Here is a 144,179-nt window from a genome sequence, read left to right as displayed (position 1 = left end):
TGTATGTATGTATGTATGTATTTATAGAGAAAGAAAGACAGAAAGCAAGATAGGGGCAGAGGGAGAGAAAGAGAAAATCTTAAGCAGGTTCCATGCTCAGCATGGAGCCTGATGTGGGGCTCAATACCACAACCCTGGGATCATGAATTGAACCAAAATCAAGAATCTGACACTCAACCAACTGAGCCACCCACGTGCCCCTAATAATTGTAGAACTCATCAGAATGAAATATAATGTGTTATATTTTTATATAAAAATATATGAAAACAGTGCATCATACCTTGATTTTATTAACTTATCTTCTTTTCTATCTCATTCATATTTAGAAATCCAAAATACCCTTTTCTAAACATATAAATTTCTAAAAGTAAATGAACATATACTACTTAGGAAACTTAAAAAAGAAACAGAACCAGAAGCAACTGATTGTAGTATTTTAGGGGAAGAGATAAACTGAATAGACTTCAACAAACATCTTTGCATATGCTGTCCTTCAAAGAATCTCCCTAAACACTAACAAATGGTCAACATGATGTTATTGTTTCCTTAAACAAGGCCCTTAGTACAGGGCAGTCATTTATGGATGCATCAGATTATCTTCAGTTATAAGCAATCACAGATCATTTCAAGAAAAGAAATTTGTAGACATTAAAAATGAAATTTAATTTACGTTAATGCAGTTAGAAAAACAAGATTATATTTTTTGCCTGTGTCTCAAAATACGTCAGGACATTGTTACCATAGTTAAAAAAAGAAAATGTACACAGAGATTTAGAATACAAGAAATATTTCCAAAATGTTAAATAAATATAACAAAAGCTTAAACAGGTACGTTTTTGAAATTTAAAAAAAGTTCATTCTTTCTTAGTTTTTAATTTTTTAATAATATTAATAAACAACACTCAACAAAGCACTGAGATTATGCTAAGTCTCATTTTTCTTAAAAACCTCACATTTCCCTATATTATCATTATTTTATTTTTAATATATAGTTTTATAGTAAAATCAAATTAAACATATTGAAGAAAATATGACGACAGTCCGTAATTTTAACATAAACTAGCTAGCAACTTTTGGCAATCTATATTTTATATATCCATAAGAAATAAATAACTAATAAACTTCTAATAAATTGTCATAAACAACTTATCATAAACAATTTAGTTTATTGCTTACTATAAAATATGAACAGTATTAAATAAATAATTATTTGTGGCAATGAATTTGTAAAGTATTAAATGTGTAAATTTTTTAAGAAGCAAATACTTGCATAAAACTAAAAATAATGATAGCACCATTTTCATGTAGGCAGAAAATTTAGCACATTTAAAGCAAGTAGAACTTTATTTTATCATACTAACCATAAAACAAAATATAAAGAAAAGTACTATGTGAATGATAGTTTGTACTTGAAAATATAGGATTTGCCAATCATAGCCTCATAATTATTCTAAATATGTAGAGGGAGATAAGCAAATTATTATTCTTTCCTATTCTTTAAGGCTAAGCACCCACAAATGCTCCATGAACTATCACTTAAAATTTGATGTGCTAATTTTCCTAATAATACTCCTTTTGGCTCTGTGAATGGTGACAAACCACTGGGGTGTATTAACCTTAGCAATGGACAAATTTATGTAAGTGTAGGAAATTTTAGACAATTTTGACAAAGTAATTTGATGTCTATGATAAGTAATTCATTGCTCTTTCAAACTGCTTCCCCAGTAATAAAGAAAATATTTAGAGTTACATAAATCTGTCACCTTTTAAAAAACATAAGTTAAAATAAATCACTTGTGCCTGTGACTGAAACTCAGTGAGTTTTGTATGATCCTCTAAAGAAGGGATCTTGAGACATAACTGTTAATACAAGAATCTCCAGGATTGGATAAAAATAAATAAAGCAAATTCTGCACTGTTATTCTAGTAGACCCTGGGTTCTTTGACTAATAGCAAATTGTGAATGAATCAAACCATGATCATTTATGCCATTAAAATATTAACTAATAAGGTGCATATAACAGTTCACAGTATATTAGCAGAATAATATACAAATTTTATTTATTATAAGACTACAAAATAGATAGTAATGACTGCATGTTTTATAGTTGATTCAGCTGAAATTCAGAGAATTTCAGTAACTTAACATCATATTTGCATAAAGGAGAACTTAGAATGTGAAATTAGAATCTCTGATATTAATTGTGATTTCTTCCCAGAAGACTCTTTCTATGCCTATCTTTTTATTGGAAACCTTACTTTTAACTCATAAAAGTCCAATGAAATAGTTATTTTTAATTCATAAAAGTCCAATGAAATAGCTATTTTCTATAGATGAATAATTAATATCAGGTGATGTTTTTGTTTAACTTAAAATTTCCAGGCTTATTTTAACTTTTCCTTCATAATGGAATAGAATTATCCTATTTAGACTTGTTTTCTTGGAGCCTTTACAAAAACATACAATCTAGCAATTGTCAAATCCTTTCTTCTCTGGTCCCCAATCCTTTACTACAGGGCACTTTCCTAACACCAGGTAGACTTGTCACTTACTATCAGCTAGAGAAAACTATGAGCACCTAACATGGTCTAAACAAAATACATGCTAATACATAGAAGTATTCTTAATATAGGTCTTATTTCTGAACGATTATATCCATACATAATTTCATTCATTCATTCATTCATTCATTCATTCACTCATGAATTGATTTTTGGATGTCTCTGTTCTTGGTGTTCGAGTTACAGCTATAAACAAACAAAACAAAACAAAAAGTCTTATTCTCATGGATCTTATTCTCAATGGTCGAAGACAAAGAGGACAAAAAGAGAATAAACAAATATATAGCATTTTAGGTTGTGATAACTGTTATGACATAAAAAAAAAGCAGAGAAATAATCTGGAAAATGAAATTAAAGCAAAGATTTGATTAAAGCTAAGGAGTGCACTCTGGATGATTGCAGGAAAGCTTTCTATAAAGAAGAGACACATGACCCATAGGAAAGGCCTGACTAGGAGTAAGTTTAGCAGGTTCAGGAAGCAAAAAGGAGGCCAGTGTGGCTGGAACAGAGTGAGCTAAAAGGGTCAGTGGTTAGAAATAGTGCCAGTGAGGTAGCAGGGATGCAGATCATTTAGGATCTTTGAATTTTATCTGAGAGATGAGAAGCTATTAGATAATTTTAAGCAGAGGGATAAGAGTCTTTGATTTACAATTTAAAGGAATCACATTGGCTGCTCTATGGAGAACAGACTATAGGAGGGCAAGATGGGAAATGAGAAACCAAGTGAAAGCCTCATTAAGCAGTCCAGATGAGAGATAATGGTGGCTTTAATGAGCATAGCAGAGGTGCAAATGGTGAGAAGCAGTCATATTTGTAATAAATTTTGGAGAGAGAGCCAAGAGGGTTTGCTGACAGAATATGAAATAGACAGTTTTTTTTGAGTGAGCATTGGAAAAATGCAGTTAAAATTCAGTAAGGTCATTCTTTCCTAGTAGTATCTGAAATAAATAAAAGGAAATTCATACTATTTCATCTTATTTTGGTGTGCCTATAATGTATGTCTATAGTTTTGATTTTACAAAATTGCTTCGTAAAGTGGTAAATGTAAAATAAGAATGTGTAAATGCCTAAAAAGACCTAAAATATGGGACAGGTCAACTGGAACTACAGTAAATAAGACAGGTCTTCCAAATGAGTTTAGGAAGTACTATGGTTAGAGAGAAAATAAGGTTCCCATTGATTCACTTTGGCATTTTCTACTGATCACACTGGTTGTTTGAAATTGAAAGCAGTGGCTTAAACAGTTGGCCTAAGCAGGGCCAAATGGAAATGCACATAGCAGTGACATAATTGTATCACAACGTAAACAATTTTGGAAGTGATTCAAAATGGAGAGTATCTCCCATAGTCATATTACTTTTCTAAGTGAATTCTGAAAACTGATCTCATTACTTTATATTGAATACACAGTAAACTACATCTATTTTGTTCTTACTTTTTGGATGGAATTGTTAACATGGTAATAATTCCTCCTACATATGTTCTTATCATAAATTAAGTTCGTTCATGATTTTCATATACTATACCAGTTATGGTGATTAACAGCCTACAAAATCTTATGAGTTTAGTTTTCTCATTTGTACTGACAAGTCCTTATAATCTTTCACTCATATCTTTATGTTTTTCCTTGAAAAAATCGCAGTATTCTAAGTTTATTTCTAGTATGACAATATATGTACAGGTTGTCAATCATCTTGTATTTTTATTCCACTGTAATTTCTAATTTTATCTGTCTCTGTGAATAGACTATGAACATCTTGGGATCAGGGAACTTTTCTTATTCAAACTGATCCCTAACACACAGCACAGTAACTTAATAAATATATACAAATAAAATCAATACATGAATTAAAATATAATCTATTACTTATAAATTATCTATGAAAATTTCTTGGAATTAAGAAGAAGTGAAATTTGAAGTAAATGTCTTAAAAGACTAATATGTATGAAGAGAAAAAATAGTCAATTTCACATGAATAGAATGTCCCTTGCTTCTTTTCTTAGCACAATGTTTTTGAGATTCACCCATGCTGTTACATGTAAAAGAAGATATCCCTTTTTATTGATGAGAAGTATTCTACTTAATGATAAGTAACTAAACACTTTAACCCTAATATTTAAGTCACTGTCGATTTTCAATGTGTCAGACTCTGAGGAATTTGGGAAGATGAGAAACAAGTACATTGTCTCCCAATATTTTCCTAAGAATCCTTTTTAATTCCCACTTTTTATTATTTTTACTCATCTGTACCTGGAATAGAAGAAGAAACAAAAGAAGTGTTAAGTAATATTAAATTAACTGATAGTTTTATCATGGTAATACAAGCTTGGTTATATAATCAAAACTTGAAATATCAAGGCATCTTTTAATTCATTCTTTAATTTTATCAGTTGAGCTCTGATTCTTTAAAAAATAATATTTCATTTTTTCTCTCACATCATAACTAGAGCATTACAAGATTTTTTGCCACCTTTACATTCTCAAATTTTACAAACTCTAGAGTAAGTTCTTAACTACTGTCTAACATTTGTGATTCCCTCGACTTTCTTTTTTGAAGGATCTGGCATGACATAGGGGAAATAATACAGACTTAAGAGCAAAGTTAGTTTAGTTGTTGTTTCTTTCTTTCTTTCTTTTGTAATTTGTTATTTATGTAAGCACAGAAAGTTACTCAACCACTCCACTCATCAGTTTTGTCTTCTGTGATGCAATTATAATAGTGCATATAGAGTTGTTGTAAGAAATAGATTACATATTCATAAGTATCCCATAAATATCAGTACTCTCTTAATAATGACTCAGTTATCTATTTTGACAAATAATGGTTACTTTATTTATAATCCCTATCCAGATATGTTGATTACCAGTTGCTGTCCTTTTATCAAGGATTTTGTTAATGCAATTATATTTACTTTCCCCATCTTGGTTTACTCAAGTTCTTAGCATTGAGCACACAGATCTTACAATTTAAATAGGTAGTAAATTTAGAATAGCTGAGAATATTTACTCTCTCTACAATGGTGATAATGTTAATACTGTGTAGGCTAAATACTAAATAAAATTTAAGGGCCTATGACCACAGGATATGATTAAGAACAAATACTATTTACTAGGAATTACAAGAAAGTTTTCACTTCATGCCTTAGTTTCCAGTCATTGGATACAGTTCTTTAGTGTACGTTTCTGAAAGGGAAGCTGAGGTTGTGTCTCTACAGAATAGAGTAAGGACAAACATGATAAAAAATTACACTTTACTACTTTTTTGTGGTAAATTCTAGTAAATGCTGCAGCATGTTTTTTAAGGGCAATTTGATTTATTTGAATGATTATAAACAATATTTTACACATCTTTGCACCTTTGCGCTGTGGGTTCAACAAATTGGTGGTTAAATATATTTGTTGTTTTAAGTTAAATAAATTGAAGCATAAAATTATATTTTATTTGGGTCACTCAAAGCAATATTCCACTTATTTGGGTAAGATTAAAAATTTTAAACCAACATACATCATAAATATAAACCATAGATTGTGATTTACTTTAGAACGACAAATAATTTTTCTTACTTTGTTTCTACTTAAATCCAGCAATATTTCCCAATAAGAAACTGCCTATTTTCTCTTTGAAAAATAATATTTTGGCAATAAGTATCAGGAAGATTTACAGCTCGTTATCAGTACAGGCTGGGAGAGTGTGTATGGGCAGGGGGGAGGATCGATTGCACATAAGCCAAGATAACAAGGAAAGAATTGGAGAAAACACTTATCCTACACCTTCCATACTATACCAGTGTCACATCATGTATGTTTTATATATTTTATGCCAGTGAACAATAGCTTGTCTATCAATAGACAACATGATGTTTGGAATAACTGAAAGGAAATGCACAAAAAAAGTGTCTCTAACTTGCAAACATATAAACTTCATGTTTTTTGTTCTGATTTTTATGTTAAAAACATATGTCTGTTTTGTAGAATAGTTAAATCAAGCTGCACAGGTGATATATGAAATAAACAATTTCTCCCTGGCATTCAAAGTGAACTATAGTTATAGCTATGCAGTTACAGCTCTGTTATTTTCTTTCCTATCAACCAGACTTGCAATCAAAATGAAAAAGTAAAACCAAAATATAACACTAGAGGAACACATGTAGATAACAATACATTTTCAAAGACTTTAATAGATATTCTTTTGTGATTATTATGTCCTTTTAATAGAACTATGATTTCACAGCTTTCTTACAATACTCAAATGCCAAGGTAGGATTTCAATATGATGATGAGATTGTCACTTTTTTTTCCCAAAGAAAGGTACTTACTATACTTAAATTCAATACATTGGTGGTGAGGGGGTCAGTGGAAGAAATATAAGCACATTCTACATTAGGAATTTCTCTTTTATCTCAACCACTCTGGCTGAACTCTACAATGTGAGTTGTGTTATGGAGCTAATTAGAGCTTTGCAAATTAAGTTTAAATGTCATTATTTATGAGGAAACTCTGTTACAGTTATCAAAGCCCACAACTTTCCTGGAACATTAACTTTGCAAAACTCCACATACACATGTGATGGGTACAGTAAAATTTATGGCATCTGAATAAGGATTTACTAACAAAACTTTAGCAACTCAACTGAAGGGTTCACAAGCATGACCCAAAGTGTGCCATTTTTATCCCTTTTCTTGACTTATGCATTTTAGAATCCTTTGGATGTCAAATACATGAGGACCTTAATTAAACCATGTTAACTGCCATATGAAGAAAACCTGCCTTTATTCGCAGGGAATAAAGCTAAGGAAAGAAAAATCAGTCATAGGGAACAGAGCAGAAGGAGACAGACAACAGTAGGAGAGAGACAGAGAAATGGAAAGACAGAGAAAAGGACTTTGTTTTGTGGTACATAAGTGCCCATATCTCCCCCCAGAAGAGTCCTGTTTGGCTCTCCTCTTCTCCCTTCTCCTCTCAGTGTTAGCAGCTAATCCAGAGGGTAAGGCACAAATTCCTCTGTTTTGATTAATACTATTAGTGGGTTTTTGTTCTTTGTATCACAAAAAGGTAGATAGATAAAAAAAAGGTACTTAGAAAAATAAAAGAATAAAAGAAAGTATGGGACTGATATCACTGTCTAATGGTTAGAGCTTTTGTCAGCATTCCTACAATCTATTAAGGAATATCTTACTGCAATCAACATACTCTGATATGTTTTCAGAGTTTACATAATTCAGATCCAAGTATTTACAGACTGTACCAATCAATTTCTAGATTTAAATGTTCCTTACATGTGATAAACTGGCAACTGAAAGAATGCAGAATATTCCAAGGCAACTCTGAATTATAAAACCAAGTTAAAAATAACATAACTTTCCTTTAGGAAAAATTTCCCAGAGTAGGTTCTGAAACTGAATTTAAACAAGGTGAAGTGGTTTAGTGTTGGGAAACATATTTGAGGTAAAGGAAAAACATAAACATGAATGGGTATAGTTCACAGAGGTATAGGTCAGCAGATGAAAGTCACACAAATATGATACTTACCACTTGACGTAGAATCAGAGGTAATTTTGAGTTTTTGAAGGAAGAAGTGCATGGAGTGGGCATTCTATAAAGTGTGGAGTCTTACTAAGGTAGCAAGCTAACGGAGAGGCTAATATCAGGTCATTCCATATATAGTATTAGAAAAGTCTGTGACCCATGTGAGAACAGAATGAGAAAGGAGAATCCTGATAATAATTCAGTTACTCAGCTGTCAGGGAAAATTTAGTCCAGGCCACAAACTTGTAAGGTAGATCTGCTAAAGCGTACCTAATCCTTGAGAAGCTGGACCTATCAATCCTGAAATCAAATGGAACAGGTATCTACTCCTATTAGAGCACTCTCTTTGATCTGTCACCACCAATCACACACTTACAAAGATTCCCCTCCAACTCTACGTTGTACTCACCCAGGAAGACCTTTAAGAGAACTTCTACTCTGTTAAAATTTCATTGAAGTTTCAGGCCCTCCATCCTCGCCCCAGAATTGTTGGCTACTCTTTCTTGTTTGGTGCTCCATGCAACTGCTTAACTGGCACACATCTTAATCCATCCATAGACAAAGGACAAGGGTAGGTCAGGTAGATAATTCAAGAGGTCTGTGTGTAATAAGCAGAATAGTTTGATAGCTAAAGGGAATAACTTACAGAATGATACTAGTGCAGTCATATTGTAAGTTTGATATAACATGGGGAAATTTCAAGGAGATGGCTGGATATTCAGGGAATGTGTATCACTCTTAGCTTTTCACATAAGATGTGGCCATAGCTGACCAGATAATGTCTGTTTTGTTCCCAAGGGTATGGAGCCAGGTTGATGATGTAGCTGCCGCTGATCTAGGTCTCTTATGAAGTGACAAGCCACCCACCACTGTGAGAGATTTACACCACTCAGTAATATATGTCAGACAAACAGCCAACAGAAGGGAAATATGAAAAATGCAATTACAAAGCCTAAGTTAAATAAAAATATAGTACTGCTATACAGCAATCAAAAATATACATTATTTTCAAATATACTGATGAAACATGATGATGCAACAAGTCTTTAAAAAATTCTTAAAAATTTCAAATCAGTCTTAAATTTTTTTCAATGTTTTATTTTTGAGAAAGAGAGAGAGAGAGTGAGAGAGAGATGAGTGGGGGAGGGGCAGAGAGTCAGGGAGACACAGAATCTGAGGCAGGCTCCCAGCTCTGAGGTGTCAGCACAGAGCCTAACGTGGGGCTTGAATTCGTGAACCATGAGATCATGACCCAAACCAAAGTCACGCGCTTAACCAACTAAGCCACCAGGTGCCCCTCAAATCAGTCTTAAATTAGAACATACTAAACAAATAGGATGTGACTAAACTGTTTATTGATGAAACTGTAGTTTCATGGAACATATTAGACAATAATAAGACTGAAAAATATTGAGTTACACAAGCAAGTTAGATGGTAGAAAAACATCCATAGAATAATCTAAAGATAGACCCCAATAAGCCAATAATAAATATTGAAGAGAAGAAAGCAATAAATAGAAAACAAGATACATCAATAATGTAAACATTGATGACTTAGATCTGTAAAAAGTTAGCAAGATTGATAGATATCTTAAAAATGGAGGGCACAGACTGATAATTTTACTAATTAAAATAAACTCACTTACATAACCTACATAAAAAAGTTACAAAAAATAAGAGAACACCATAAAATAAAACACCAGTAAGGTATAAAATGAATAGATAACCTCTAGATAAATGCCAATATTCAAAAAGGTGAACGTGTGAATTCGGAGACCGTTTCCCATGAATCCCTGTGTTTCAGCAAATCTTGCAGGCAAAATTAGTGTCTTTGCTCTTTGTTCCAAACTATCTTTTCAAGAATATTTGTATAGAAAATAGCCTTGGAAAAATAAAGATAGTGTTTCCTACCAGAGCACAAGGCAAGATTACCTATAACAGCATTTAACACAGAGATAGTATCTGCTCCAGTGTAAAGGGCACTCATGCTTACTGAGGAGTAGAAGATATTTGGGTTCCAAATATAAAGTCCAATTTTCTCTCTTGTAAAGCAACTCACTGCATGTGTAAGTAATCACCTAGGTCCATCGTGGACTAAGGGACAAGGGGAACTAATACATATGAAATAAAAGTGATAGGAATTAAAATTAGAGGAATTTAACTTCCACTGTTTGCAAATGCTATAATTGCCTATATAGAAAACCTCAAAGAATGTACAAATTATTAAAGTCAGTAAGACACACAGCAGATGTGTAAAACATAAGACCAGCTCACAAAATTAGCAATATATTTATATAGTAACAACAAAATCATCCATAGGTAGAGTGACTATGTGCTTTATTAAACAAATAGGGGCAATCTGAGGAGTGAACATAGAAAGTACTTAATGATTAATAATGAACAACCAAGATGGACCCCAGCAAATCTAGACAGATGGAACTTCTAACTATAAAAGGTTGAACATGGAAGCAGTGAAAGCAGTTAAGTTGGTTTAAAATAGTAGAGATGCTGGGGAGCCTGTGTGGCTCAGTCAGTTAAGCATCCAATTCTTGATTTCAGCTCAGGTTATGATCTCACAGTTTCTGAGACCAAGCCCCAAGTGGGGCTCTGGGCTGACAGCACAGAACCTGCTTGAGATTCTCTCTCTCCCTCTCTACCTTTCTCTCTCCCTCTCAAAATAAACAAATAAACATTAAAAAAAAATAACGCAGATGGCTTGGACCAAGATGGTAGGATTGCTGTTGGTGAGTAGTAGTAAGATACTGAATATACTTTGAAAATGGGGCAAGAGTATTGGAAACAGACATTATATTTTGAAAAAAAGGAAGAAAAAATCAATGACAGTAAAAAGACACTCAAAGTGCGAGAACTATTTGTAACACACATAAAAGCAAAGGGTTTTTATACAAATGTATAAATATCCCTAAACAAATTTAATGAGATAAGACACAACCAAGAAAATAGAAATGACAGATATTATACAAAAGAAAACAAGAAAAACAATTTGATGAGAACTTTTCAGATCTAGTCTTTTAGCAACTTTTCAATACATTATTATTAATTATAATGATCATGCTATACATAATATCCTCTACTTTATATTAAATATTTATGTCAAATACTTTACATGAAAATATATTCAACCTTACTAGTAGTGAGGGATGTATTTATAATTACTGAGACGGAGTCCACACTCTATCGTGAGATTTAGACTAGCCCTATCTTCATAAAAAAATGAAAGTTCAAAATATATGAAACAAGGACATTGTTATAATAGGCAGTAGGGCTATAATCCCCGAGGAAAGTGAGATAACAAATAAGTCCTATGATTTTCCGGCTTTTCACCCAGAGGTGTTTCCCAGGCACCAGAAGAAAGAGAGGATCCGCATAAAGTGCAGTATTCTCACTGAGCTAGGAGTCAGAACCACAAATTCCAAGAGACTGGGGCACCTGGACTTGTGTGACACAGAATAATTAGAGGAGAAGGAGCTACATGAAAGGGCAGTTTCAGAAATTGACTAGGAGTTCCCATAAGTCTTTGACTAAATTCTAAGCTGCACATACAGCTACTGACCTGTATAAATACTAAAGTCACAGGAATAAAATAAGAATGATGGCTGAATTCTCAACTTCAAAAAGTAAAGGCCAGGAGGTATTGGCTTGGCATCTTTACAGCACTGGAGGGAATCCTGTCAACTAAGAACTCTAAATGAACACACACACACACACACACACACACACACACACACACACATAGCTGATTAGGTGTAAGAGCCAAAAACTGAAACAGCTCAAATATCATTGATTAATTAACAGATGCATGGGTTAAAAACTGTGGAATATCTATATAATAGAATAATATTCAGCAATAAAAAGGAACAAACTACTGGTATATTCAACAGTATGAATAATTCTAAAAATCATTATGTTGAGTAAAATAAGCCAAGCAAATAACAGTACCTGTATATAATTCTGTATGTAGCAAGTTCGAGATAGTTTAGACTAACCTGTAGAGATAACTAATTCAGAGATTATCCCAGAACAGTGCAGGGATTGAAAGAAGGCACAGGAAATTTTTGAAGGATGATGGAAATGTTTATTATATTGATTGAGATGAATCAATAGACAGTTTCACATGTCTATTGGTATCTCAAAACTTGTCAAATCATGCAATTTAAATAAGTGTAGTTTGTTATACTTCAATTAAATTTCAATAAAGTTATAATAAAATGAAACCAAAATAGACATTTGTAGAGGAAAAAGAGTGCTGAGAAAATAGATTACCAGCCAACCTTAATTGAAAGAAATGTTACTGAAAGTTCTCTAATAAAAGAAAAATGACTTCAGATGGAACTTTGCATTTACCAAAACAAATGAACAGCAGAAATGGTAAACATATGAGTAAATTAAAAAAAAAATCTTTAAAAGTAAAGATCTTGGTTATTTAATGTCAACCACTGTACTAATGTATTGTCAGGTGTGTAACCAATGTAGAAATAAGATGTACATAGGTTGGGTATCAAATAATTCCATTGAATACATTCAGATTTGTTCTGAAACGAGGCATATAAATTGGATCTCTGCACCTCAGATCAACCAGTCATTTCCCCAAGCATTGCTGCGGAGAGACATGGCTGTGAACAATCAGCTGGGGAAGGAAGTGCCTGTACAGTGAAGGGGGAATCCAGGCATTGCCCCACAGCTGCACTACGGGAGTATTTTTGTTGTTGTTGTTACTGGGTTGTAGGTTCAGGCTTATTTCTTATATAACTTTGTTTCATTGTTTCTCTGTACGTATCAAAATATACAAGCTTCTTTGTATATATATCAAGTATTTCCAAATTAAAAATAAACTATTTTAGCAATTCAAACATCATATGGATCAGAGAATATCAGTGTTCACAAAAAGAAGTGTGCACTATCTCCTACAGTGTGTACAGGGCACAAACTATGACTCTAAAATATAACCAGTTAGAAGACATAATCTGCAAAATTTATCACTGTAGCTATGTGTCCTGAAATTAGGTACATGAAATATGAAAATAGGAGGATTTATACATTCATGTAGTAGAAAGTATGCAATGCTACAATATATCTTCCAAACACAATAATGGATAAGGATTTCTATTCATTACTGAATGTCCTTTCTTGTGTCACATATAATTTCACAGGTAACTTTATAAAAATCCTTACTTTCCTGGATCATAGCAACTTTGAAACTCTGTTTTGCAGGCCTCCTCAGAGACTTAGAGGCAAGTGTAAATAATGTGTTTCATTGATTGATGTTTTGAAATTCTATGAAATTTAGAATAAGATTTGCTAAGAAAGATACTTGGTTTAATTAAGGAATAGGTACCACATATGAAAGCACTGGGAATGAAATATTGAATGTCTGTGTATTCTTGATAAGCACTTTCTTCATCTGTCAAATGAAGGAGGGGGAATCATGCTTTATACTTCGCTAATGGATTTTTCCCTCTGCTAACAAACTCAAAGCTTCAACTAAAAGAAAATTGCCACACATCTCTATTTCCATGATATCCATATCCATCTCCCTGTTACTTTATTCTTAAATTGTATATTTGAAATATACTCACACTTATTATTTATGCTTTATGCTTGAGGTTATGTTGTGTGATTAAAGAACAAACTTAACTGAAAAACCATATATTTGCCATTCACTTTATAGAACTATAAAACTATGAGGTTTCAGGAAAATGATGGAGTTAAAAAATGATAGTTTTAATATTTACATAGTAGTTGCTTAAAGATCATACATTTGTAAAATAAGCTAATAGATAATATTAAGGGGATAAATTACCAAATCACTAGATAAGGCTATATTTTATTTGTTCTTTTAATTAATTTTAAACAGGTATACTTCAAAGATAGTAAGAACAAATTTGAAAAATAAATGGTTTATCATATGATTTCACTTATATGTGGAATTTAAGAAACAAAAGAGATGAACATGGGGGGAAAGAGGCAAACCATAAGATAGACTCTTTTTTTAATGTTTATTTATTTTTGAGAGATAGAACATGTGGAAGTGGAGGAGGGGCAGAGAAAGAGAGATACACAGAATCCAAGGCAGGCTTCAGGCTCTGAGATGTCAGCACAGAGCCCAACATGGGGCTTGAACTCACAAACAGCAAAATCGTGTAACATTTCTGAATGTTTCATACGTATATACACAAATAAATGGATACATTATAATGTAATAATCAGTTTGTACAATTAAACTTTTCCTGATATAATAAAAATAACAATAAACAATATAGTTTTGAAACTATATATATTTTGCAAATGTAATTTTAGGAGCAGAAATGGCTAGTCAAGACACATATGCATTTTTAAAATTTTTACAGATATTTTCAAATTGCCCTCTAAAATGTGTGCATCAATTTATAAGATCATATGTTATAACATCATGCCTTATATGCAATTATTTACCTCCTTCCCATCTGATAAGCAAAACATTTCTTCACATTTTCGTTTCATTTCCCATGTGTTTGTTAGTGAGAGTAAATATCTTTTCATGTGCTGTTTGGCATTCTTTTCTCATGAATTCTCCCTTCATATGACCTGTTTATGTTTGAGTTGTTTACATTTATGATACATTATTTATTTTTATATTTAAGAATTACCCTCTAGTGCAATACTTTTGTTGCAAATAAATTCCAAGTTTGCTCCACAGTATTTTTGCCATGCTGATGTTTTTAATTAAGTAATTAATTAATTAATTAGAGAGAGAGAGAAAGAGGCAGATACAGAAAGAGAGAGAATCCCAAGTAGCCTGCGAACTGTCAGCGCAGAGCCTGAGGTGGGGCTTGAACTCATGAACCATAGATCTTGACCTGAGCCTAAATCAAGAGTCAAATGCTTACCATACTGAGCCACCCAGGTACCTCTACCATGCAGATTTTCAAAAATTTGTTGGATCATTTCAGTCTTTTTTCCTAAATATTGTTTTGATTCATTTTAGAAATACTTTGTAAATTATTTTACTTTTTCAGGTGGGTTCTTTCATACTATTCTAGTGTTTTCATTTATTTATTTTAACATTTCAATTCCTTCACGAAAAACAAAAACAAACTGATGGTTACCAGAGAGGAGGTGAGTGGGGGGATGGCAGAAATGGGTGATGGGGATTAAAGAGGACACTTTTCATGATGAGCACTGAGTAATGTATAGAATTGTTGAATCACTCTATTGTATACCTGAAACCAATATAACACTGTATGTTAACTATACTGGAATTAAAATTAAAAACTTAATTAAAAAATTTAATTTCATTAGAATTTTTAATATTTTTCTTATGTCTCCCTCCAGGGTTATTTTCAAATTTATAGTCTCTAATTTGACTGTAGCGTTCTTCTGAATGTCAGAATCTTCATAAAACCATCCATAAAATTATTGATGCTGTTTTACTTTATTTTTATCGACTCATCTTTTAGAGCACAGACTTCATTGGGACTGTATTTTCCATAGAAGAGTTTTCGTGAATTTTTTTTTGCTTCCTGTGAAGCAATTTTTTTGTCTATTTCCAGTCTGTCTTCACTGTGCTAACTGTACCTCAATTTTCTTTTGTCAGCCTGCCCTTTCCTCATTTTACACATTTTCATAATGAATCAAGCTGCCCTGCCATCTCTGAGTTTATTCATATTCTTGTCATGACTTTCTTTTTTGTTTATGTTAACCAGTTTTGATCAGTGTCATTTAAAGAACCCCAAAACAGAGTTCTCCTTACTTTCACCAACCGCGGTTAAAACACTCATATCAAACATTAAACTAGAAATTTGTGTGTCATTCACCTATCTGTGAAGACATCACTTAAATCCAGTGTTTTAAAATACCTCTATTAAAGCTTGCAAGTTTGTTCGTTGGTTTTCTAGAAATGACCACTGGATCCCCTTAGATTAACAATTTCAGTTGAGTTGTGCTAACTGCCTTACATTATCAGTTCAGAAACTAAATCTGTGAGTCCAATCATTTTCGCATGGGGCTTGTAGACAGGAGCCATTTCAGCAGCACTAGCATTAATAATCTCAGTCGACACCTCAAAAAGTTTTCTTTCTAATCCTCATAGTTCCAGGTGGTACAAAAAAGGGTAAAAAAGAGATTAATCCCTGAGTATAAAACAGAGGAGACACATTCATCTCCCCTAGTCTACGCCCCACATTTCACGATAGTATCTTCCAAGTTAGGGACTGGTGAATGCCCTCGTCTAAAAGCAGGATAATAAGTGACTCTGGAGAGAGCTGCTTTGTTTAGGAAAAAGGACAGAGAAATAGTGTTGTTGATGAGGAAGCACCAGGGGAACCAGTGGAAGACTGTACGTTCCTGCCCTACTCAGTTTTTTAATTTAAAGGTTTTACCTAAGATACAAATAGACAAGTAAGACTTAAATTATCCTGCATATTCTCACAAAGAGGGTTATGCGCTGGGTAAAGGAAATCCCAGAGACATTGTGCAAAGCACAACCAAGACCTGAAGGAAGACAAAGAGAAAGGGCCTCAATAAACGTTCCCTTACATGCACACTAAGCCATGCAAAAAAAGAAAATAAATTAATAAATAAGAACAATAAATCTGTAAGAGAGATTTGGGTATTTGTGTGGTCGCCTCAGAGCTGTAGTTAGTACTATTTAGATTCATTACTCATGTTAGAAGGAATTAATGTAAAAGACTACTAGATTATATGTGATTTTGAGATATTCATGAACAGAGAATCCATTCACATCTATTTACAGTATATTATTTTAAAATATTCACTCAATCAATCTACTGGAGGAAAATGAAATAGCAATTCTCAAGGAAACAGTTTTAACATCCTGACCTGAAACTGAACCATGAATAGCAAATCTTTACATTAAATATGTTAACACTTATCTATTTTTATCTCCTTTACCTAGAATAATATGTCCATTGTATTCCGATACAGACTTCAAACTCAAATTTTAGTGAAAAAATAAATATTACTACTTTTCTTTCTGAGGGAGCCATTTATATCCAGCTCAGTTTATTGTTCCAGATAACAATACCTGTGAAACACTGAAAATATATGCCCCTACATACTAACTCCAACTTTAGATAAGAATTGTTCTGGTTGTTGTATGAACGCAAAACTACACAGCTCTATCCTAGAAAACTTTCCATAGGCTTCTCTATTTTTGAGACAATGGAAGTAAACATTTAATGTTTATTGAGCAGGATTTATGAAGCTGTCAGTGAACTGACACATGGCAATAAAATGTATTGTGGCTGGAGTCTAGATAATCTGCAGCTGAATGAATTACACTAATTCTGGTGCTTGCATATTCATGCTATGGAAATAGTTCCTGTAACAGATTTCTTCATTGTCTGCAGGTGCCACAGCATGGTTAGAAGTAAAGTTAATTGCACTCTAGGACATGTGGGAATTCACACATCCATAGAGTTGGCCTGTTTTCTGAAAGAGTGTTCGTGATTTGTATAAGGAAGCCAAAACACCCATAATTAAATTATCACAATTGCAAACACTTAACTTTTGAAAAGACATTAGCAATAGAAATAGGAATTTCTTACTATCATGTTAATAACAGAATTGTACCTTCATCTATGTTCCCAATAACATGCACATTCATGTTTCAAGTTTAATGTCACCTGATAGAATGAAAGTGCTGGGCGTGTCACTCTAGTCAAACTACTTATAGCTGCTCTACCTCCTAGCTAAATGAGATTACCTCATTCTGTAAGCTTAATCAGAAGAGATGTTTTCCTTTATGGGGCATATTAAAAACAAAGTGTTTTATTTGCTTCAGTAGGAGGTACATTAGAGGGTGTATGGAAAGAGGGAAATTAATGATAAAAAAATGCACACACTACTTTCTTATTGTACCCAGTATACCCGGCTGCATTGCAAGATTCAGATTCTGCATTGGTTAATGATTAGAAAATTGTCAATTTTTTTATTATTTTTGAATATTTTTTTAAAATTCAGAATGCTTTCATGTATTACTGGCTATGATTTCATCCAAGCCCCTTTTATTTCTTTGTTACAGCTCTTCTTTGCCTTACAGAGATTTTTCTTAAGAAGATTCTGACTTCTGCTCTTCTGTTCAATAACAGCAAATATTTGAGAACTATACTGGTAGATCAGAATATTAGATATAGGGAAACAAATACAAAATAAGGCTTTTTTGTAATATTATTAATAGAAAAAATGTCATAAAATGTATAAAAATTATGTATAGTCATTTACAAATAGAAAAATCAGTAGCTTATGCCATCTTGGGAAATTAAATCATGTTTTCAGGGAAAAAAAGGTTGCAGTAGGGTTACATTTTGAAGGGGAAAGGGCATTAGCTTCTATGTAAGCAAACAATGTATTTATTACAGTGATAGCATTGTTAAAATGATGGAGATTTAATGTGGTAGGTTATGGGAGAGTATAAGTGCTGGTGAACCTTAAAGCAGGGAACAATAAGGGGGAGAAACCAGAATAAATAATAGGTCATTAGTCTCAGGCTAATGCATTTGAAAGAGATGCAAACAATGACTTTGAAGGATTTCTAGAAGAGAAATCTGCACATCTCCTAAATCTACAAATCTTTCTGACAATAATGTGGAGGTTGAATAAGATAAAGAAGAAGGAAGGGCATCAGTATTGGAGCCAGATGGATGTATAAAGAGAAGAGATTTAACATCCTAAATGTTTGGATTGTAACATCAAAGTGAAAACTTGTACAGTTACTGTTTTAGTTTCTGGTGAAAATGCATTTTGATATTGTGGTACAGTATATGAATTAATATCAGTAACAATTATTGACGTAACCTATTACTATAATCAATAGCCTTAAAGTAGTTCTCTTTTTTCTCCTGAGTATACTCATGTGTGAAGTAGATCACCAGTGTGCCTAAATTTTATTTAACCTCCTGAGTTGCAAAAGAAAGTTTTGTATTATCTTTCAAAGGAATTTAAATGTGTAGATTATGTGAATAAAGAAATATTGCTTGTAAAACCACTTCACCATAAAGTAGAACTTGCTAGTACAGCCATAAACTTCAGTATTCAGCTTAAGATTTCAATTATAAATAAATTCTTTTCAGGTGAAGAAAGTACTACAAATACATTGTAGAACATCTGGAAAATAAATATGATTTGACAATAATTAAAATCACCTTCTCTGATGTCTTAACTCTTCTGAGGTCTCATATTTGTTGGGTTCTGGATTCTAGGAGGAGACCTTTTCAAATACCTATCACACTATCTTTGTGTTTAATATACAGTTTACTATGTAATGTTGTATATTTAAAAATGAGTTGATGTAGGAGCACAAAACATCATTAAGAATATAAACAAATAAATATATAAAAATAATATGTAAGAAATATATGCAATGTATTATAATATGAATGTACCTGTTCATATAACATATATTAAATATACTTAAATACTTTTATACATTTTAAAAATGAAATCAATATTGAATGTATTTTGTGTGACATAGAACTCACAGTAACAAAGAAGCTCCAGATTTTAGTACTTTGCAAACTTATATTTAAATATATTTAAATATTTTAAACTTATATTCTAAAAAATCAAAAACTTCTTTGTTTAAATGTAAGTAACATTTTCTTTGGGATGTAATGTTAATCTCTGAGTGTTCCTGGAGAAGATTCTCATACACTAATGTTACAGGGAGATTCAAACTATATGATTTTTACAGAGGAAATGTTTTAAACTATAGTTAAAACAGAAACAAGAAATACAAAAATGTTTTGCCAGATTTCTTCCTCTCATAGATTAGCTGGTTTACTGCAGTATCACATAATATTAACTCTTCAACATAAGCACAAAGCAAAATATATATCATATATTTACAGTAATATGTCACTAAAATACATATCCATGACTAATTTTAAATATTTCACTGAAGACTAGTTTTTTCCAAAATTCCATTTCATCCTTCTAGGGGCAGTTTATTTGGTTGCTAAACCTTTTTCATTGAGTTATTAACTTCCAAAAGTCTCTGAGGCAATAAACTAAATACATTTAAATTTTTTGAACAATATTCCTTAAAACCTGTATTTTGTATCAGTTACTCTAAAGTTCTAAACACATAGACCAGCAAACTAAAAGATGCTCAGATAAATCCTTAAGCTGTATTAGGAAGGGTAAAAGTTTATTTCATTTTATATTTATAGAACCATTTATTTTTTTATTCTACATATATTTATTTATATTTTTTTATTTTTTCTTATTACATTTCTTTATTTTTAAGAGGCAGAAAGAGACAAAGCACGAGTGGGGGAGGGGCAGAGAGCGAGGGAGACACAGAATCCAAAGCAGGCTCCAGGCTCTGAGCCATCAGCACCAAGCCCACGTAGGGCTCGAACTCACCAACCGTGAGATCATGACCTGAGCCGAAGTCAGACGCTTAATGACTGAGCCACCAAGGCGCCCTGTATTCTACATATATTTATTAAGCACTACCAGCATATGCCAAGAACTGATCTAGACACTTGGGATGTATCAGTGAAAAAAAAAAAAAAGAAAAAGGACAGAAGCCAACCCTTTTTGGGAGTTTGATCTCAAATTTGTATAAATCTCTTACACTTACATAAGAGATTTGTGTGTTACATAAGAGACTTGTGTTAAATTATACTTACTATAATTTAAAGAGCATATTAGATATATATTGTTCATTTGGCTCTTATAATACTTTGTTTGTTTAAAGCCCCATGGTTTCTAAAAGGGCCATAATGCCATTCCAACATCAATTTTATTTTCTAACTACAAAGCCATATATCTCCTTTGGACATTTTCTAATTTAATACAGGCACTTTAATTTTATCACATTATTTTCATAATTAACTTTTATTGAGTTCAGTTTCATCATGTTACTTAAGGTTGTTTAATTAAAATATTTGTTTGACTCATTAAAACAAATTAGAGATAGGCAATTAAAATGTTCGTTTTATTCTGCCACAAATGTACCATAATTAGTGGATCAGTTATGGGTTGATCAATCTGTTGTTAGGGCCAGTACTATAGAGAAATTTGTTATTTTTGTATTAGTTCCAACTAAATATAGAATATTATGTTTACTGTTTACACCTTTTACTTGAAAATATGAATCTTATCTCCAAGATGAAGGTTATTTGGATTTATCATTTTATGTTCAATAATCCTATGTTGGTTTTATGTTCTTTTTAATTAATGGCTAAAAGCTTACCTCAAACTGGACCATTTAAGAAATTAACAATTAACTATTTTCAATAAGTTTAGAAATTTTAATTGCACCAAAATACTTCATGTCTGCCATTTTCTACCTAGTTTTTTTCAAAAGTTAATTCATCCCAACAGTTTTAAAATGTGTGTGCAAATACATTAGTGCAAGTGTGTGATATGGGTTTAATATTAATTTATTTTTTTAAAGTTTATTTATTTATGTTGAGAGAGTGAGAGACAGAGAGAGTAAGTGAGGAAGGGCCAGAGAGAGAGGGAGAGAAGAAGAATCCCAAGCACTGCATTGTTAACCCAGAGCCCAATGTGGGCTTGAACTCAAGAATCGTGAGATCATGATCTGAGCTGAAATCAAGAGTCAGAAGCTTAACCAGCTAAGCCACCCAGGTACCCCTAATGTTAATTTCTTAATGAAGAATATTTTTCTATCTGGTGATAAAAGTAATGTGAATTCAGAAGATCCCAAATGTTTTCATCTATTTTGCCAATTCAAATGATGAGTTGTATATCTCAATATTCTTTCTGGGAGTAGATATACTTTTTCTTTAAAAAAAGAAAATATTCGGGGCGCCTGGGTGGTGCAGTCGGTTAAGCGTCCGACTTCAGCCAGGTCACGATCTCACTGCCCGTGAGTTTGAGCCCCGCATCGGGGCTGATGGCTCTGGGCTGATGGCTCGGAGCCTGTTTCTGATTCTGTGTCTCCCTCTCTCTCTAACCCTCCCCCGTTCATGCTCTGTCTCTCTCTGTCCCAAAAATAAATAAACGTTGAAAAAAAAAAAAAGAAAATATTCTTTCTTTAAAATATTCTTTTACTTCAATTCTGGGACACTAAATACTCCTGAATTTTCTTTTTTTGCAGTAGTTGCTAATGGCATGCCTTGACAGGAAATCCAATAGGTTGGTGTGAAAACGATAATTGATATATAGAAAAGTGTAAGTGTGTGCGGTGAGTAATTCCTTTTCTTATCATGAGTTACATCCTTGTGCACCAATGACTCTGCCCTTCAACTAATCCTATAAAATCCAGAGCCCCTGGTTCCTTTTTTCCTCCAACCTGAGGAGTTCCTCATTCCTTGCAGACCGTGTCCTGCTATTGGAATACACACATGCCATCAGGAAGAATTGGGGTGTTGCCGGTGAGATTTTGCATCCACTGATTTACATTACACTGATGATAGCTAGATATCTAACTCATTCTCCTCAACAATTATTTCAATGACATTTCTTTCGTTCAACATTTCTTAATCATACTGTCTAAAATGGCACATTACTATTATCATTATCCATCCTTGTACCCGGCTTTATTTTTCTTTGTAGTACAATTCACTAATTAAAATTATATATAAATCTTTCACTATCTTTTACTGCTGATACAAATGAAAGCTGCACATAGTAATATTCAAAAAATATTTAATGTGCATTATTATAATATTTTTATAATTACAGAGAAAATTATAGTAAACTGTTTCTCTAATATTTGCAATGATCTATGTAATAATATTACATATTATGTAATAATATTACATATTATGTAATAATAGTACATATTATGTAATATTATTACATATTATATAATATTATTACATATTATGTAATAATATTATGTAATAATAAATTACATAAAGGTAATTTACATAAAATGAAAACTATATCACTAATTCTAGAAAACATTTTATGACTTAATTAAAAACTGGCAAAAGACACCTTACCAAACAAGATATACAGATAGGAAATAAACATATTAAAAGATGTCCAAACTCCTATGTCATGAGGGAAATGCAAATAAAAACAGTGAGATACTAGTATGTACCTATTAGAAGGGCAAGTATCCACAACACTGACAACATTAAAATCTGGTGATGATGTGGAGCAACAGGAACCTCATTCACTGTTGATGGGAACGCAAAATGACATAGACACTTTGAAAACCACTTGGCAGGTTCTTTTAAAACTAAACGTACTCTCACCATATGATCCAGCAATCACATTTATTGGACTTTACCCAAATGAGCTGATATTTATGTTAACATTAAAACCTGCATGCAGATGTTTTATATCATCTTTGTTCATAATTTCTAAAAGTTGGAAATAGTAAAAATATTGGAAAAATATGGAATCATTTATGGAAATTAGTGGAAATTTATGGAAAAAATAAAAAGTTGCAAATAGTAAAAATAGTAAAAAAAATAGTAAGTGAATGGATAAATAAACTGTTGTACATCTACACAATTAAATGATTCAGTGCTAAAAAGAAATGAGCTATCAAACCATGAAAAGAAACAGAACTTGAAGTGTCTATTACTAAGTGAAAGATGGCAATCTAAGGCTACATACTGTAGGATTCCAACTACATGGCATTCTAAGGATGCAATCTATAGCAACAATAAAAAGATCAGTGCCTGCCAGCAGTTGCGGGTAGGGAGATATAAATAGGCACAGCATAGAAGGTTTTTAGGACAGTGAAACTATTCTATATGATACTAAAATAGTAGATACATGTCAATATGCTTGGCCAAAAATCAAAGAATGTACAACACAAAGAGTAAACTCTAAGTAAACTATAGATTTTGGGTGATAAGGATGTAATAATATAAGTTAATTTATCATAACAAATGTACCACTCTGGTTGGGATGTTAATGGATAAGTGCATTTGTGAGAGAAGGAGGTATATGAGGACCCTCTCCACTTTCTACTTAATTTTTCTGTGAACATGAAACTGCTCTAAAAAAATATAGTCTACTCAGAGAGAAAAAAAATTGAAGAGTATAGTAGCAAAATTCCTTAGTAACTCCTTCTCAAAAATATTACAATGCTGAACAAATTATGCATTTTAAGCAAGTTATTTAAGAAAATACGATTTACTTCAATCTTTCTCCTCTCTCTTATAATAATGAAATTAATAACTGGAGCTAGTTTTTCCACATATTGTAAGATCTTGGCTAAATCTCTCCTGAGATCCAGAAGGTTCAGTACCAGGAAGTTTTCAGACTTTTTAGAAGGAAGTAAATTTTCTGCAGAAATGCATGGGGGCAAGACTATGAGAAAAATGAAAAATTGAAAGAATACTATGAAATGTGATCTCCATACTGGCCCCTTTGTTAAGAAATGAGAGCAAAAAAAGAGAATTCTAAAGAAATAACTATGTTTTATTCAGAAAATTATGTTTTATTCAGAAAATCAGTCAGGAATATATGACATCTTGGGTACAAATAATGATGCATTATGGTCCATATGACAATGTGTGATATATATTTGAGAGATTTTCTTCCAGATGTGTTTTAGAATATACCATGGATCAGTTGAAGTGGAAACTAAATAGAAATGAATGGTGTTTGGCACATCTAAGATTTTTCACCTGTGATAACTCTCAGAAAACCATCTTTTTTTCAGCAGGACAAGAGCTTTTTTCTCTAAGAGCACCAGAGAAGCGGTAACCAAGAACTGAAGAGTTCACGCAACTGGAGAGAAAACTATATGTTTTCAATAAAATTTTGTGTCAGGAACATGCCCAGGTCAATATAGCAGAGGAAGTTGGGACTAGCCTTATTTATAAACACAAGTAAGACTCATGAGACAATCTCAGAAATGTTGTTCATGGTCATTGAAGGAAGATGGAAGTCTTGAATATACATGTGGAAGCAATGAGCTAAAAATGTTCTATTTGGGCATATCCTATAGTTTTGTTGTTGTTGTTGTTGTTGTTGCTTGAGTATGTTCAACATGTCAGACTAGTCTAAATAACTATTCTTATATTTGATTCAAAGGTTTTTCATTCTTTAGTTTTGTTCAATAAACTTGAAGTGGGAAATGAGGTATGGCCTGCTCTTTCCTCCACACAGATTTCTTTTTACTGACTAGTCACTCTTTCAGTTCTCTCTGTGGATCACAACTTTTCTGGCTAATAACTGCCTGGTTGCTATTGCAGCCAATTCTCTCTGCTCTGTTGGGGGCCTTTCTTGGTTTCAGCACAGAAAGTCTTGCAACCTGGAAATGCCCTCATTCTTGGGAAAAATGAGAGAATTAAACACCCTCTACTGCTAATATGTGGAACTGAGACATTGGTGAGAGGGGGTCCCTCACAAACACTTCCCCTCAGGTTATTTTGCCATGTGCTGAGCCCTCTAGGTTATTTACTTGACCCGCAGGAAACTCACATATTTTTGCCTTGCCCCCCAAAAATAAATGTCACTTGCTTCATTTCTTTGCCCGCCCCCTGCTCTCTAAAATTTATTTCCAATTCTGTTTTCTTATATAGGAGGTAGAGACACTGGAGAGCTACCAAATAGACAAGCAACTTGAGAATGGGAGAATCGAATGCCAATCAGCCCTTTTTGAAAGCATCTTCAATGTCTGCCACTGGCCCTCTCAGTACCTCTTCCTTCAGCTCACTTTAGGAAAAGATTAACCAGTTTTTTCTTCTAAGAAAAAGAGAAGAGAAAACCATATAAAATCTTTACAAGCATGTCACCATTTCCAAAGTTACTATCAGAATTTAAATTGCTGCAGCTGCTAATACTTCCATGTTAATCTTGTGCCATCATTAACACAGCCAGTAACAATAATATTGTCACCTCTAATAATACTGTTTCAAAAGGGGCCTTCAGAGAAAGACAAGAAGAAAACATTTGCTTTCTAGATGTCCCACACACTGGTAAGAATAACTGAGCTACAGTTGTTAATGAATTGGTGGACTCTGCATGTGGGCAGGTGAAAGACTATGAAGTTCTTTGGTGGCTTCAAACATTGGTGGTGGTGGCATAAACACATGGAGGCTCTTCTCCAGCAACCTCCTAAACTCACAAAAAGAAATTTTCAGAATCCTGAATAAGCATAACTTTGGCTCAGTCCTAGGGGAGGGGAACATTAGCTACTATGAGAAAAGCAGAAAGTTCTGATAAGATCGTCCCCCGCTATGCTTTCTATTGAGTAAAAGGCTTAAAATATGGGGGAGTGGGGTAGAGTTACATACATGATCACCCTAAGACAACAGTAAACAAGAAATGCAATTGTAGAAGAGGAACAGGGAAAAAAAAGGCTATGAATATGTGCTAGACCCAGAACTATAGCTATGGTAAGAGCAGAATGCAGAGGACCCTTCCAAGACCCAAGGACACAGTACTCACCTACGACTGAGGCTTAACCAGAACAACGCAGAACTTTGCAGCCTCGCTCTCAACCAAGCTAACAATCAGAAAGCAGTAAGTAAAAGTGAAACACTGCAATGGAGCATTACAAGGTGTGGATAAGGGGAGATCTTTATTGAAGAGTGAAGTAGAAATTGAGAAAAATCCTCTGGCCAATTTGTCTCCACACAAGGTATTATTATTAAAGAATTTGAAAGTAGTGAAAGAGTCCTAATACAAATAGGTTATTTTTGTTTACAGACACACATGAAATGACATTAAATACCAAGAAACCTAATGGTCACCATGAAAATCACAATACATTCTTATTTAGTATATATAAAATGTAAATAATTGGATATATATTAAAATATACTTCTCTAAATGATTAGGTGCAACATAATTTTAATAAACAGTAAGTAATTGAGGGTCATCTGGGTGGTTTAGTCCATTAAGCATCCATTGATTCCAGCTCAGGTTATGATCTCTCAGTCGTGAGATTCTCTCTCTCCTTTCTTTCTGCCCCTCCCCTGATCACACTCTCAATAAATAAATAAATAAATAAATAAATAAATAAATAAATAAAAATTTAAAACTACCAAAAGGGATTGATTTTATGCATGTGTTTTTATACATAATTTGATGGCATAGAATATTTCTTTTACTTGACCATTAAAACACCATATTGAAAAAAAATGATAAAAACTTCTAACAACTCCAAAAGAATGGATGGAACATATAATCCCATTTCACATGTTCCATTATAGTCTAAAGAAATAACTACTTTTCGTTCAAATAAATAAATATTTACCTTATCCAAAAATATGATAACCTTTCAACCTTTCTCTTTTGCATCCTTAAGATATATTGAATTTATTATTATGTTTTTAACAATTTTAGCCTTTAGCACTTTCCTCTTTCCACATTTATCCTTTATTATTACATATCAGAGATGCAATAGTGATAAAAATGTCTGTATGAAGGGGGACATGGTAATAATTAACATGTATTAACTTCTTATAATGTGCTCAGTAGGAATTGATTTGCTTCATATTTTTAAGTCCACTCCCACAAAACTCCCTAACCTCAGAACTCTATATAATCCTCATTGGGTAGGTGAAGAAGCTTGCCTCAAATAATGGGAATAGAGAAGTTGGAACCAAGACTTAAAAAAGCATTCTGACTACAAATTACACACTTTTAAATACTTTCTTTAATTCCTGTGAATAAAAAGCAAAAAAGATTCTAGAATATCTAGACTTAGGTCTTCGTTTAATTATTTTAACTAGGTTTGTTTCCCTCCATGTAAGATGAAGTATATAACAACAACTGTTTTCTTTTTGGAACAACAATAAGAACTAACTGAAGTGATAGCTAGGGAAGGTGTTTTATAAGCTAGAAATTAGTATACATGTGAGTTTTTACCCATTTATTAAATGATACCAAGTTGTTCTATTTTGTTTTGGTTGGGCTATCAATTCTGGTTGCCTCTACTCCTAGAGAATTATAATAATAATTAGAACTTTTAAAAAATTAAGTGGAATTTAATACTTTACTTTTTAAATAAAAAAATATATTTGATTTTCCAATTGAACGTCTGTTAGTTAAACTGATAGCTCAGATTTACCTGTTTATTGCACTCATTGTTATTTTCTTTTTTAAAAATTTAATTTATTTAAACTCAAGTTAGTTACCATAACGTGTAGTATTGGTTTTAGGATTAGCACCCAGTCATTCACCACTCACATATCTCATTGTTATATTCTAATTATTTTAAAATTATAAAAAGAAGGAAAGAATTCAGACATAATGAAGGGGCATTACTTCTTATGTATTTTAATGATTGATGTAAAAAGGGCACAGTTAAAAATAAATTAACTGATTCCTATTCATTAAAGATTGAAGGAAAATTGCAGTGATGAGCTCTTTATTATTCATAAATGCCTTTAGCTATGGTGACATAAAATGTATCAATTTAAAATGCAATTAAATGTAAACACATTGCATTTTATATTTCATAGTTTTCTAATTTGTATTAGTAACTTAATGGGATTTTGTCATTTAAGCCTGTTGGATAGTCCAAAATTTGACTTGTATTCTGCTTTCCTCTCTAGTATCCAATTTTATCAGCAAGGCATATAACAAAACATAAAACTGTAAAGTCATAAACAAGATTAATTAATGATTTTTGTTATTAATTAAGGGGAAAGGGGAATATTACGTATAAACATTCGTGAGTGATTCTGCCTCAGATATTCTACCTTGTAACCACAGAAAATACATCACAGATACACAAAGAATGGAAGATACACAGACAAGAAGGTGGCAATTTCCTCACTTGAGCCACCAAAGCAACCTTGGGACTACCTATTACCAGAGAGCTTATAAATAAGTAATACACATTCATTCATTTTATATATTTTTTATTTTTTTCAATATATGAAGCTTATTATCAAATTGGTTTCCATACAACACCCAGTGCTCATCCCAAAAGGTGCCCTCCTCAATACCCATCACCCACCCTCCCCTCCCTCCCCCCCCCCATCAACCCTTAGATTGTTCTCAGTTTTTAAGAGTCTCTTATGCTTTGGCTCTCTCCCTCTCTAACCTCTTTTTTTTCCCCTTCCCCTCCCCCATGGGTTGCTGTTAAGTTTCTCAGGATCCACATAAGAGTGAAACCATATGGTATCTGTCTTTCTCTGTATGGCTTATTTCACTTACCATAACATTCTCCAGTTCCATCCATGTTGCTACAAAGGACCATATTTCATTCTTTCTCATTGCCACGTAGTACTCCATTGTGTATATAAACCACAATTTCTTTATCCATTCATCAGTTGATGGACATTTAGGCTCTTTCCATAATTTGGCTATTGTTGAAAGTGCTGCTATAAACATCAGGGTACAAGTGCCCCTATGCATCAGTACTTCTGTATCCCTTGGGTAAATTCCTAGCAGTGCTATTGCTGGGTCATAGGGTAGGTCTATTTTTAATTTTTTGAGGAACCTCCACACTGTTTTCCAGAGTGGCTACACCAATTTGCATTCCCACCAACAGTGCAAAAGGGTTCCCCTTTCTTCACATCCTGGCCAGCATCTATAGTCTCCTGATTTGTTCATTTTGGCCACTCTGACTGGCGTGAGGTGATATCTGAGTGTGGTTTTGATTTGTATTTCCCTGATGAGGAGCAACGTTGAGCATCTTTTCATGTGCCTGTTGGCCATCTGGATGTCTTCTTTAGAGAAGTGTCTATTCATGTTTTCTGCCCATTTCTTCACTGGGTTACTTGTTTTTCAGGTGTGGTTTGGTGAGCTCTTTATAGATTTTGGATACTAGCCCTTTGTCCGATATGTCATTTGCAAATATCTTTTCCCATTCCGTTGGTTGCCTTTGAGTTTTGTTGGTTGTTTCCTTTGCTGTGCAGAAGCTTTTTATCTTCATAAGGTCCCAGTAGTTCAGTTTTGCTTTTAATTCCCTTGCCTTTGGGGATGTGTCAAGTAAGAAATTGCTACGGCTGAGGTCAGAGAGGTCTTTTCCTGCTTTCTCCTCTAGGGTTTTGATGGTTTCCTGTCTCACATTCAGGTCCTTTATCCATTTTGAGTTTATTTTTGTGAATGGTGGGAGAAAGTGGTCTACTTTCCATCTTCTGCATGTTGCTGTCCAGTACTCCCAGCACCATTTGTTAAAGAGGCTGTCTTTTTCCATTGGATGTTCCTTCCTGCTTTGTCAAAGATGAGTTGGCCATACGTTTATGGGTCTAGTTCTGGGGATTCTATTCTATTCCATTGGTCTATGTGTCTGTTTTTGTGCCAATACCATGCTGTCTTGATGATGACAGCTTTGTAGTAGAGGCTAAAGTCTGGGATTGTGATGCCTCCTGCTTTGGTCTTCTTCTTCAAAATTACTTTGGCCATTCGGGGCCTTTTGTGGTTCCATATGAATTTTAGGATTGCTTGTTCTAGTTTCGAGAAGAATGCTGGTGCAATTTTGATTGGAATTGCATTGAATGTGTAGATAGCTTTGGGTAGTATTGACATTTTGACAACATTTATTCTTCCAATCTATGAGCACGGAATGTTCTTCCATTTCTTTATATATTCTTCAATTTCTTTCATAAGCTTTCTATAGTTTTCAGCATACAGATCTTTTACATCTTTGGTTAGATTTATTCCTGGGTATTTTTTGCTTCTTGGTGCAATTGTGAATGGGATCAGTTTCTTTATTTGTCTTTCTGTTGCTTTATTATTAGTGTATAAGAATGCAACTGATTTCTGTACATTGATTTTGTATCCTGCAACTTTGCTGAATTCAGGTATCAGTTCTAGCAGACTTTTGGTGGAGCCTATATCGGAGTTTCCATGTATAATATCATGTCATCTGCAAAAAGTGAAAGCTTGACTTCATCTTTGCCAATTTTGATGCCTTTGATTTCCTTTTGTTGTCTGATTGCTGATGCTAGAACTTCCAACTTAAACAACAGCGGTGACAGTAGACATCCCTGTCTTGTTCCTGATCTCAGGGAAAAAGCTCTCAGTTTTTCCCCATTGAGGATGATGTTAGCTGTGGACTTTTCATAAATGGCTTTTATGATCTTTAAGTATGTTCCTTCTATCCCGACTTTCTCGAGGGTTTTTATTAAGAAAGGGTGCTGGATTTTGTCAAAGGCCTTTTCTGCATCGATTGACAGGATCATATGGTTCTTCTCTTTTCTTTTATTAATGTGATGTATTACACTGATTGATTTGTGAATGTTGAACCAGCCCTGCATCCCAGGAATGAATCCCACTTGATCATGGTGAATAATTCTTTTTATATGCTGTTGAATTCGATTTGCTAGTATCCTATTGAGAATTTTTGCACCCATATTCATTAGGGATATTGGTCTGTAGTTCTCTGTTTTTACTGGGTCTCTGTCTGGTTTAGGAATCAAAGTAATACTGGCTTCATAGAATGAGTATGGAAGTTTTCCTTCCCTTTCTATTTTTTGGAATAGCTTGAGAAGGTAGGTATTATCTCTGCTTTAAACATCTGGTAGAACTCCCCTGGGAAGCCATCTGCTCCTGGACTCTTATTTGTTGCAAAATTTCTGATAACCAATTCAATTTCTTCGCTGGTTATGGGTCTGTTCAAGTTTCTATTTCCTCCTCATTGAGTTTTGGAAGCGTGTGGGTGTTTAGGAATTTGTCCATTTCTTCCAGGTTGTTCAGTTTGTTGGCATATAATTTTTCATAGGATTCCCTGATAATTGCTTGTATCTCTGAGGAATTGGTTGTAATAATTCCATTTTCATTCATGATTTTATCTATTTGGGTCATCTCCCTTTTCTTTTTGAGAAGCCTGGCTAGAGGTTTATCAATTTTATGTTTTCAAAAAACCATCTCTTGGTTTCGTTGATCTGCTCTACCGTTTTTTTAGATTCTATATTGTTTATTTCTGCTCTGATCTTTATTATTTCTCTTCTTCTGCTGGATTTAGGCTGTCTTTGCTGTTCTGCTTCTATTTCCTTTAGGTGTGCTGTTAGATTTTGTATTTGGGATTTTTCTTGTTTCTTGAGATAGGCCTGGATTGCAATGTATTTTCCTCTCAGGACTGCCTTCGCTGCATCCCAAAGCGTTTGGATTGTTGTATTTTCATTTTCATTTGTTTCCATATATTTTTTTTAATTTCTTCTCTAATTGCCTGGTTGACCCATTCATTCGTTGGCAGGGTGTTCTTTAACCTCCATGCTTTTGGAGGTTTTCCAGACTTTTTCCTGTGGTTGACTTCAAGCTTCATAGCATTGTGGTCTGAAAGTATGCATGGTATGATTTCAATTCTTGTATACTTATGAAGGGCTGTTTTGTGACCCAGTATGTGATCTATCTTGGAGAATGTTCCATGTGCACTCGAGAAGAAAGTATATTCTGTTGCTTTGGGATGCAGAGTTCTAAATAGATCTGTCAAGTCCATCTGATCCAATGTATCATTCAGGGCCCTTGTTTCTTTATTGACCATGTGTCTAGATGATCTATTTCTGTAAGTGGGGTGTTAAAGTCCCCTGCAATTACCACATTCTTATCAATAAGGTTGCTTATGTTTGTGAGTAATTGTTTTATATATTTGGGGGCTCCGGTATTTGGCGCATAGACATTTATAATTGTTAGCTCTTCCTGATGGATAGACCCTGTAACTATTATATAATATCCTTCTTCATCTCTTGTTACAGCCTTTAATTTAAAGTCTAGTTTGTCTGATATAAGTATGGCTACTCCAGCTTTCTTTTGGCTTCCAGTGGCATGATAAATAGTTCTCCTACCCCTCATTCTCAATCTGAAGGTGTCCTCAGGTCTAAAATGAGTCTCTTGTAGACAGCAAATAGATGGGTCTTGTTTTTTTTATCCATTCTGATACCCTATGTCTTTTGGTTGGCGCATTTAGTCCATTTACATTCAGTGTTATTATAGAAAGATATGGGTTTAGAGTCATTGTATGTCCATAGGTTTCATGCTTGTAGCGATGTCTCTGGTACTTTGTCTCACAGGATCCCCCTTAGGATCTCTTGTAGGGCTGGTTTAGTGGTGACAAATTGCTTCAGCTTTTGTTTGTTTGGGAAGACCTTTATCTCTCCTTCTATTCTAAATGACTGACTTGCTGGATAAAGGATTCTCAGCTGCATATTTTTTTTCTGTTGATCACATTGAAGATCTCCTGCCATTTCTTTCTGGCCTGCCAAGTTTCAGTAGAGAGATCCGTCACGAGTCTTATCGGTCTCCCTTTATATGTTAGAGCACGTTTACCTCTAGCTGCTTTCAGAATTTTCTCTTTATCCTTGTATTTTGCCAGTTTCACTATATGTTGTGGAGAAGATCGATTCAAGTTACATCTGAAGGGAGTTCTCCATGCCCTTTTTCCTTCCCCAGATCAGGGAAGTCCTCAGCTATTATTTCTTCAAGTACCCCTTCAGCACCTTTCCCTCTCTCTTCTTCCTCTGGAATACCAATTATGCGTAGATTATTTCTCTTAATGCATCACTTAGTTCTCTAATTTTCCCCTCATGCTCCTGGATTTTTTTTATCTCTCTTTTTCTCAGCTTCTTCTTTTTCCATAATTTTATCTTCTAGTTCACCTATTCTCTCCTCTGCCTCTTCAATCCAAGCCATAGTTATCCCCATTTTATTTTGCAGCTCATTGATAGCATATTTTAGCTCTTCCTGACTGTTCCTTAGTCCCTTGATCTCTGTAGCAATAGATTCTCTGCTGTCCTCTACACTGTTTTCAAGCCCAGCGATTAATTTTATGACTATTATTCTAAATTCACTTTCTGTTATATTGTTTAAATCCTTTTTGATCAGTTCGTTAGCTGTTGTTATTTCCTGGACATTTTTCTAAGGGGAATTCTTCCATTTCGGCATTTTGGATAGTCCGGTGGAGTGGTGTGAGACTGCGGGGCACTTCCCCTGTGCTGTCTTGAATAACTTGCGTTGGTGGGCAGGGCCGCAGTCAGACCTGATGTCTGCCCCCAGCCCACTGCTGGGGCCACAGTCAGACTGGTGTGTGCCTTCTCTTCCCCTCTCCTAGGGGCGGGATTCACTGTGGGGTGGTGTGGCCTGTCTGGGCTACTTGCACACTGCCAGGCTTGTGGTGCTGGGTATCTGGGGTATTAGCTGGGGAGGATCAGCAAGGTGTACAGTGGCGGGAGGGGCAGGCTCAGCCTGCTTTTCCTTGGGAGATCCATTTCGGGAGGGGCCCTGTGGCACTGGAAGGGAGTCAGACCCGCTGGAGGGATGGATCAGCAGAAGCACAGCGTTGGGTGTTTGCATGGTGCAAGCAAGTTCCCTGGCAGGAACTGGTTCCCTTTGGGATTTTGGCTGGGGGATGGGCGAGGGAGATGGAGCTGGCGAGCGCCTTTGTTCCCCGCCAAGCTAAGCTCTGTCGTCCGGGGCTCAACAACTCTCCCTCCCTTTGTCCTCCAGCCCTCCTGTTCTCTGAGCAGAGTTGTTAGCTTATAACCTTCCAGATGTCAAGTCCCGCTTGCTGTTGGAACACACTCCGTCCGGCCCCTCCGCTTTTGCAAGCCAGACTTGGGGGCTCTGCTTTTCCGGCAGGCCGCCCCTCCGCCCCGGTTCCCTCCCGCCAGTCCATGGAGTGAGCACCGCCTCTCTGCCTTTCCTACCCTCTTCGTGGGCCTCTCGTCTGCACTTGGCTCCAGAGACTCCGTTCTGCTAGTCTTCTGGTGGTTTTCTGGGTTATTTAGGCAGGTGTAGGTGTAATCTAAGTGATCAGCAGGACGGGCGGTGAGCGCAGTGTCCTCCTACGTTGCCATCTTCCCAGGATCCCCCACATTCATTCATTTTAAAACACTATTTGGGTATTTGTTCTCTTCTAAGTGAAAGAATCTCTAATCCATGTTTTCTCTTTCTCTTCCTTTAATAATTCAACACTAATAAATATAATCCCCTCTCTGGAATCCAAGGATAACTGATACATGATGATGAGTAATTGAGGAAAGGAACTGTGTGTGTGTGTGCGTGTGTGTGTATGTGCATATGATTATGTACATGTAATTGCAAAGCTGTATGAATATTACAGGAAGCAAACACAACATATAAAAACATCTAGAGGTAGAAAAAATTTAGATTTAAGAAAAAAAATCAATGGATATAGTTAGTGTCGCTAGGGAGACATATAAGGGCAGGTTACACTGGGCAGTACCAACTGTTATAAAGATTTTGTATTTTATCCTAAGAGCTACTGGGTGGTGGCTGTGGTGTTGCTGTCTAAATCATTTTAAGTGACCCATTTGACTTTGTTATTTTGTGTTTTTGTTTTTGTTTTTTGATACTATGATACAGAATTAGAGAGTGAGGCAAAAGTAAATGAGAGTAACTCAGGTTACTTTTAGTCGTTATGGCAAGAAATGAAGGAGTGAAGGAATCTTGGAATAAGAATTCTCAGTGACTGTGAGGATATGAATGTAAGAGAGAGGGATATGTCAATTTAATTAATAGTTTTCTGGCAAGAGGAGCTGGGTGCTGTTTCCAAAAATAGAAAAAAAAAAAAAAACTAGAGAAAGACACATAGGCCAGCCTTCCCTTCCTCCTTTCTTCCCTTCCATCCTTCTGTCCTTTCTTCCTTCTTACCTTTCTTTTTCTTCATGGGGGAGCTGGTCACAGAGGACTCTATTTTTCACATGATGCATAACTGAGACTTCCTTGTGGTAACTGTAGGGGCCCAGGGTCCCAATATGGGCCATTTTGGCATAGGGATTATTTTGAGCCAAACACAATAAAGATCCTATGGACTCCAGAGAAACTTCTGTCCTTCCTTTAACTACATAGAAGAATCTAAATTGGGGGGTCTTTTCAGAATAAGGATTATTACCAAATATAAATATTATCTGAGTAATCCATCTATATGGCAAGGCAAACAGTTGTTTACCAAACATTTACTCTTTTTCAACTTTCTGTGAATTGCATTCCTTCCCTTTGAAATCCCTGACTCCTACTCTCTTCTCCTTAGTTCAGAATGGCATATAAACTTCATTTTGCCTCTCTGTCTTTGCAATTTCTATGTCTGTGTGGATTCCCTGTACATATGCTATTAAATTTTATTTTCTCCTGTTCATCTGTCTTATGTCAATTTGATTCTGATCCAGCTAGAAGTACCTTTTAGAGGAATTCTTGTTCCCCAGCACCTCCAAAAGAAGATGTCAATTCTCAGTTGTGTGTACAGGTATGGGATTATGGAAATAGGTCTGGCATGAAGCTATCAGCATATTGTAACACTTAAAGCCATATGAATGGTTGCTAATTAATGAAATACCATATCTCAAAAAGGACAAGACCTTTGAAATATTTTAGAAAAGTACAAAATGAAGACTGTGTTGGGATGACAGAGAGGGAGGAGAAACCTGGGAAGGTGTGATGTCACAGATATCAGCTCAGGGAGGAAGTGTTCATCTATTGATTGCTTTTGACATTAGGAGAAGCACAAAACTGTCAACACACTATGGAAACATAGTCACTATTAACCTACCTTGTGAGAGCCATCTCAGTAGAGTAGTTTAGGCAGAATCTAGATCAAAATGGTTTGAGAGGAAACTGGAAAAAAAATCTATGTGTACAAAGTGTAGAAAAATATATACAGTATATTTCTGAAAGAAAAAATTAAGGTGATATTACTAAGGGACTTAGAATATTTTAAGACTTGTTTAGGGAATTTATGTTTTTCACTTTTTTTAAAGAGAAAAACTAGAGCAACGTCCTGCGCTGATGAGATGACATTAGGAGAATTTGTAGATACAAGAGAAAAGGAGGACCATTCATCTTATATTCCCTTTGAATGTTGGGATAGTGCAGTGAGATCCAGAGAAGAGGGGAGGGATTGACAGGAAGAGAAATGTTTTCTCCATTTAAACTGGTAATGAGTACATATGCTGGTATGGCTTTTGTTTGTGTGCTTGTTTGTTTATATTTGGAGACAACATTTAGAGACCTCTGTTTCTTCAGTGTTAAAAGCCAATCACTAAAAGTGAAAGAGTTGGAAGGGGTGCAGATATTTTTAAGAATAGAGGACAAAGCGTATAATTGCTATTACAGGCAAGGTGTAGTGCATGTGTTGAGCACCAAACTGAACTTTCTTATGATGAATTTGGAGAGGTACTAATTTATTTTACTTTATAGTTTTCCCAGCAGAGGTCAGCAGACATGTAACGATGAACAACATAGGAAAGAAGTGGCAAGAGGATGAAGACGAGGAGGAGGAGAAACCAACACGTCAGCATTTTGCCTGATCCATTTAATTTTTCCGATTTTACCAAGTAGATGCTTTTATTATTTTCATTTTCATAACAGATAAGGGAGAAAAGGGCATAGAGAGGTCAAGTAAATTGGCAAAGTTTTCATAGTAAGTGCCCAAATCTGACTTGAACCTTGCACTGTCTAATGCAAGAGCCAGTTTAACTTCTCGGCATTATTGTATTCTATAAAAGCAATAATGTGCATTATGCATTTGGAGAAAAACAGTTTCTTGGCCTGAAATGTTGATTAGTTTAAGTAGGAATGGGTGATATAGCTGAAAGAAAAGTATGGAATATAGTATGGAAAAGAAACAAGTTTGTATAGGTTATACAATGTCAAGCTAACGAGTTCTGGGTTTTAACTTAAACTCCATTTAGAATTGCTAAAGTCTTCAGGGTGAAGACAGGGTAACATATGCAAACAATAGCTTCAGGAAGTTTAGTCAGAAATAAAGAAAGTAGAGAGACCAATATGGTACTTCTGTGTTACTGTAGGAATTTGTCCATAACGGCTGTCCAAAAGGAGATAAACAAACAAATGCTAAACATACAATAATATTCAAATGTTCAAAAGAATCAATGTAGATTTTTTTCTTTTTTTGCCTAATTTTAAATTTAAAATTTTAGGAGTGCCTGGGTGGCTAAGTCAGTTAAGCATCTGACTCTTGATTTTGGCTCAGGTCATGATCTCACAGTTGTGGGATCAAGCCCTGCATTGGGCTCTGTGATGATAGGATAGAGCCTGCTTGGGATTCTCTGTCTCCTTCTCTCTCTGCCCCTCCCCCAGTCTCTTTCTCAAAATAAATAAATAAACTTAAAAAAATAAAATTAAAATTTTCTTCACATCAATTTACCTGAGTGCTAAATTCATCATCTTTACCATCTTCCCCCATGTTGATCTACACATCTCCTTTGGCTAGACTCAAGTCAGGCAGGCTAAAGAATATAAAGGCAAGTCTAAGAAATAAAAGATATATAAACATATTACATATTTATGTAAATTCAAAATTTTAATTACCTTATAAAAGCAGTGAAAGAGTGCAGTTTGAACATATTTATCCCCTTACTATATACAGTTGAAATTATGTAGCTACATATGTGTGTGTGTATATATATATATATATATATATATATATATATATATGTCTGTGTGTGTATACATATGTGTGTATATATATATATATGTGTGTGTGTATACATTTGTGTATATGTGTGTGTGTGTATATACATATACATATACGTATACATATACATATACATATACATATACATATACATATACATACAATTTGGAATATATATGATATAATGCCTGATAGAAAATACACAAGCAATGAATTTTAATAACATTTATCATGTATTACTTTTAAAATAAGACAATTTTGAAAATAAAAGCACTGCATCATTCTGAGACATTTGCATCTCAACATCATATATAAAAATGAGGAACTTAGTCCTTCACATTTATCGAGTTCTGTGGATTTTCTGGTAGCACAGCCTCTCTGCTTTCTTTCCCACACTCCCACTTCATTCTCAGTGCTCCAGGATGAGCCACGGTATTTTTTATCATCTTCCCCCCTCATCCCAATTGATTGGTCCAGGGGTCTGCATTTGCTCTAGTTTGGGGTCATGAGTCATCTCCTAAGAATATTGATAACAACAACAAAATCAAAACCCCAGGGAGAATAAAACTTGCTTACATAGACAAATTCCAGAGACAGAGAGATTCTGGTGACACTTGGTCTTAATCCTGGACATTTCTGCACCTGCTACATATCTTTCACCTTGTTTACCTATTTACCTATTGAGGCCCCTAGAATTTTGTCTGCCAATGTAGGACCCATTTTTCTGATGCTAGTCAAATTTATACCACTTGAAACGAAATTAACATAAACACATAGTACTGAGCAGTGTGCAAAGAGTTAATAGAAGAGTATATAATGTTGGTTTGAGGAGGAATAATTCTAAAGTATTAAAGAATAAAATGCATTTACCCTTTAAAAATACCCTTTAAATAATTAAATAAGAATAATTCTAAAGTATTAAAGAATAAAATGCATTTACCCTTTAAAAATACATTCTTAGTGGGATGGTTAAAACTATGATGTTTAGCCTACTTCAAAACACCCCAGGTTATAAAACACTAATGTTACAAAGTAAGTGGAGCTCATCTCTAATGAGTAGATGTCAATAGATTAGCATTTTAAGTATGAGATGACAGCGTGATTGTAACAAACATCTGTAAAATTTTTGCTTTGCATCTACATTAATTTGCTAAATGACTGCCATGCAAATAGCCCCAAACCATAAATAAAAAAAGGCATTCTGGAATCATTAGTAAATTAGTCCTTGGTTACCTGATTAAAAATCAAAAAAGAAATTAAGTGTGTTGATGCATAACCTACAGTACTAAAATGTAATGAGGAGGTATAGGTTAGTGGAAACCAAGGCACTTTTGCTTCCAAAGAGGATTTCAAAGAATGATTGCATGCTGGTTTTAGTGGTTACTGTTGGCTATTTAAAAAGAGATTGATGTGTATCACTATGTTGTAAAAAATGTTTCACATGCTGTGACACAGTAGTTACCTTCAAGTTTCTGCTTATGGATATGAATCTGTATATTGAGACTATTGCATTGTTCTGAGTTTATACAGGCCCCATAGTTACTGCAACCATATTGCTGAGAAGTTAATATCCAAAAGCGGGGAATAAAAGAGTGTAAAATATAGGAGACTGGCTAAATAAACGCCTATTGGCTCTATTTCTATGCATCACAAATGTTTGTTAAATATTAAAAAAAAATAAAACATATGTAGATTTTAAAATTTGTGAACCTTCCTTCACTTTCAACCAGTGATTTTTGTGAAAGTGTAGTTGTGTTCATGTACCCTATTAAGAGGAAATTCCATTAAGGCAAACATTTTATTATTTCAAATAGAGTTTAGTGTTTAATGACTTGTTCACTAAATTTGGAACTTTTAAAATTAGTCTGAATGGGTGAAGACAGTCCAAAATATTAAATACAAAACTTCACGACCATTTATTATCTCGAGGCCTAAGATAAACAGAATGCGTAGTGTATGGAAGTAACAATATTAATAACAACCATTAGTCACAGTGTGGACCCTGTGCTAATAAATTATTATCTCATTTAATCTTCCAAAAATAATATGAAGAAAACATTATGATTCTCTCATTTTACAGAGAAGAAACTACTTTTTGAGGGTGTAACTTTCCTGAGATTCCAAAAAAAAAAAGGTGCTCAGACTTGACGTAGATATAACTCTAGTAAAAACAATTTTAAGTACTCTACAATATTACTTCAAGTAAAATACCTATTTAACCAATACTCTGCTCCTTCTCATCCCCAGATGACTGTACGCAACACACCAAGACTTTCCAATTCACCGATTCTCTCATTATTTTCACATACACATACTTTGATGAATGTTTCCTCTTGCTTGACATACATTTGTACTTACTATGTTAAGACTCACTCTTTCATCCTGAGAGGCTCTTCTCCTGTATTTTCAGAAAACAAAACACAATCAACTAAATTAAATGATATTTCTTGGGGAAAATGGCGATGCCTCCTCACCCCCATTACTCTCCTATTACATGTCACATTGGCTTACATTCACTTATTACCAGTCTGCTCATAGACAGTAAGATCATGGATGCACAGAGATAAGACCTTTTCATCTGGTGTCCCCAGGACTTGTATCCTCCCTACATATTGTGAATTCTCATAATGGTTTGGTGAAAGAATGATTAAATTATCTTGGTTAATCTATTATTGATGATTAGCAGATGATATCTTTGTTATATTGCTGGAAATTAAGACAACGTACTTAAATATGTTCTTGTATCTTAGGGTAAGCTCATATTGACTCTCTATTGGCTTTATCAAGTATAAATGGTTACATAATCTATTTTACTTAATTTTCTGTCCAAGAGTGCTTAAATGATAGTTGAACCATTTTAAATATATGTCATTGGCCAGATGGGTAAAATGTGAGCACTGTAATGAGAATTATTATAACTGTCATAAATTAAGTCTGATAATATGTCTTTAGTCGTATTTGTAAATAGAAAGATTAATGGTAAATTATAGAATGAGGTATAAAAAGATACCAGTAATAGAGAAAAAGAGTGGATTTTCCAGGTGGTTGACTTTTAAATTAAATTTGGTAAGAAGATATCAACATATTAGTGTATTTGATGAATATTCCCTTAAGTATATATTGTATTGTACAATATGGATTTCTAATTTACTCTGCTGTTAGTAGGGAATGGGGAATGAAAAGTGGAAACTGTAAATATCTCCAATAGTTCTGAAAATATTAGGAATAGAAATTAATAGTGGTTACACCATAGATCAGGTACATAGCTGTTCTAATAATGTATTGTAAGATAAGAGACTAGCTAAATCAAGAAAAAATGCTGAAGGCATAGGTTCAATCTGTTTAATTCTAAAAGGAAAAAAAAACCCTTCTTTCATAGCTTACTATAGAGGATAATTCAAAAGGTACACTGAAGGTTCTTTTAATGTATCCAGATGAAGTCAATACTTAGTAACAGCTGCACACTGGGCACTGATAATTGAACAACACATTATGTAGATTTCAGAACCTACTATCTGTGAGAAAGAACTAGGATTAAAAAATTATGCTGTCACTTCCAGTTGAATGTGGCTAAATATACCAATAATTGTCTGTTCTAAAGAAAATAAGAGGCTTTAAATAATTACATATATTATATCTATCTCCTTGCACACTTTATATCTAGTCAAACTATGAGGTGAGTACAATCTGTAGATCCCCAAATTTTTATAGAATATCATAAATGACTGAGATCAGGCAGAAGTCAATGCATATTGAGGTGGAAAGAAGGATGAAGAGACCTGAGAGCAAAAAGGAAACAGGAAGAGCAGAGCTCATAGAAAAACCAACAGAGAAACATTTTCTTTTTTCTTTATATGAGGCCAAGAGAGGGTAGGACGGGTAGAGGGAGAGGGAGAGAGAGACTCTCAAGCAGGTTCCACACCCAGCATGGAGCCTGACACAAGGCTCGATCTCATGACCCTGGGATCATGACCAGAGCCAAAATCAAGAGTCAGATGCTTAACCGACTGAGCCACCCAGGCACCCCAGAAAAACAATTTTAAGAAGAGATGTAGAGTCTGAGGTACAAATATTATATCCCTTATATGCCACAAAAGGAGCTTGAGTAAGGATCTGATGGAGTAGATTTATCTAACAGAGACAGAAGAAGGGGCTCACAGAGATAGTTTTTAGGAAGTAGTCTGTCTCTGTGGCAGCTGGAAATAGACTGTACTGAAAAGCCCATGTATACTGAACAACACACTGGCCTTTCTGTCTATATAAGAACCTATCAAAAAATTCAACAATTTTCCTGATTGCTGAGCTCCTCTTAAGCTTGTTTGTCCAAAACATAAAACAAAGTTTAATTTTATCTTTTTGCCTTCTTTTAATTTTTTTATTTGAGTACAGTTGACACACAATGTTACATTCCTTTCATATATATAACATAGTGCTTCAACAATTTCATGCATTATGCTGTGCTCACCACAAGTATAGCTACCATCTGTCACCATACAACCCTACTACAGTATCACTGACTATATTCCAATGCTGTGCCTTTTATTCCCATGACTAATTTATTCCATAACTGGAAGCCTGTATCTCCCACTCCTCTTCACCCATTTAGCCCATTCGACCCACCTCTCTCTCCTCTAGCAACTATCAGTTTGTCCTCTGTTTTTATAGGCCTGATTCTACTTTTGTTTGTTTTTATTCTTTTTGTTGTCATTGTTTAGATCTACATATAAGCAGAATCGTATGGTATTTGCCTTCTTTTTTTTAATTAAAATTTTTTTAATGTTTATGTTTGAAAGAGAGAGAGACACAGCATTGAGTAGATAAGGGGCAGAGAGAGAGGAGTCAGATAATCCAAAGGAGGCTCCAGGCTCTGAGCTGTCAGCACAGAGCCCAACGTGCGGCTCAAATCCACAAACAGTGAGATCATGACCTGAAGTTGGACGCCTAACCGACTGAGCCACCCAGGTGCCCCATGGTATTTCCCTTCTTATGTATATTCTCTATTCATTACTCTATGTATGCTTTTTGTCATTTTTTCCTACTCCTGTATTGTCCTTTTTGGACTCCTTATCCCTCCACCCTTTATCATTAAATACCCAAATAAAGTGTCACTTTCTCCTTTCAGCTTTCCATGACTATTCAAAACCTCACTGACTTCTCCTAATTTTTTTAATAAAACATCATTGAATTCTGCTCTCAATTACATGTCTTAATGTTACTAATCATGCCAGTCTTGACACAGCAACAGAATATAAACCACTGAATACTGACCCATTAGTTATGTCCTTCATCAGGGAAACATAAACTTTCTGAGTAGTATGGGGAAAAGTATTCATTATAGGAAGTGGCCATATGTAAATGTAGGAAGATCTCAGGAAGAGAAGACCTGGAAGGATTGCGGGATGGAGTTGGGGAATCAACGTCATCAACTGTCCAGCAGCACTTGCCAGGGTGAAAAGCCAGGAACATGCTGGAAACCAACTAACTACGTGTGGTTGTCTAAGTCAGATTGCAAAGGGGGAGCTTTTTCAGTGATTCATTGGACTCTGCTTTCTCTGTATAATTACCACTGCCTAGTGCCTGCTTGTGCGTGTGTGGGATGCTGTTGTACATCAGAGATGACCCACAGGGAAGAGGTGGACAAAAAGCTGAAGAGCAAGAAGACAGGAGGGCACCCATTGTCATCACAATCTGACCACAGCAGAAAGTTTTTCTTCACTGCCCAAATCCCATGCACATTATTTTCTGGCTCTCTTTATCCCAGTGTCATACAGGAAAAGGGATTCTCAGATTTACTAACTTGACAATGGAATCCCGCACAACAGATTAAATAGCTATACTTCTGAGTCCCCACTGCACCTAAATATTGATAGACATCACTGATTCTTTCTTTGCAGTCACTCATTATACAATTATTTATTGCTCACATATTTATTTGTGCTATCAATGGAAATAAGGAATATTTTGAAAAACATTGTACAGACTGTAATATAGGTAGACAGAAAAAGTGTTATTGATGCTAAGCATATATAAGGTTAGGCATTGCATACTTCATATGTCAGATATTTATACAAAACTAAGTGACAATATTCTTCATTTATTAAGGGCAATGTCTTATTTATTTTCCTTTCATTTTTAAATTAGGTTTAAGCACTAAAATAGTAATTTAAAACTGTGATGGAAATATTATCTGTGTCTCAGTAACCAAACTGTTCAAGCAAATTATTTATATAGTAAATAATTCTATTGTATTCAATCATCTCTCCATATTATGCTGTTGTCAAAAAGTGATGACAAATATAAGCAATCAAACATGGTAAACTTGTTTTCATTAGAAAGCTGTTCTATGATAATTCTGTTTTGCTTCCTAATCTTCTTATATGTAACCTCTAGGAACTGCTGGAAGATGAGAGGCACACAGATTGCCTGACTGCTTCTTATTTCCTCCCCTGAGATTTTTCTGCTGCTTCCAGCAAGCTTAAAATAATCTCTACATAAACAAATCTATTCTTTTGTCTTTCTTAGTATTATCTGTCAAGTCCATTTCAAGAGTGTTGGTATGAACAAAATAATGATATGGATTGAGAGATTCACTAAGACTTATACCAGACCTGAATATTAATGTGGTAAGTGCCTGCTTTTGTGGAAGCGAATCATAGGAGAGGGTCATAATGATATTTCTTTTTGTGATGCTAGATGTTATATTAGTTTCAGTAAAATAAATAAATGAGACAAAATAGACCAGATTTAAGTAAAATGTATCAAATTTAGTTAGTATTATGAAGTACGCAATAGCATTTTTCTATATTTATGAAGCTAAAAAGTTTAGCAATATATATTTTATTTCCACAAATTATACTGGGACAAAAGTATGCAAGACATTCAGAAATATCTTGAACCATATACAGATCAGATAAGTGTATACACTGAGTTGGACAAACTTTAGACCAGTAAGTTTCCAAAGCTTAACATATACACATGAATATTTTATATCAGCAAGTCATAGACATGCATTCAACTGACTTCAGAGTGTATGTGTACAAAACAACCAAGCCCTCAAGACAAATCGAAGGTTAATCAAGAGTAAAATTAATAAATATAACATGGAATATTCAAACAGTGAAATTGTATACTTCAATAGAATAAAATGAACTCTTACTATAAGCAACAAGAATTAGGAATTTCACAGAAATATGTTGAATGAAAAAACCAGATACAAAGAAATAAATACTTTGTGGTTTCATGATATGAGTTAAAAAAAAAGACAAAACTAATATATAATGATGTTATTGATTAAGAAGAATAAGAAGGAGGTCTCTGTGGTTCTGGTATTTATTATTACTCATCTCAGTTTTAATTTTGAAAATTAACCTAGCTCTACACTTAAAATGTCTGACTTTATTTTATACTTATATTTTAAATATTTAAAAGATGAGCTTCTAAATATATATATATATATATATATATATATACATATATATATTAATTTTTTAATGTTTATTTTTGAGAGAAAGAGAGAGAGAGAGACAGAGCACAAGTCGGGGAGGGGCAGAGAGAGAGGGAGACACAGAATCCAAAGCAGGCTCCAGGCTCTGAGCTGTCAGCACAGGGCCTGATGTGGGGCTCGAACTCATGACCTGTGAGATCATGAGATCATGACGTGAACCGAAGTCAGACGCTAAACCAAATGAGCCACCCAGGCGCCCCAGCTTACAAATATATTTTTAATATCAACTATTTTCAATGTGTTACATTCTCAGAGAGATGACATGAGTATTCCTGTCATAAAGAGAGCTCTCGATTGGAGACTTAAATATATATATATATACACACACACACACACACACACACACACACACACACACACACAAACAACTAACCATTAATTCCATATGTACAGAAGGAAGTACTTTTACTAACACAGAAAAATAACATTTTATGGAAGTACATGGGAAAGATCAGTTAATGCCAAAGGAGGATCAGGAAGATTTCCATGGAGTATAATTTAAACTTGTAAATTAAAGAATGGTTAGAATTTTAATAAGTTGAAGGGCACTGGTAGGATTTGTTTAACAGAACATGTTAAACTCAACAAATCATGTTAAACTATAAAACCATAGGCTGCTTAAGCTAGGCAAAGTATGCTTAATTCTGTAACAAATACTATTACCATCTAATCAATCACATTTCATTCAACAATGGTGACTCTGAAATTTCTAAATGAGGAAGTTTTTCTTTTCCTAAAATATAACCAGTACTTGGATAACCTTTCCAATCCAGAGCAGAGCTCAGAGGAAAAGGAAAATCATCAGAGAAGCACACAGAGAGAACAGAGAATATTATTTTATTTCTAAAATAATAGGGGGCAGGCATTTTTGAAAATCATTAGACAGATAGTGACTGCATTGGGTTTCAATGCCTGTTAGCAAAAAGAGTATTTTTATGTATAAAAATGCATTATAAGAAAAGAAAGTGAATGTGTCAATACTGAGAATATGCAACCATAGGAGCTGAGAAATCTGCAGTCATTAGAGAATCTTTGATACACAGAAAGTGACAATTCTGCTATACAGCAGGGTGCAATATAGAGAGCATTAGGCACAATGACCAGTGGTAATGCAGCATGGTGACTCAGGGGAGAGATCCATTTTTCTTAAGCATGTCTGTAATGTGTCTAATTATGAGGATGGTATAATATATAATTAGATTCTTTTAAAAGGAACAATAAATTGCAGTTTATTCCATTGTGTAGGTTAGGAAAGTCTCAACAATTCTTAGTGCAGTAAAAATGATTGAATCTGAAAAAAGGAAATAGGTCCATATGTGAGATGATAAAGCTGAAGGAAGACTTCAGTCATTTAAACCCAAGACCAGGTCCTATCCACAAGAAAACCCTATCCTGAATGTTCACAACAACCAATCAGGGGCAGCAGTGCCACCAAGATTCAACTAAATACCTAAAGCTCAGGATTTAGTCAGGGGGTGACCAAATACTACAGTTTCCAAAGGCAGATTGGTCCTATCTGTGCATCATATGTAGTTTGGATAAAACACACTGGAGCTTAGTTATCACAGGACTGGACTGATACAGAGAAATGATAAATCATTAACCATCATGAAGGGATAAAACGACCCCACTCTTGAGATGCTGTGCAAATTAAAGGAAAAGGAGAAGACACATGAGCTGGACTAACTGCTGGCTATAGAGCAAGTCCTTTGCAAAGACAAACTCCTATGGAGGGATATTCCAGGTTATTAAATGCCTGATAATAAAAGGATTAGGGTAAATCCATTTTTGAAATAGGATTAGAATGTTTACATGGAGCGAGAGACCCGAGAATCAAGTATTGACACTTAGGGATTGGGCAAAGCTCCTGCATCTGAGAAATGGACTAAGACCAGAGGAAGTTAGGAACAAGACGGGATGTATTCTTCGTGAGAACTGACTGCAGCAATTGCAGGTCTTGTGTGGTGTACTATTTAAAACACAGAAATACAGAAAAGTACCAATAGTCAACAAACATTCATATTTATTTTAATAGAATAACCAATCCAATATGTATTTCTAATCTATCTTTAATATACATATATTTTAAATATTCTAATATATGCATACTTTCTCCTTTACAAACAGTTGCATAGAACAGATAAAGTGAGTCCCTTTGGAACATTTCCTCTACCACTGACAAGTGTCTTTTCACTTTCTTCATCTTCAGAAGAAATCACTGTCATATGTTTACCGTATATCATGCCAGATATTTCTATTATTTTCTCTGTATAACACCAATTGTTTTCCAAATTGACTATACTAATTCACTCTACCATTAGAGTGATATAGCAACTATTTTACCATGTTCTTGCAACATTTGATATTTTCGAGCTTTAAATGTTTCCAAATATAAAAAATGCAAATCAAAACATGATCCCAATCATATTATGTGGTTTGCTTTGACATCTCTGATAAAAATCAAATAACTGTATAAATGCTGGTCTACTTATGGCCTATCTTGTTCCACTCATATATTTGTCATTCCTTATGCCAATATCATGTTGTCTTTTTCACTGAAGATTTATGGTAAGTCTTGAAATCAGGTGGTAAATTCATCCAACTTTGTTTCTTTCTTAATATTGTCTCTTCTACTTCCTTTGCATATCACATAAAATTTAGGCTCAGTATGTCAGTTTCTTTAAAAAGCCTCTGGGGAATACATTGAATCTGTAAATCAATTTCAGCAAACTGACATCTTAACAATATTGAGCCTTCTGATCTGTGATCATGATATATCTTTCCATTTATTTATTTAGGATTTACCCAGTTTCTATCAGCAATGTCTTATAACTTTCAGTGTATAAGTTGTGAACATCTCTTGTTAAATTTATTTCTATCTTGGGATTTGATGGTACTATAATATATTTTACTTTACAATCACTTACTGATAGTATATATAAATTTATATTTTTAATGTAGACCTCCATTCTGCAATCTTGCTAAATTCACATATTAGTTCTAATGTAGACATACTTTGATTTATTGAACTTTCAGATATTGTGTTTTTAACAAATTGAAGGTTTGTGACAATCTTGCATCATGCGAGTCTATTGGCATCATTTTTCCAACAGCATTTACTCACTTCATGTCTGTGTCACATTTTACTAATTCTCAAAATATTTCAAAATGTTTAATTATTATTAACTTTGTTATGGTGATCTATAATCAGTGATCTTTGATGTTACAATTGTAATTGTTCTGGGCAGAAAGCAAACTTAATCTTCTGACTGCTTCACCAACTGGCTGTTCCCCTCTCTCCTTCTTGGTCTACTCTCTATTCCATGATGTACAACAATATTAAAATTAGGCCAATGAATAACTCTGCAGTGGCCTTTAAGTGTTCAAGTGAAGTTACACATCTCTCACTGTAAGTCAAAAGATAGAAATGATGAAGCTTAGCGAGGAAGGTATGTGGAAAACTGAGATGAGCCAAAATCTAGGCCTCTTAAATCAAACAGCCAAGTTGTGAATTCAGAGGTAAAGTTCTTGAAGGAAAAAGTGCTAGTCCAATGAACACACAAATGATAACAAAGCCAAACAGACTTATTGCTGACATGGAGAAAGTTTTAGCGGTTTTGATAGAAGATCAAATCAGTCACAACATTTCTTTAACCCAATGCCTAATCCAGAGAAAAGCCTTAACTCTCTTCAATTCTGCAAAGGCTGCGACAGGTGATGAAGCTACAGAAGAAGTTTGAAAGCTAGGAGAGGTTGGTTCATAAGGTTTAAGGAAAGACACTGACTGTCTCCATAACATCATAGTGCAAGGTGAAGCAGCAAGTGCAGATGCAGAAACTACAACAAATTATCCAGATGATCTAAGATAATTAATAAAGGCGGCTACGCTAAACAACAGATTTTCAATATGGACAAAACAGACTTCTATAGGAAGATGATGCCATCTAGGACTTTTATAGCTAGGAGAAGTCAATGCCTGGCTCCAAAGCTTCAAAGGGCAGGCCAATTCTCTTGTTTGGGGCTAATGCTGCTGGTGACTTTAAGTTGAAGTCAGTGCTCATTTACCATTCTAAAACTCCTAGGGTTCTTAGGAATTATGCTAAATCTATTCTGTCTGTGCTTTATAAATGGAAAAACAAAGCCTGAATGACAGCACATCTGTTTACAATATGGTTTTCTGAATATTTGAAGCTGACTGTTGAGACCTAGCACTTAAAAAAAAAAAAGATTTCTTTCCAAATATTACTGTTTAATGACAACGCATCTGGTCAGTCAAGACCTCTGATGGAGATATACAATGTGATCAATGTTGTTTTCATGTCTGTTAATACAACATCCATCCTGCAGCCCATGGATCAAAGAATAATTTTAACTTTTAGGTCTTATTATTTAAGTAATATACCTCATATGACTATTGCTGCCGTAGACAGTGATTCCCCTGTGGATCTGAGCAAGGTAAATTGAAAGCCTTCTTGTAAGAATTTACCATTCTAAAAGCCATTATGATCATTCACAATTCATGGAAAGAGGTCAAAATATCCACATTTACAGGAGTTTGAAGACCCTCATGGATGACTCAAAGGGCTTCAAGCTGCCACTGGAGGAAGTGACTGCAGATGGGGTGAAAATAACAAGAGAACTAGAATTAGAAGTGAGCCTGAAAATGGGACTGATTGCTGCAATGTCATGATCAAATTTTAAGGGATGAAGTTATGCCTCTTACAGATGACTAAATAAACTGGTTTTTGAGGTAGAATTTACTGCTGATAACGATGCTGTGAAGGCAGTTGAAATAAGACTTAAAATATGATATATACATAATTGACAAAGCAGTGGCAGTTTTCAGAGGACTGACTCCAATTTTGAAAGGAGTTATACTGTAGATAAAATACCATCAAACACTATCACTTGCTACAGAAAATTCGTTCATGAAAGGAAAAATCAATTGATGTGGCGAACTTCATTGTGTCTTCTTTTAAGAAATTGCCATAACCACCCCAACTTTTAGCAACCAATACCCTGACCAGTCAGAAATTATCAACCTTATGGCAAGACACTTCACCAGCAAAAAGATTATGACTTATTGAAGGCTCAGATGTTGATTAGCATTTTTTAGCAATAAATTATTTTATTTTTTAAATATTTATGTATTTTTGAGGGGTGATAAGGGCAGAGAGAGAAAGAGAGAGAGAGAATCCCAAGGGAATCCCAAGCAGGCACCACACTGTTAGTGCACAGCCCAACACAGGGCTAGAACTCACAAATCTCAAGATCATGTCCTGAGCTGAAATCAAGTCAGAGTCGGATGCTCAACAGACTGAGCCTCCTGGAGACTCCAGAGTAATTTTAAATTGAGGTAAATACATTGTGTTTTTTGACAAAATACTATTGCACACTTAACAGATTATAGTGAAGTGTAAACATAACTTTTGTATGCATTAGGAAATCGATAATTTCATTTCACTTGCCTTATCGCAAATATTCACTTAGTTGCAATGATCTGGAACCAAACCTGTAATATCTCCAAGGTATGCTTGTAATTTTATAGGTTACTTAAGATTTTTTTGTTTGTATAATGATGTCATCTCTAAGTTAAGATAATTTTAATTCTTCCTTTTCAATCTTTATGCCTTCCATTTCTTTTTATTGCCTTACTGCAGTTTTTTTGAAGCTCTAATAAAAAGTTGAGTACAAGCGGCACCCTTGCGATACTACTACTGATCTTAGGGGGAAAGCTTTTGGTATTTTTGTCATTAATTCTGATGTCAGCTGCAGAGTTTTGGTATATGCCCTTTATCAAATTGAGTGTTTTATTGTGAATGGATATGAAATTCTGTCAAATGTTTTCTCTCCATGTATGGAAATGATTGTATAAGCTTTCTCCTTTACTGTGTAAATTTAGTAAATTATAAATTTTGTTCTTTGGATGTTAAATTAACTTTGCATCTCTGAGAAAAATGTTATATTCCTACCACATAAGGATTTGATTTGCTAATAAGTTACTAAATGTAGGTGCGCCTGGGTGGCTCAGTTGGTTAGGCATCTGACTTTGGCTCAGGTCATGATCTCACAGTTCATGAGTTTGAGCCATCAGGCTCTGTGCTAACAGCTCAGAGCCTGGAGCCTGCTTCCAATTGTGTGTGCATGGGTGTATCTCTTTCTCTCTCTCTCTGCCCTTCTCCTACCTGTGATTTCTCTCTCTCTCTCTCTCTCTCTCTCTCTCTCAAAAATAAATATTAAAAAAAGTTACTGAATGTATTGCATGGACATAAGGAATATTCATTCGTACTTTATTTGCTTATTTATTTTTTTAATTTCTATTTTTTGGAAGTATTATGTCAGATTTGGCCAAAGTGAATTGAGAAGTGTTCCTTCTTCCTCCTCCATGTTCATAAAACACTAGTGTAAAACTGATGTTTATTCCTTATATTATTGATACAGTGCATTAATAGTATTTACCATTCCTAATCATTTGTTTTATTTTTGGAAGATTAGATTTTCTGTATGGTATCACTTACCTTCACCTGAAGAACTTCCTTTAACATTTCTTATACTTTATATCTGCTAATGACAAATTCTTAGTTTTTATTTATTTATTTTTACTCTTCAGGGATCTTTATTCTGCCTTCATTTGTGAAAGATATGTTTGCTTCATACAGAATTCTATACCTACCCAGTGACTAAAGATAATTTTGCACAAGGCTTAGGGTTCACCTTCTATGACTCCTTCCTTTCTGAGTTTTACCTCTTCACATTTTAGTGCTGTGCTTCTCCAAACTCTAATGTCTAGCTCTTCAAACTAGAAAAACTGCTTTTTACAATGTACTCTTCACCACACTGCAGGAAGAAAGACAAGCCTCAAGAACAAAAAACCATAAAAATGAGAAACTCACCTGTGTCGTATCCTTCATATGGACCCATTTTTGAAGGGGTCCAGATTTTATAGTCATTATCTGCATTAAGCTATGTTTAGCAGGGGCTTAATCAGTTTTATGGCTCCTTTCTTTTATCTCTCGCCTTCATAATCAGCTTCTTTCCTTTTCCTTTTCATTTATACTGCTATGATTTTAAAGTGAGTTTTCAGAATGGAATGATATAAACCTGTATTTTGGCTCAATCATATCTTATCAGGGTCTACTATATTGGCTTCTTCCTTTCTGTGCATGTATGTATGTGTGTGGGTGTGTAAAGGCAAATTCATGACAAGTCTATTTCCTCCTAGTTTTTATCTTTTTTGTTTGTAAATTTTACATTAACTCTACTTGTTAGAATACTTTGTAAGCTGTTTTGTTACAAAATAAGAATTTTTTTTTCTCTTGGATTGAGGTATCCATCTTTTCCACATACATCTGAAACACCATTTTTTCCAAGATTTTCTATGCATACATTTGTCTCTTTACAAACTCAGGACCATACTACTTGGTAGCACGTACAGCATAGACTTTGTAAAACACATTAATTCACTACTTAATTTTGGTAGGTGGTTATTTTTAAGATGTACTGTAGTTTAATGCTTCTCAAATTTAACATGTGTAAAGGTCTCCAAGAAATCTTATTAAAGCACAGAATTCTGGGCCCCATCTCTAGATTCTGATTCAGTGGGGGTCTCGAGTAGAGTGATCCCAGATAACATCCATGCTGCCTGTCTGAGCACTACACTTTGAGTTGTTCAGCTTTAGCTTACTTGGACATTACTTTAATTCGAACATTACAGAAGTTCATAGGTTTGCTATTGTCAATATATTTGACAATGTGCCACTATGTGTTTCTTAAAATGTTTTAATATGGTTTTAGTGAAAATAAGGATTTGGAAATTTTAAATAATTTATTTTTTTAAATGTTTATTTATTTTTGAGAGAGATTGGGGGGGGGAATGCGAGTGGGGGAGGGGTGGGAGGCAGAGAATCTGAAGCTGGTTCTATGCTGACAGCAGAGAGCCCAATGTAGGGCTCAAACCCATGAACCGTGAGATCATGACCTGAGCCAAAGTTGGACACTTAATCAACTGAGCCACCCAGGTGCCCCTAAAATATTTTATGCAGATTTTTGGAAGGTTTTCAGAAAGGATCTTTTTTTAAATTTATAGGTATATCAACAATCAGTTTACTCCTATATCATCATTATGACTGGCAATTATGATTATTACTTAATACTTATTAATTTGCTAGGTGATATGTATTACCATGTTTTTATTTTGTGTTTATTATCATTATTCTTAACTTATGTAGCCCTTACTATGCTTAGCAGATATATTTCTATCGATTTATTTATCAAATCTTAATATGTTTGAAAGAGAAAATAAAAACAGGAATGCTTCAGGAAACTAGCTAAGGGAAGGTAGAATATAGGAAATCTCAGTGACTATGTAACACCTGGAACACTGATTTGTTCTGAACTAAAGCTTATTTTTCTCCATAGAATGCAACAGCCATTTATAAAATTGTTCATGACCAACAATAAGAAGCTAGGAATGGAAGAGAGATGGGCCACCGCATGATTTCCATAATTGGAGGAAGATAGATCCTAATGTAATACAGGACACTGCCATAGTCACAGCTATGCTAGCTAGGGTGTCCAACTGAAGTTGAGCAGAATAAATTTCCCAAACAAATAATATGACTCCACTTTGAGAATAAAAACAATATATAAAATAATAAGTGCCAATTCTTCCTTAAGAAGACAAACACTAATTAATAAAAATTTCATAAAACAAAACACTTGAGAATCAAATGCTTTGTTTCTTTAAATGATATGCTGAAAACTGCCGTCATGTGTGTTGAAAGGATATTGTATTTAAAATCTTGCTAACCAAACAGGGTTATAGTTCTCCGATAGAGAGGTTTCATGGTAGAGGTAATATAAATAAAGTCTATTATTTATGACAAATAATAAACTTTTTAAGAAATTTCCTCTTATTCAAAGTAAAGAGATGTGTTCATTTATTATAACATTATATGGCAGGGTTCATTATTCCATAATCATGTTTATAGCTGGACACTACGGACAATAGCGGGAAGTGAAAAGTATTCAGAGTTAGGGTCCAAAATACAGAGAGATAACCTATTGTGAAACAGGTTCATGAGGAATATGCATTAGCAAGCACTTGGTTTGAGAAAAGCAAGACTGAAAGGGTACAGTAATTTGAATACAAGTCAATGTCTGCATGGGTTTCAGGTACCCTTTAGTAGTCCAGGGTTCAAGGACTGGGCAAGCAATTTGGCCAGAGATAGACATTTGACAACCTGTATGTTGTTAAATATGGAACCCAATCCTTAAAGACATTACAGCAGAAATGCAGACACAGCATCTCCACAAAATATATCTGTATTTATAAATAGCTGCCATAGTTTCACTAGGATTTCCCTAGGCTATCCACACACAATTAGCATCAAGATCATCACTATTGCTCACCCTCCTGATAAAACTACAGCAGGACCAAGACCTTCATTATGTTGTGTTCCAGCTCTGCCAGACCTACAACGGAGCTTCCACAGGCTATCCAAGTAGATTTCATAATTACTAAGCTGTAATTCAAGTCTTGATATAATCTAATGTGGCATGTTCTTATCTGTCATGCTGAAACAATTGAAGATTTGATATATCAGTCAATACCCGGTCTGTACACTGATTGTCCACATCTGGTCATATGAAGAGCCAGAGTCGCAATGTATTCTTCACAGCTGGAATCAATAAACACCCAGATGTTTTGAAGTACAGAGTGGGGTTCTATGTCAAAGCTTTCACAGTTTGCAGCTGATAGTGAGTACAGCTATGTTATTATGCACTGTGTTCAGCTATATTTCCTCAGAGACAAACTGCTGAACCCTGACAGCATACATAAATAGAAAGGTTGTGCAAATACTTTGGAGCCCGTATCAGTCAGGACCCAACTATTAAAACATAAACCACTCTGAGTGTTTAGAAAAGAAGGATTTTAATGCAGAAGATTACACAGGTGACGAGAGAGACAAAGAAACTGATCAGGAATAGGTATCTGGAGAGGAGATAACAAGGTATAAGTTTACATAGACCAGTTTAAAGTTGAGAAAAAAATATTGTGGATCATATTCTTCCAAAGATCACTTACTAACATTAACTTAAGGAAATTTAACAGCTTTTTTCCTTCCCTGAACCCATATAACACATCACTGCCCACCATCCAAACACAAGTGCATTCATCTAATCACATAACGAAATCTATGCATTAAGGACTGAAGTAAAATTAAAGACATAAAGATTACATCTCATGTTAATTCTTCCTAGGTAAACTTTAAGTCCTTGAGCTAAGTTGACTATTTCTTTCCCTGCCCATATCTCCCTGATCCCCATTAAATGTGATAGCTCATTTACTTGTTTCTGAAAATATAGGGAATGACATTAACCTTACAGAATATAATTTGTTAGTTCACTCTTCTGTTTTACTGATGGACTGTGCCCAGGGCCCAGCACAGTGTCTCGGTCAAGTTGAGTACTCAATAAAAATCTGTTAAAGGAAATGATTAAATGAATGACTAAAATGTCCTAAATCCTTGAGAGCACTTCTGAGATATATACAGACATTTTTGTAGGGGTTTACTTAGGCATCTGCATGCCTCATAAAAAAAGAGAAGCTCAAGAATATCTTGAAGTATGTTTAGGAACTTTTATATAGTGAAATAGTGGCAAAGGTATCCCAGTAAAATGGATTTTTGTCTAGTATTCAAATGATGAGTTTTATCCTCCTTGGGTACTTCTGAAAATGCAAACAAAATGCAATTTGTCATGCAGAAAAGCAATCACTCACCTCTTTCTGAACCCAATAAGGAGGAACTGTCCTGAATATATTCCTAGGATTCCCATAGGCCTGGTCTTTAAGAGCCTTGTGTATAGCCAAGCATCATTATTTTTTTTATAGTATTCTACAATATATGTCAATCTACTTAACTATGAAAAATACCTATCTATATCAATATGATTTGGATTGACTCTTTCAGCTTTCATTCCTCTTTTTCCAGCAGGAGAAGTTGTAAAGCTAAAACACTATACTTACCTCTTTGGTGTTAGGATTCAGGATATCATTTAGGTTCTGTCTGTTAATTTTACTCACATGAGATTTCATGAACAGAGGAAAGGCAACAGTGACTCTCCATGAGATACTGGCTGATAATGGCAGTATACAAGGTTATAGATTTGCTTCAACAGAGTTCATTAGCTATTGTATAGCTTCACAGCAGGGGCATGTATATTGTGACTTGAAATATGAAGCTGAAGGAAACATACTAAGATCAAAGAAAAAAGCCATGCAGAAAGAAGAACAAATACAAAAATTGTGAAATAAGAGCAAAATGAAGGTCAAACTAGATGTGCTTCATGCCTACGGGAGAGGATGAAAGATGGAAACCAGATCCATTTCATGTATGACCTTGCAGTCCATGGGAAATTATTAAGGAAAGTTATTACTTAATTTGTAACAGAAATCCATTGGTAAGTCCGAAGAAATAAGTAATATGATCTTATAACTATTAGAAAAATGACTGCTCATGAAAGGTGGTCTACAGGGGGCCAAGATAGGACATAGGTGAGACATTAGTCATGTAGATGAACAAAGATGATGATTTATATAAAGTTGCACTGATGGAAATACTAAGATATTACTAACTCAATGCATTTTCATTTATACCCTTATATTTACTGGTTTATGCATACCTTCTATCTGCATCTGAGTGTCTTCAAACTTTGTAGTAAGATTTTCTCAATGAACTAAGATATAAATGATTCAAAGCAGTTTAATTTATAATATATTCCTCTAATGGAAATCCAAGCCTCCATTAACTGTGATCAACCCAGACCTATAAGCAATAAATTTTGCACACTGCATTTTTTATGATATTAAATTCCTAAAGAAAAATACTTTAATCTGGTTTTCAAAATATGAATTTTTCAGTGTGGAGTTCAAAGTTAGAGATGGAGGAAGCAAAATGAAATAATACCACAATTCACCCATTGCATTATAACAATATGTGAAATCTGTAAAAAGGTTTTTTCCTAACAATACCATGACTTTAATGTATGTTGGAAATAAATGTTATGACTTAACATTTGTCAATTACAGGAAGATATTTCTGGGGTCTGGAGATTATTACTTATGTTGAAAATATACCTCACCCACTCTCCCTCTCTTAAAGTAGAAAAGAAAACACTTTTTAAAATCTTAAACAAGTTACAAGGTATTGGGATGACATACTGTAGCAAGAAATACTACCTCTCATAAAAACAAAAATAATAAAAGGAAATAGGAAGCTAATTATGAACCACTGTTCTGTGGCATTTTATGTGCTGTGACATATTTTAAAAGCTTGAAAGATGAAGTTAAATGACGTATCATGGCAAAACAAGCAGTTAAATATCCCTACTCTCTCTCTCTCTCTCTCTCTCTGGGAGTTGCCCGCCAGTCAAGTTATTGACTGCAAATGAGAATAATACATATTGCTAGCAAACCTGACAGAAACATCCTGATACATCATTCAATAATGAATAACATGAACTTGTCAAAATGGGAAAATGTTTTATTAAGACTTCAGTCCAATAGGCCTTAATGACTGTAATCTATGCAATGAATTTTTCATGCAGTATGAAAATATAAGATACACTGATGAACTTTCTCTTTTGGTGTGGTATAAAAGGTATGTTTTAATCAGTGCTGTAAGGTTTCTAATAATATAATTATTCTTATTATCTGGATATATGCAGGACCATACTTATCATACGTTATTCAAAGGAGTTCTGCATCTTTTTTATTGCTGTTTTAATCTTTTTTTGAGGTGTTCCTTCCACAGCAGATGATTCTTTGAAATTATTTTTTTCATTCTTATAAATTAGCATAAAAAGCTGATAGACAGCTCAGATGCATGAATAGAGTTTGTCAACTGACAGGTCTTTAAATCTACTGTACACAATAAGATCAGGCCTCTTGAAAGGGAGGAGCCATTCTCATCTCCATCTATACCAAAATCTCTATCTGTAGGTTTTTTCCTCTTGGACTGGACAAACTCTGAGTTTGGCCTAATGTGTTTAGTGAGTTTGAGGTGTAAAAAAAGGAGTTTCATGAAATAAGGCACCTCTCCTCATCTTCATCAGGATTTAGTAGGCCCCACGATAGAATTTCTCTGATTATCCCTTCCTAAGAAGTAAATTTCTTTTCAACAGGAGTGGAGGAAGGCATTCCGTTGGTTAGCTAGTGACAGGGTTTATCAATTCTCATCGTACACTTTGAAACATTCCTTTTCCAGCATCTCTCTCTTGCACTTAGATTTTCAGAATGGTGCATTGGCCCTAAATCCAATGCATTTTTAGGGATTCTGAGGAAGGAATCTGTAAGATTCTTGGACTATCCTCTAGCCACTCAGGCCCTTGTCAGGTGGAAGATATACATAAACCCTGTATCATTTGCTATTTGTTCATCTATTTTTTTTGTTGCAAACTTGGTTAACATTTCTTATCTGTAGTCATCTTGGTTTGCTTCATACATCTATCCTTGCAGATTTATTCTTTTCTTATATACATTCAGTTTTCTTTTATTGGAATTGTGTATGGAGTAGAAAAAAACCCTATTTATCCAATAAAAGTTTATTAAAATCCCAATTAAAAAAATTTAAATGTTTATTTACTTTAAGAAGAAGAGAGAGTAAGAGAGAGAATCCTAAGCAAGCTCTGCACTGTCAGCACAAAGCCTGATGTGGGGCTGGGTCTCAGAAACCGTGAGATCATGACCTGTGCTGAATCAAGAGTCAGTCAGACTCTTAACTGACTGAGCCACCCAGGTGCCCCTCACATTATCTTATGTAAAAAATATTGTCTAGATGCCTTTTTCTTTCCTTTATAATTTACAGAAAGCATATCATATTAAAGTATCAGTTAATTAATAATGTACAATTTTCACACATATTAGCATATAAAAATTTCTTAAATGTTTCTTCAGTTTTCTAAGATTTAAAAATATTTTAGTGATGTTTTGAATTTTCATATTCATAACTATTTATTGAGATTTGTAACTTATATCAACACAAATTGTCTAATGATCTCCAATTAATATTCATTTGAATTTTATTTGTTCAATTTTATATATTTTAATTTTTTTCTTTCATTCTGTCCAACAACTATACCTATTTTGCCATTTTTTCTATTTAAATTCCAATTAGTTAACATACTATATCGTATTAGTTTCAGGTGTACAATATAGTGATCCAACACTTCCATACAACATCTGGTGCTCATCACAAGTGCCCACCTTAATCCTCATCATCTATTTAACCCATCATGTTTGTCTTTTGTTTTTCTTTTTAATATTTATTTATTTTTGAGAGAGAGAGGGGCAGGGAGGGGCAGAGAGACACAGACACAGAATCTGAAATAGGCTCCATGCTCTGAGCTGTCAGCACAGAGCTCAAAGCAGGGCTTGAATTCACGAACTGTGAGATAATGACCTGAGCCAAAATTGGATGCTTAACCAACTGAAGCCACCCAGGTGCCCCAAGTTTGTCTTTTATAAGTATTTTTTGGTCGCATATGTTACTTAGGAAAAACTGAAAGTATTTCACTTTTAGTTTATAAGCTTAATTCTTTATATTCATTTTTATGGTGGGTATACTTATTTCTAATTTCAATATCTTATGGTTTTCATTTACTTATTTATTTATTTTAGAGTTCATTTATCTATGTTGAGAGAAAGAAAGTGTGAGGAGGGGCAGAGGGAAGGGGCAGAGAGAGAGAGGGAACGACTCCAAAGCAGGCTCTGCTTTGTCATTGCAGAGGCTGACGCAGGGCCCAAACCATCAGATCATGACCTGAACTGAAACCAGGAGTCAGATGCTTAACCAACTGAGCTACTGAGGCACCCCTCATATTTTTATGTTTTCTTGTTATTTCCCTCTATTCTGTATCTTCCTCTGTTTTGTTGCTATTCAAGCTTTTAAATGACTTGATGACGATATTATTTTTTTAAAAAATCCTAGATAAAGTACATTTATCAAAGGCATGCCCATATGAACATACTATGATTAAAGAATTATATTTAGAGTTAGTATGGTCAATGTTCCAATAGTGATACATTATTATCTCTGCAACTTCAATTAAGTCACTTATCTCTTCTGATCCTCATTTTTCTTTTCTGTAAAATGAATATAATAATAGGTGGCATAGGAGAGTCAAAGGATAATGAGAGTACTACTCAACATCTGAAATAAAAAGATGAAGCTAAATTTATTGCTTATTATATTAAGCAAGAGTAATGCCATTTAAGTATAGTCTCTCTGAATCTAGGTAGACCAGATTGCTCATCTTATACAATTTTTTTAGGAAGTGTAAGACTTGGGGATTGGTAGACTTTCAAAAGCAACAGAAGGATGATATAATCTGTAGAAGCATGATTACTCAGGTAAGACTAATTGGTTGCTGGTTGCTAACTCCTAATTGGTTGGCGCTCAGAAGTATATCTACTGGAGTAAGTCTGATAAATGAGGAGCTGGAACTGATTGGTCAGTATGGAAAAGTATCCTCAGTAAGGAAAGTTTTTGCTTATTGAATAAACAGCCTTAAAACTGGTTTGTATTGCTACTTGTATCATAAGGCAATCCATCTTTTTCTAGAAGTGTAGGAACTTTTATTTTTCAGGAATATCTGAACAAACCAAATCAAAGATGATATACACAGGAACACGTGCATTGTATGGTTCAGTTTAACACTGAATACGTTATGACTATTATCATTAATTTTATAGTTCCTTTTCAATAAAAAAAAGATAGGAAATTAACACAGCTTTCCCTATTATGTCTCTATATTGTGAAATCATCTCAGGAAATTTCTATTACAATGAATTTTCTCAAAACTCCAAAATTTCATCTGTGTTATTCTCTACCAATATAAAACATAAAGTATTAAGATTCTTGTACTTTCTGTCTACAGTGAGTGCTCAATATTACTAATTTATTTACTCAACAAACACTTAAGTGCCAATAATGTGACCATGTACCTCGCAGTATACATAGTATACTATATATATAATCTCCTCAGCACATAAGAAAATATACACACATATACAGGGGTGGAAAGAAGAGAAAAAGAGAATGTAGTCCAAAAGGAAAATATATTTTAATCAACAATAGTTATGCAAGTACACTTGACACTTGAACAACATGGGTTTGAACTGTGTTGGTCCAATTATATTCAAATTTTCCAGTAATATAAACGTATTTCTCTTCCTTATGATTTTCTTAATAACATTTTCTTTTGTCTAGCTTCTTTTTTGTAGGAATACAGCATATAATACATATAACATATGAAACACATGTTAATCAAATATTTATGTTATTGATAAGGCTTCCAGTCAATAGTAGGCTATTAGTAATTAAGTTTGGGGGGTGAGTCAAAAGTTATATGTAAATTTTTGACTGTGTGGGGGGTCAGCACCCCTAACACCTGCCTTGTTCAAGGGTTAACTGTAATTCATTCTTTACTATTGTGATGAGTGATAAAATGGAATGTATGGTACTGTGAGTTTTGGGGAACAAGGTCATTGAGAAATTCCATTTCAACTCAGACATAAAGTATGATCATGAGTTAACTAAAGAAAGAGTGGATAGTTGGGAGAGAAGCAATTATTCCAGTAAGGGGAATGGTGTGTGAAAAGATCTCATTCAAATCCCTACAACTGTGAGTATACATTAAAAAGGGAAAAAAATAGAGAAATAAATGCTGAGATAAAAGGAAGAGCCTTGGAATTTCCCCTAAGAGTAATGCTATTACACTAAAATTTATAGTACAAGAATTGTCAATGAAAGTTAGACTCTTTGAACATGAACAGCTTGTTAAGTGATTAACAGGTAGTCAAGAAGAGAGGATTTGTGGCCAGTAAGGAAGTTATTTTTATAGTCATACTAAGAATAGGCACATACTTTTCCTGGTGGTTTGTCATCAAGGTAGTGAGGTGCATAGCATTCAACATCTGTTTTGAAGGCATATTTTATAGGATTTTAGTCATTAATTGGATTTGGTAATATTTGCTATTCAAAGGCCATACTTCTGAGCAGAAATGTTAAAGAGCCTGACTTACCTAGAAATTTTATAGCTGCAAACAAGATATGATAGTAATTTCCATTAAGAGGTTTCTCTTAATGAGGTTAATCAAGCTGATCTATTGAAAAATTTTTGGGGCTGCTGGGTGGTTCAGTTGGTTAAGTGTCCGACCGGCTCAGGTCATGATCTCACAGTTTGTGAGCTGTGCTGACAGCTCGGAACCTTGGGCCTGCTTCGGATTCTGTATCACCTTTGCTCTCTACCCCTCCCCCACTTGTGCTCTGTCTCTCTATCAAAAATAAATAAACGTAAAAATAATTTTTTAGTGCTTTTCCTCTCATCTTTTAACTGTAAATTAGCATAATAGTTTTAACCATATACTTAAAAATGCCTTTTAGAGCAATCTAGTTCTGCTGTTGAGAAATCAGTAACTTCACCTGAAATATTGTAATCTCTGTCTTTCTTTCTCTCCCTCCTGAGAAAAATTTTGCCCTTGCATCAAAATAGAATCTCACAAAACAGAAATAAGCCTTCAGCCAGTCTTTGCCTCATCCCAAACTTGGGTTATCAATTTAAAAAAAAAAGTGGTAGGAATCAAATAGTTTGGGTCAACAAACCCTACCATAAAGACAAGCTAAAGTCATTTTCTTAAATTTCAGTTTATGATCAGAACATAATTTTATACCAATTCGTAGAATGAGAATTTAATCAGAAAAGCATTGAATTATCATTTACACTCTGAGTGACTACACCTAGAACTTTAAACTATTGAAGATTTGACTATATGACCCCAAATATATACATACATACATATTTAACATAGCACATCTCTAGGGTATCTACATACATCTCTAGCTTTCACCAACTCTTTCAATAATGAATGTGAAATTAACATTTGTGAAGCCTACACTTATTAGTCCGTTATGAACATCAAAAAAAAATCTGTTGTAGTATCAGCATCCATTCCTGGAAATTGTACTGCTAATGGAGTCAGTTTTATTCAGCATTTTATCCCAAGCTTTTATCCTGGAAGTCATTCTATTTTCTTCAAATTCTTTCATCACAACATATTCCTGCCCATAGTTTGTTCAAGTAACCATTCCTACAAATGAGGGACATGTCTCTCCAGCTGCAATACAATTCATATTGCCATCAATAATACCAAATGATTCCATCATTCCTAATTGTGTGTTAATACATATGGTCCATTTTTCTTCAAGCGTTTCCTTGAAGGCAACTTAAGCCTTGGGAAGCCCGTGTTGTAGTTTCTAGCATCAGATTTTCACTTTATTTTCTTTGTGCACAAAATTTGTTTGCCATTGTGGGTAAAAATGCTTCACTAAAACATAAAATAAATAAAAAATAAAAAGAGAAGCCAGAAAGGAATAAACAACACATGTTGCAGAATGTCATCAAATCAGAACAGCACCGTAGAATATGACTGTTGATTGGTTTGTTTGGAGTGTGGTTTTCTGGTGCTCTTTGATTCACAACTGCACAGTACAATCCACAGCTGTAGCTTTCCTACAAGGAGACCTTTCAATGGCCTTCTGAGAATCAAAAATAAATAAACACACAACACCCTTAGCAGTTTATTGTTTTTCAGTATACCAGTATTGCTTTGTTTTTGAAGCAAAGCATTTTAAAAACAAGCTAAGTGATAATGAGCCAAAATAGGGGGAAAACAATATTAAATAGAATATATTGTAAATGCACTGAACAATAGAGTGGTTATTCAAGAAATGAGAATACATGGCACCTGGGTCGCTCAGTCTGCTAAGGATCTGATGTCAGCTCAGGTCATGGTCTCATGGTTTGTGAGTTTGAGCCCCTCATTGGGCTCTCATATCCTCTTTCCCCCTCTCCCTCTGTCCCTCCCCACTCATGCTCTTCTCTCTCTCAAAAATAAACATTTTTTAAAAAATGAGAATACAATAAATAAATTTCAGTACATTTTGTCATTCATTGTGTCCCATTAATGAACAGAAAAATATAATTTTCTGAATTCAGATAAAACTGGGTGATGGGAAATATCTAATTTTAAAGCCACACTTATGAAATTATTTTTTTCTAAATTATTATTGCCCTAGACAGAAGGACATGTCTCAGATGTTAAACTTCTTGAGATACATATCTCACAAAATCTTGAACAGTATGTTTCAAATATTTCATGTAAAATATTTAAACTATGTTATAAAAACTAAGAATTTCATGACAATATAAATATATACAATGACAAAATCTACGACAGACATTCCTGATCTGCCTATTTCATTCAAGTGCAGACTGTTTTCCCCAGTTTAATGTATGACTCAGAGAGATGATTAGATGATAAATGGATAGGTAAATAGTTAGAAAGTATTTGTAAGAGAACAAATCATAAAAGGGAAACCAAATGATAATGCAATGGTGACAGTATTAAAATGATCTTCATCTACTTTTTGTGTTGAAATTAGTATCTATTTATTAATTTATATCCATTATAACTAAGGGGTTATAGGAGAAGCACACAATTCAGATGGATTACTATTTACTCCTTCCGTCTATCTTTCTAAGCTAGTTATTATCAATATATAAGTAGTTTTTCCTTGTGTACCTGGTAGCCACATGACTTTGTTTATGAAGTTTCTCTTTTTCTTCAGCCAATTAATAACACTAATGGTAGATGAGGCATAAAGAAAGTTAAGAACACCTATAAATATAAAACTCTACCATAACCAGTTCCCTAATTTGTGCTGGTCATATTCCTTACCAGCACTTTCTAAATTAACGTAGAGTAAAATGTTGAAAGTCTATATGTGTATTCCATGCAAATTACAAATTTACTTATATGTTGAAGAAAATCTGGATTTTTTTAAACCAAGAAAATGAGAAGGAAGTATTTTTTTCTCTATAAATGAATTCTAATGGAATTAAAAAGAGGAACCCCCCCCCCCCACCCCTGCCATGTTTTTGTTGCAAATTCTTAGGTTTTCACATCAGGTCCGTGTAAAAAGAAATTTACCTGACTTTACCACATAGCTTGTTACAAGATAGACAGCAGAAAAAAAAATTTGATAGGGGAGTATATTCTGGATGAAGTCAAGTGTACATATTGAAAAAAAAGCTTAACCTATACTGTTGAAATGCACTATGCTGCTACAATGTGTGAGACTGGTTATTATTTATCATTTGTTGTAGTCACACAAAAGACATAAAGAAGACAAGCCCTTGCCCTGGAGGCCTACAATCTTAGGAAGGTAAGCTTAGCAAGCAAAGTAGTTGAAAAAAGAATTGTTGTGTATGGAACTTTTATTCTCATTCTCCTTTTATCTTAATCATCTGTTAAAATGGCAATTTGAAAGGTAGCCCTGTTTTAGAGGAATGATCAGTTAGAGAACTTGATGCTGTAGGTATTGGAAGTTTGTGTTTAATACAAAGGTATCCTTGGGCTACAAAAAAGCATTGGTGAGCCACTCTTTAAGAAGGCAAGAGTTTATGGTATAAATTATTTTCTGTAACTTTGAATGACTCTGAAATGCACAATTGATCACTATGGCTGTAACACTTCAGTTTCAACGGAGACATTTGTTCTGTATATGAAAATTGAATACAGCTGCATAGATTGTACCTAGAGAAAAGAATACTGAAAATTGCTAGTGAGAGCAGCAGCCAATAAGAAAAACAGAAAGAAAAAAAAAATCATGGAGAAAGTGACCCTTGGCAAAGAGAAACTGGGACAGAAATGACCATACTGAGTTTGTGGAAAACGATCAAACTGACCTGGTTTTGATGTAAGGATAATTTTGGGGGGAAGTGGGAAACAAAGCTGGAATGTCAAACAGAGCAATAGCATGGAGTATATTAGAACAGGACCATGATTATCAGCAACTCCTCTGGCCCCTCTTATTATCAGGAGAATGGATAGGTAACACATTTAAGGTAGCGACTCTTAGGGTCAATCTCATATTAAAATAAATAGATTTTGAATATCAGATTTCTTAGTTTAGTATCTTCAGAGATTCAGGTGAATTTGATTTGAGTTAGATGAATCATATTTTGGTCTGATTTTAATTGACAGGGTAAGAAAATATTCTGTGGCTAAAATGGAGTAATAGAGGTTGTGCTAAAATAAAGATATCAAATTGATTTAATCCACCCAGAAATACACAGAAGCATATATGTATACACTAAAGTACTTACATATATGGGATGTGTTACTAAAAGGACTAACGTATCTGTAAATTGTGTAATAAAAAAGTTTTATATGATTTTCTCTAAATATAATAATTGGTATCACCAGATATAAACTGAATTGACTCAATATGTATCTATTAATATGTATCTATACCTATAGTTGAAATGGATTACTACATGAACAGCCTATTCCTGTAATTAATCTGCGTACTATAGTATTAAGACTTTTCTGCAACAGTAACTCCTAATTGCAAAGCATATTCTGGATAAAGTCAAGTCATTTACTGCTTTTGTGCATTTTCTTAATTATTTAATGTGGAGGTTGTACTAGATAATATTCAGTAAGACCCATTCCAGTATCAATATATTCACGTACACAAATCTACCTGATTGTGTATCACCTTGCATTATTTCCCAATTGTTTTATATTTGTGAATCTGGTCTCCTTGCTTGACTTTTAGGTTTTTAGTATTCGTGAACTATATCTTCTGGTCACTCTTCTTTTCCCAGAATATGGATTTACATGAGTTCTACACTTCACTCCACCATAGTTAATTATAGATATCAATATACTATTATTGTTGTAGTCACAAAAAAGACCTAAAGTATCATCAACTGGTATGTATCTGACACTGTATCTGGTCCTGGAATTCTAGTAGTGAAAAAAATTGACAAAGTTCCCACTCTCATGGAATATATTTTCTAGTAGGAAATATTCTAACAGGAAATATTCCTATTCTAGTAGGAAAAAAAAAACAAGAAAGAAGTATGTGTACACCTTTTTACTTAAGCCTGATGTGGAGTTAATTTACAATTGTGCAAACTATGACATATGGTTTATAGGAAACAATACAAGCTTCTGTTAATAATTCATGGTGTTAGTACAGAATGAATATGGAAGTCCTCTCTGAGATTATGACAACTAAAAAGGAAGGCCAATCATAAAGAGAAATGGAGAATGAGCATTAGTATTTTAAAGAAACTGAGGAACTATAGTTGGGGAGACTTGGATATGATGAGTTTAGAAAAAGTATGATGGAAGTGACTTAGTGTCCTTCATAGCTTTCACTTCTGTATTTTTTTGTCCAAAAATATCTTAATTTTCCATTTGCAAATTCACCCCTCCCCATTCTCATCCATAAAGTTTGGAGGGGTTTACTCCACCTTGACCTCTAAGGATAGGCCATGACTATCTTAAACTCACCATTATATTCTATTATCCTGTTCACAGTGATTGTTTCAGGAAGTGTATGACCTGGTTCTGGCCAATAAAAGAAATAATTACTCAATATCATGAGACAAAAAGAAAGAAACTTCCTTGTCCTTACACAATATTTGGTGTTTGTGGTAAATAATAAAATTGTAGCAGATGGGAAGGAGGTGGTGGGAGGAGACATTTTGAAGAGCCATACTACCTTTGAGAGAAACATTTCTAGAATAAATAAAACATAGTATGGTATAATGCAAAGCTCCCCATTAATACTGATTATCTTTAAAAATATGGATCATCAGAAAGTTGCTATATAGTATAACAGGATAATCATTCTAGTAAATACATACTTAATCAGTTGTTTAGCCTATCTGTCTTTAATGCTAATATTTTTCTGAGGACAATATAATTTTAACCTAGAGTGATTATTTTTTGAATTTTCATAAAATGTTTACTAACATTTTCTTAAATTCCCTTACCTTTATTTAAAATTATGTATATTACCTGGCTATTGTGAATAATGCCGCAGTGAACATGGGAGTGCAGATAACTTTTCAAGTTACTGTTTTTGTTTCCTTTGGAAAAATTTCCTAAAAGTTGAATTTCCGGATCATACAGTAGTTCTATTTTTAATTTTTTGAGATGCTTCCACACTGTTTTCTAGTATGGCTGTACCAATTTACATTCTCACTGATAGTGCAAAAGGGTTCGCTTTTTCAACATCCTTGAAAACACTTGTTTTTTATGTTTTTGATAACAGCCACTGTTACAGGTGTGAGGTGACATCTCATTATGGTTTTGATTTGCATTTCCATGATGATTTGTGTTGTTGAGCAACTTTTCACATACCTGTTGGCCACATGTATGTATTCTTTGGAAAATTATCATTTATTCAGGTGCTTTGGTCTTTTGAAAATCAGGTGGGGTTTTTTTTGTTTTTTTTTCTTTTTTTGTTTTTGCTATTAAGTTTAGCAATACCTTATGTATTTTGGATATTAACCCCTTACCAGATAGAAGCTTTACAAACATTTTCTATAGTTTTGTAAGCTGCCTTTTCACTATGATAATTGTTTCTTTGCTGTGGATAGGCTTTCTAACCTTGATGTAGTCCTCCCTGTTATTTATGCTTTGGTGCCTGTGCTTCAGGTGTCATATCCTTGTCATATCCTTGCCAAGACCAATGTCAAGGAGCGTTTTCCCTATCTTTTCTTCTAAAAGTTTTACAGTTTTAAGTCTTGCATTTAAGGTTTAATTTTGAGTTTATTTTCATGTATTGTGCAAAAGTTACATGTCATTCTTTTGCATGCTAATTATCCAGTTTTCCCAACACCATTATTGAAGAGGCTAGACTCTCCTTTCTCCACTGCATATTTTTGGTATGACCCTATACACGTGGCTTTATTTCTGGCTCTCTATTCTTTTCTATTGGTCTCTGTATTTGTTTTTATGCCAGTACCATGTTCTTTTAATTACTATACTTTTGTAACACAAGTTGAAGTCAGGAAGTGTGATGCCTCCAGCTTTGTTCTTGCTCAAGATATCATGACTATTTGGAGTCAAACACCATCAGAATTCTGAAAGGAACTGAATTGACTCTCTACATCATTTTAGTAGTATGGATATTTTTACAATATTATTTCTTCCTATCTATGAACTCAGGATATTTTATATTTATTTCTATTTTAATTACCTTCATCAATGTCATATAGTTTTTGGTATATAGGTCTTTCACTTCCTTGATTAAATTTATTTCTAAGTGCTTGTTTGTTTGATGGTGTTGTAATAGGGTTGTTTCCTTATGATCTTTTTGATAGTTGTTAGTATATACAGATGCAACTGATTTTTGTATGTTAATTTTGAATCCTGAAATTTTACTAAATATATTAATTTTAATACCTTTTTGGTGAGTCTTTTGGGTTTTCTATATATAAGATCATTTCATCTGCAAACAGACAATTTAACTTCTTTTCCAGTTTGGATGTCTTTTCTTTTTCATGCCTAACTACTCTAAGTTGTTGAATAGAAGTTGTGAACTAAGAAGTTGAATAGAAGAGGTGAGACTGGGTGCTTTTGTATTGTTCCTGATCTGAGAGGAAAATCTCACATATTTTTATCTTAGAGTTTAGCTGTAGGCTTCTCACATATGCCCTTCATTATGAGAAAGAACATTCCTTCTACACCTAATTTGTTGAGAGTTTTTATCATGGAAGGATGTCGAATTTTGTCAAAATAGTTTTCTGTATCAATTGAGACGATCATATGATTTTATCTTTCATTCCGTTGATTCAGTTTATCAACTTATTTATTTGCATTCTTACATCTCTGGAAAATCTCACTAGATTGTTCTGTAGATCTTAATATGTGCTGTTGACTTTGGTTTGCTCATATTTTGTTGAGGCTTTTTGTATCTATGTCCATCAAGGATATTGGACTATAGTTTTCGTGTAGTGTGCTTATCAAGATCTGGTATAGGGTAATTCTCGCCTTGTGAAATGAGTCTGGGTCTGTTTCCTGTGGCACATACATGCATGACTCCTCCCAGGTCCCTTTGTGGGTGGTGCTAGTGACAAAACCAAAGCCAAACAGGGATGGGTCTTCTAGGTCTACAGCCAGAACTACCATCAGTGAATCTGCCACCTGGGTCTGCCTTCTCAAAATGGCTCACCTCAGTCTTGGGTTTCATTGGGGTTTCACAACCTCCTACCTAGATCCCAACACTCCTACAAAAGCACTTTTGTCCATGGATAGCAGCCAAATTATTATTGCTGTGGAGGGAACCAGCAGGGAATCTCCTATTATGTCATCTTGCTGACTTACATTTAATGGCTGACAATTACTAACATTTTTCATTGAATCCATTGAGTGTACAGTTCCTATTTAGGATCAGGTTATCATAATAATATTCCAATGTACCTATATTGATGGATTTCATTTTATATATAATTCTAACATTTAAAAGCATTATTTAATTCAAATATAAAACAATTTCATCAAATTATCAGTAGAAAAAAATGGCTTACCCTATTGAAACTCTATTGATAGCTATTGAAAGCTATCTACTTGAAATTGATAGGGCACATAATATTCAATGTTGAAAAGCTAAACATATTCATAGTTATAAACAAGGGTAGTAATTATCACTATTATAGTTTAAGACTGAGCTACCTGGCAACAATTCAAAATTATATGCATAAGAAAACCAGTATATATAAGAAAAAATGAATATCAAAAGCTATAAAAAGAAGAAACTAACATGGGTGTCTGGGTGGCTCAGTTGGTTGAGCATCTGACTTGATTTGGGCTGAGGTCATGATCCCAGGGTCATGGGATCCAGCTCTGCATTAAGCTCCATGCTGAGTGTGGAGCCTGCTTAAGATTCTCTCTCTCTCTCTCTCTCTCTCTCTCTCTCTCTCTCTCTCTCTCTGTCCTTTTTTTCCACTCATTCTCTCTCTCTCTCTGTCCTTTTTTCCCACTCATTCTCTCTCTCTCTCTCTAAAATAAAAAAAATAAAATAAAAAAGAAACTAACATAAATTGACTCAACTATTGGATAATCCTTCTCATAAATACAACTGTAAAAATAAAAAACAACATATGATCCAATGAATACAAACAGGGCTTTGAAAGAACATGTCACATCCAAGGTTGATCCTATCAATATGTGAAGGTTAACTGGACCACTTTGATATAATTGGACAACTTATTCTTCATTTGCCACTTCAGAAACTGTTCTACCTTTCCATTCCCTGTCCTAGGGCTAGAAAGGCAGACTTCTATTGATTGCTTGACTCTGTCTCCTTGCACCATGGCTTCTGTTCATCTGCTATTGGAATAAACTGACAGGAGAACCAAATATATTCATTTCCCTGATTCTTTCCTTTAGGGCTGCAAATTTAGCAGGCTCCATTCCTCTTTCAATGGCCACAACTTGTAGCAAAGGATCTATTTCTCAGACCTGAGTTTTTGCCAGGTTCCAATAACAACATTCCTTTTGCCTTCCCTCTATGGGTGGTAATGGGGTTCCTTTGCTTCCAGTTCCTGGGGGTGTCACAGATCTGGGTTTGCTCCTTTTTTTTTTAATTTTTTTAACATTTATTTTTGAGACAGAGAGAGACAGAGCATGAACGGGGGAGGGTCAGAGAGAGGGAGACACAGAATCTGAAACAGGCTCCAGGCTCAGAGCTATCAGCACACAGCCCGATGCAGGGCTTGAACTCACAGACTGGGAGATCACGACCTGAGCCAAAGTCCGCTGCTTAACCGACTGAGCCACCCAGGCACCCCTGGGTTTGCTCCTTTAATCTAAACCATAAATCTATGCATTGGATAGTTCTTTATTTTCAATGCTCTTGTAAAGTTATTAATTATTAATATATGCATATATGCTATTTCTTCTTGAGGTATTTTTTAATTTATATTTTTCACAAATTAAGTCATTTTGTATCTACTTAAGATTTTTTTAAGTTTATTTATTTATTTTGAGAGATTGAGAAAATGTGTACACGTGAGTGGGGAAGGGGCAAAGAGAGATGGAGAAAGAGAATCTCAAGCAGGCTCAGCACTGTCAGCATGGAGCCAGATGGCTCAGGGCTTGAATTTACAAACCCAGGACCTGAGCAGAAATCAAAAGTCCAATCAGACACCCAACTGACTGAGCCACCCAGGTGCCCCTCTAGTTAAGATTTTTAATGTGAAATTTTTATAATTGTTTTGTATTAAAACATCTTGGTCTTAAGGTTATCTACTTTTTTTCTAAATTAATTTTCCCCTCGTCTTTATTAATTAGTTCATTCAAATTTCAATGTAGCCATTTCATTTATATATATTTTCTGATAAAATATTTTGGTTTTGTTGATGAATTATATTCTGAGATTGTCCTTTATGTCAATATATGTTCATATATTGATTTATACATTTCTTCAATATTAAGGCTTATTTTGTTTTTTTTTTCTAACTTCTTAAGTTGATGTCTTTGATAAATTATTTCAATTTTTTCATATTATTCAATAATTAGTTGGAAGCTGTAAATTTCCACACAAGCTTTGTAATATGATTTGCTTTGTTTCTAAACATTTCAAAGTATGTTTTGATTTCATTTTGTATTAAATACATACTTGGCTTTTTCCTGTTTCTTGCATTAAATACCTGAATGGGAAGGTTTTTTGTTTTGTTGTTTGGTCATCCACTTAAAGTTATCTCCCTCTATGATTGTGCATTTTTCATATTTGTCCTTATTTCACTAATTTGGAGCTCATGAAAGCTATATTACTTAGTGAATTAATACTCTTATGTGACACAGATCATGATAGGTGTTCTACTTTAGTATCCATTGATATTTTTGCTTTGAATTTTTTTTATTAGATAACTTTTCCCTCATATGTTATTGTATTTTTATTTGCATCCTTTCTATTCAGTTTTATTCAGTCACTGCTTTCTTAAACAGTATACACCTGAAGTGTATACAATTACAAAACTTTATTTCAGGGGCGTCTGGATGGCTCAGTTAAACGTCCAACTCTTGATTTCAGCTTGCATCATGATCCCAGGGTCGTGGAATCACATAGAAACAGATCATTTTTTATATTTATACCATTAGCTATATGGGTATTATAATGCCATGCAAGTTAGCTTAATTGGGAACCATTCCAGCATTTGAATTTTGACTAATTCTATGTGATCCCTGAAGAGGTAATTTATTTCTGGCAAAAAACAGAGCAACATCTAAAATCACTTACAAGACAGCCTACAATTTTTGGTTCTCTAATTTGATAACTTCCTACTACCATCTAGAATAGTTTGAATATTTCCAAAGACTTCTGATTAGAAAATATCATGGTGAAATAGTGAATCTTTATGGTCAAAAATCCTGTTGTCATTCTAACATTTGATTTTGTTGTATTAGTGCTGAAATGTAAGCATGGAATAAAATAAGAAGTCTTGAAAAAAAAGTATTTAAAACTTTAGGCATATAGTCATTAAGAGTAGGTTTGTACATTGTGCATATTATCTATGTGCTATTTACCATGCTTTTTTATGATTTGACTTTTTAATTTTTACTTACATGTTTGTTCAACTTTTAATTTACTATTATGTACTGCATATTAATTTTCTTATTTTTTGCAATTGTTTTTATTGTACTTCAAATTTTTTGATGTATTGATTTTTTATGTTAACAGTAAAATGGCCTAAATAAACCTTAGTGGTTATTCCAAAATAATACTACTAAATAAAAAATTATTTGGAGGCACCTGGATGGCTCAGTCGGTTAAGCATCTGACTTCACCTCAGGTCATGATCTCACGGTTTGTGAATTCGAGTCCCACCTTGGGCTCTGTGCTGACAGCTCAGAGCCTGGAGCCTGCTTCAGATTCTGTGTCTCCCTCTCTCTCTGCCCCTCCTCTGCTCTCACTGTCTCTCTCTCTCAAAAATAAATAAACACTAAAATTTTTTTTTAATTATTTAAAAAATCTCCTACGAAGAAAATTGAGAAATTAGTTTGTAACAGTAAAATTTTAAATAACAACTCAATTTGACATACTGACATAAACTTATGGTGTGTGCTATCCTCTTTAAATGACCCATGATGTTATTCAGTCATCATTCATTCACTATGACCTTTGAGTATTTTTCCTAATAGTTAATGATGAATTTGTATTGACCTAAACACAAGGTCATATCCAAGCTCTCCTACTATGCATAGCTCTCATTTTAGGATTAACTGGAGTTATGTAATCTATGGCCATGGCTTTATTTGTCATGGCATTGAAGCACAGGTAGCTATTATACTTTTGTTCAAATTTATTTTCTGCATGACTCATTCTAGTCAATGAAAGGATTGTAGAATGTCTTAACAGGAACAGAAAATTTTTTGAAAATCAATACTTTAGATGGCTAGAAATGCCAACATAAAAGCAGAAGTTATAGAGGAAATACTTCAGTATTAGAGAAACAAGTTCCCTAATTCAAAACCATATAGAAGTAGAAATTTCTATTACAAACACAGAAATGTATCAAGAGCAGAAGATATCTATAGAAACTAATAACAGAAGAAGGAATGGCAATTATAGATAAATTGAAAGAAGTAAGACTTTTTTCTCAGCTTTCCCTCTCTTCAGAATTTGCCAATCTGGAGAACCGCTGGTCTAAGTGAATGGTACAGATAAAAATAAGAACATGCTGTGCTAGATAGAGGGGATAATGACTTATATAATTTTCTAGGGGACTTCAGTCAAGGTATAAGAGTATGCAGCTTTGGTAGGAATTTCATTTATTTGTCATTTCTCCCAAACCATGACCTTCCACACCTCCAGAAAGGTTTAGAACACTGTGAAGAAGGCCCTTTGTGGACAGGAACCTACAGGGAATAACAGCTTTGCTTCTTTAAAAAAAAAAAAAAAAAAAAAAAAGATTTGGCTTGATTTTAGACGGGAAAAAGATCCTTGGTAGATTTTAATAAAAGTGTCCATAAAAAGCCTTTTCTCCTAGCTAATGATAACCATGATTTTTCTAATTTAGAAAGGAATCTCAGTGAATACAATAAATCAACTTTATACCTTCGCCATTCTGTGAGTTTCTTTTGGCCTCAATCATAGACTGAAGTCAATTATAAAATGTTTAGTTACATAGTACGGTGGACTATTTCATGATTAAAAGGCTGGTTTGAGGGTACCTATGTGGTTCAGTCGGTTAAGCATCCAGCTCTTAGTTTTGGCTCGGGTCATGGTCTCATGGTTTTGTGAGTTTGAGCCCCATGTGACAGACTGCACTGACCTTGCAGAGCCTGCTTGGGATTCTCATTCTCTCTCTCTCTCTCTCTCTCTCTCTCTCTCTCTCTCTCTCTGCCCCTCCCTTGCTCAAGGTCTGTCTCTCTCAAAATATATAAATAAACTTAAAAAAACTGATTTGGACCTTTCTCTTATTCATGTATTAATTTATGTAATGTCTAAACTAGTATATTTTTTATGTGCCCAAGAAGCTTTTACTATAACATCACCTTCCTAATCTCATCAAAAATTCTACATTTTATGAATCTTACTGACTTCCTGTCAGCTTGGAAATAAAGAGTTTTGACAATCACTATCTAAATTGTTAGGCAATGAAAAAGTCAACGTTATCTATGCGATATTATCTATGGGACTATCAGAAAATTATTTTAAATGAACCCATCCTTACATTCAATTAATTCCTGTTGAACAAATTAATGGATTAAAAATGTAGCCTTGCTGTTTGCAAAATATTTTATGTAGGATGTAATAAGAAAGAATTTCTATAAAGAGGTGTCAGGAGAAAGAACATTTCAGTCAATGCGGCAGAAAATGAAAATATCTGTATAGTGCAGCCTAATATGATGATAAAGTGAGCTATTTTACGTTGCTTCATAATACGGTTTTTTAATACATTCGTGCTTCTTCACAACAGAGGGCCACCTATGCCCGCAATTCCCCCGCCCAGCCGGAACCCAGGGAGAGGAAAAGAGCAGAAGCACAGAGGTCCAGGGAGCCTCTACCCAAGAAGGCAAGACAAGTAACGGTGTGCAGGTGGGGCATGTGAGCCGCCCAAGCCTTGCTCTTACCGTGACGATTCCGCAGCCGTCCTTAGCCCAGATGGTCTCCAGGAAATGCCCAGACTGCAGGTAGTCGGCCCCAAGGATGAAGGGCTGCAGGGGAAGCAGCCCGAACTTGGAGCTGTTCCTGGAGAGCTGCCTGATGTTGAGCTCAGGGACTGAGGCCCTTCGCGCTCCTTGTGAAGCAGCGCAGCGCCAAACTGGAATTCCCGCGGCGTGGGCCTCGGCACCCAGTTCGCATGCCAGCGGCGCAGCCCTTTAGCAGCTACGGTGCTCAGAGCGCTCACGGATGGTCACGGCGGGAGGCGACCCCTGCTTGCACAAGGGCCAGGCCCAAAGGCAACCTGCGTGGGTACACTCGGGGAAGGAGAAAGAGCTGGTTCCAGCCTCACAGGGACCTTTGACATCCACTTTGGTGGGAGAGTGTCGTTTGGGAAGGGGCCGACGGTGGGTGGGTGTCGAGGCCCAATAAAACAGTACTCTGCCCAGAAAGTTATGGTGGACTCCGTGTAAACAACCCCGAAGACCTGGCGGACCAGCGAACACTGGTCTTCTACTAGAGAGACACAGGTGTCTGCAGCGAGGCTGGCCAGGGCGGTTGGCCTCCACAGGCCCCACACTGCTTTGGGACAGGGAGCCTGAGCTGAGGCCCCTGGGACGTGGCGCTCACAGACTCTGGCTGTGGGGAAACAGCCCTGTGCCATCTTCAGGAACACCGGATGCAAGGCTTCATTCCGGAAATGGGAGAAGGCGGCAGTGTTAAGCGCAGGGACCGTGAGATGGTGTCCTTCTGATTCCTCCAGGCCGGCTTCGCGCGGTAGGCAGACAGGTTGCTAGCAGCACGGTGCTCCTGCGCAAGCGTCGGGGAACCGGTACGCTTGCGCAGCCTGTGAAGTGCAAGATCTCATTCCGCCTGGAGGCGTTCAAGTACTCTGGTGTGTTAACCGAGGCCTAAGGGCTTCACCTCCTCCGTGTAGTCGCTCAGCACCGAGGCCAGCCCACATGCTCAGGCAAGGACAGCACCACAGGGTGTGGACCCGTTCCTTTCTGTCACCTTCTCCCAGGCTTTCTTATCTTTATGCTTTTCACTCATTTAAGTGGCCACACAATTCCAGGCCTCTTGCCCTTCTTGCCCTTGTCTTGCTCCGTGCAGCCCCGCGTGAAGATTAAGTGAGATTAAGTGTAAATTTGATTCATCAGATTTTAAATGCAACGATCATGTCTTAATTTAGTGTTTTATCCGTGTTCTGGAGAGGAGGAGTTTTGGCTTTAATTATAAAAACTATTTTTACAGATCTTATATAAAAAGACAGTTGACAGCAATTTGCATGTTTGGTAGTTTATAAAATTAAAAACTCCACATTTTAAGAATTCTGTATCGTTTTGTCTTTAACCTTATTTTAGGTATGCAGATTTAAATTATTTTTGGGTATAATAAAACTAACACACTTAGGAACACAAAAAGATTTTGGGTAACAATTTAAAAAGTTATTCTTAGATATCAATGTTTATCATGGTAGAAAATTCAAATTTCTTTTTGTTTTAATGTTAAGAAATATGTATAGAATAGTTAAGAGACTTTCTTATATAAAACAGTTGGTAAATTAATATTTGTCATTAGAACTGAACTACCAAATGTCTTAAATTCATTTACAGAAATGGTATTATTTTATACATTTTTATTTTGTTTAACAGTATAAAATGTAGTTTCTTCTTCCACTGAACTCCCCCAACAACCAAGTTTAGAAAATTGAGAAAGATGAGGTACTATTTATTAATTAAATTAAATACATACACATTATTATGTATTGTATTAAATACATACATATTTAATTTATTAAATATGTATGTATTTAATTATGCATTTCATTATATATTTACTTGTTTAATTTATTTAATGTATTATTTAAATACATATTTTATTAACAAATAATTTTCTCTAATGAAAAAATTTAAATATAGCATATATCTGATGGTTCTCTGTTATGTAATTTAGACTCAAAATTTTAATAAACAGTATAAGTTAAAGATGTATTCATCTCTAAATGATAAAATATTACCCAATATTGACAATGCTGAAATAAATTTACATTTTTAATAAATAAGTAGTACATATGTATGCAACACAGGATGGCATTTAATAATGTCCAAGACAAGCACATCATTATACATATTTGTGAATCATTTCAACTCCTGCTCATTCCAAAACATTTTTGTGACTTTATTGACATTGTTTGCCAAGAATTTACAATATCATTTACTACTCATGAGTATTTCTTTTTTTTTTTAATGTTTTTATTTTTGAGAGAGAAAGAGAGAGCATGAGGCGAAGAAGGGCATAGAGGGAGGGAGACAGAGGATCCAAAGCTGGGTCCAGGCTCTAAGCTGTCGGCACAGAGCCCAAAGCAGAGCTGGAACTCAGGAACCATGAGATCATGACCTGGGACAAAGTCGTACACTTAACCCACTGAGCCATCCAGGTGCCCCGCATGCTAAAGGTTTAATGAGCACTCCCATTGAACCATCACAATTATGATACAGATACTATTATCTCTGTCGTTTCATGCATAAGGAAACTAAGACTTAGAGGCTAAGTAATTTCCCAAGGTAAAAACAGCAAAGACTCCAGGGGAAGTAGTACTCAAACCAGATCCGCTGACTCCAAAGATAATGCTTCTTTTTTTTTTTTTAATGTTTATTTATTTTTGAGAGAGAGACAGAGACAGGGAGACAGAGAGTGAGCAGGGGAAGGGACAGAGAGATAGAGACACACACACACAGAATCTGAAGCAGGGTCCAGGCTCTGAGCTGTCTTCACAGAACCCAATGTGGGGCTCAAACTCAAGAACCATGAGATCGTGACCTGAGCCAAAGTCAGATGCTCAACCGATTGAGCCACCCAAGCACCCCATAGTTATGAGTATTTCTTTAGTTTTATTCATTTTACTCTGATTCTATAATATCAATGGAATTTTTCATAATATATATACTTATATGTATGCAATATTTCATTTAATGAACAAAACTGATTATCATTTAAATATTGAAGAACTTCTTCAACCACTTAAATAATGTTACATAAGTATATAATTTCAAAATATTTTTTTCAAGGCTACATTTTTGCTTTAGTAACCTCACTATAATTATAATAGTAAGTGTATACCTTGACATTACACATTTATATGATAAAACTTCTTTTAAGAGAGAAATCTTTCTACTTTATGAGTATGTTAATAAAAAGTAAAAATGTATCTGAACAGATATGTATAAATAATTCATAGTGCCGTCATGTCTATGAATAAAATATGAATTCAGAATATTTTGAATCATAATATTTTACTTTCAAAATTAGACTATGGTATATTATTCAGCAAAGCTTCACTAATGTAATGATATAGACATTTTTCAGAGTATTTTTACATGTACTCTTGGAAATCAGAGATAAACAGTCGGGAAATTCTCATGGCATTACATTACTCCCCAGATAGGATATTATCTCACAAACACTGCCATTTCACCTAAATACTTCACCTTATTTGATTACTAACCACTTATAACTGAGAATGATTAATTTCTTTATTTTCTTTCGATTTTACCTATGAAAAGAAAATAAATACAAGAATTTAAAGAAAATATATGATTTGGGTAACATATTCCAAAGAAACCTGTTCTATGAATCAGACTACCGAATGTCAAACGTTACCTAAAAATAATGCAAATGGCTATATGTAATGTGGCTTTTTAAATTCTGAATTCCTCAGAACTTATAAGAGGTATCTATATGGAGGAAGGACCATAAGTGATGAAAGACAAAATTTGGTAAACATCCACAGAATTCAAATTCCTAAGTTCAGCTATTATTGCTTTAATTTATCCCTAATACAAGGCTTGGGCCAGGTTGAGCGTCCGACTTGAGCTCAGGTCATGATCTCATGTTTCATGGGTTCGAGCCCCATGTCGGCTCTGTGCTGACAGCTCATAGCCTGGAACCTGCTTCAGATTCTGTGTCTCCCTCTCTCTCTGCCCCTACCCCAGTCATGCTCTGTCTATCTCTCTAAAAATAGATAAAACATTAAAAAACTTTTTTTAATAAAAATAAAATAAAATGTCAGTGAGGAAAAAATTGTTTGGAATCTGCTTCAATGATTTTAATACTAGAAACCTTCCATAAAGAGGGCATTGTGTTTGGTTTGATGCTATGGTGGCAATATCTTGCAAAGTCAAAGGATTAGAAGTAAAGCCTTAAAGTACAAATAACTCTCTTCAAGGGAAGAGCATTAACCTTTGGCCCACAGCACTTGTTAAAACAGACATAATATTTAGTGGAAGATTATTATGTATTGAGAGAAAATATGATACACTAAGTTCATAAAAGATGCCACATATTCAGAGTATTTTGGACAATTTCAAGTTTGAAGTATTCTTTGTAACCTCAGTTGATATCCTCCTTGAGTCAGTTTCTATAAGGATTCATAAACCTAAAAGATTAATTTTAATTGTGATGGCATTTCCCACCATGAGCTAGTGCATTAAAATCATATTGAGTGAGATTACAGGTAAAGTTCTCAGCTGTTGGTTAATTCTCAAGCCAAGGTAAAATTGTGTAATGCCAAATACCCTGCTATGTATGATTTAAAGAAACTATATAAAACACTAGTCAGTGAAATGTGAAACTGTTAAGTGCTTTTCTTGGGGACTGGGCTTGATATCTAGCACAGTAATATATTTTTAATTTAGAAGGATATTTAGAATAAAATTCTAGGAAAATATTTTTACTTTTTTGTAGTAGTAAATTTATTCAACACTAAAGCATTTAATATTACAGTTTACTTTAATTTTTACTTTTCCTAGTAAGAAGGCAAGGTTAAAAAAGTTATATCTTTATCTCCTAAATACTAATTCCCTAGATAGACTGTCATTTGTCAGTGATAAAATAGTTCACATTGATAGAAATTGATATAAATGTATTATGTTGGAGATCAATATTCATGATATACAGAATGGTGTTCTAATATATAGATTAAACCATTTCTCATCCATTAAGAACTGCATATCCCCAAATGACTCATAATATGGACATAGTCTTATTGTTAATTGTATATTAATAAATTTTATAAATTTACTGTTGTAATTCAATTTTCATTTTTATTATAATGTTTGTAGGGCACTATTACATAAGGTATAGAATAAGTATGGATAAAAAAAGATTTTGAAGCAGTTTATTCATAAATTTCAATACACATTTTTTATAAGCTGTCAAAAGTTTTTCCTCCTTGAGCATTGATTTCTTCATCTAAAAATGATACTACTCCTACTGTATAAGAATATTTTAAGATTTCTTTTCCTGTTTCACAAACCACAAGATTTTACAACAATGTAAGTAAAGCCCATGAAAGAAATGACATACAAAAGGAAAAAAATTGCGGGGCGCCTGGGTGGCGCAGTCGGTTAAGCGTCTGACTTCAGCCAGGTCACGATCTCGCGGTCCGCGAGTTCGAGCCCCGCGTCGGGCTCTGGGCTGATGGCTCGGAGCCTGGAGCCTGTTTCCGATTCTGTGTCTCCCTCTCTCTCTGCCCCTCCCCGGTTCATGCTCTGTCTCTCTCTGTCCCAAAAATAAATAAACGTTGAAAAAAAAAATTAAAAAAAAAAAAAGGAAAAAATTGCTGTAATAAGCATTGTTCATTGAGTCCAGTTACATATAACTGATGAGCTACATCAATGTTTCAGTCTTAATACAAAAACTAATTAAGATGTATATATAGACTTTCATCTGCCACCATGATTGTAGAGATCTGTAGAAGTATTGCCAGCACTCTTTTGGTAAAAAAAAAAAAAAAAAAAAAAAAAAAGCAAAGCATAGAACAAACATTAAATTAATCAACAGATGAATGGATAAATAATGTGTTACAAAATATTGTGTATCATATATGATATATATTTATATGTGTATACTATTCAACCATTTAAAAAAAGGAAAATCTACCATTTTGACAATATGGATGGACCTTGAAAACATCAAGCTAAATGAAATAAGTCAGACAGAGAAAGACAAATGATCTCACTTGTATGTGGAATGTAAAAAAAAGTCAGAAACAAAGGTCAGGATGGTGGTTGCCAAAAGTGGGAGATGGAGGGTAGGGGAATTGAGTGAAGTGGTCAAAAGTTACAACTTTCAGTAAGATTAATACATTTTGGGAATATAATGTACAATATGAAAATTATAGGTAACTGTCATAGATTTTAAGTCTAAAGATATCTCTTGGCCAGCAAGAGAGCAGGACGCAGGATGAAAAGTGAGAGATAGCTAATGTCTGGGAAAAGACAAGAGCCCCAAATAAGAGTCCTTACCCCTTTTTTATTAGAATCAGAAGGCTTACAAACATGGCGATCGTCTGCACAAAGAAACAATGGCTCTGTGAACATTAACTTGGGGACATGAGGGAAAGGGGGTCTTGAAGATATTTGGGGTTAGGGGTTTAGATTAATACAAAACAAAATCCTGGTGCCGGGCAGTCGGCAGAAGGTTGTTTACAGCGGACATGAGACAGCACCTCTCTTTATCTTAGCTAACCTAGGGATGAGATAGGTAGGACAAGTGACCTCAGGGTTAACAAGGCACCTTTTTCTTTTGTTCATCATCTCCACTCTGGGCAGCTTCACCTGCAGCTCACTGTAGCGGTCTATAGCCCTATTTACCTGCTTACTTAACTTGGTCCTTCCTTCCTGTGAAAGCAGCTTTCTGCTATAGTACTAAATTGGGGGGCGTTTTCGCCCTGAATGCCTAATCTTGCTTACCTCATATACCTTTGTATTGGAAGCCTAAGCCCCCTCTCTATTCTAGGTGCCTTTGCACCCCCTCCCTATTCTGGGGTCCTGGTCTTGTTTACTCAAACTCAGGTGTGAGCATTCTATGGCTTTGTACTTCTTTATGCCTTGTTAACCCATTGGTGTAAGCCCAGAGGATTCCTAAGCATATTCCACACAGGTAACAATATTGTATATTGAAAAATTGCTAAAGAGTATATCTTAAAAATCTTCATCACAAGAAAAAAATTATAAGTGTTTGAAGTAATTAATGTTAACTAAACTTATTGTGGTAACCATTTTGCAATATATCAAATCATCTTGTTGTACACTTTAAACTTTATACAATGTTATATCTCAATAAAATTGGAAAAAATTAAAATTTCAAGTATTATGAATGAAATCATAGAACACATAGGTAAATAGAGGAAAAAAACTTTGTTGGCAGATTCAAAGATTCAATATTGCCAGTGTGTTAATCTCCCTCATTTTGATCTGTAGATCCAATGGAATTCCAATCAAAATTTCACCATATGTTTTGGATGTATTTATAAGTTGATTCTAATATGAATATGGAAAATCAAATGTTGAATTTCCATTTACATTTTTCCATAGTCATAACCATTTTTCAAAAAGAAGAATAAATTTTGAATCTCAGATTCAAAATTTATTTTTCAAATAAAGCTACAGTAATCAAGACAGTATTTAGGAAGCACTAAGGGATTTTTTCTTCATTCTTCACAGTGAGAAGCTAGTGCGAATCCTGGAGGTGAAGCTCCAGGTGAAGGTGTGGGGGCCCTCCTAACACTGGGATTCCAAAAGATTTTAACTCTCAAGATACTCCTTACGGGCTTTTGCTCCTGGTAAGTTGTTATTCTCTGTGATTCTCTACACCTGCCCTTCTCTCCAGTTTTGGTTGCAGCAGCTTGCCCTGTGACCTCATTTCTCTGTTGGATCTATAAAAGGGTTTTTGTTTAGCTTGATCTTGTTGTAAGGATGGAGTGCTAACTTCCACACAATTTACATGTTAGAGCATAAATTTATACTTGTATCTTTTAGAAACAAAGTAATCTAAGAGATTTAACATTTTTAAATGTTGTTCTAAGGAAAATCTTTTTCACTGTATCTGACAAAAGCTAATAATTGAATGAAGCCTAACTGACTTGGCTTTATATATATATTAATCACATTTGTACCTAAAAAAAGCTGTACAACGTGGAGAGTGCTGCTTTAGTTTGTTGACCATCTGGAAAACTGAATCTGTTTAATTTGCCGATTCATTTTAAATTTGTTTAAATTATTTATGCTACACACGTTCAAATGGACTATTGATTTTCCTTCAGATTTTTCTTCTGTGTGTACACAATAATCCCCAATCCTGAAATAATCATCAAATACCTTATATCTCTGCCTCAGTATTTTTTATTTACCCTCAAGGCATTCCATTTTAGTTTTTAATGTGTAAAGATTAAATTGAAATTCTTAGTGGGAATGAAGTAGAATATTCAATTCTTGACTTTATCTCCAAGATAACTGTGCTATTGTCAGTTCATTTTTCCTATGATTCTCTCTTTATGTTATCTCCGTATATGAAAGCATAGACAAGCACATCAGTAAATCTCCTGAGTTGTAGCCATATTCTTCCTTGTCTTGATTTTATGGCAGCAGCTGTATTTCATCATGATCATTAAAGTCAACTATCCCTACTAATGTAAGAACAACTTTTTTTGCCCGCCACAAACAACCCAAAGTGACCAGACAACAGATACAGCTTTATTTGAACCCTTACTATATTTCCAGGTAAAAAAGCTCTCCCCCAGGAAGTCAAAACCAAGAAATCAAATAAAAAAGAAATTTTAATAGAGTTAGAAATGTGGGTGCTAAATTCCCCAGAGTGTTTCTGGGAGGAGCTATCAATACTCCCATTCCTTGGTTCTAGCCTGGTAATGTTGAAACACTCTGTACTTAGCTCACACCAATATAGTGAGCTAACCTAGCCATTAAATGGAAACTATTATTTTTCTTTCTTTGATATCTATCTGGTCTTAGGCAGCTATCTGTAAAGTGAGAGGGATCAACACCAATGCAATAGCGAGAGGTAACAGGTGGGTCTAGGACACCTATTTGTATAATATAATTTTGCCCTTTATAATTGCCTGAACTATACCAAAAGACACCATTTCTGTTGTACAATAAATTGGTGTTGAGTCACCCAAATGTATTATCTGATATTTGGAAAATAAGCATTTATGATGAGAATCTCCAAGCGCCCTAGTCATCTAATGTCTTAAGGCTCATGCTATGGTCTTAGAGTCTATGATGTATCCACAAACTGATTTTAAATTTAAGAATAACTCTCTGTTGCACACAACATGGCATTGCACCTCTGGTTATTTATCTAAAGAAAATGAAAACAATAAGTTTAAAATATGTATGTACTTTCATGATCTTTGCATTATTTATAGTAGCTAAGATATGGAAACATCCCAAGTGTCCATGGATAGATAAATGGATAAAGAAACTGTGGTATATATACATGTATAATGGAATATTATTCAGCCACAAAAAGAATAAAATTTTTCTATTTGCAACAGCATAGATGGACCTTGAGGTCATTATACTATGAGAAATAAGTGAATAAGAGAAAGGCAAACATCACATGATCTCATGTATTTGTGGAATCTAAAAACAAAAAACAAGCTCATAAATAGGAGAGTAGATTGGTGGTTGCCAGAGGTAGGAGATGAGGGGTGAGTGAGGTGAGGGATATAAAAGAGAGGCTGAAATGTTGAAGGTGGCCAAAAGGTACAAATTTTCAGTTATAAAATAAGTAATGGAGATGTAATATACAGCATGCTAACTAAGTTACTAATATACCATGTTGCACATTTGAAAGTCAGTAAGAGAGTATATCCTACAAGTTCTCACACAAGAAAAACATTTTTTTTGCATGTATGGTTACAGATGTTAACAGGACTTATTGTGGTAATTATTTTGTAATGTATACAAATATTCAATCTTTTTTTTTATTTATTTTGAGAGAGAGACTGCGCCCATGAGCTGGGGAGGACCAAAGAAAGAGGGAAAGAGAATCCCAAGCAGGCTCTGTGCTAACAGTGGAGGGTTGAACCAGGAACCATGAGATCATCACCTGAGCCAAAATCACGAGTTGGATGCTTAACTGATGGAAACAAAAAAATTAAGTTCGTCAGAATTTGCCATTGAAAGCATTATTGGCCAGATATTTGTTTTACAAAATATTTTTAACTCAACTAAATTTCTTCATGATATATAGGGGTGTGTGTGTGTGTGTGTGTGTGTGTGTGTGTGTGTGTGTGTATATGTTAATATTTTATCTTAGCTGTGATTTGGAGGAAAGTAAGTTGATTTAAGCAAATTTGTTGAATTTATAAGCATGGAGTTTTTCATAATCTGTACTTACTATCTTTTGTCTATATAATTAGTTATATTCTTTCTTTCATTCTTTCTTATTGTCAAATTCGTTGATCTTTTTAAATAACCTGATTTTAATGTCCTTTATGTTTTTCTGTATTTTTCAGTTTGGAATTTTATTGTTTTCTTCTTGTCATTTTTTAGTTTTTCTCACTTAATTTGGTTTAGTTTTCTAAAACCCCAGATAATAATAAAGGGTAAATTTTTGTTGTCTTCTCCAGTGCATATGAGTGTCTTTAGTACCTTGAGAAATAGGTTGAATTGTTGAAGACAGGACTTGGAGATGTATAAGTTTCTGGCAAAACATCACCATAAAATAGAATTATAGTGAACTTTCCCATACTTCTTTAATTTATGTATCTTTATATACATAGCTTAGTCAGATGTGTTTTACAGGATTTTGATCAGTGTTTCTCAATCTTTGCTAAATAGCTTTAAGAGATTTTGAAAATTAATATAAATTAGTTAAGATCAATTTAATCAGAGTATAGTTGAGGCCCAGGGATCATCATTACTTAAGGCTCTCCAGGTGATTCCAATATGCAACAATTTTCATAAAATCTAACATAGATCCTACATTCCCTTGGTGAAATAAGTATATATGTATATTCATGAAACAACTAAGTTTTTTAAATATGTGGTTTTATAACTAAAAATAAATATAAATCAATTAATTTTCATTTCTGCTATTGGTTTTGATGTACCAATCATTCTTTGACTTTAGTAAGAACTCATTATTAACATATAAAACAGTAATGTGGCAGCCTCATACAGCTAATCTGGTATGATGAACTTCTGCCTGGGTCAAAGACATTTCTAAAAGGATTTATTTCCATACTTCTACCTCTATTGTGAGGCCAGTCTGTGAAGAGTAGAGAAAATGAAGATCAGGATAGCATTACTTGTAGGCAATGGTTGTCCTGATATAAAGTATATTGTACAAGCTCTCTCGATATTTAAAAAAAAAATCAAGAAAACAAAGAGAAAGAGCACCTGGGTGGCTCAATGTGTTAAGCCTCCGACTTTGGCTCAGGGCATGATCTCATGGTTCTTATGTTTGAGCTCTGCATCCTGCTTGGGTTTCTCTCTTTCTCCCTCTCTCTCTCTGCCCCTCCTCTCTCTCTCTCTCTCTCTCTCTCTCTCTCTCAATAAATAAATTTAAAAAAAAAACAAGGAGGAAATAATTAAGTTGAAATAAAGGAAAAGCAAATATGAGAATCTTTGAGGAACTCACTTTTTAAATTTATTTCCTCTTATGTGAGAAAAGAAAAATGAGAGCAAATATTTGGCTGAAAGAGACTGAGAAAATGACCCAGTGCAAATTAGGGATTTCCTCAGGTTGTGTTGTGCCTTCTTTTGCCTTTTTTATTATTTTATTTTATTTTGTTTTGTTTTTTATTTGAATTTTATGGTCTTTGCATATATTCTGTATCTGAGGTTCAATTTTCGTTATATGGAAACTCTCAGTTTCTTCCCTGGAGTCTCCCAAATGAAGTGGGCAAAATGAATATAATTCTGTCTCCTCGAGATCCTACTGAACTTTCCCAATAAATGTAATATGTATTCAGTGACTTCCTGTACAGACTAAGTCTCAATTAACTGTTGATAGAAAATTAAAAAAAACCTAAATATAATCTTACTACTAGAAATCCATCAACCCTACATACAAAATCAAGATATACATGTGAGGGACTAAGTTATAGTATGACTGATAGAGACATTGAAAGGAACAGTAAGTGAGCAAGGTGTATTGATGCAGATGACATGGACCCTACCCTATGATTAGGTACTTCTAGTTTTAAGCTTCAAATAGAATATCTCCTTTTTTTAATTAAGAAATAGTATTCACATTTTTCTATGTGCCATATCAGCATTCTGTCCTATACATGAAACATAGCATGCATGGTATTGCATTTGCTTTTCTGTACATCTAGACATACAGTTATATAATGAAAGGAATTAGGAATTGAGTTTTTTTGTCTTTAGTGACTGGTGGACAGGAATGACTTTGATAATTTCTCTCAGATAAATTAATATATTCAATAGATTTTTCTATTAAATGATATAGATACAATATTTTGGGGATTCTGATGTATAGAATATTTGAACTAATATTTGATCAATAATGTTTTTCCACCTATTTAAAACAATGTTTATATCATACATTAGAAAAGATCCCACTAACTCCAGTGACATCAGTTATTGATTTGAACATTTTGCTCTGAAATTATACAACTGAAAGGGGCCATGTCCTTATGTCTCTGAGCTGGTGACCTCATTGATTTTTGTCTGACACCTGAAATATATGTGTGCTATTCTGTTACATTCCTCCTGCCTATCTTAATTCCCAAAGATGTATGCTTTCTTATGAAAGACTGTCTCGACCATTCCCATTTAGTAAAACAAGGTGAGTTCAATATCACATTTACTAAGACTAGCAAGTATTCTGTTTTGTAATTGTTGCCAATTTCTCTTTTAGGTAGTGACAATAAATTCTGCCATATATAATGGAAATTATAAATAGTAGAGTGTGTAGGATAAAACAACAGCATGAGTTTTTCCAGAGAAGGCAGGAAGTGAACATGAGGTAGAGTTTGGGATTGAAGAAATGAGAAGGAGCTAATCACAACTGGTGACAAGACCTTGTGGTTAGCTGATGTACATATAGCTACAGATATTAGTAATTCCTGAAAGAAGCAGTATACTTGTGACATTGGTCAGAAGAAACTGCAACATCTGATGGATGGTTTGTGTGCAGCTAAAGAAATGGAAAGGGTAGTTACTCTTTGGTTTTTGTTTGTTTTTCTATTTTAGAGAGAGAGAATGGGAGTAGGGGAGAGGGACAGGAGGAGAGAGAGAAAGAGAGAAAGAGAAAGAGAGAGAGAGTCTCAAACAGGCTGAACCCGTAGCCCAGTGTGGGGCTCAATCCCATGACCCTGGGATCACAACCTGAGTGGAAATTAAGTCAGAAGCTCAACCAGCTGAGCCACCCAGGAGCCTTTGTTTCTTTATTGATTCCTGTTATTGGCTTTCTTTCCTTAGTCTATCCCTAAAGATTGGATTGGTGTCTCTCAAGAGTCTATTTCTGATCTATTTTTCTTCTTTCTCAATGTGCCATCAACAGGCAATTCTATACGCCCTTTTGTTTTTCTACCATCTATGTGCTCATACTTCTGTGTTTGTATTTCCAGCCCAGATAGCATATTGAGTGTTAATAAATTTAACCTAACTAGCGATCTTCTGTATTTAGATATTTTTTAATATGAAATTTATTATCAAATTGGTTTCCATAAACACCCGGTACTCATCCCAACAGGTGCCCTCCTCAATGCCTATCTCCCACCCTCCTCTCCCTCCAACCCCTCCATCAACCTTCAGTTTATTCTCAGTTTTTAAGGGTCTTATGGTTTGCCTCCCTCCCTCTTTAACTTTTTTTCCCCTTCCCCTCCACCATGGTCTTCTGTTAAGTTTCTCAGGATCCACATAAGAGTGAAAACATATGGTATCTGTCTTTCTCTGTATGACTTCTTTAAATTAGCATAACACTCCAGTTCCATCCACGTTGCTACAAAAGGCCATATTTCATTCTTTCATTGCCACGTAGAATTCCATTGTGTATATAAACCAAAATTTCTTCATCCATTCATCAGTTAAAGGATATTTAGGCTCTTTCCATAATTTGTCTATTGTTAAAAGTGCTGCTATGAACATTGGGGTACAAGAGTCCCTCTGCATCAGCACTCCTGTATCCCTTTGGTAAATTCTTAGCAGTGCTATTGCTGGGTCATAGGGTAGATCTAGTTTTAATTTTTTGAGGAACCTCCACACTGTTTTCTAGAGTGGCTACACCAGTTTGCATTCCCACCAACAGTGCAAGAGAGTTTGTGTTCTTCACATCCTCTCCAGCATCTATAGTCTCCTGATTTGTTCATTTTAGCCACTCTGACTGGCGTGAGGTAGTATCTCAGTGTGGTTTTGATTTGTGATGAGGAGTGAGGTTGAGCATCTTTTCATGTGCCTGTTGGCCATCTGGATTTCTTATTTAGAGACGTGTATATTCATGTCTTCTGCCCATTTCTTCACTGGATTATTTCTCAGGTGTAGATTTTGGTGAGTCCTTTATAGATTTTGGATACTAGCCCTTTTTCTGATATGTCATTTGCAAGATCTCTTTCCATTCCATTGGTTTCATTTTAGCTTTGTTGATTGTTTCCTTTGCAGTGCTGAAGCTTTTTATCTTCATGAGGTCCCAGTAGTTCATTTTTGCTTTTAATTCCCTTGCCTTTGGGGATTTGTCAAGTAAGAAATTGCTGCGGCTGAGGTCAGGGAGGTTTTTTTCCTGCTTTCTCCTCTAGGGTTTTGATGATTTCCTGTCGCACATTCAGGTCCTTTATCCATTTTGAGTTTATTTTTGTGAATGGTGGGAGAAAGTGGTCTAGTTTCCATCTTCTGCATGTTGCTGTCCAGTTCTCCCAGCACCATTTGTTAAAGAGACTGTCTTTTTTCCATTGGATATTCTTTCCTGCTTTGTCAAAGATGAGTTGGCCATACTTCTGTGGGTCCAATTCTGGAGTCTTTATTGTATTCCATTGGTCTATGTGTCTCTTTTGTGCCAATACCATGCTGTCTTGATGATTACAGCTTTGTTGTAGAGTCTAAAGTCTGGGATTGTGATGCCTCCTGCTTTGGTCTTCTTCTTCAATATTACTTTGGCTATTTGTGGTCTTTTGTGGTTCCACACAAATTTTAGGATTGCTTGTTCTAGCTTTGAAAAGAATGCTGGTGCAATTTTGATTGGGATTGCATTTAATGTGTAGATAGCTTTGGGTAGTATTGACATTTTAGCAATATTTATTCTTTCAATCCATGAGCATGGAATGTTTTTCCATTTCTTTGTATCTTCTTCAATTTCCTTCATAAGCTTTCTATAGTTTTCAGCATACAGATCTTTTAAATCTTTGGTCAGGTTTATTCCTAGGTATTTTATGATTCTTGGTGAAATTGTGAATGGGATCGGTTTCTTTATTTGTCTTTCTGTTGCTTCATTATTAGTGTATAAGAATGCAACTGATTTCTGTACATCGATTTTGTATCCTGCAACTTTGCTGAATTCATGTATCAGTTCTAGCAGACGTTTTGGTGGAGTCTATTGGGTTTTCCATGTATAATATCATGTCCTCTGCAAAAAGCGAAAGCTTGACTTCATCTTTGCCAATTTTGATGCCTTTGATTTCCTTTTGTTGTCTGATTGCTGATGCTAGAACTTCCAACACTCTCTGAAACAACAGCAGTGAGAGTGGACATCCCTGAACTCAGGGGGAAAGCTCTCTCTCAGTTTTTCCCCATTGAGGATGATACTAGCTGTGGGCTTTTCATAAATGGCTTTTATGATGTTCAAGTATGTTCCTTCTATCCAGACTTTCTCAAGGGTTTTTATTAAGAAAGGATGCTGAATTTTGTCAAATGCTTTTTCTGCATCGATTGACGGTATCATATGGTTCTTACATTTTCTTTTATTAATGTGATGTATCACATTGATTGATTTATGAATGTTGAACCAGTCCTACAGCCCAGGAATGAATCCCACTTGATCATGGTGAATAATTCTTGTTATATGCTGTTGAATTCGATTTGCTAGTGTCTTGTTGAGAATTTTTACATCCAAATTCATCAGGGATATTGGCCTGTATTTCTTTTTTTTTGCTGGGTCCCTGTCTGCTTTAAGAATCAAAGTAATGCTGGCTTCATAGAATGAGTCTGGAAGTTTTCCTTCCCTTTCTGTTTTCTGGAACAGCTTGAGAAGGATAGGTATTATCTCTGTTTTAAATGTCTGGTAGAATTCCCCAGGGAAGCCATCTGGTCGTGGACTCTTATTTGTTGGGAGATTTTTGATAAATTCAATTTATTCACTGGTTATGGGTCTGTTCAAGTTTTCCATTTTGTCCTCTTTGAGTTCTGGAAGTGTGTGGGTGCTTAGGAATTTGTCCATTTCTTCCAGGTTGTCCAGTTTGTTGGCATATAATTTTTCATAGTATTCCCTGATAATTGCTTGTATTTCTGAGGGATTTGTTGTAATAATTCCATTTTAAGTCATGATTTTTTGGGGGGGTCATTTCCCCCCCTTTTTTTGAGAAGCCTGGCTAGAGGTTTATCAATTTTGTTTATTTTTTCAAAAAACCAACTCTTGGTTTCATTGATCTGCTCTACAGTTTTTTTAGATTCTATATTATTTATTTCTGCTCTGGTCTATATTATTTTCTCTTCTTATGCTGGGTTTAGGCTCTTTGCTGTTCTGCTTCTATTTCCTTTAGGTGTGCTGTTACATTTTGTATTGGGATTTTTCTTGCTTCTTGAGATAGGCCTGGATTGCAATGTATTTTCTTCTCAGGACGGCCTTTGCTGCATCCTAAAGCTTTTGGATTGTTGTATTTTCATTTTCATTTGTTTCCATATTTTCTTTAATTTCTTCTCTAATTGCCTGGTTGACCCATTCTTTAGTGGGGTGTTCTTTAACCTCCATGCTTTTGGAGGTTTTCCAGACTTTTTTCTGTGGTTGATTTCAAGCTTCATAGAATTGTGGTCTGAAAGTATGCATGGTATGATCTCAATTCTTGTATACTTATGAAGGGCTGTTTTGTGACCCAGTATATGATATATCTTGGAGAATGTTCCGTGTGCACTTGAGAAGAAAGTATATTCTGTTGCTTTGGGATGCAGAGTTCTAAATACACTTGTAAAGTCCATCTGATCCAATGTATCATTCAGGGCTCTTGTTTCTTTATTGATCCTGTGTCTAGATGATCTATCCATTGTTGTAAATGGTGTATTAAAGTCCCCTGCAATTACCACATTCTTATCAATAAGGTTCCTTATGTTTGTGATTAATTGTTTTATATGTTTGGGGGCTCCCATATTCAGCGCATAGACATTTATAATTGTTATCTTTTCCTGATGTATAGACCCTGTAATTATTATATAATGCCCTTCATCTCTTGTTACAGCCCTTAATTTAAAGTCTAGTTTGTGTGATATAAGTATGGCTACTTCAGCTTTCTTTTGACTTCCAGTAGCATGATAGATAGTTCTCCCTCCCCTCACTTTCAATCTGAAGGTGTCCTCATGTCTAAAATGAGTCTCTTGTAGACAGCAAATAGATGGGTCTTGTTTTTTTATCCATTCTGATACCCTATGTCTTTTGGTTAGAGCATTTAGTCCATTTACATTCACTGTTATTATAGAAAGATGTGGGTTTAGAGTCATTTTCATGTCTGTAGGTTTCATGCCTGTGATGTCTCTGGTACTTTGTGGTCCTTGAACATTTCACTCACAGAATCCCCCTTAGGATCTCTTGGAGGGCTAGTTTGGTGTGATGAATTCCTTCAGTTTTTGTTTGTTTGGGGAAACCTTTATCTCTCCTTCTATTCTGAATGCCAGACTTGCTGGATAAAGGATTCTCAGCTGCATATTTTTTCTGTTCATCATATTGAAGGTTTCCTGCCATCCCTTTCTGGCCTGCCAAGTTTCAGTAGATAGGTCTGCCACTGCTCATATGGGTCTACCTTTGTAAGTTAGAGCCTGTTTATCCCTAGCTGCTTTCAGAATTTTCTCTTAATCCTTGTATTTTGCCGGTTTCACTATGATATGTCATGCAGAAAATTGATTCAAGTTACGTCTGAAGGGAATTCTCTGTGCCTCTTGGATTTCAATGCCTTTTTCCTTCCCCAGATCAGGGAAGTTCTCAGCTATGATTTGTTCAAGTACACCTTCAGCCACTTTCTCTCTCTTCTTCTTCTGTAATTCCTATGATGCAGATATTGTTCTGTTTGATTGCATCACTTAGTTCACTAATTCTCCCCTCAAACTCCTGGATTTTTTTATCTCTCTTTTTCTCAACTTCCACTTCTTCCATAATTTTATCTTCTAATTCACCTATTCTCTCATCTGCTTCTTCAATCTGTGCTTTGGCTGCCTCCATTTTATTTTGCACCTCATTTATAGCATTTTATAGCTCCTCATGACTATTTCTTAGTCCCTTGATCTCTATATCAATAGATTATCTTCTGTCTTCTATGCTTTTTTGAAACTCAGCAATTAATTTTATGACTATTATTCTAAATTCTTGTTCTGTTATATTACTTAAATTGTTTTTGAGCAATTCATCAGCTGTCGCTACTTTCTGGAGTTTCTTGTGAGGAGAATTGTTCTGTATTTTCATTTTTGGTAGTCCCTGTGGTGGCTCCCAACTGCAGGGCACTTCCCCTGTGCTGTCTGGAGTAACTTGTGTTGGTGGGTGGGGCTGCAGTCAGACCCGATATCTACCCCCAGCCCACCCACTGGGGCCACAGTCACACTGGTGAGTACCTTATCTTCCTCTTTCCAGGGGCAGGACTCACTGTGGAGTGGTGTGGCCCCTGTCTGGGCTACTTGCACATTGCCAGGCCTGTGGTGTTTCTTCGATGGGATCTGGCCAAGGAGTATTAGCCCGGGTTGATCCACAAGTGCACAGGGGCAGGAGGGGAAGGCTTAGCTCACTTTGCCATCAGTGGTCCCCTGTGGGAGAGGCCCCACAGCACTGGAAGAGAGGCAGACCTCTTGGAGAGATGGATCCACCGAAGAACAGTGTTGGGCATTTCCATGGTGCAAGCAAGTTCAGTGATGGGAACTGGTTCCCTTTGGAATTTCTGCTGGGGGATGGGAGAGGGAGATGGTGCTTGCCAGTGCCTTTGTTCCCCAGCTGGGCTGAGCTCTGTCTTCCAGGGCTCAACGACTCTCCCTCCCAGTGTCCTCTCGCCCTCTTCGTGAGAGCAGAGCTGTTGACTTTTTATATTCCAGATGTTAAGTCCTGCTGGCTGTCAGATCCCACAGGGTCTGGTCCCTCCACTTTTGCAAGCCATACTTCAGGGGCTCTGCCTTGCTGAGTGGGTTGCGCCTCCACTTCCCCACTCCTTCCCGCCAGTCCGTGTAGCACACACCATCTCTCTGCTCTTCCTGCCCTCTTCCATGGGCCTCTTGTCTACACTTGGCTCCAGAGAGTCTGTTCTGCTAGTCTTCTGGCAGTTTTATGGGTTTTTAAGGCAGATGTGGGTGGAATCTAAGCAATCAGCAGGACGAAGTGAGCCCAGCGTCCTCCTACACCACCCTCTTCCCCTCTCTGTACTTAGATATTTTTAAGGGAATTCCAGTTCAACACTAAAATGTTATGTTTACTAACCCTCCAAGTCTAGTATTCCTTCAATATTGTTTTTTCAGCGTTTAACATTAGTATTCAATCAGGATGAAGGAAGATTATTAACACACTGATATGGAAATTTTTAATTTTTATATATTTGTTTGCCTGTTTTCGTACACATGTCAATTTTTGAAGTTATTATAAATCAACCATGAAAGTATCCCTTATGTAGGAAAAAATAAGGGCCTAAAATATTAATACAGTATTGCAATGAAGACTGGAAATAGTTGACAGACAACAAATAATTAATTCACATAATCCTGTACATATTTCATCACTTATAATACCTTTCAACAGGATTGATTCAGATTTTTAAAAATAAAATTACTATTCCATACTATTGTTTTAATTATTCTTCATAGCTATAACCTTTACTATGATTCTACTCTTTGTTCAAATATTCTTAGCTGACAGTATTCTGATACTTTACCTGATATTAAACATTTTATTAAAAAATAAAAATATCACATTTTTAAAACTCTCTTGATCACTAGATTTTCAATTTAAGTTCAACACATATTAGGTCATTATCTTTGAGGATTCAATTGTCACACTGTGATCTCCCTATAAGGAGAGAAAAGAGTGTTTGTTATATTGACAGTTAATTAATAGCCTTAGTAGTGAAATGGTCTGGAGATATTTAAAAAGACATGGAAAACAAGCATGGGGAAAATTGCTTTTAAAGGAAATCACAGAAAAGTCTTCTTGATAATTCAAGTGTTCCTACAGATAGACTTTTTACATACGAAATCAAATCCTGGTTCTGTTTACAGTGCCAACAGTGCTCATGATGTAATATATCTACTAACTTCTGAAAACTGCAAACTACATAGTCATTGTTTATTATAGTCTAATTGATACATGATAAGATACCATTTAATCTTACCTTTGTGTATATGAAACTTAGCAGTGTTTTTTTTCAAAATATTTCCAAGGTGTTTCATAGAAAATTATAATTATATAGGAAAAAAATGGGTAGTTCATAAAGCATTAAGATAATTCTGAATATATCCATGATCATTTAAATAAGACAATTTTTAAGTCTATCAAAATTTAAAATCTTTAGAAGTTATCAGTAAGCTCAAAGTTGGAGCTATCATTTATGTCATTAAAGGTTATGAGTACTGAAAAATATAGCAGAAATTAGGAAAAACATCAATTGGATCCCATCAATTGAATTTCATACACAGTTGGATGCAACTGCATCTTCTATATTTAAATGATCACATTTCATTTTTAAGTTATTGGTATTTAGAATAAATTTTAATTTTTGGATTCTTAAATATATATGAATTGTTTTAAATCTCTTTCATTTATGAAAAACTAGCCTAGTATGTGGCTACATCCTACTAACCTATGAAACAAATGCAATGTTATTCAAAAAGCAGACACAAACCAGTACCACATGTATTCATATTTTACTGTGGGTTCTAAACTTAAATATGATCATTAATCTACATTTCCACAGAATTTGAGTTCTTGTTGGGGCGCCTGGGTGGCGCAGTCGGTTAAGCGTCCGACTTCAGCCAGGTCACGATCTCGCGGTCCGTGAGTTCGAGCCCTGCCTCAGGCTCTGGGCTGATGGCTCGGAGCCTGGAGCCTGTTTCCTATTCTGTGTCTCCCTCTCTCTCTGCCCCTCCCCCGTTCATGCTCTCCCTCTCTCTCTGCCCCTCCCCCGTTCATACTCTCTCTCTGTCCCAAAAATAAATAAAAACGTTGAAAAAAAAAATTAAAAAAAAAAAGAATTTGGGTTCTTGTCAACCTGGTGTATGAGTGGTTTTATATGGAAATAGCTCTAATGCAATAATTAAGGGATCCATCTCCATCAATTGATCTTACCATGGGTGAGAAACTTCCTTTTATATTGTATTATCCCATGCCATCTTTCATGCTGGGCACAACTTTCATTTCAGTTGTTTTATGTGATTTTCTTTTATTCTCACAATTGAGATTAAAATTATAAAGAAGTAGCAATAATTATAGGCCGTATGTTTACACATGTCTATTTTAAAAGCTTGTTCCAAAATTCTTCCATCTCTTTGGTCATCATTCCTATTATATAGTACCATTGTTACAGTCTTCAAATTTAAATCATACCCCCTTTCTAAAAGATCATTCTAATTTCTCTCATTGAAGAATACCCTCACAGATGGTTCATGATTGTTCATCTTCTCTCTTTACCTGATCATTTAGAACAAATATGTGCTAGCCAGGATGCAGCAACTATTTGAGGAATCCCATCCACATAATGAGTTTCATCCCATGCTATTTGGTGGTGGTGGTGGTGGTGTCCATATCAGGGCTGCTGGTTTCTCCTATAGAAGTTGGGTGTTTCATGTTTTTAAGGAGTATGAAGAGGTCCACTTACTCCCTGTTCATAAATCTAATTGTAAACATATTCATGCTGCGTTCTCTTAGGCTTTGTGGACAGCTATCAAGACATCATATAAAGCTGATGGAGCAATAGAGCTAGAAATATTTTACTAATTATTTATACTGGTTATGAATAAAATAATTTAATAATATGTTTCGTCTTAATTAATATGCATTGAAAACAGTACCTCTGAACAATAATACCTTTCTCTGTTAATGAGTGGATAATATGAGAAATTTCTTGATATAATACAATCGTCATCAAATATATCCTATGTCTAATATTTGTTTTCTATTCTTATTTTTTCCTGATTACCATTTTGTGAAATGTAAATTGTGCTGTTAGTATTGTCATAATTTATTTTATATGCCCTTTCACAATTTGGTCATAAAGGCTTTTGTTTGTGAAGATTTTCCTACCTACTGTTGCTTACTCATTAGACCAGTACTGAAACTGAAAGCTACGTGTAATATTTCAGCTTCTGGCAATGAGTATTTAGATGTTTTACTTTTTAGACATTTAAAAAATAATTATACTTTATGGCATTACTTTAAACATGGAAAAATATGCAAGGTTCTGTTACCGTTTTATTTCACAGTTACGCTTATTGAGAAGAAAAACATTATTTCTTTTAGAAAGAGATTGCCACATATTTTAAACTATTAAGCTTTAAGCATTTTATTTTGAAGTTTTCAGCACAGATAAATATCCATACATTATTAAAGTTGGATATGGCACTTTGTATGTATTCATACACACATTCACACACATATATGTATTTCATATAGTGACAACTCAAGTCAGTGACAACTCAAGTTAATGACAGCTTAAGTCAATGACAACCAGTATAAAAAAAAAAAAAAGATTAAGGGGCGTCTGGGTGGCTCAGTCGGTTGAGCATACGACTTTGGCTCAGGTCATGATCTTGGAGTTCATGAGTTTGAGCCTGAGTCAAGCTCTGTGCTGACAGCTCAGAGCCTGGAGCCTGCTTCAGATTCTGTGTCTCCCTCTCTCTCTGCCCCTTCCCTGCTCATTCTCTGTCTCTCTCTGTCTCTCAAAAATGTTTATAAAAGTTAAAAAAAAATTTTTTAAAGATTAATTATCTCCTTCCGGAGCTACAAGTATGTTCATCTTAAGTAAATAAAGCACATTTTTTCATGTTTTTACCTTTAAAATATTCACCATAATGAATTCATTTTATTACTTATACTTTCTTACTTTCATGAAAATTTATCATATTTACTATTCATGCAGAAACAGAGATGACTTCTAATGAGATCTTTAAGTAATTCTGGAATGTTACAGTGACATTTTATTGCAGGTTGTATTCTGGTTGAAATCTTTTTCTATTCTACCAAAGATCATACCCAAAAAGGGAGATTTCTTAGAAATGACAGCAAAGCCTCCCATGACAGATTGGATATCGCATGTTCTACAGAATCTTTTTGTCTTGATACCTAGCTTTAGAAAAGACAAATGTGTCTAAAATGTTAAAAAAGAAATCTCTAAGAGGGCACTTTAAAGAAACTTCAAGCATTTTGATGGTCTAACACTTAAAATGTTTACCACAAAAATTTGTCAGACACCCTACAACTTTTTTACTTTTCTATACTCACAAAATTATAAGAAAGGATTAATGGGCTATATATGTTTGTGTGTGTGTATGAACATATATATGTATATACATATATATTCATGTATATACATATACATATATAATTTTTGTATTAATATAATATTTAAAATGAAACTGAAGCCATAATAAAATTCAAAAGAAAAATGGGTTCAAACACAAAGCTGACCTTTCAAATGAACATTTCCCAACCATGAAAACATTCTCAGGTTCTAAAACTTAGTTTCAATTTAAAATAAATCTTAATCTCAGTCATAAATGAATTTTCTTAACCCAAATCCACAGTAAAGGAAGATTCCCTACAACTCTCTTAAACAATTGCTTTGAAATTTCCTATATTTTTCAGGGAAATTGCATTTTAATGAATATATCTCTCAATTGTATCTTCTTTCTTCTGACTTATTCCATCAGTATTTATACATATAAGGTTATCTTTCATTTAAAATCAAAGAAGCCAGAAATAATATTTAATAAATTGTAATATAAAATTCTTAAGTCACATAGAAATATATCAAAAAGAAAAATGAAAAATTACACAAAGAACTAAGTGTGCCTACTACCCAGCTCTATCAAATGCTATCATTTTCCATATTTAAAATAGTTACAGTTAAATATATAACATGGTTTATTTAGTAATCAAGACCTGTAACCCCCTCTCCCCAATGATTTTCCCATCCATCAACCATCAGAGACAATCTAAATGTGAATTTGGTAGTTTTTAGTCCTCTCCATGTGGATAGACACGTATTTAAATGTTTACCAGCCCCTTGAGGAAATTTTGTAAACTATTATATATGTTCAGTACATTTCCCTTGGGCTTTTTTTCCTCATTTTATTTCTTTTGGGCTGTCTATATAATTGCAGGATATTAACTTGTGTTGGATATATGCATTGCAAATGTATTATTTGAGTCTGTGTTATCCTTGTTAAGTTCTATTATTGTACCTATTTTTAAAGTTTAATGTAATTAAATGTATTAATATTTTATTCTTGTCTATTTATCTTATTTAGGAAATTATTGTTTATTATAAAATATGATATTTTAAAAGGTTAGCTTTTCTATTAGGGTTTTGATCTACCTAAATATTTTTTTTGTGTATATATAGGAATCTAATTTTATTTTGTTACCATATGGAAAACCAAGTCTTTCAGCATCACTTATTAAACATTTAATTTTATTTCCACTGGTTTGTAATGCCATCTCTGCAATACATGAAGTTTTCATATGTATGTGAAACTATTACCAGGTTTGCTATTCTGTATCACAGGTATTTTGCACCTTGTAAAGTTATACTGAACTATTTATTGTAACTTCAGAACATAAGGGAACTTCTGATTTTTTCTTCAATATACACTTATCTATACTACATAGCAATAGCAATGAGAATATATTCAGTTAACTACATGCAACAAAATGGATGGGTCTCCCAAATGTAGTATTTTCTTTTTTTTTTTTTTAATTTTTTTTTCAACATTTATTTATTTTTGGGACAGAGAGAGACAGAGCATGAACGGGGGAGGGGCAGAGAGAGAGGGAGACACAGAATAGGAAACAGGCTCCAGGCTCTGAGCCATCAACCCAGAGCCTGACGCGGGGCTCGAACTCTCGGACCGTGAGATCGTGACCTGGCTGAAGTCGGACGCTAAACCGACTGCGCCACCCAGGCGCCCCAGCCAAATGTAGTATTTTCTAAAAGAATCCAGATGCATGTAAGTATATGCTTTATGATTCCATTTACATAAAATTCAAAACCAGGAAAACTAGTCTGTGATGTTAGAAGGTAGGATTGTGGTTACTTTCAAGGGTAGATATGAATGGAATAAAGCAAAAGATAGGTGAGAGGCTTCTAGCTTCTGCTAGCTTTCTTATCTGGGTATAGTTACATTTGTAAGAATGTATTGAGCTGTATATTTTTATTTTTTTATGTGATAAATGAACAATTTATATAAAAACATTCTTTGTTATTCTTGATAATAGCACTCACATTCTCGAGAATTTCTCCTATTTCAAGGTTGTTGTTTTTTTTTTTCAGCTTTCAATTTTGCCTAAACTCTTTATGATTTGATTTTGTTTCTTGGGGGAACTACCACCATGCTCTTGCTAAATTCATGAATAATTTTGCTTTAACAACACACAATGGAAACTACACATGTAAACTGTCAGTTACTTTTTCAGCAGCACAAACCATGGTTGAATGCCTCTCTTTATTTTATTATTATTTTTTTAAGAGAGAAAGTGTGAGTGGAGGAGAGGGGCAGAGGCAGAGAAATAATCTTAAGGAGGCTCCATGCTCAGCATGGAGCCCAACTTGGGGCTCGATCTCATGATTCTAGGATCATGAACTGAGCCCTTTCTACCTACATATCTAACCACTCTTTTCCAGGAATTATCACCGGCCTCTCTTTCTATGCCCATACAAAAGTGACTCTTTCTTCTACCATTTTCTTGGACTCCTACTCTGTTCTCTCTGATTTCCCTGAAGGTTTACCTTCACTGCTGATCTTCAGTTGCCATTTGCATAATGTGTGGATGAAGAAATCTAAAGCCTAACTCCAAAGGAGATCCAGGCTTCTGGTTTCCAGATCCAAATGCAACTGTTGTCTATCTCTACTAAATAGTCTGACAGTTATCCAGATAGGATTCATTTTCTTTTTCAAACCATTTTCCTTTTCACAGTTTTAATAGCTAGAAACCGAGCAATTATCCTGGTGTTCTATCACCCCTTTTTCCCCTCTGTCAATTCTCAAGAAATAAATTAGTAACAATAATGCATGTGGTGAATTAGAGATGACCAAAAAAATCCTTTGTGTAGTTCCCATAATAAGTCAAGGTCAGTGATCCTTCACCTTGGATCTGAGTAAGGTTTGGTATCTGCTTTGACCAACAGAATATGGAAGAAGTGATAATGTGTCAGCTTCCAGGCCTTGGACTTAAAAGCAATCTCCACTTCATATCTATTAGAGCACTCATGTAAGAAGCATGACCACCATGGGGTAAGGAAGCTAAAATAGCATATGGAGAGATTTAAGTGGAGAGAGAGATGCCTTACAAGCCTGTTAGTTCAGCCATCTCAGCCTTATTTAGGTAGAATAAGTTCTGGATTGTTCCCCACTTGAAACCATCTTAGACCTGAAATTACCTTCAAAAATATGTACCAGCTATGCTTAATACATGTCAACGTCTTTCTGTCCACAAGATAAAGTTGAAAAAACTTTAAATGATGTAGAAAAAACACTTTGTAACCCACCTTTACCTGCATTTTAGCATCACCTTTCACTATTCTTTTCCTGTTTATTTCAGCTTCTAGTTTTCTGGAACTTTTCATTTCATTTTTTAATTTACTTCTCTTCACATGCTATTTATTTCTGAAATCCAGTCCATCCCCCCATATTTTTTTTAGGATTAGTATTACTAAAATTAGTTCCTCTAATAGAACTTTAAAGTCTATATAAAGCTGAGGTGCTAGTATAGGTCTCAAAGCATCCTAGGAATAGGGCTGTCAAATCCTCCATCAGTCTGTAATGGATGAGTGTTCTAATCTGTTTATTTTCCCTACTATACTGTGAGCACTCTGAGCTCCCTTAGGGTAGGGACTGTGAACTTCTTTTTTTGTTTGTTTGTTTTAAGTTACTTATTTTTGAGAGAGAGTGAGAGAGACAGAGAGAGGGAGCACACAAGAACAAGTTGGGGGAGAGGCAGAGAGAGGGAGAGGGAGAGAGAGAGAGAGAGAGAGAGAGAGAGAGAGAGAGAAGAGAAGAGGAGAGGAGAGGAGAGAGAGAGAGAAGAAGAGAGGAGAGAGAGAGAGAGAGAGAGAATCCCAAGCTGGCTCCTCACCTGCACAGATACCAATGTGGGGCTGGAACCCATGAACCGTGAGATCATGCCCTGAGCCAAAGTTGGATGCTTAAACAACTGAGCCATGCAGGCACCCCAGGACTGAACTTCTTACTATGATAAGTTCAACATTGAGCATGTAATTATCACATTTTATGTGCTGCAAAATAGGTAGGAAGAAATAAGTAGATAAATTAATGGTGAGGCTGATAAATTCTCAGTGTAAACAAAATTAAAGATGAAATTTTATAAATAAATACACAAAAAGAATTTATTTTTTTTGAAAAATCAATTCTATTCATTTTAATAAAATGCTTTCCAATTTTGCTTCATATTAATACCTTACAATTATTGAGTGCTTACTATTTGCTCAACACTGCACCTTTGCTGACTGATTTAATCTTCACAGAAACTCTATGTTGTAGGACTTTTCTGTCTCCATATCATAGATGAGGAAACTGAAGTTCAGAGAACTTAAAGAAGATGCCTAAGGTCACATGACTTCTCACTGGCAAATCTAGGAGTAAACCTAGCTCATCTTTCTTAGGTCACTCTATCCTCTGAGCTTGACTGCCTCTCTTTTAATTTTTTTTTCAACGTTTATTTATTTTTGGGACAGAGAGAGACAGAGCATGAACGGGGGAGGGGCAGAGAGAGAGGGAGACACAGAATCGGAAACAGGCTCCAGGCTCTGAGCCATCAGCCCAGAGCCCGACGCGGGGCTCAAACTCACGGACCGCGAGATCGTGACCTGGCTGAAGTCGGACGCTTAACCGACTGCGCCACCCAGGCGCCCCGACTGCCTCTCTTTTAAATACAAAGTTCTCAGATTTGCTTTACTTAAAGTAGGAAATACCTGTAGTAAAGTATTTTATTGTTTTTGGTTCCTAGGCATATAGTTCTCTCAGGTTGTGTTCTTTATTAAATAGAGGCATAATTTTAAGAATATGAAGTAAAATCTTTTATCCCTTATAATGAAGTGATACTGTGACTGAATACCCAATACTGAGAATTCTCTGTTCATGCTATAAATGATTTTTATTTTATTTTTAATAGGTGATAGTCTTAAAATAAATACAGACTACTGTCTGGCATCATCCATATAAAAAGTAGTGAATATTTTTCCTGGATTCCCAAGAGGTACATTGATTTTGGGGCAATTAGAAAAATTGATGTGCAACCTGTACTAGATCACATCTGAAGTCAACTACCTTGTCCTGTCTTTGTTTATCCTGTGCAGCTAGTCCTTCTCAGTTTGTTTATTTTAATCAGTTCTTCTCAAGTTTGTCTCTAAATGAAGAAAAAATATTTAAGATCACCTACTGCAAGCTAATCAAATTGTGTAGACCAGCTCAGTACAGTATTGAAGTAGATAGTATTCCCCTGTATTTAGACCTATGCTGTTTTCCCTTTGATAGTTTTCTCATTATACTTAAGACATTTTGATAGGAATTACGACAGGTACATGAGGCTATCCCTGGAATCAACTAAACGAGATGTATGGTGTCATATCTCCACTGAATAAAAGTGATTCTGCTGAGTGGCTACCTGGCACCAAGTATTAGAAGGCCAAATCATTGTCCCTCCCACAGTCTACAACATGAAATGTCAAAAATATTTATATTTTTTCTTAAGAGTTTCCATATGCATTATCACATTTGATTTTCAAATCTCAAAAAAATAAATACCAAAAAATTATGGAGGTAATAGGATTCCAGGTTTATATATTAGAAATCTGAGACTAAGAGTAGGATGACTTAAGATTATATTAGAGACAAGAATGGAACCCAGAACTTCAGTTTGTTAATGTAGAATCTTAAAAGATTAAACATTAAGAAACCTACTTGGGAGGCACCTGGGTGGCTCAGTCATTTAAGCATCTGACTTCGACTCAGGTCATGATCTCACAGTTTGTGGGTTTGAGATCCATGTTGGGCTCTGTGCTGACAGCTCAGAGCCTGAAGCCTGCTTTAGATACTGTGTCTTCCTCTCTCTCTTGTCCCTTCCCCATTCACACTCTGTTTCTCTTGAAAATAAATAAATATTTTTTTAAAAAGTTAAAAAAAGAAACTTACTTGATATTTTGACTACCTTAAGGAAATCATAGAGAAAACAATGTTTAGATTCATCAAAAGTTGAAGTTTTGGGGGCAGGAACGGTAGCCGAAACGGTACAGTCCAAGGACAGGGCAGGAGGTGAGGAGCCTCCCTCGGCCAGAGTCTGATTCACAGGGTCAGCCGGCGGTCGGGTCCTCTCCACAACCTCCTCCGATAAGAAAATCTGATTTGGAGATGCCACGCCTCTCCAAGGGCAAAGTTCACTTCTAGACCTGATGTTTTTGGGGTGTCTGGGTGGCTCAGTCAGGTATAACCACTAAAGAAGTGTTCAGAGCTATATGATGAAAAATATTAAAGGACAGGAGAAAAAAATTGAACAAATTGAGACACCTAAAATGCTACTGAATTTGAAGACACTATCAAAGAGATACCATCTTTTGAGTTAGTGAGATTCCACCTACACCTACCTAAATAACCCAGAAAAACCGCCAGAGGATTAGCAGAACGGAGTCACCAGAGCCAAGCGCAGACGAGAGGCCCACGGAAGAGGAGCCAAACCTCTGGCAGCGGATCTGACTCCCTCCCACTGCCACAGGGCCCCTACTGAAGTGGATCACCTAAGGAGAATCGAGCTAAGCCTGCCCCTCCTGCCCCCGTGCACCTTGCCTACCCACCCCAGCTAATACGCCAGATCCCCAGCATCACAAGCCTGGCAGTGTGCAAGTAGCCCAGACGGGCCACGCCACCCCACAGTGACTCCTGCCCCTAGGAGAGGGGAAGAGAAGGCACACACCAGTCTGACTGTGGCCCCAGCGGTAGGCTGGGGGCAAACATCAGGTTTGACGGTGGCCCCGCCCACCAACTCCAGTTATACACCACAGCACAGGGGAAGTGCCCTGCAGGTCCTCACCACACCAGGGACTATCCAAAATGACCAAGCGGAAGAATTCCCCTCAGAAGAATCTCCAGGAAATAACAACAGCGAATGAGCGGATCAAAAAGGATTTAAATAATATAACAGAAAGTGAATTTAGAATAATAGTCATAAAATTAAACGCTGGGCTTGAAAACAGTATAGAGGACAACAGAGAATCCCTTGCTACAGAGATCAAGGGACTAAGGAACAGTCACGAGGAGCTGAAAAATGCTTTAAATGAAATGCAAAACAAAATGGAAACCACCACGGCTCGGATGGAAGAGGCAGAGGAGAGAATAGGTGAACTAGAAGATAAAGTTATGGAAAAAGAGGAAGCTGAGAAAAAGAGAGATAAAAAAATCCAGGAGTATGAGGGGAAAATTAGAGAACTAAGTGATATACTAAAAAGAAATAATATACGCATAATTGGTATCCCAGAGGAGGAAGAGAGAGGGAAAGGTGCTGAAGGGGTACTTGAAGAAATAATAGCTGAGAACTTCCCTGAACTGGGGAAGGAAAAAGGCATTAAAATCCAAGAGGTACAGAGAACTCCCTTCAGACGTAACTTGAATCGATCTTCTGCACGACATATCATAGTGAAACTGGCAAAATACGAGGATAAAGAGAAAATTCTGAAAGCAGCAAGGGGTAAATGTGCCTTCACATATAAAGGGAGACCTATAAGACTCGTGACTGATCTCTCTTTTGAAACTTGGCAAGCCAGAAAGAATTGGCATGAGATTTTCAGGGTGCTGGACAGAAAAAATATGCAGCCGAGAATCCTTTATCCAGCAAGTCTGTCATTTAGAATAGAAGGAGAGGTAAAGGTCTTCCCAAACAAACAAAAGCTGAAGGAATTTGTCACCACTAAACCAGCCCTACAAGAGATCCTAAGGGGGACCTTGTGAGACAAAGTGCCAGAGACATCACTACAAGCATAACACATACAGACATCACAATGACTCTAAACCCGTATCTTTCTATAATAACACTGAATGTAAATGGACTAAATGTGCCAGCCTAAAGACATAGGGTATCAGAATGGATAAAAAAACAAGACCCATCTATTTGCTGTCTACAAGAGACTCATTTTAGACCTGAGGACACCTTCAGATTGAGAGTGAGGGATGGAGAACTATTTATCATGTGACTGGAAGCCAAAAGAAAGCTGGAGTAGCCATACTTATATCAGACAAACTAGACTTTAAATTAAAGGCTATAACACGAGATGAAGAAGGACATTATATAATAGTTACAGGGTCTATCCATCAGGAAGAGCTAACAATTTTAAATGTCTATGCACCAAATACCGGAGCCCCCAAATATATAAAACAATTACTCACAAACATAAGCAACCTTATTGATAAGAATGTGGTAATTGCAGGGGACTTTAACACCCCACTTACAGAAATGGATAGATCATCTAGACACACGGTCAATAAAGAAACAAGGGCCCTGAATGAGACACTGGATCAGATGGACTTGACAGATATATTTAGAACTCTGCATCCCAAAGCAACAGAATATACTTTCTTCTCGAGTGCACATGGAACATTCTCCAAGATAGATCATATACTGGGTCACAAAACGGCCCTTCATAAGTTTACAAGAATTGAAATTATACCATGCTTACTTTCAGACCACAATGCTATGAAGCTTGAAATCAACCACAGAAAAAAGTCTGGAAAACCTCCAAAAGCATGGAGGTTAAAGAACACCCTACTAACGAATGAGTGGGTCAACCAGGCAATTAGAGAAGAAATTAAAAAATATATGGAAACAAACGAAAATGAAAATACAACAATCCAAACGCTTTGGGACGCAGCGAAGGCAGTCCTGAGAGGAAAATACATTGCAATCCAGGCCTATCTCAAGAAACAAGAAAAATCCCAAATACAAAATCTAACAGCACACCTAAAGGAACTAGAAGCAGAACAGCAAAGGCAGCCTAAACCCAGCAGAAGAAGAGAAGTAATAAATTCAGAGCAGAAATAAACAATATAGAATCTAAAAAAACTGTAGAGCAGATCAACGAAACCAAGAGTTGGTTTTTTGAAAAAATAAACAAATTGACAAACCTCTAGCCAGGCTTCTCAAAAAGAAAAGGGAGATGACCCAAATAGATAAAATCATGAATGAAAATGGAATTATTACAACCAATCCCTCAGAGATACAAACAATTATCAGGGAATACTATGAAAAATTATATGCCAACAAATTGGACAACCTGGAAGAAATGGACAAATTCCTGAACACCCACACACTTCCAAAACTCAATCAGGAGGAAATAGAAAGCTTGAACAGACCCATAACCAGTGAAGAAATTGAATCGGTTATCAAAAATCTCCCAACAAATAAGAGTCCAGGACCAGATGGCTTCCCAGGGGAGTTCTACCAGACGTTTAAAGCAGAGATAATACCTATCCTTCTCAAGCTATTCCAAGAAATAGAAAGGGAAGGAAAACTTCCAGACTCATTCTATGAAGCCAGTATTACTTTGATTCCTAAACCAGACAGAGACCCAGTAAAAAAAGAGAACTACAGGCCAATATCCCTGATGAATATGGATGCAAAAATTCTCAATAAGATACTAGCAAATCGAATTCAATGGCATATAAAAAGAATTATTCACCATGATCAAGTGGGATTCATTCCTGGGATGCAGGGCTGGTTCAACATTCACAAATCAATCAATGTGATACATCACATTAACAAAAAAAAACATAAGAACCATATGATCCTGTCAATCGATGCAGAAAAGGCCTTTGACAAAATCCAGCACCCTTTCTTAATAAAAACCCTTGAGAAAGTCGGGATAGAAGGAACACATACTTAAAGATCATAAAAGCCATTTATGAAAAGCCCACAGCTAACATCATCCTCAACGGGGAAAAACTGAGATCTTTTTCCCTGAGATCAGGAACACGACAGGGATTCCGACTCTCACCGCTGTTGTTTAACATAGTGCTGGAAGTTCTAGCATCAGCAATCAGACAACAAAAGGAAATCAAAGGCATCAAAATTGGCAAAGATGAAGTCAAGCTTTCGCTTTTTGCAGATGACATGATATTATACATGGAAAATCCGATAGACTCCACCAAAAGTCTGCTAGAACTGATACATGAATTCAGCAAAGTTGCAGGATACAAAATCAATGTACAGAAATCAGTTGCATTCTTATACACTAACAATGAAGCAACAGAAAGACAAATAAAGAAACTGATCCCATTCACAATTGCACCAAGAAGCATAAAATACCTAGGAATAAATCTAACCAAAGATGTAAAGGATCTGTATGCTGAAAACTATAGAAAGCTTATGAAGGAAATTGAAGAAGATTTAAAGAAATGGAAAGACATTCCCTGCTCATGGATTGGAAAAATAAATATTGTCAAAATGTCAATACTACCCAAAGCTATCTACACATTCAATGCAATCCCAATCAAAATTGCACCAGCATTCTTCTCGAAGCTAGAACAAGCAATCCTAAAATTCATATGGAACCACAAAAGGCCCCGAATAGCCAAAGTAATTTTGAAGAAGACCAAAGCAGGAGGCATCACAATCCCAGACTTTAGCCTCTACTACAAAGCTGTCATCATCAAGACAGCATGGTATTGGCACCAAAACAGACACATAGACCAATGGAATAGAATAGAAACCCCAGAACTAGACCCACAAACGTATGGCCAACTCATCTTTGACAAAGCAGGAAAGAACATCCAATGGAAAAAAGACAGTCTCTTTAACAAATGGTGCTGGGAGAACTGGACAGCAACATGCAGAAGGTTGAAACTAGACCACTTTCTCACACCATTCATAAAAATAAGCTCAAAATGGATAAAGGACCTGAATGTGAGACAGGAAACCATCAAAACCTTAGAGGAGAAAGCAGGAAAAGACCTCTCTGACCTCAGCCGTAGCAATCTCTTACTCGACACATCCCCAAAGGCAAGGGAATTAAAAGCAAAAGTGAATTACTGGGACCTTATGAAGATAAAAAGCTTCTGCACAGCAAAGGAAACAACCAACAAAACTAAAAGGCAACCAACGGAATGGGAAAAGATATTTGCAAATGACATATCGGACAAAGGGCTAGTATCCAAAATCTATAAAGAGCTCACCAAACTCCACACCCGAAAAACAAATAACCCAGTGAAGAAATGGGCAGAAAACATGAATAGACACTTCTCTAAAGAAGACATCCGGATGGCCAACAGGCACATGAAAAGATGTTCAGCGTCGCTCCTTATCAGAGAAATACAAATCAAAACCACACTCAGGTATCACCTCACGCCAGTCAGAGTGGCCAAAATGAACAAAATAGAGACTGTAGATGCTGGAGAGGATGTGGAGAAACGGGAACCCTCTTGCACTGTTGGTGGGAATGCAAATTGGTGCAGCCGCTCTGGAAAGCAGTGTGGAGGGCCTCAGAAAATTAAAAATAGACCTACCCTATGACCCAGCAATAGCACTGCTAGGAATTTATCCAAGGGATACAGGAGCACTGATGCATAGGGCCACTTGTACCCCAATGTTCATAGCAGCACTCTCAACAATAGCCAAATTATGGAAAGAGCCTAAATGTCCATCAACTGATGAATGGATAAAGAAATTGTGGTTTATGTGCACAATGGAATACTACGTGGCAATGAGAAAAAATGAAATATGGCCTTTTGTAGCAACGTGGATGGAACTGGAGAGTGTGATGCTAAGTGAAATAAGCCATACAGAGAAAGACAGATACCATATGGTTTCACTCTTATGTGGATCCTGAGAAACTTAACAGGAACCCATGGGGGAGGGGAAGGAAAAAAAAAAAAGAGGTTAGAGTGGGAGAGAGCCAAAGCATAAGAGACTGTTAAAAACTGAGAACAAACTGAGGGTTGATGGGGGGTGGGAGGGATGAGAGGGTGGGTGATGGGTATTGAGGAGGGCACCTTTTGGGATGAGCACTGGGTGTTGTATGGAAACCAATTTGTCAATAAATTTCATATTAAAAAAAGTTGAAGTTTTATTAGACAATTGCAACCACAATTTAGAGATGCAAGGAAGTTTGGGATACTGGTGAGGATGTATTACTGAGATGATAGACTATGGCTATCTTATTAGATAGGAAGGAAGTGATCATAAGGAGTCACTTATTGGAAGAAAGTAAAATGGTCAATACTTCTGTGATTGAGACTTAAATTTTGACTATAGGCATGGGTTACTAAAGTGGCAAAAATGGGTCAGTTGAAATAAGGTTTTGAAGAGGTTGACAGAGAAGGCTTTAGGATTTGCAATTGGTTATTGGAGTCCCATAAAAATGATTGCAGTGTTTGAGGTGAAGAAGAAAACTGAGGCAGGTTTTAATGAACGTGGTGGGCAGGAGTATATGTCAAGAACGAAGGGAGAAAGCAGCAGGTAGAATGAAAAGTGGTCATGTAGCTGAAAGACTCAGCACTCAACAGAAATGATTTTGATATTTTATAAGTGTGGTGAAGTAATGGGGATCAAGAAGGAACAAGTACAAGTATCATCTCTAGGGGTCAGATGAATCTAAGTACTCACCACCTAAGGAGATTACAGGGAAAGAATTTCCTAAGAGAAGATTTAGGTTTCATTTACAGCAGGAAATAGAGAGATCCTTTGACATAGGGTAGTCTGCTGGTTTCGGAGAGCAGTTTCAGAGAGTACAATGAGGTGAGAAATGGGGAGAAGGTGTGTGGGGTCATAAACCAATTGGACCAATCAGAAAAATTAGGATTATTTGTTTGGTTAGTGGTTGTGAAAGAAGTGGAGGATGCTAACTGACTGAGGGACATGATGCATTATTCTCTGGAAATATTTCAGTATAAATATCCTTAGTAAAAACTCAGTTTAATTAAACTCTTAATTACCAAACACATTGTTCATTATTCAGAAGATACCCCTCCACCAAAAAAGAAGAAAGAGAAAGAAAGAGAAGAAAGAAAGAAAGAAAGAAAGAAAGAAAGAAAGAAAGAAAGAAAGAAAGAAAGAAAAAGAAAGGAAGGAAAGCCTAAAGCTTTAGTTTGTACAAATTTCTTTTGGATTCAACAATGCCCTGCACTGATTTTTTGGTACTCCTATTTAATAAAGGTAACTTTTGGCTGACTTTTTTCTCTAAGAATCATTGGCTTTACTTCTCTCAGCTTTGTCTTTTGAAGAGAGAGAAAAAGAAAAGATAGTGTGGTTTGACATAGGCAGGGGGTTTTCTTTTTCATTATCTTGAAAATATAAACAGATGTCAAGCTGTGAATAAACTTAGATGTAGTAATAGCACGGTCAGAGAAGAGATTTCTTAAGAAAAGTTTTCAATATTTTTAAACTTCAGAAGTAAACTCACTTACCTTTACGTGGCATCTCTCCTTAAACACGCAGCCTCTTCTTTTTCTATCGCTGTCATCATTTTCCCCCTCTTGTCAGTCTTGCTTTGATTTTGCAGCTGCAAAGCAGGTCTTTTCTTTCCAACTACTATTATCTTCTTTATATCTATAGTCCCTGAAGAGGCAATTTACGAAAGTACCTAGGCTTTCAGTCATCCAATTCTCATCTTGATCTCTTACAACCTGCTTTCAGCCATGTGTCCTCATTTAAGACTCCTTTCATAAGGTAGCTACTGCCCTTATGAAATTAACTGGTCTGTGGTTTTTATACATTCCCAAGCTCTCAACCTCCTTCCATATACTTACTCAAGATATGACTACTAATTGTCAGTACTTTGTTATCTTCATCATATCTTTTTATTTTTCCTACTTGAAATCTTAATAAATCTTCTTATTCCATTTCAAAAATGTCAGATGTCTGTTCACCATAAAAGAATTCCCTTTCTCTTTCTAGTTATAATATCAGCAACTTTCCCAGTGATTTCTATGTCTTACTCACTCTGCATAATCTATTTACCATTTGTTATCCTTTCATTTTCTCTTTCATTCTCTTTCCATTGGTTTCTATCTTTTCCATGTCTTCAATTACTATCCAATCAATTCTAGTTCCATGGGTCTCTCAACCCATGACATGTTCTGCTTTATTCAATTCACTATCTGTACATTTACCCGTGACATCTTCCCATGTGTCCTGTTGCCATCTAAAACTCAATGTGACTAGGTCAGACTTTTGAAATTTTCTGCTAGGCACCCTTCCACTCTTCCTAACTCCATTACTTTCTCAATTTGACCAGCAGGAAGGTTGCGAATTAACTCAAATACCTTTTTAATCTTTCTCTCAAAACCTCATTAACTTTTTTGCTTTTATGATCTGTATAAAGGTGCTTCTTTCTTGATCCCTAGACTTATATAAATGTCCTTATTTTTACACTCTAATACTGTGGTTTTGTTTTCCCTGATGTTTTGATTTCTCACCGATTATACTATTTTGTCATAATACACTCATATACTGCATTATTGAACTTAATGTTACTTTTTCATAAAGAAATTCATCCTATTTTTATTTTTGTTATTTGTAATAGGCTTCTCAAGGAAAAATCAGAAGAAAAGATGTATCTTCAGTTCTTTAGTTCTGCAATTTTTATATACATTCTTATACCTACTAATTTTTTCTAATATACTTCAATATTTCATAGCCTTTTCATATATATGGGATCCATAAGGTATCAGGCATTGTTTTTTCTTAATGACATTTCATTTAAGTAAAAAGAACTCACAGTATTTATTTATACTTAATAAGCACACATTCTTAAAATGAAGATATCCTATACTTCAAATGTTCCTAAGATCAGAGGATAGTTAACAAAGTTTCAAAATCTCATAAATGACTGTAGATATTGAAATAGATCTATTTTAGATTTTATGAAAGGGTGTTTTCTGTGGATAAAATAATAAACCAGTACTTTTCTAAGTTTTTGTTTTGTTTTGGTTTGGTTTGGTTTTGGTTTTGGTTTTAGAGAGAGAGCATGAGCAGGGGAGAGGGGCAGAAGGAGAAAAAGAGAGAATCTTAGGAAGACTCCAGGCCCATTGCAGAGTTCCACACGGGGCTCAGTGTCACAACTGAGAGATCATGACTGTGAGATCATGACCTGGGCTGAAATTAAGAGACGCTTAAGCTACTAAGCCACCCAGATTCCCCATCCAAGTTTCCTTTCTTAATAGCATAGTTCTACTCTGTTTCTACAAATCATCTTGAGACTCATTCTTATTGTTTTATCACTTTCCTGCTAGAAGTGTTTTACATAATCATTGTTAAAGGAAGAATCATAGTTAAAGAAGATAGTTAAAGAAAGTTAAGCTTTATTAAGTTAGAATAAAAGCTTAAATAAAACTCTCAAACAAAATTTCCAGGCAGTGTCACATTACTTTTTGAAATTTAGGTAGTAAGTTAAACTGCACCAGAGGAAAAGTTTGAATTTTATTTTTCTAAATTATGTTGAAATATCTAAACAATATTTATACTAATGTATCATAAATAGATTAAAATGTTCAAGATTTGTAAAAGGGAAGTATTTATGACATTGCTGATAGATAAAATAGAAAATTTATGTAAAAGTCATTTCTAGGTCTACTGTATTAAAGTTTAATTCTCACCACCACAAGCACACTAACAGGCTTTAATATTAAAGAGATGGTCTCAGAACACATTATGTGTGATAGGGATGTATCAGTATATTTCATCTTAATATTTCTGTTTTGTGTGGAGATATGGATGTGTGTATGTGTGTGTTCATACACATATAACCTATAATTATTTATGGATGGTTGGCAACTGTATAGTATTTTGGAATAGAATATATCCCTGTAGAAGGGATATAAAACTATTTTCTATGTAGTAATCTGAAAAAATTTTTCTAAATTATTTCCTTGCCCAATGTGCAGCTAGACTTAAGTAAACTGTAATTTGCCAATACCAAGTAACTTCTTATGCATGAATTTGTTATATTCTAATTGGAATTAAATTTTGAGCTTTGTGAGCTAAAATATTACCAAAGTTAACACCTACTTCATGTATTAATATTTTATATATAATGTATTTATTTATTTATTTTTCAATATACATCCAAGTTAGTTAGCATATAGTGCAATAATGATTTCAGGAGTAGAATCCAGTGATTCACCCCCTGCATATTACAGACAGTACTCATTCCAACAAGTGTCTTGCTTAATGCCCCTTGCCCATTTAGACCATCCCCTCCACCCACGACCCCTCTAGCAACCCTCATTTTGTTCTCTGTATTTAAGAGTCTCTTATGTTTTTCCCCTCCCTGTTTTTATATTATTTTTGCTTCCCTTCTCTTATGTTCATCTGTTTTGTATCTTAAATTCCACTTCATGTATTAAAATTGAGAAAATAGTGCTTGTAATTCTGTTCAAGTAAATGAGTTCTCTTCCTTTAAAAAAAAATTACCAAAAGACTGAGTTGTTTATTAATGGAACTCTACTTCCAGATTTTCCTTTCATGAGAATTTGAGCTTTAAAAAAACATTTTTCAGGAAGAAAAGATGAGTCAAATTTCAGGAATTTCACTAGGTAGCTGAATATCTGGCATATGGAACATTTACTAGAGAGTCACTATATGAACTAAAAGAATGAGACTCTGCCTACTTCTGGTAAGTCATACACACACACGCGCACACGCGCGTGCGCGCGCATACACACACACACACACACACACACACACACACACACACACATGCATTCTAGCTCCTTCAATAAAAGCTTCCAAATGAGCATGAGCTCTGGATAAACATTATAACAGCTGTATTTTAGGTTGGCAGAAAATGAACTCAGTCATTTCAAAGTGTTAACCTGCTTGCATAATGTAAACATAATTTTTGGTAAAGTATTTTCATTTTATTACACAAACCGTCAAGTCAACATAGCTGTATGAATCTTAGTTATAGGACAAATTTTCTGTAAAAACTTTGTTTTATAATTCACCAAACTCAGGGATTATGTTTTTTTATTCTTTCTCGTTTTAAACACAAGTGGAACATGTTTTTCCATCCTGGTTTACAAGATGAACTTTAAATATAGCAAAACTAGACAGGCCTTCGCCATTTCTTTGTGTCTTATTCTTACAGCCTATCAAACCTTCCCTTTTTATGATTTTATTCACTAGTTGAGAAATTTGAAATGGCTTACATGTTTTTAAGCTTTATAAGGTATTATTTAACGATTATGGGCCTTGTTTTAAGAGATATTAAGCAGGAGCTGAAATAAAAGACCACAGAGAGTGGAAATATTATTTGCTTGGAAAAAATTATATAGGTTATTAGTCATATTTATTATTATTTATTTGTGATTGCATATAAATATAAAGCTTGATTCTACATACCTCAAGAGTAACATGAATTTGTCTGTTTTTTATTTTACTCCTACTCATTCTTTAACCATAAGTATAACATCATAAGGGATATATTATCTAACCTTAAAACTAGATCAGCCCCTTCAGCACCTTTTAAGCTGCCACAGCATTCCCTACCTCCCCAGTTGTAATTCACTCTCCTTGAAATTTTTCCAAAACATGAGATCCATCTCTCTCATATTCACCTGTCATTCTTAGTCAGGGATTAGGACAAGATTTATAGGGACAGCCATGAATATTTAGAACAATACTATAATAGATTATACTTGACAATGTACATCAAAATAAAAATGTTAATTATTTTGTTTTAGAAAATAAACCTATAGATTCACTTATAAAATTAATAAATACATATACGAAGATGTTTGTTTCACCACTGCCTAAAAACACTAAATACCAATCTTTATTTAAAATAATAAATTTAACAATTAAGTTCTGATAGGGGCGCCTGGGTGCCTCAGTTGTTTGAGCATCCAACTTCGGCTCAGGTCATGATCTCACAGTCTGTGAGTTCGAGCCCCACCTCGGGCTCTGTGCTGACAGCTGAGAGACTGGAGCCTGCTTCTGATTCTATGCCTCCCTCTCTCTCTGCACCTCCTCCCACTCATGTTCTGTCTCTCTCTCTGTCAAAAATAAATAAAACATTTAAAAAAATGTTTTAATTAAGTTCTGATATAAAATTGTCTCTAAGATATATTATAAAACACATAAACACAATGTGCTAATTAATCTCCAAGGCATATTTCTTTTTATGAAAATAAATGGTATAAACTAACATAAATAAACTAGTATAAATAATCTAGTATATTCATTTTTTATAGAAATATACCTAAGAATTTTTTTTACTGAGGGTATATTTTTGAAAAAGGAAGAGAGGGGGATATACTTTTAAAATATTTTGCATTATTCTGTTTTATTTGAACTTTCTTACAATATGCATGTTTCATATATTTGTTTGCATGTCAACATGGGTTATATGAGTTGTGAAAATATGGGAAATTTTTCCTTGTCTTCCCTCTTCTTTTCAGAATTAAATTCCAAAACACTGACTTAAAAATCAGATTATTTTTAAATAATAATAATATAAAATAGACAATATTGCATAGCTCACTAATTTATACTAAAGTATTTATAATGATAAATAATGCAGTCTTTTAAAATAGTAAAAATCAAAAAGAAAATACATTCTCAAAGATTAAAAGAAATCTGGAAATAGAAATAAAGTAAAATAGATTGAACCAAGAATGTCAATATATTTTATGTTGGAACTAATATGTTTATTTTCCTTATAAACATTAATATGCATAATGTGTTTAAAAAGGCAATATAATTTATAAAATGAAAGCTCTTTTTTATAACTCTCTAAGTTTTTTAGTAGAAAAATCCATTTCTTTCACATCAGCTTAACATTCTTGACATATCCAAACACTGGTAGCTGAACTAGATCATTAAAATCATTTCTTCTGAAATCTTTTAAAAAATCATAAATAGAAATAGCAAATAAAATGGAAGAATTATTTCAGTTAATATTCTGCTGTCTTTGCACACATATACAAGTACTTGTATTATTTTTTGAAGCTCTAACACCTAGAATTTTATTACCTAGAATTATATTTTCTCATTTAATAATAAGTAGAGCAAAATATTTTAAAATTTTTATGTGTATATTTTAACTCTTCAGTTATCTTTTATTACTGTTTATTACTTGATCAGAAAATGATATTACAAGTGTTCCTGGGTGGCTCAGTTGGTTAAGTGTTGGACTCTTAATTTTGGCTCAGGTCATGATCTCATGGTTCAGATGAGCCAGATGAGGTCTGGCTCTGTGATGATAGCATGAAGCCTACTTGGGATTCTCTCCCCTCTCTCTCTGCCCCACCCCACCTCATGCTCTCTCTCCTAAGATAAATAAATAAATAAACATTAAAAATGAAAATAATATTAGAAAATGATTTATTCATTGTACCTGAAATATTTTTGTAGATCCTGAAAACATAATTCCCTTTTTGGAATTATTAAGGCTAATCTTTACTTGCTATAAATCTCAAGTAAACAATATTCTAAGTTCCTTTAATAATGTTCAGAAAGTATTACCTTTGACACATTATTCATCCCTAATTATGAGGAACTTGAGTCTCTAGGAAAAATTATACAAATAGACCACTATGGCATATTTATCTAAATGTTATTTCTATTTGATTGTTTAAAATGAAAGATTTTAAAATGCATTTTGAACTCACACAACATCTTGTTTGATTTCAATCATGTATTTTTCTGGGAGTGTTTGAGTGAAAGGATGTGGATCAAAGACATAGTGTGTATAAAATCTTTTTGCAATTGGTTTGTGAAGCCCAAATGTACATAGAAAAACTGAGGAAGAGTACACAATAAGAATAGGTTTGGGTCCAAATTTAATTCTTGTGGAAGTCCCACAATGTGTTTACAAAATGACTTTGCAAAATGTGTCCAACTAAAGCACAGATCCTATCTACACCATACTTTTTATTAACTAAATTATCTTCTAATTTAATTCTTAACATTTTTACCTGTCGGTGAATATAGCCAACTAATGTCAAAATGCCATCAATAGTACTATAGGTTATGAGAGGTTAAGTCTTAAAGAGGCATGATGAAATATATAAACTCAAAATGGCAAAATTGACGTCATATATCCTTATTTTATAAATACTATAATTAGGGATTGGTCTCTGAGGCACACTTTGCAGTCAAACTGGGTCTTTACTTTCACTTACTTTTTATTAATATCAAATATTCTAAAGATCTCCAGACATTATTCCCTCTTAATGTTTTACTGTGGTATGATTATTTGTGGTTATGAAATATTAACTTAATAATAACAATATTAATTTTATTTTAATTCACTCAGTCTTATTCTAAGAATGAGTGGGGTTTTTTTTTGTAGCTATACTTTTGTATTTTAGCAGAGAGATGCCAAATAGCAAAAAATTAAATAATAAACAAGCAAAATCATAAAATAATAATATAATTAAAGAAATAAATAATCACTTAGATAATTGACAGTTTTCACTGGTCATATACAATATGGAAAATCCCAGAGGAAAATATATTAAATCAGTACTGAAAAAATGTAAGACATAGCTAGATATGTGGTTTATGTGGAGTCTATTGCTCAGTCAGCGAGAGTCTGAAATTGTAGTATGTCAAAACAACACAATACAAAAATCTCTTTTTGTTGTGAAGACAATTACAATGCTTTAGGCTTTAAATATACAAATATAACACATTTCAAATTAACATATCTAAGAATATGGAACCAAAAGAAAACTTCTTAATCAAACTTTGAATGATTTTAAATGAATTTTAAAAGAATGGTTTACTTTAAGCATAAAAAGCTCTCTCTATAGAGAATGGAGTTGATGGAGGGAGGGGGTAGAGGATGGGCTAAGTGGGTGATGGGCACTTGTTAAGAAGGGCACTTGTTATGATGAGCACTGATTATTACTTGTAAGTGACAAATCACTGAATTCTACTCCTGAAACCAATATTACACTATAAGTCAGTACATTAGAATTTAAATAGAAATTTGAAAAAAATAAAAATAAAAGGTTACCTTAATATTGACTAATTTCCTCTCCCCCCAAGAAGTGTCTATCTTAATGATTTGTTTAGTGTTTATTTTTAGAGAGAGAGAGCACACATGTGTGAGCAGGGGAGGGACAGAGAGAGAGACAAAGAGAATTCCAAGGAGGCTCTGCACTGTCAGTGCAGATCCTGACACAGGGCTCAATCCCAGGAACCATGAGATCATGACCTGAACTAAAATCAAGAGTTGGATGCGGAACCAACTGAGCCACTCAGGAGCCCATGTATCTTATTCTTAAAAGCACTTAAAACCAAATGAATAATCTGGACTAAATAAGATATAGAGTGATGATATATTTGACTTTACTCTTCTTTCTATATAATGTAGATTTAGGTATTTGGTGTTCAAATCTATAGTGTTTGTAAGATATGCCACTCCTAATGAAAACCACATGAAAAGGCAAGTCTACTTTCTATTTTCCAAGGACCTGAAATTATGTACATTTCAAATTAGGAGAAAATGATCTCCTCTATACTTTCTAAGTTTAAAAATGTTCACAATTCCACAATTTAGACAAGTCTCTGAATGCTTAGGATCAAATAGCACAGATGCCAAATGACTCTCAGTATATTCTATATGACTAAATATTATACATGCAATTGTTAACCTTATTCAGTAGTCTTCTCTCCGTCTTAGCTTCTTGCCTTCCAAAATTCAAACATAGAATGACTACTTTACAATAGAGCCTGTGTCAGGCTCTGTGCTGAGCATGGAACCTGCTGAATATTCTATGCCCTTCTCCTCCACTCACATACTCTCTCTTTTTAAAAAAAAATAAAATAAAATAAAAAAGTCACTGATAAAATGTTCTAATAAAGAAAATAGAAACTTATATTTTTTCTAATGTATTCTAATCCCTTACTGAGGACTTTGAATTCAAGTATTAAATTATGTGTGGCAGCCTAAACAATTCTTTTGCAAAGATGCCCAGTTTCTAATCCCTCAAACCAACCTTTAGAATATTTTACTCCTCATGGTAAAATAGATTTTGAAGATGTAATTAAATTCGAGGTGTTGAGATAGGCAGATTATTTGGATTATCCAGCGGGCCCAATTACAAAAGTTCTTGAAAGAAAGAGGCAGGGAAGTCAAAGACAGAGAAGGAAATGTGACAGTGGTATCAGTGAGAGGATTGGAGGTTACCCTGCAGGATTTGGAAACTGAAGAATGGACCACCAGTCAAAGAATTGAACAGTCCCTGGAAGCTACCACAAAAAAGGAAAATGATTCAGCCTTAGAGCCTTCAGAATGAACCAGCCCTCTGACTTTAGCCCTGTGAAACCTTGAGAGGGAGTTTGGACTTTACACCTCCAGAACTGTAAGATAATAAATCTGTGTTGTTTTGCCACTAACTTTCATATAATTTGTTACAGCAGTAAAAGGAAACTAATACTTTAACCATTAAGTGACTCTATTACATTTTTAGAGATTTTACTGAGTTACGTATGAAAATGAGACTTTATTATCATGTTTGGATTCATCTGAAGATATTCAATAATGGATTTTCATTCAAACTCTCCAATTTAAAATTGTTTTGAAAAAGAAATTCTCTTAGAAATATATAACAGTTTTTGCTAATGAAAAGGGTGTATTCTGAACTTGATTAGCAAAAAAGAGGGAGGTATACTTGGCTCCTTTTCCTACTCAAATTTATTTGTTTGAATACTTAATGAAGGTAACTACTTGCATTTTATGGCTTTTAAAAGAAAAAAAAAACAACTAGTTAAATTATACACCAAAATCTTTTATTTATAATTTAGGCTTCAGTCTGCATACTTGATATCAACTCAAGAAATTACTTAACTTCCTTGTTACATATGGCCTGCATATCACTGAGGGTTGTTTTCTTGGATTCTACAGTGGGTTGCAAATGCAAGGATTTGTTACCATTAAATTGCAAATTTTTTTGCTACTCAATAGTCACAATCCTTGATGTTATCTTATAAAGTAAAAGTTCCCATAGAAAAATTGACTACATTCCTGAAGTTAATCTAACCTACAAAAATTACAATGGACATTTTTCTTATCATATTGAAAAGCAATGGAAAACTGGTCAATAACAGCAAGAGGAGGAAGAGAGTGATAAGTTAAATGCATTTTAAAAGACTTAAAGAATTAAAATAAAGTAATACTTAGTTTGGTGATTTTACTTTCTGGATGTAAGCACATAGGCAGAAGTGAGGACAATTTTGCTCAGAAGTAAGGACAGAGTTTGTGTGATTTATATCACTGGGACTGGATTAGGCATATTAGTTTTTACTCTAAGCAAAAGGCTTAAGGGGATAGAATCCTGGTTACATACTAAGTGTAAATTCATAGTAGCAAACGAAGAACATAGAACTGAGAACTTCTGGCTTCTGCTCCAAGATGTAGAGACCTAAATAGTAGGGTGCTTCCTCTCTAACAACAGAAAAAGAGATGACCTAACTTCAAAATTAGCAGAACAAATGACTGGCCCCAAATCTAAGAAACAATAGTGCTTGAGGAGAGAGAGCAGATATTCACACTTACTGAGATAAATGAAACTGAACACATTAAGAGTTTAACTTGAATTGCTGGCAAATTATTAAAGGCTAAGGGCAGCCTGGCAGGATAGCATGAAATCCCTGGAAAGGGTGATGAAAATATGAGTTGTTTTTCTTGAATCTTTACAGAAACAGGTCTGAGAAATATCTTGTGCTGCAAATCAACATCAATCTTGCAATAGAGGCAGGAAACTCAACTGGATTCTTCTCTTGCTATCTCTTCAGTGGATAAAAGCCATAATCTGGTGGAGATAAGGGGAAGGGCTGGGGCCATATTTATGCAACATTGTTGAAGAAGAGAACAAGATGGGGGCTGGAGAGGCAGGAAAATGGAATGCCAAAGTATACTCAGATCCAATCAGTAAAACCATAGAGACCTAAAACAGGTAAGTAGTTGTCAGTATTGGAGGAGGAAGATGAGAGGGGCTACTGGAAAGGAGTTTCATGTGGGAAATTTAGGGTGTTGGAATCATACTGTATGGTATTAGGTGGGTGGATACATGACTTTATGCATTTGTCAGAACCCATAGAATGGTAACATCATAAGGAACAACTTGATTGGATACTGATGGGGTGCAGCAAACACTACCCTAAAATACGATGCCTTTGCACACTGAATATTTTAAGCTAAAAGACTTTGAGAAAATAGCAGAAGCAGGAAGATCACTCGAATTTCTTACCCCCACTTCACTCTTCTTTCCTGAAACAGTTCATAAAAACTTCTTGTGAGAGATACACTACTTATACCCAGAGGTAAGGAGTACCTTTATCTCTGAAGACAAAGGGTCATCAAGATAAATCTTAATAAATAAACCTTGCTAAATTTCCCTCAGTTTACTGCAATTACCTAATAATCCTTAACCTATTGTATTCCTCCACAATTGTCCATCCCTCATCAACCTAGAATAAAAGTACACAAGTCTGTTTCTTTCACTCCTACAAAGACTCCCATGTCACATAAAATTTATATTAAATATATTTTATGCTTTTGTTCTGTGAATCTTTGTCATTTTAAATTTCAGACCTAGCCAGGGACCCTAAAATGGTACAAGAAAATATTTTCCTTGCTTGCAGATGATTTTTTAAAAAAATCATCTAGAACATCAGGGATCCCAGCATCGAATACAAACTGTAAAAACTTAAAGTATATTATATATATATGATATAACATCATTGAATGATAGGAGGAAAAGGATTGATCTATGTAACTTTGGTAAAGATTGTTTTGACTAAATATCATAAAGCTACGGACAGTTGTGTAACACTATATAATTCTGAAACTATTTTACATATATACTGGGTTGAACAAATAAATAAGTTACTTGTAGATAATGTGAGCCCATTCCTCATGGCTAGAGAAAAAGTTACAAATGCCCAAAAGAAAGAGATTAAAATGACACCCGTTTTGAATTAGAATCAGAAATGTCAGTATAAACTTACTTTTAATATATGTACATAGATAGTTACAGAAATTATATTTCATATGTCTTGTTATACAGACATGTATTTCCCAGCTTTGTCCATTCAGAGAGCTTGAATCAGTGACAGTACAGTAGCAAAGCACACTTAACCCCACATTCTTGGTTTCTAAACATCATTTTCCAATAAAAGAAACCAGATCTCCTTAGAGAAATGGTTAATTCTAGATCTAGGGTAAGAAAAATGCAAAATAAGTCTGGAGTTTTTGTAGTATTAGAAAGTAAGGAGTACTTAAAAAAAAGGTATATGCCAGTAGACATAGAAGCTCTCAGTGGCCTATAAAAGCACCCAATGGCCAAAACTGAAAGAATTCCAATAAAATAATAAATAATGATAGTGTTGCATTATAACTCAAAGGAAAAAAACTCTATGAGTCTACAATGATATGAATTTATGACTGAATAAATAAGTGGAGGAGAAAAGAAGGCCAGATTTTTCTTACAGAATAGTTTTGATTAATAAATATTGATAGGGTTCAGGCCCTAGGTATAATCCCAAAAGAATGGAAAATATAGCACCTTGGCATGTTGAATATTTTAAGCTGAAAGAATTTGAAAAATGGCAGGTGCTGGAAAGACTCTCTGACCTTCCCCCCTGAACTAGGTCATGAAATGCTCATGTGAGAGGTACCCTCTCTCTACAAGGAGGAAAGATGTATTCTTATCTCTAAAGATGGAGGGATATCAAATAGAATTTGCACTCATAGGCCTTGATGAGTTTCTGCCAGTTTACTACATTAGTTCATACCCTTTTTTCCTATCACGTTTTCTCAGAACTGTCTACTTTTAATCAAACATAATATAAAAATGCTCAGTATTAACTGTCTCTTTGGGTCTTTATCTCCTTGAAAGCTCTTGTGTCATGTAAAATTGATATTAAATAAAGTTGTGTGCTTTTCTGTTATTAACTGGTATTTTGTGGGGCACCTGGGTGGCTCGGTCGGTTAAGCGTCCGACTTCAGCTCAAGTCATGATCTCACAGCTCGCAAGTTCAAGCCCCGTGTCAGGCTCTGGTGCTGACAGCTCGGAGCCTGGAGCCTGCTTCAGATTCTGTGTCTCCCTCTCTCTCTGCCCCTAACCCACTCTCATTCTGTCTCTGTCTCTCTCAAAAACAAATGAACATTAAAAAAATTTATTAAAACTGGTATTTTGTTATTAATCTGCCCCAGCCAAGAACTGAGAAGGATAAAAGGAAAAGATTTCCCCCTCCCCTACAAGTATAGAATGAGGGAAACAGAAAATCATCATGAGAACACCATAGTAATAACTTGATGCAGGCAAGATCCACTGATGAATGACAAAAGTAGTAGACAAACTTAAAAGAGAAACTAGCTATTGCATACCTCATTATATCTATCCCCCAAATTTCCTACTTTAATAGTTTAAACAAAAAGCTTATCATAAATTCTGTTGCCTCTCTGTCAAGGAGGACAAATTCAGTTACCTCCTTTTCACTGTGGGCTGGGCTTAGTAAATACCTTTTAACAATAGACTATGAAAAAGAAAAAGCCAGTTGATTGAAGGAGACTGAGCAGACATGATAACAAAATGCAATGAGGGATCCAGAATTGGATCTTAGAACCAAAAACGTATTTCAGGAAATGAATCTGTGATTTTACTGGTATTGATTATTGTTAGGAAATTAACATTAGGAGATAGGTGAAAATTACATGTGAATGTATGACTGTTTTAAACAGCTTTGAGATATAATTTGTATACTATCAATATCCACCATGTATAATTCAATTATTTTTAGTATATTTACAGAATTATGCAAAAATCATAAAAATCTAATTTTAGAACATTGTGTCACCCCAAAAAGAAAACCTGTAAGTTAGCAGTCATTTCTCTTTCCTTCCCACCATCATTCCTTCCCAATTTAGGCAACCACTAGTCTACTTTCTGTCTCTAAGTGTGCCTGTTGTAAACTTTTCATACATATAAATAGAATCTTTTAATCTGTCTTTTGTTATTGGCTTCTTCTACTTATCCTAATGTTTACGAGCTTCATCCATATTTGGGTGGGTATCAGTACTTCATTAGTTTTTATTCCATCGTATGGCTATTCTGTTGTATAAATGGATAATAAAATGACCTTTAAACAATTCCTTTATCAGTTGGAAATTTGGGTTTCCACCTGAATTTCTAACATTATTCATTATTATGAATAATGATACTATGGCATTAATATACAAGCTTTTGTGTGGACATATATTTACAGTTCTTTTGGAATTATACCTAGAGCTAGAATGGCTAAGTCATATGATAAGTTTACATTTAATATTTGGAGAAGCTGCCAAACAGGGGGCAGTTGTCTTCTAGGGAAGGAGCTTCTACATTGACTTTAGATAAGAAAGGAGTGTTAGTTCTCAATAGGGAAGATTGGGCAACTTCAGGCTCAGGGCTTGCAAATACAACTATTCAACATTTGCAGGAGCGTGTACCATGTTTGGTTCTTCTATTTTTCCAACCACCCCTGATTTTGGCATAAAATGTTTATATTTACTATTTATCTTGCACTTCTCAAATGTCTGGTAAATAGTGTAAGCTATCACATTGTTTTTCACTGTTACACTATGCCAATTCACTACCTGTGAGACTTTTAACAAGTGGACCACTGCCTTTTGTCAGGGGCTCCCTGACAGGGAGCAGGCAGGCTGAAAAGAGATCTTGTGTAAATATTGTCACTCTCTTTTTTGCACACTCTTGGGAATTACCATCACTATTTTGTTTCTGGGAAAGAAAAAGCTGAGACAGACTTTATCATGTTGAGTTTTAATGAAGAATAAACACCTTTGGAAAGAAGAGGGAGGAAGCAGCACTGGGCAGAGGGAGAGGCCAAACTGATATGTACCTGAAAATTTTGACCTACCTCATGAGATCTGGAATGAATATGTCCTGTCAACACTGTCCTACACTGAGATTGACTGTGTTGATCCATCACTGGATATAGGCCACACAGATAAAGCATGGCCTTGAGTGAGGTTATCTGTACACCTGAATCAAACCCTAATGCAGATGCCAGTAGGAGTGATAAGTCCTTTATCTTTTTTAAGTTTATTTATTTATTTTGAGAGACAGAACATGCATGCAGGAGGGGCAGAGAGAGAGGAAGAGAGAAAGAATCCTAAGCAGGTTCCATGCTATCAGTGCAGAGCCCTATGCAGGGCTTGAAGTCACGAACCTGAGATCATGACCTGAGACAAAATGAAGAGTCACACAGTTATTGGACTGAGCCACCTAGGCACCCTGAGTGATAAGTCCTTTAAAGAGGAATCTGGGTGGTATACTTACCTATAACCATATATCTAACACGGGGTAGAATTAAAAATACAATACTCATTTCTTATTCTCAGTCTGGTATTCTGCTTCACCATCTTGTTCCTGGTAAAGAAATAGAACAATGTTTGTCTACCGCTGAAAAGTACTTAAAAGATGGGTTTTATTCTTTCTGATACTTTTTTCTTAAACCAATACTGTTCTCAGTGATACCTTTATAAATGTCTATGGTAAATAGATTTACTTACACTCAGTTTATAATGGCTTTATGCATGTTTTTCTCTTCTGTGTGTCTTCCATAGTCCTAATATTTAGCTGTTTAAATACAGAATGTGTATTATGGTGTCTACACAAATCATCCATGCTATATTATAAAGAAACCCAGGCGTACATTTAAAGGCAGACTTATTGTTTTCCTCAATGTCATAAAAATAAGATATGTTCAATTTGAAAATTTTGGGAAACAACTAAAAATAAATATTTCTTAAATAATACATCCACTCTTTAGAAATCATTTGTTTCCTGGGTATCATTGGCTTTTCCGTTTGTTTACTTCTTTGATTTTTTAATTTTGTGTCACACTATATTTTGGATTTGAACAAGTTCACAATGTTTTTATAGTTAAAAAATAAAACATTTTTCAGAGCATGTGGCTATAGACAGTAAGGTATTTAGAATTAGAGACAGAGGAGTTAAGAAGCATAAGACCCTTATCAAATGTACAAAACAGTTTTGTAGAAAACATTATAAAAGTCTGACTTTCTTGTCATCTCTAATTTTTAAATCATGGAATACCAAAATAAAAGCAAAATATATGGTATGCATGCAAATTTAAATAGAAACAGATGAGTGAAATGTTTCTCACATGGCTACATTTGTCATTGTAAATGTCCTTAAACAAATGCAATTCATTCAATAATATTTTATTATTTGTTGTTTTACAGCCACTATAATGTCAACTTGATGCATGTAGTAAATTTTTCTTCAAGTTGAATAATAATCCTATGTATGTGTAGCAGATGCTTTTGTATACCAAATGATTCTAGTCTGTTCTCATCAAACACATAAAGTCATTTTGGAATTGCATGCATGCAAATGAGAATTACATGCATGTAAATTTGCATTTGAAATGACTAAATTCTCTTTCCATTTCCATTCTTTACTCTCGATAGCAAACTATTTTTCAATCTTTAAGGAATATATTTGTTCTAAGCTCAGATGTTTCTGACATTAAAGCCAAAACAGATGTTTACATTCAAGTAATAGGACCAGAACATTTGTTGTTATGATGATGTACTTGACATTTAAACTTAAAACATTTTGGAATAAAAGGTATAGAGCTCCATGGGCCAAATTTTTATTTGGAACTTTTTTCCAGAGTAAAAGATGACAGCTATTATATCTAAACCATAGGTAGTTTACAAATTCAATGTATTTTTAACAAAAAGATGTTTCCTTACAATATTATGAAAGGTAGCAAACTCAAGGACTCATGAAAATTGCCAAGAAATATATGTCTAATGTTAGAAATTGGTTAAAATTATATTTTTATTTTAATTAGGGAAATTTCCAATTAAATGCTTCAGATTAAGAGAGTAGATCACATGAAATTACCTAGTATTCTATGATGTCCTAAGATTTGTATTTCTTGTTATTTTTAAAAATAAATCATGATTCTCACAAGGAAATGATCCTGAGTTATAGAAATTTTTTTGGAATTTTTGTCACTATGCTATAAATATATTGAAATTCAATATGACAGTGAAAACAAGTTTTTGCTATGGATATAGATTTAGTTATAGATAAAGTATTAATATAACAATTGCTATGGATATAGATTTAGTTGTAGATAAAGTATTAATATAACAATTGCTAGAGTTAGACTTTTAGAATCAGTAAGAAAACCTCAAGGCAGAAGTAGAGTAAAAGCCTAGAAGGCTTAAAAATTAAGCCTTTGACTAAAACCTGAACACAAACCCAAAGGAAAAGCTGTTAATTTAATACAGGTATCAAACTAAAGATGGTTCATAAAGTAAAGCATGAATGAGCTTGCAAATATATGTCCTCAGGTTCTTAGCATGATCCTGAGTATAATGTAATATTTTATATTTTTTAATATGAGTTTCCAGTTGTTCCAGTATCATTTTGCTGAAAAGATACCATTTGTCCACTAAATTGCCTTTGTACCTTTATCAAAAATCCATTCTCCATATAAGTATGGGTCTATTTCTGGATTCTGGATTCTGGATTGTGGATTCTGGATGGATTTAACTTATTTCCAATACGACACTGATTTTATTACCATAGCTTTATAATAAGTCATTAACTCAGAATAACCCAGTTTGTTTGTTTTTTTTTAACTTACTTCATCTATCCTAGATATTTTCCATTTCCATGTGAATTTTCCATACTGCAAGAACTAAAAATCCTGCTTACAGCCTCATGAGGGAGTTTGGAAGTAAATCTTCCACAGTCTAGCCTTGTAATGACATCTTGACTGTAGTCTGTGAGAGATCCTAAAATACTTAGAGACCCTAAAAGTACTAACTACAAAAACTAAGATAGGGACTTCAGTTTCTAGTCTGGCATATAAGAAGCTTTTAAAGTCATCATTCCACCCTAACAAATAAAAAGCTGAGCAGACTGAAAAATCACCTGATTTGGATACTCTGTCCCCTTTCTCTCTGCCCTTCCCTCATTTGCTCTCTCTTTCTCAAAAACAAATAAACATTAAAAAAACTGAAGGAATGGGGTTAGGTGGGCTTAATACTCTAAGCTTATAAAAAGGGCCTGGGAAACAATTCAAACATACAGGGGCATTTGGAATGTCAGCAAAGTTACGTATAAGATGAACTAAGGGCTCATTGCTGTCTTGGGAAGACTGAGGTTTGTGATGGCAAATCCAACAATCAGGTTATCCCCTTTCTAAAGGAATTGGGAAATATAGACAACGGCAATGTCTTTCCATGAAAGAGAGAGAAAAGAAGCAACAGTGAGGAAAAGGTGTAAAGGCTTGGTCCATACATCTTGTAAAAGCTATCTCATTAGGTGGTGTCTGCTTCAATTATGGGAAATCTTTATTTCAGGTCACCAGAAGGTGAGCAGGTCTAGTTAGAGTTTGGTGCTTTCGTTAGATTTATCACATGAATCCAAGAATCTATTCCCTGGAGTTTGGAGGTACAAGAGTGGGTTAACCAAACCTGACAGAAGCCTTTACAGAGAGGTTGAAGAGAATCTTTCTAGGGGTTTCTTTTCCACTAGATGAAATCTCTAGGTTGCAAGGTGTGATGCTTAAAGTCTTAATTTCCCAGTAGTGTGCAATGAAAAGATTTGTCAGTAAAGCATGGGTATATCTAATAGAAGCAAGTAGGTCTTTACAATATTAAAGTATATCTTCCTTTATCAACAGGGGATCATAGAGGCAGGGGCCAGATGCATTAGATATCTTATGACTATCTCAAGTGGTGAGAGTTTATGAGTTCCAAAGGGGATGTATGATGAATTCCAAAGGAGATTTAGAAGGGTCAATAGCTGTGCTTTAGCCAGGGTATTTGGAGGGTCTCTACAAATTTTGCCAATTGAGTATTAATGATGCTATTAGTGCATTCTATGTGCTCTGAGGATTGAGGATTATAAGCACAGTGAATGTCTTGTAAAACTGTCGAAACAGCACAGATGTAAAAAATAAAAACAAACAAACAAAAAACATCTAACTGATCACTATGCAGTTTGAGAGGGGTTCTTCAGTTAAAGATAATCTTTTCTAACAGAATTTTAACCATAGAAAATCAATGGCCTCTCTATAAGGGGAAGCTTTGGTGAAGTAGGAAAACATAAAAACCATGACACAAACATATTTATATCCATGAGACAAGGAAAGCTATATGAAGTCCATTTGCTAAACCTTGAATGGTCCTTGAAATTGGGCAGTTTATAGTATCTGGGAACAGTGCAAACAGGTTTCCTTGGATTGTACTTTGGACATGTGATATAAATGAGGTGGGCACTTTTGTAGCCTTCTTAAAGTTTCCAAACCAATGCAATTATCCAAAGCATAATTTACGTATGCTATAATTTTGTCAGTAAGCCAATGATTTAATGTGTGTACAGTGATAACTAGTGAGAAATTTAGAATTTCTGGTAGAGCCAGATTGTTATTTGGTCAAAACAAAAGCTATTTTTTATTGAATTAATTATTATATCTCATATTGGTTTTTCTTCATTGAGGTCAATTTGTCCAAATTATCATTTGGGAGAACATCCTTCTGGACTATGCCAAAGATTTGGCAATTTGTTTCCTTGAGGGTGGCATTTTTGGTGGAAATATCAGTGAGGTGGTTTCCTTTGGCCTCCTGAGAATTGAGTCTAGAATGCTCAGGAACCTAAATAATAGCCAAAGCAGCTGTCTGACATATGGCATTTAATAAATGTGGACACCAGAGCCATTTTAAATTTTATTCACATTGGAGATAAGGAAACCTTGCTATTTTCATATCATTCCAAAGTTATGAGCTACCCCAAAGACATGTTATCGGTGTAAATGCTTGAGCATTTGATGTCTTGAAGGGCTTCTTTATTTATAGGGTATTAATTAATTCTGAGGAGAGTTCTTGAGAGATATATTTGAATCTCAGTGGAGGTACACTATTGGTTTTGCCAATATCAGTTGAAGATTTTGTCCATAAAGAGAATGGTACCTGATGTAATAAGGACAAATGATCAGTTTCCCCAGACTCAGCCATAGTGCTGTCAGAGCAAATAAAAGATGTTATAAGTAATTTAATTCACTTGGTTGGCTATTTTGATTATTACTGTCAAATTCTAGAATTATTTCCTTCTTTTGGGAGAGAGAATTCCAGCATGATATTTTTCTAAGTCTCAGCCCAGTAAATGAATAAGAGTGAAGGAACTATGGGGAAAAGGGTGAGTATCTCTCAAAGGAACTAAACAAGAAGGAATAGGTTCAGAGTAGGAACCTGTTGATGTGTATTAGAGACCCCCCACTATTTGAATCATTTTTGTACTCTAAGGCAAGGGCTGCTTTATAGCAATGGGTTTGAGCACCAAAAGTATAGCTCAAGTGTCAGTAAGGACAGAGAGAAATTATTCCCAACCTGGATTGTTTTTTCTCTGTGCTGATTGAGATAGAGGATTGGGGAAAGCCCATGTAGTTCCTTGGAGCACCATTTAGGAATTAGGAGAACACTGGAAAGGCTGGCAAGAAGATTCTGGGTACATGGAGTGCTTAAGTTTGTAACATTTTTTACCTAATATCTTGGGTCTTTGCAATACTGGCAGAGACAATGAGATTTTTGGTTTTGTTTGAGAACCTCCATTACTAGAGTTGAAAATTAAGAATTTTAGTGACCTTCCTTTTATTTGAATATCTAGGGTACAGGCAAGCTGATTTGACACATTAATTAAATTTGCTGTGGACATAATTTCCTATTTCATCCTGGTCCTTTCAACTAAAAGAAAAAGATCCTGTTTCAGCCCATTAATAAACACATAGTTAAATTCTAAGTGGATTCAGCATCTAAAAGAACACCAGAGTTTCCTTAAAGACAATTTTAACTGGATTATAATAGTCATGAACAGGTTAATGAAGCTTTTGTGTGCAAGCCTGAATTTTGTTTCAGGCCAAAGGCTTAGGAAAATCTGTTGAAGTTGATTAGTGGAGATTTCTAGTGAATTTGCTAGCATATTGCCCAAAGTTAGGGGTCTGTTTTCCTAAGTACCTTTCAAGGTGTTTCCATTAGCATAGTTTTCATCCAATGTTTGGCCTGGCCATCATTAACAAGCATGTGAACTAATTGATATAAATCTGTGAAAACAGGTTGATAAGTTTGAATGACTGTGTTGAATTCTTCAGCGAACCTGTGGGGGTCCTTGGTTACTTTCAGGAACTATGGTTTGAAGTTCACCTTTGGTCCAGGGAACATAAGAAATTTGGGGGTTATTTGGATGCTCAGAACACTTTATTTTAAAGAGTTGAACCTTTTAATAGGTCCAGGAGAAGAGAAAGCTGGGAAAGATTCAGAAGAAAAGGAAGTTGGAGGAAAGGATTAAAAGGAGGGAGTGTGTGGAGAGTGTTCTGAGAAGTAGGATGGTACAGAGTGAATAGAGGAAAATAGTGCCAGAAGCAGAGCCTGAGCACAAGATGGCTGCTGTGTGTCGAGAGACAAGGAAGATGGGAGTGGAAAAGAAGTACTGAGAACCATTTTGGGTTTTTTCAATTGTTTGTTTGCTTCAGTTAATTTAGAAATAGTATTTTGCAGAGAGACAATTTAGAATCCTGAAATGTTTTGAAACCTCAAGGTACCAATTAAAATAGGCATTCCATTCATGTTTGTGTTGTTGTTGTTGTTGTTTCATTTTGTAGCCACAACTATTGAATTTAGTTTTGAGAAAAACAGGTCGAGAAATTGAAAGTTTGAATAATCGTCATTAAAGTTCTAAATTATCTTTAGCTAAGCTGGTCCAGTTGGTTAAAAATGTGTATGAGGAGGGACTATAGGTTTTAGACATAAAACTAACCTTGTTACAAGGAAGGGGTGCCTTTGGGCATGTAATAACTGGAATCCCTTTTCCACAGTTTTTTTTTTTCTCCAGAGCAAAAGAAATATTCCTAAACAGCCTGATTTGAAAGGAGTGGGGCCAAATATCATCACAGTTTCAGTAGAAACAGCTGGAGTCCAAAGGAGGTTGGGTCAAATGCCAAATGAGTACTCACAAAAAAGGATAAAACTTAAAAAACAAACAAACAAATAAAAAATATCCCAAATAAAGCCTGGAGAGCTCAAGACACAGAGAGTGAAGCCTGAAACCCAAGAGAAAATTTACCCTCAAACCCCAGGGTTGGAGAGAAAGCAGTGAGCTCAGTGGGCTCAGTGGGTACTGGCACCTCTGGCTTACCAACCTCAGAGTTGTTAGAGGGGTTGTCTCTGGATCCCACTTCTGACATCAAGTAATTTTAACCTTAAAAGTAAAATTGTCAGTTATTTTGCCAACAAGGCTTATTCAGGAATAGCAGAGGGAGTGCTATCTGGGACAAGCAAGCTATAGCAAAAGCCATAGGTAAGTCTGGAGAACAAAGGAGAGGAACACCTTTATAGAGGAAAGGTGTTGGGAGGGGCTGTTACAAGTCAAAAGTCCAATAGAGTAAACTAGGAATTCAAATTGTAGTGCCTTTTTATTGGCTGAGTTGTGACAGTCTTTCAATGGCTGGGCAAGGAGAAACTCTTCCTTTCTCCTGCTGTGGTAGTAAAGTAGCCTTCTGTTGGGAATGTAAGGGAATGTAACTCTTATTAGAGTCTGCAATTAATGGTGAGTGGTAATGGGCAAGAGCGACTTCATCTGACTTTCCAACCCCATTTTATATGAAGTTTCCTTTATTCAGTTTCACAGACTGTTCTTGGATTCTTAAGAAAGAGCAAGACTGCAAAACCCTACCCCCCAAATTAGAGAGTCAAATGGGCAAATACAGGGAGTCACAGCTTATCAGAACAGAGGCTTTCAAGTCTAAACTAGAAATCAGGAATCAGAGTTGGAGCTGGAAAACCTGAACAGTAATTGGTGAATTGTGGAGGCTCAGTGTGGATAGTTTGAAAGTTAAAATCTCCAGGTGGACTCAGTCTTGGGGAGATCACCACTATATAGTGAGATTTACCTCCAGAGGTTTGACCAGCTTCCCACAGTAAGTATCAGAGAAAAATTTCCTCTGGCTTTTGGCAGGGAAATGAAGAAAGAACCATTTTGAAATACACCAGAGTACTCTTTTCTTAACAAGTCTTGCCCATAAAGGAAATTAGCTAACCATATCCCAACCTGTTGGGGTATTATCCCTGACCTAAGGGAAGGGATATACCCAAATGCAGCCCATCTAAGCATCATTTTCCATCTAAGTGGGGACAACTGAGAAACTCTTATGATGTTCATAGTAGAGAGGCATAGACTCAATGAAATACTGAAACATAATCATAGAACTATGAACACCTTCTCCACTACACACACCTTACTAGCACATTACTAAGGACCATTTATACCAGTTTCTTTTACCCAGTGTATCATCTCTAGCTATCAAGAAAAAGTCAGAAGGTGTACCAATGGCACAAAACACAATTTGAAGAGACAGAACAAACAGTAGCCCCCAAATATGGTAGAATTGTTGAAATTATCAATCCAGGACTTTAAAACAACTATGATTAATATGCAAAGGTTCTAATGAATTAAATAGCATGCAAGAACATAAGGGCAATGTAAGCAGAAAGATGGAAATCATAAAAAGAAGCAAAAAGAAGTGCTAGGGATTGAAAACAATGTAGGAAAAACAAAGAATACCTTTGAGGGGCTTACCAGTTGACTGGACACAGTAGAGGAGAAAATCTCTGAGGAAAAGTATACAGAAAGAGATAGAATCCTCAAAAACTAAAAAACATAGAGAAAAAAAAGATTGTGAATAAAAAGAACGATATCCAAGGGTTATGGGACATCTACAAAGACTATAAAACATGCGTAATGGGGATATCAGATGAAGAAGGAACAGAAAAAAGCAGAAGAAATATTTGAAACAACAATGAATAAATATTTTCCCAAATTAATGTCAGACACCAAACCATAAATCCAGGAAGCTCAGAGAACACCAAGCAGGATCAAATTCAAACAAAAACACACACCTCGGCATGTAATTTTGAAGCTATAGAAAATCAAAGATAAAGAAAGGAAGCCTGAGGGGGAACAAAAAACACCTTATGTATAGAAGAACAAAGATAAGAATTACATCCAATTTCTCTTCGGAAATCATGTAAGCAAGAAGAAAGTGGAATGAAGTATTTTCCCTCTGTACACTATGGCCTGGAAACTGTCTCAAGGATATAAACTGTGTTGTTAAAGTGCTCACATTGGATATTTCTCATCTCTCAAACATCATTGTCCATTACTTGATGTCCACTGTCTTGAAAACAATTGTTTTTATATGTCATCTTTTATTGTGTGAAGTTATATTTTTGAACAGAAATATTTATATATAATATATAATAGTCCATGATATTATCTCCTGAAGTTCTTTGGTAAATGTAAACAACCTTGGGACATATTTTTTTTAACACAGAAGCTATTTTATTACCTACTTTAGTGCAAAGTACTCTGGCAAACTTAAGTGCTTCCCAAGACAGTGCAGAACCTCCCTTGTATATACAACTGGCTCAAAGTTCTGTAAAATTGATTTCTGTGAGTTAATTAATATTGGTTTAAAGAAATTTTAAACATATGTATTTGCTATTTTCAAGGAAATTCAAACCCACTTTTAATGAAAAAATAGTACAATTTTATTTCATAAGCATACTGAATGATTTAGATGGAAAGAGTAATAAATACTGAAAATTGATGCCAAAAAACTCCACCCTTCCCTGCTGACCTTGAGGTAAGAATAGTTTCAGCATGATTTAGGGGAAGACATATTTTTGTTTTCCTCCTCAGTCATGAAATAAAGTAGGGAGAAACCAGATAATGGAGAAGGAATGGGGGAAAAGAGGCAAATGATAGACAAGATGCAGGGATTACATTCAAGTAAAATTTCTCAAAGATTGCAGAAGTTAAAGACATTGTAAGAAATGCAGTCCCCATTACTATTGATTTTATGACTGTAATGTAAACCCCCTCTCCATGTGCCTGCGGAAATTGTCTAAAATTTGAAAATACAAATGCATACTGAGAGGGATTATTATTGTGGGAGCTAAATTGAGCTTTTTAATATCAGTAATAATGACATAAAATGACATAACCCTGTGCCCCAGAGTTGAGAGTAGAGGGGACCAGAAAACATAAGAAATGTTAATAAAATTGATGAGACATAGAAACACTTTGGTTTATGAAATTCACATCATGAAGCAATGTTAACTGGATCTCCACAACTGGAAAGATCTAAGTAATTTACTTATACAGGCATAAACTCTGATACTTACAGTACTCAAATGGAATATGTGAAGTTTGCATTGACATTACAATGAAGAGATTCTATTTCTTTACTACATGAGGAAGCTGGGCAAGAGGAGAAACAACAAGGCGATCATCTACTGGTTATAGTAGAAGAAAATGAACACATGGATTTTGTTACATTTTTAGGCTACCTTCTTCTATAACTTTTCTTCCATTTTTAACATGTTAAATATAGATACAATCACCAATAATGACTCACTTGAAAGTCAATTTAACCAATGACTATATGGAAAGGATTGGTTTTTCTAGAGAATGAAAATATGTCATTTTTAGGATACATACATTAAAAAAATGTAAAGCTCGTATACTTTAGACACGATATTCTATTGCAGCTTCATACTTGTCACTAGGTTATATAACACTTTCAAAATTGACAAATATGTCATTCAGAGTCTAAAGCCCCCCTGTTTTATTTCAGTTCTGATAAAATCTTAAAACTGACATAGCATTTTCAGTTCTAAAAGGTTTTTATGTTTTGAAATGTATGATTCTAACTCAAAGAAATAGTAAAGTGAAAAGCTGCTGAGAAGGTGCATGCAGAGGTAAAATGGCATTTAAAATTTGGAATAGAAAATAGGTAACAAATATTCTATAAACGTTTAGAACCCAACATAACTTTAGAAGTAGTGGAACATTCTCATTGAGACCAATAGTTTACATTTCTCTTGCATTTAATTCTCTATTTTACAATTGTTCTTTGTTCACATTAGGCATGTTTCAGAATTCTGGTAGCTTATGACCAAGACAAAGAAATTTACAGAAAACATATATACTCATACACTCATGTCATTCACAGTAGAGAATATTAAACAAAAAACAAATGTTCCTTGACATTTGAATGATTATGGAAAAATTTTGGTTAAAATGATAATGTACCACTTTTGCAATTGAAAATATGTATCTGAATTCATATTAATTCTTCAATTAAAAGTGTTAGGAATGTAGTTGAGCATTTTGAAAGTAATATTCTAAGCTGAATTTCCTAATGAGAGGTTGAAAAATAGAATCTTTCACAAAAAATTTATAATAATCTAGCAAATGAAGCAGTTCAGACTTCAAAAACTTCAGGATTTTCTTTGACTAACTGCCAACGTTTATAAGAAGCTCTCTATTTTTTTTTTTTATAACTTGCACTTTAGCAATCTTACAAAGAAGAGTTCAACTACTTTCAAGCTTAATGAATTTAAAATGTTATTTGTTACTTCTTTGAAAATCCTACCTTATCCACAGTGTGAAAACTCCCAAAGAACATGGGATTTTAAAGATTTCTGGTGCAGGGAGAAATTTCTTAAGCTTTTCTGAAACAACCAAACAAACAGTGAAATTCTGAAATAAACCCAGGGCGTCATATGGCTCATTTATAATTCTTTTCTCGTAACAAGCAACACAGAAACCTTCCTTCAAGTATTTGATTAGATTCAGTACTTGTACTTTGCAGAATTTCTCAGTTGCAGAGACTCATCTTCTCGCTTAGTTGAGGAGGATGGTGCAGAAAACAGATGATCATGATCATCATTTAAAAAATAACCACTTTCATTTCACTTACTTTACCATAAAATTGAAGTATACTTTTTTTTTAAGAGCTCAATTCAACACATATTTACTAATGCCCTACTTTGGATAAAATACAAGTAGTTTTGTGCTTTGGGGCACAAAAACAAACATCTTTTCTCAAATAGCTGATAATCTATTTAGGAATATATAATGATTTTTTCAAGTAAATATAATGTAAATAAAATACTATCCTTTCAATACAGAAGAGTAAAAGTATTATGGGCTTTAGCAATGGCAGTGAATGTTTCCATTTAAGACAAACAAAAAAGACCTTAAACAATTGACATTTAAGATGGTTATTGAAAGGTATATAGAATTTCTTGCTTTAGGCATATTTTACTAGTTTCATGAGAATTCAAGGACTCAGGAACACATGTAATTCTTGATTCCCAAAGCTAACCTTGCTTCCAGATACAAGCTGCCTGGTTGAAATGTGAATAGTGTTCTCAATATTTGTTTAAAGAATATATCCAATTCACAAATATCCTTAATCTCCAAATATCCCCTTGCAAAGTGTCCTATTTGAAAGAGATGAAGAAAATAAAATAATTAATGTAACATTGTGAGATGACATTGCAGCAGAGCAGAAACATGTAATTTTGATATAACATTTGGTTATAAATGTAATTAAGTGGTTAAAGGCATGATATCTAGTAATGTAACTGTAATCTAACTTTCCTATTTTTTTTTTCAAATTTTGATTTAAACTCTAGTTAGTTAAACATAGCATAATATTGGTTTCAGGAGTAGAATTTAGTGATTCCTCACTTACATATAACATGCAGTGCTTAGAACAAGTGACCTCCTTAATACTCATTACCCATTTAGTCCATCTGCCACTCACCTCCCCTCCATCAACCCTTAGTTTGCTCTATAGTTAAGAGTCTCTAATGGCTTGCTTCCTTCTCTCTCTCTTTTTTTCCTTCCCCTATATTCATCTGTTTTGTTTTTTAAATCCATCATATCACTGAAATCACATGGTATCTTTCTCTTACTGATTTTGCTTAGCATAATACACTCAAGCTTCATACATGTTGTTTCAAATTTCAAGATTTCATTCTTTTTTATGGCTGAGTAGTATTCCATTGTACACACATGCATGCATGTGTGTGTATGTGTGTGTGTATACATATACATATACATATACATATACATATACATATACATATACATATACATATATGACATCTTTATACATTCATCAGTCGATGGACATTTGGGTTCTTTCCATAGTTTAGTTATAGTTGATAATGTTGCTATAAACATTGGGATGCATGTATCCCCTCAAATCAGTATTTTTGTATCCTTTAGGTCAATACCTAGCAGTGCAATGCTGGATCATAGGATAGTTCTATTTTTCATTTTTTGAGAAACCTCCATATTGTTTTCCAGAGTGGCTACACCAATTTGCATTCTCACCAACAGTGTAAGGAGGGTTCCTCTTTCTCCACAAACTCACTAACAACTGTTGTTTCCTGTGTTGTTAATTTTAGCCATTCTCACAGGTGTATGGTGATATCTTATTGTGGTTTTGATTATATTTCCCTGATGATGAGTGACGTTGAGCTTTTTTTCATGTGTCTGTTAGCCATCTGGATGTCTTCCTTGGAAAAATGTCTATTTGTGTCTTCTGCCTATTTCTTAACTGGATTGTTTTTGGGTATTGAGTTGGATAAATTCTTAATAGATTGTGGATACTAACTCTTTATCAGATATGTCATTTGCAAATATCTTCTCCCAGTCTGTAGGTTGCCTTTTAGCTTTGTTGCTTGTTTCATTTGCTGTGCAGAGACTTTTTATTTTGCTCAAGTCCCAATTGGTCATTTTTGTTTTTGTTTCCTTTGGCTACAGAGACGTGTCTAGTAAGAAGTTGCTATGGCTGAGGTCAAGGAGGTTACTACCTATGTTGTCCTCTAGAATTTTGATGGTTTCCTGTCTCACGTTCAGTTCTTTTGTCCATTTTGATTTTGTTTTTGTGTATGACATAAGAAAGTGGTCCAGTTTCATTCTTCTGCATGTTGCTGTCCATTTTCCCTACACCATTTGTTGAAGAGAGTCTTTTTTCCATTGTATATTCTTTCCTGCTTTGTCAAAGATTAGTTGACCATATAGTTGTAGGTATATTTCTGGGTTTTCTATTCTGTTCCATTGATCTATGTGTCTGTTTTTGTTTCGGTACCATACAGTATTGATGACTACAGTTCTATAATATAGCTTGAAGCCTGCAATTGTGATCTTTCCACCTTTTCTTTTCTTTTTCAGAATGCTTTGTATATTTGAGATCTTCCTTGGTTCCATACAAATTGTAGGATTATTTGTTTTAGCTGTGAAAAATGCTGGTGGTGTTTTGATAAGGATTACATAAGGACAAAGTTCTAGCCAGGCTCTCTTCAGTGAGAGAGGGTAGGATTTAATGCACAATAGCTATTACAGTTGGGTGCAAAAACAATTCATCCTTGATAACAGAACTGGTAGTAGTGAATTAACAAACATATTATAGAGAGGATTTTTTTGTGTGATATCTCTCATTGCTTCAGTTTTCTCATAGTAATTCAAAGCAGTATCATCTGCTGAGAATAGATGGGGATAGAGATAAGAGGTGATGGAGAGAAATGTTAGAAAATGAGGTGTCTGGGGTTGAAGGTTAAAGATTATATAAAATACCCATATAGAGAAGTGGAAATGTAGACTAGTAAAATTGTGTTTTTTTAAGCCATTTTCCTTCTACTTTTTGAAGTTTATGGTCATGAATTTAAAACGAAAACAGCCTCAATGACTTATTTATTTCTCTAACTTTAATTAGATACATAGATGTAGAATGGAGATAAAATTTATTTTCTTTAGAATTATAATTTTGACAAGCTGGTTTGCAGAAATAAAAAAGGACCACAAGAACAAAATAGGTGTACACAAATGTTTGATGATACAGGTTTTTTTTGCCCAAGCTGGGCAAAATAGGAAGGAATAGTATAGGGGTATGTGAGAAAGTGGAAACATGGTAGAATAGATCAACTTTATTATATATAAAGAAAATAATGTCTATTTTATAAATCAACCTGATTCCTTATAAACACAGCCACATTTATATACCAATCAGTTTTGATTCTCTTGTTAGCGCTACTGTGTTTCACAACTTTTACACAGGTTACTTGAACCTTAATCATTTCTAAGAAAGGACAAGATTTTTTCAGCAACTTTCTAAAATAAACATTATTTTCTTCATTTTACAACATAGAATGAGATCCAAGAAGATTAAGAAATATTCCAAAGTTCATCCCCATATGTGGTTAAGTAGAGACTAAAATACAGATTGATTTTACACAAAGTCTGTGTAATTTCTGTTTTACCAAATTACCTGGCCATTGTAACTCATGATTCTTAAGGTATAGCATGTTGAAAATAAACAACAATATACACAAAGCTAGTATGTGGAATAGCAACTCACTGCTATTTTTCTTACCGTGTGAAAGCATAGAATTAATCTATGAATAATAGTAATGTCTAACATTTGTATATTATGTACTCACTTAAGAAATAGTTTAAAAGGCATTCTATTCTAACAACAACTGAATGAGATGAGTTATATTATTCCTGTGGTAAAGGTTCTGAAACTGACCACTAAGTGTGAAAAACTTTTATGGATATATAGAACAGAGCCAATAGGACAGAGCCTGCCTGAGATTCTCTCTCTCCCTCTCTCTGCCCTTCTTCCACACATCCTGTAAATAAATAAATAAATAAATAAATAAATAAATAAATAAATAAATTTGAAAAAATATAAAGAAAGGGTCTCATGATTTTATACTCTAGGTTCCCCATTATATCAAAATACTTTTCAAGCAAATTAGGACATGCAAAAATTGTCATAAGATATATGTAATAACATAAAGCTGATAACCCAAAAGAAAGTTTAAGGAATTTAATATCTTATAAATGTGTAATTACATGCCCAATAAATGAAGGTTTGTATGGCTGTAAGGAAAATGAGTGATATAAGTAAATAAGTGAGTGATATAATAATTGTTAGAATACTTCATGTTAATCATTTCTGCTTCTTTCACAGATAGTTCTGTAGGTCCACAAATGTATTTATAATTGGTAAAAATTACAAATTGTGTGAGAAAGTAACATATGCTATGTAAAATAAGGTGTAATTATTGTAAAAGTTAAATTAATTTACAAAATGTATGAGAAAAATGTATAGAAATCCTTGGAGCATTTAAACAAAAGCTTATACTAATAAAAAATTGAACT

The 144,179-nt window shown here is 34.7% G+C and overlaps 1 pseudogene; it reads right to left on the bottom strand.

The window, feature by feature from the left end:
- Positions 1-76,774: 76,774 nt before the first annotated feature.
- On the bottom strand, positions 76,775-113,514 carry LOC122490513 (annotated as a pseudogene).
- Positions 113,515-144,179: the final 30,665 nt, after the last annotated feature.

Source organism: Prionailurus bengalensis, chromosome B2 (assembly GCF_016509475.1).
Source record: "Prionailurus bengalensis isolate Pbe53 chromosome B2, Fcat_Pben_1.1_paternal_pri, whole genome shotgun sequence".
NCBI lineage: Eukaryota > Metazoa > Chordata > Mammalia > Carnivora > Felidae > Prionailurus > Prionailurus bengalensis.
This window is presented reverse-complemented; position numbering and strand designations above follow the sequence as displayed.